Consider the following 133,168-nt stretch of genomic DNA (forward strand, 5'->3'; position numbering starts at 1 on the left):
AAATATTTAGATTGTGTCAGACCATTAAATGATGGTATTCAATGAGATCTTGGGACGCTGATTCAAGAAACATAGAAGGTGAGAAACAATTAGTCAGAAGGCAATTGAAACATTGGCCTTTACGACAAATGGAAATAGACTACTAAAGTATGGAAGTCTTGCTACATTAGTACAGATCTTTAGTAAGACCACACTTGGAGATTTGCATACAGTCTCTATTAAATGAAGATCATGCTTTCCTTCAGCATAATTCTAGATTAATTCTCGGAATGAAGCATTTATCTTATGAGGAGAGTTTGAATAGATTGCGCCTATGATCTCTAGAGTTTAGAAGAATCAGAGGTGATCACATTAAAATTTCAGACATTAAACTCAATAGAAGCTTGACATTATATATACCATGTGCAGTCATTGGTGGATACGTCCAGAACTGGTGGGTCAGCCATTTAAAACTAAGCTGAAGAATAATTTCTTCTCTCAGAGAATTCCTCATGTAAGATTATGGAATTCTTCAGGCTATAGTGCTGTGGACGATGGGTCAGAAATATATGAACTGAATTTCTATAGAAAATTTTAAAAAAGGGCTAACAAAGTGGAGCTTTCTACATTTTGTATAAATGACGTGGATGAAAGAACCAAAAGAATGATGCTAAATTTGTTGAAGATACAAAGATAGGCAAGAAAGTAGTTTGTGAAGAGGACAGATAGGTTAAATGAATGGGCTTAGATCTAGCAAATGAGAGTATAATGCTGGAAAATGTGAAATTATCTACTTTGATAGGAAAAAATGTGTATTATGCAGATGGTGAGAGCTCTTAGATACAGTGTGATCTGTGTGTCCTAGTGCATGATTCAAAAAAGGCAGGTACAACATGTAATGAGGAAAGGTTATCATTATATTGTTTGGGTAATTGAATACAAAAGAGGGATGTTTGTTTCATTTATTTAGGGCATTGGTGAGACCGTATCTAGAAAACTATGAAGAAAAGGTTGGACAGGCTGGATATCAGTCCTTGTCTTAGCTCTCATCCGCTTCCATTGCAGTAGAGCTCCTGTGTGACTCTGCCCTGGCTACAGACTACTCATATCAGTCCCTCATGCAAATAGGTACCAAAACTAATTTACCCTCTGCAGCATGCCAGTATCTGAGTTGGTGGCTGTGTATGTCTGAAGCATTACATTATAGACCTAGAAGTTTTCTGACGTCTTGATTCCTCTCCATAGGACATCCAGGGGCATGCTTGAAAACAGATGTGGCCATTCCTTTTGCCTATTTGTACACTGAGTGAGTTGTTGAAGGATAATATAGTAATCACCATGGATGACAGTGGTTAGGTCCTCTAATCATAAAGAGGTAGGATCTTAGGTGCAGTCAGTATAGGGTCAAACTGATGTTGGTTAGCTGTGCATTAGAATTTCAGTGCATGTTTTCCAGCACTATTCCTTTTTTTTTCCTCCCAGAGTTTACCAAGTCTTCAGAAGCCCAGAAAAACCTGGTCAAAGGTGACTTGAACTGAAATTTCCGAAGGGAGTGAAGGGAATTGTTTAATGTGGCTTGTGCTATGAGTGTATGGGAATGGAGAACTCTTGGAGTAAGTTGATCCAGAGATTTTCAGGGGTATATCAGCAGTCTGGGATCCCTCATCCGTTCATTCACTTAAGGAATGTAGCAGAGGAATTTGAAAAAGTTGACCAGGGAACATACAACATACAGGACAATGTGGAGTTAAAGGTGAGAGACAGGAAGGCTATTAAGCATCTCAAAAGTTTTAACCCATTGGCAAATACACTTTAATACATTAAGTAAAACAACCACAACTTAGCCCATGTCTGACCTGTCCAGAGGGAGATTTAGAAGGCAATTGATCCAATGATCCACTTAATTAATAACTTGGGCTTACTTGAACTATTGGTTTCCATAGCAAGTAAAACCCAATAATTTGTTCACTCTATTTAAATAAAATTTTCAAATAGAGGAAAAAATATTCTGAATACATCATTAATACCTTTTGGAATTAATTTAAAAAATGGTCAAACTTACAAGAGTGATTTAAATACAAAGAATTTTTTCAAGCTCATGAAGGAAACTGGAATGTTACATTCTGCTTGTTTTTTGGGGAACCAAGAAAAAATCAGAGATGACTTACATTACTATAAATGAAATAAATTGTTAACGGAATGCAAAATACAAGTACCTCCATATTGATCAGAAAAAGTAGAGAAATGAAAACTGTACCAGCCTATTAGCTAGGTCAAAATAGGTCAATCCTTCTACAGATTTCATGTACAATATTGTCTTTATGTGATTTTTTAAGAATTGATCTTGGGTCTGGTTGCTGAACTGTAGCATCAAGCCTGTCCATATAAAGGAAAAGCATGAAACATGAATTTAATATTCACAGTTCCACAGAGCAGAAGGAAAAAGAGTATAGGAGAAACACCAAATCAGATAGTACATGCAGGTCAGCCGGAGTGGACAGCAAAACAGCATCATCAGACCTAGAAAACAGAGAAAAAAAATAGTTTAATATATTTTATATAGCTTAATTTGCTTTTATATTTACTTTCTATAATGCAAAGCACTTGCTTAAGACAAATTGATTTTAATTTGATTTTAAAATGTTTACTAAATTTAACTTTTTAAATATGATGATTACATAGTTTATTAACAGTGACTTAGTGTGTTACAGCTCACAATTCAAGGCAGCAACATGTTTGAAAAATTAGGTGCTAAACCTAGAACTTGCGGTGTATTACATTATCTGAACAGTACATGCTATTTGCTAATTTGCAAATTCACATGTTTGTTATCACAAATCCTGAAATATAGTTCATACTGAAGTGAAACTAAAAACATAATATAGTCAGCACTTAGTATTTACAATGCGCTTTTAAATTTCTGATTGCAGATCTAGCTGCTAGAATATTAATTTCTGAGGTGCTGTGATATATGTTTTTGAATACTTGCCAATCAAATCAGCATTGGGCAACAGTTTTCCTTTTTGATTTTGTGTAGCAAGGTGATTGTTACAGAAATACAACTTCAAACGTCCACATTTTCACCTTTCCTTATCACTTAGAAGGCCATTCAGTCCATTGAGTTCATGCTGACTCACAGATCATTCCCATTCCTCAACCATTATTTTCTGAAAACTATTCTCCTTACATTCCCTTCAACTCCCCTCAGATTCTACTACTCACTAGGGATAATCTGCAGTGGCCAAGTAGCCTACCAATCTCCACTTTCTTGGGATGTGGGAGGAAACTGGAGCACCCAGGGGAAACCCATGCAGTCACAGGTAGAATGTGCAAATTTCACACAGACAAAATTAAAGACACATACAAACACATTTCATAGAATAATGGAATCAGATCAATAGAAACAACAAAATTCCATGTGAGAAATATGAGCCTATAAGATCACGCCTGGCTCTTAAGTGCTGAATATGTAAAATTGGGTTTTTATGTACTAGAGAATATTTCTGTCTGAAATTGCACCAAATTATGAATTGCATCAGGCATTTCCATGCATGATATATATATCCATACATGAACTAGAAGCACAATGCACTAGTTTGTTAGTTTTTTTGTACTGACATTGGGAGACATGATTGGGCCACTTCAGAACTGACTGCAAGCTGCTCAAACACCTTCCAAAGTTCACAGACTACTTAAGACAATGGAGAGTATTTTCCCCACTATTTCTCAAAGACATGCTCATTAGCAAAGTGTGTGCTGCCAGAGTCTCCAGAGGCACCTTAACTTACCTAATCCTCTCTGAAGAACAATATATTTGCAGGCTCAGACTTTACAAGGTAGTCGCCACTAAGATAGGTGACATTCTGAAGCTTTGGCCTGCTTTCCTGCCTGGACTGCTGTCTACATGGATGACAAGGCCACTGAACCTCAACTTCCTTACCATGGAATCACTGTGGCCATGGAGGATCTCTGCCATGCCTTCCATACGCTGTTCACGACTGCATCTAAGCAGTCTCACAGGCAATATGGAAATAAATTACTTCATCTCTTTTCATTTCAATGGGAAACAGGTTGTACCTTGGGTGCTGGGATTTGCTATAATTCCTGGCTTCTCACAAATGGAGGCAGCAATTGACAACAATCATATTCCCATAAGGGATCCCATGAAGAAATCAGATCTTTTTCATCACTGGAATAGTATCCATCACCTCAGTGCAGCTTTTTATGTACTTACCAGAAGAATTTCCTCAAGGTGCTTGTGTTGTTTCCTGGAAGCAAATTATTGCTTCATATTGAAGGAGACAAAACCGCTGATCATTTTTAACAGTTGGTTCTGCTTAGAAGGATGGATCCCAAGAGGGTAGAACTGAAAAAGGTAGCTATGGTGATGTTAGGAGTGATTTATGCCTGGAGCTAGAGGAAGTGAGCAAGGGACAAAATGAGTACTTGCACTGGTATTCACCAAGGAGAAGGACATGCAGGTAGTGAGATTAGTGTGTGGTATGCTAATATTCCAGGGCATATTGATATCAAGAAGGACAAGATCTTGTGTCTCTTGAAGAACATTAAGGTGGAGAAGACTCGAGGGCCTGATGGGAACTATCCCAGGTTATTGAGAGAGGCAAGAGAGGACATTACTGGGGCCTTGATGTACATTCTTGTATTCCCTCCGGCCACAGGCGAGAGCCCAGAGGACTGGAAAGTAGCCAATGCTGTTCCTTTATTTAAGGGCAATAAGGGTAATCTAACAAATTATAGGCCAGGGTCTTTACATCAGTGGTAGGGAAGCTATTGGAGAAGATTCTTAGGGGTAGGATTTATGCGCATTTGGAAATGAATGGGCTTATTCGGGATAGTCAACATGGCTTTGGGCCGGACAGGTTATGTCTTATGGACTTGATTCAGTTTTTTGATGAAGATGATCGATGAGGGTAGGGCAGTAGATGTTGTCTACCTGGACTTTAATAAAGTATTCAACAAGGTCCCTCATGGTAGGCTGGTAGGGACCAAAATCTTGCTGATTTTTTTCCTCTTCCCATATGTAATTTGTATATATGGGAGCGGAGGAAAGTTTACCAGCAATAGTGAAGCCGTCAATTCCTGCCTTCTCTCATACTCTTAAATTCAAGTAAATATAGGCCCAGTCTGCTTATACGACAACCCCCCATTCCAAGAACCAATCCAGTGAGCCTTTGTTGCACTCACTCTATTGCAAGTTTATCCGTCCTTAGGTACAGAACAATATTACAGGTCCAGTTTTATCAGGCTACTATATAACTGCGATATCTTTATTTTCATACTCAAACCCTCTTGCAATAATTGTCAAAACACCTGCTTTCCTAATTGCCTGCAAGTTAACTTTCAATGATTTATGTGTGAGAACATCCAGGTCCTTCTGAACATTAAAACCTTTCAATCTCTTCACATTTAAAAATACCTTGTTCTCTATTTTTTCTACCAAAGTGGATGACCTCACATTTTCCCATTTGAGGCATTTTATGACAATAAACTTGCACATGTATAAATGCAACATGCATTTTATCTTCATTTCTGCCATGTAATAAACACCGTGGATGAGATTTTATTTCTGGCCATAAAGTCAGAAAGGTTCAAAGTGTGGATTTCCTTAATGTGAATGCTTGCCATGCATCTCAGAAACACTGAAATGGAATATCCCAAATAGATTTTCTGTTCAGGATATCAATCCAGAAATTAGATATGACACCCTGAAGAGGCTCCTTTACATGCTATAAGTTTCTGAGTTAATAAAGCAGTGCAATGTGTCTTCCTATAGGCAGCACAATACCAACTGCTGCCCTTGTCCCGCTTGCTGGTAGAGGTTGTGGTTTTGGAAGGTACAGTGCATTTTGTGGATGGTCCACACTGAAGACGAGATGTGCTGGTGGAAGAGTCAGAGTTTAGCACGATAGATTAGGTGCCAAATCTAGTGGGTTCCTTTACCCTGAATGACTCTGAACTTCTTGAGTGCTGTTGCAGCTGCACTAATCCAGGCAAGCGAACAGTATTCCATTGAATATTTGATGGTGGAGAGGCTTTGGGCTATCAGGAAGAGAGTCATGATGGATGATACCAGGTTTCTGATTTGTAGCCATATTTATGTGGCTGGTCCAGTTTTGGTCAATGGTGCCTCGAGGGTATTAATGGTGAAGCAATGTGCAATAATAAAACCACATTAAGAGTAGGTGATTGATCAGTCTCCTTCCAATGAATGATGGTCATTGCCTGGTACTGACATGACATAAATGTTACTTACCACTTATCAGCCTCTGCCTGAATGTTTTTTTAAGTCTTGCCTCGTGCAGATTTGGCTAGTTCAGTTCCCAAGGAATTGTGAATAGAATTCAACATTGTACAATCATCAGTGAACATCACCACTTAAGCTGTAGGGAAGATCATTTATGAAATTAAACATGATTTCGCTTCAAAAACCTGAGGAAGTCCTGCAGTGATGTCCTAGAGTTGGTTTGTTTGATTCCAACAATCACTAGCATGTTCCTTTATACAAGAATGATTCCAGCTATTGGAGTAACTTCCCCTAGATGCTCACTGACTTCAGTTTTTCCTTGATCAAACACTGCCTTAAGGTCAAGGCAGTCATTCTCACGTTACCTCTAGAATTCTCCTTTTCTGTTGATGTTTGGACGAAGGATCTAAAAACAAGTGGTTCTGATGAAATCTAAATTGAGTATAGATGAACTGGTTATTGGTGACTAAGGGTTGCTTGATAGCACTGGTGACAATATCTTCCAACACTGACATCTTACCAAACAGACTGGATGGTAGTTAGCTAGAGTGGATTTGCTCTGCTTTTTATGGACAAGGCATAACTTGGCAATTCTCACACGGTAGGGTAGATACCAGCTTTGCAACTTTATTAGAAATGTAGTTAGTTCTGGAGTGCATATATTGCATTATAGCTGTGATGTTGTCTAGTCCCACAGGCCTTTCAGTTTCGCTCTCAGCTATTGCTTGATATCATGTAGATTTAGTGAATGGGCTGAAGTTTGGTTTCTAGTTTAGTTTCAGGAGAAGTTGTGATGGATCATTCTGACACTTATAGAAACATAGAAAAACTACAGCACAATTCAGGTCCTTCAGCCCACAAAGCTGTGCCGAACATGTCCCTACCCTAGAAATTACTAGGCTTACCCATAGCCCTCTATTTTTCTCAGCTCCATGTACCTATCCAACAGTCTCTTAGAAGACCCTATCGTATCCGCCTCCACCACTGTTGCCGGCAGCCCATTCCACGCACACACCACTCTCTGAGTAAAAAACTTACCCCTGACATCTCCCATATACCTACTCCCCAGCACCTTTAAACCTATGTCCTCTTGTGGCCACCATTTCAGCCCTGGGGAAAAGCCTCTGACTATTTACCCTATCAATACCCCTCATCATCTTATATACCTCTATCAGGTCCCCCCTCATCCTCCGTCACTCCAAAGAGAAAAGGCTGAGTTCCCTCAACCTACTTTCATAAGGCATGCTCTACATTCCAGGCAGCATCCTAGTAAATCTCCTCTGCACCCTTTCTATGGCTTCCACATCCTTCCTGTAGTGAGGCGACCAGAACTGAGCACAGTACTCCAAGTGGGGTCTGACCAGGGACCTATATAGCTGCAACAATACCTCTTGGCTCCTAAATTCAATTCCCCGATTGATGAAGGACAATACATAATATGCCTTCTTAACCACAGAGTCAACCTGCGCAGCCGCTTTGAGCGTCCTATTGACTCAGACCCCAAGATCCCTCTGATCCTCCACACTGCTAAGAGTCCTACCATTAAGACTATATTCTGCCATCGTATTTGACCTCCCAAAATGAACCACTTCACACTTATCTGGGTTGAACTGCATCTTCCACTTCTCAGCCCAACTTTGCATCCTATGTCCCTCTGTAACCTCTGACAGCCCTCCAAGCTATCCACAACACCCCCAACCTTTGTGTCATCTGCAAACTTACTAACCCACCCCTCCACTTCCTCATCCAGATCGTTTATAAAAATCACAAAGAGTAAGGGTCCCAGTACAGATCCCTGAGGTGCACCACTGGTCACCGACCTCCACGCAGAATACAACCCTTCAACAACCACTATTTGTCTTCTGTGGGCCAGCCAGTTCTGAATCCACACTGCAATGTCCCCTTGGATCCCATGCCTTCTTACTTTCCCAATAAGCCTTGCATGGGGTACTTTATCAAATGCTTTGCTGAAATCCATATACACTACATCTACTATTCTCCCTTCATCGATGTGTTTAGTCACATCCTCAAGAAATTCAATCAGGCTCGTAAGGCAGGACCTGCCCTTGACAAAGCCATGCTGACTATTCCTAATCATGTTATACCTCTCCAAATTTTCATAAATCCTGCCTCTCAGAATCTTCTCCATCAGCTTACCAACCACTGAGGTGACACTCACCGGTCTATAATTCCCTGGGCTATCCCTACTCCCTTTCTTGAATAAGGGAACAACATCTGCAACCCTCCAATCTTCCGGAACCTCTCCCGTCTCCATCGACGATGCAAAGATCATCGTCAGAGGCTCCACAATCTCTTCCCTCGCCTCCCACAGCAGCCTGGAATACATCTCATCTGGTCCTGGCGACTTATCCAACTTGATGCTTTACAAAAGTTTCAGTACCTCCTCTTTCCTAATATCTACATGTTCAAGCTTTTCAGCCCACTGCAAGTCCCCACTACAATCCCCCAGATCTTTTTCCACAGTGAATACTAACGTAAAGTGTTCATTAAGTACCTCCGCCATTTCTTCCGGATCCATACACACTCTCCCACTGCTGCACTTGATAGGCCCTATTCTTTCGCATCTTATCCTCTTGCTCTTCACATACCTGTAGAATGCCTTGGGGTTTTCCTTAATCCTGCCTGCCAAGGCCTTCTCATGCCCCCTTGTGGCTCTCCTAATCTCCTTCTTAAACTCCTTCCTATTAGCCTTACACTCTTCCAGATCTCTAACATTACCTAGCTCTCTCTACCTTTTGTAAGCTTTTCTTTTCCTTTTGACCAGATTTATTATAGCTTTTGTAACCACGGTTCCTGTCATAATATAGTTACAACAGCTTTAGCCTTGCTTTTTATATTCACATGCTGGGGCCTGCAGGGCTCTGTTCTTTTCTACTTCACAAAGTGCCACACTCATTTTCCTAAGTAGCTTTTGAAAAAGGTATACATAAAAGCAATATATAATGCGGAAGACAACGTTTCTATTATTTTAACAAATCATAATTAAAAAGAGAAAAAAAAGTGCCATAGTCATGGAGTCATACAGCACAGAAACAGGTCCTTCGGCCCACTCTGGCCATGCCTACCATCAAGTAGCTAGCAATACTAACCCCATTTACCAGTACTTGGTCCATAGCCTACTATGCCTTGGTAATTCATTGAAATGCTTTTAAATATTGTGACTATCTGCCTCCACTACCTTCTCAGGCAGTGCTTTCCAGATAGCAACAACGCTCTGGGTGAAAGAAATCTTCCTTAGATACCGTTTAAACCTCCTCTTCCTCACCTTAAACCTAGGCCCTCTAGTCTTAGACACTTCTGCCATGGGTAAATTTTCCTTACTATCAACCCTATCTATAACTCTCATAATTTTAAGACCTCTACCGTTATCCTCTGCTTCAAGGAAAACAAACCCAGCCTATCCAGCCTCTCCTCATGATTTATTGTGGATGTACTATCCTTATTAGACCTCCCCAAAATACATCACCTCATAATTATCAGGATTAAATTCCATCTGGCATTGTCCTGCATTTAAGACTAACCTCCTCACCATCAACACCACCACCAATTTTCATGTCATCTGCAAACTGACTAATCATACTTCCTGCATTCACATCTAAGTCATAACAAACAGCATGGATCGCAGCACTGATCCCTGTGGTACATCGCTGGTTACAAGCTTCCAATCACAACAGCTTTGTCGCCTGTTGCTATGCCAATTTTGGATCCACTTTATGAACTGACGTTGGGTTCCAACTTTTTGGTCCAGCCTTTCACGTGGGACCTTGTCAAGGCCTTAATGAAGTCCATGTAAACTACATCACTGCACTGCCCTCATCAATATATTTAGTTACCTCTTCAAAAAACTCAATTACATTAGTCAGACAGGATCACCCAGCATCAAACCCACGCTGACTATCCTTAATCGATTCCTGCCTTTCCAAGTGTAGTTTAATACTGTCCCTCAGGATTTTTTTTCCAATAATTTCTCTGCCACTAACGTTCGACCCACTGGCATCCCTGCTATCTTTCTTGAATAAAGGTACCACATTTGCTATATTCCAGTCATCTGGCACCTCACCTGTGGCCAAAGAACATTTAAATATATGTTATCTCCCCAGCAATCTTCTCTCTTGCTTTCCATAACAGCCTGGGATATATTTCATCAGTCCCTGGGGATTTATCCAGCTTTACGCTCACTAAGATATCCAGCACCTCTTCCTTTTTAATTTTAACATCCCCTATAATTTCACTGTCCCAGCTGAAATGTCCAACTACAATGCCTTTCCCATCAATGAACGGGGTGAAAATTATTCACTTAAGATCTCGCCCACATCTTCTGGCTCCATGCACAAATTGATCCTTTAGTCCCTCTTTATCAGTTTATCTCTTGCTCTTAAAATACTTATCAAATGCCTTGAGAGTTTCTTTAATCTTACTTGTCAGTGATATTTCATGGCACCTCTTTGCTCTCCTACTATCTTTTTAAGTACCCCCGCCCCCCACACACATACACACACTCTATACCTCTGAAGGGCCTTCCCTGTTTTCAGTACTCTAAATATATCATACTGTATGCTTTTTTTTCCATCAAGCCATAAATATCCCTTCACATTCAGTGTTCCTTGGACTTGTTGTCCTTCCTCTCCATCCTTACAGGAATACATTGCCTCACTATGTCACTTTTAAAAAACTTCCATTTGTCAGACATCGGTTTACCTGCATGCTGGAACAGCAATTAAACTCTGAATACATTCAGCGTCTGGCCAGCATCAATTACTTCAGCTGCATTCCATTGCATACTATAGCTTTTAAAATATTTCATCTAATCTACAGGACATATAATCCAACCATGTGTTAAACTTAAACTAGCTATGTAGCACCTACTTCCTTTTTTCTCTCACATCTTTCCATTGTAATCATATATGGTTTTAGTTTTTAGCAGTTTTCCAATTATATTATTCTTCCCACTTTGACACAGGCCATCAAATTACTTCCAGACAATAAGCTGGTAATTAAATTTATTATTTGGATTTACAATATTAACTGTTTCTTCTTTCAGAGATGCTGCTCAGTACTCAAGGATTTTCTGTTTTTATTTCATATACATACATGGCTCTCAGCTGCAAATTAAACTTGCAAATTGAATTTCAGCCTCAACTTTCCCTGAACTGACAATAATTAATCCTTACAAGATGTTCTGAGTCTGTATGTACTTAGTAACAAGTCTCAGTTTGTCCTGTAAGCAATCATTATTCATTCAACAAATGTAAAGACATTATATCCTCTGAGCAAACTGAGGTCTGGCACAGATACTTCCTTTTGGTTAAATGCTGTAATGCTCACATAGGAACTGACATCAAGGAGCTAATGCACAATGTTCATTATACGATCAGTTGATACTGTTACCGAAAGAAGAAGACAATACCTCATGACAAGTTTAATATATGGGTAACTCTTGTTGCAAATTAACAACAGCCTGGACTTTTCTGAGGGAGGACTGCTGACACACTCACTGCTGCATTCCCCATTTCCTTCAACTTGCCTTGCTACATCCAACAGCCAATCTCAGTGGCCCAGAGCAGCCCTGAGTGATGGCATTGCCTGAAGTGACAGCTTACAGTAGATGTGCCAGAGCTCACAAAAATTCTCTGGAAATGTTTGACAGCTGGCAAAGCCCCATCTCCATCTACAAAATGCCCTACAGTTACTCATCTGGGCTATGCTAACAGCACTTCTCAAACCTGTGATCTCTGCTACACAACAAGGAGCAGATTAATGGGAACCCCACTACTAGTAGGTGTTCTCAAATGACACACCTGGTTTGGAAATATATTGCTGGTCTCTCATCATTGCTGGATCTAAACCTAGAAACTCTCTACCCAACAGCATGTTGAAAGTATTAATGCGGTTCAAGAGGGGCTTAAAGATAATTAGGGATAGGAAATATATGCTGGCCCTGCCCACATGCAAGAAACTGATTAAGCTAAGAAAAGTGGATCAGATCCTACCTGGAGGGTTAAGTCCTGCTCCTCCAATACTTAAAAGGCCCATTCCTACCTGCTGCTGTGGGTAATCTGGCAGTAAAGATTCTATGAAGATGGATTGCTCTGCCTTTAGGTAAAGTGAATTATTTTCTTATTTTCCTAGACTCCTGGAGGGGCTCCAACCCTAAGTGCCCAACAGCCAATGTTGCATTGGCCTACTATGCAGTTTACGTACACAGGGATCACGGAATTATATGCACACAATAATTTGCTTGTCATGCACATCACAACATCATTCCACTAAGCCCTTGTACAAAACTGGTGTAGATGCTGCATCTTTCTAATGTTTTATTTCACCATCCATTTGAGTGTGGAGTCATTGATTCAAAATATTAAATTTAATTTTTTTTTACGTTCTTTTATTCTCAATCCAGTCTTTAAATAGAATTGATTTTTTCTTTGTTTCTGCATTTTTAAAATCTTTCTCATCTTTCCTCTTCTTTTTAACTTTTTCTGTACATGATTCGAATTTAACTCACCCTCTCCATTGATCCTGATTCTTTCTCAATCCTTAAATCTTACTGATTAAAAATTGTCTTTCTGTTCAGAGAAGTCCAAGGTTCTCGATTACTTTTACTATGTTGTTATCAGTTTGCACAATGAAAATCGTTTCAAACTGAAGGAACAAAGAAGTCCAACAGCTGTGATGTGGACCAATATCTGGTCCATTATGCCTTTTGCACTTGCCTCCATTTGTGATTCTCCAATTTTTCAGCCTAAACTTTAATTAGATGACCCCAAGAATGAAAAGCTATTGTGTTTTATTTCTTACATGGCAGATGAGTGTACAAAATAAGAAACATAATTAGACTTGGTTCAATCATTACAATTTGTTTCCGCATAATATACATAATGCATTTCTGTATAATGACGGTCATCCATCCTAATCTGGAGCTACAGTAACATTTTTTTGAAAAAACTGTCTGTACATATTTCTGCCCTTTTGTTGCCTATTTACTTTTCCCTGTATTCATAACCTGAGGGTGTTCAGTTCATAAAGCGATGAGGGCAGGAGGCTCACACAAGAGTGGCGGCTGGCGCATAAATTGAACAGAAGGCTGCTAGAGTTGGCAGCAGTGGCGAGGGGAGGAGAAGCTACTTGCAAGAGCACACCACCTCACCGAAACCAGCAGCAGAATTGAAGCTGACATCACAAATCAGAAAGTGATGCAAGGCAGGGTAGGTATCTGATAGTAAGTAGACCAGATGAGGATTTCCATCACTTTTATAGCTTATTAGTTTAAGCTAATAATATCTGGTATTAGCATTCTTTAATTAAGAGGGGCAACTTGGAGCTTAATTCAAGGGTTTTTCTTTCCTATTCAGATTACATTTTAAGTAAAGAGGCATTTTCTTAAAGCAGGGGAAATTAGGCCTGTTTGTTTTACGGCCTACAGCATATGGGAATCCCAAGATGCTTCCTGTAGTCTGGATGACCACATCTGCAGGAGTTATCTCTGGTTTGATCAGCTAGAACGCTGGATGTCAGCACAGGAGTGACATGGAGAGCATGTTTTTAGAGGTGGTCAGTTAGAGAGGGAATGGGTGACCACCAGGCAGAGGAAGGGAGTTAGTCTGGGAAAGCAAAGAGTGCATCTAACTCCAGAATTGTTTTTCCTTGTTGGAAAATGGTGGGCATGAATGTTCCTCCAGGGAGTGCAGCCATGGTCAAGTTCACTGCTGGTGCTCAGCTGCACAAAGTGGGAGGAGCAAGCATCCTAGAGTAACAGTGGTAGGTGACACGATAGTGAGAGGAATAGACAGGTACTATTGCAGTCATTGACATGAATCCAGGATGGTGTGTTGTCTTTCTGGTCCCAGGGTCAAGGATGTCACAGAACAGCTGCAGAGCATTGTAAAAGGGGAGAGTAAGCAGTGAGAAGTCATGGTTTACACGGGGTACTAACAATGTAGTTAAAATGAGGGATGAGGTCCCCAAATTGAACTTAGCATACTAGATAGGACCTAGCATGCTAATTAACGATTAAAAAGCAGGACCACTAAAGTTGTAATCTCTGGATTACTTCCAGTTTCACATGCTACTGAGAAAATGTCAAATGAATGTATGGCTGAAGAGATGTTGCAGGGGGGAGGACTTTAGATTTCTGGATCACTGGAATTATTTTTGGGGAAAGTGAGGCCTGTATAAATCAGATGGGTTGCATCTGAACTGGAATGGGTCCAAAGTCCTTGTGGGGTAGTTTGCCAGCGCTGATGGTGAGGGCTTAAACTAATTTGACTGGGAAATGGGACACAGAGCAGGAGTAGAGTAGGGAGTAATGTACTCACTATAATTTTCCATATAGATGGGAAAATAAGTCTCCAGGTACATGGGAGAAATGCAAGGCTGGAATGCACCCACTTTAATGCAAGGAGTCTGACAAGTAAGGCTGATGAACCAAGGGTGGTGATTAACATAAGGGCATATGATATTGTTGCTATCCTGGAGACGTGATTGAATGATGGGTAGGACATTAAGTTCCTAAAGGCTATTTCAATACGATAAGACACAACCTGGCAAAAGTGGACTTGCAGCAGCTACTTGCAGTTCAGTCTGCAGGTGACCAGTGCCAGGCATTCAAAAATGGAACAGTGTAAGTTCAGGGCCAGTGTGTTCCCATAATGGTGAATGGTATGGTCAATAAGTCTAATGAACTCGGACGCCAAGGGACATTAAGGATGGATAACAAAAAAGTTGTTTATGGCAGGTTTAGAGAACTGGCGAGGCCCTATAGGAGTGTAGAATGTATAGGAGGTTACTTAATGTAATCAGAGGGTGAAGAAGGGCACAAGATGGCACTGGTGGACAAGATTAAGGAAAATCCAAATCCATTACTTTAAAGCCATGCCCTCTTGTATTGAGCGTTAGTGCCCTGGGAAAGAGGCGCTGGCTGTCCACTCTATCTATTCCTCTTAATATTTTGTACACCTCTATCATGTCTCCTCTCATCCTCCTCCTCTCCAAAGAGTAAAGCCCTAGCTCCCTTAGTCTCTCCTCATAATGCATACTCTCTAAACCAGGAAGCGTCCCGCTAAATCTCCTCTGCACCCTTTCCAACACTTCCACATCCTTCCTATGATGAGGCGACCAGAACTGGACACAGTACTCTAAGTGTGGTCTAACCAGAGCTTTATAGAGCTGCATCATTAGCTTGCAGCTCTTAAACTCGATCCCTCGACTTATGAAAGCTAACACCCCATAAGCTTTCTTAACTACTCTATCCACCTGTGAGGCAACTTCAGGGATCTGTGGACATGGACTCCCAGATCCCACTGCTCCTCCACACTACCAAGAATCCTGACATTAACTTTGTACGCTGCCTTTGAGTTTGTCTTTCAAAGTGTACCACCTCACACTTCTCTGGATTGAACTCCATCTGCCACTTCTCAGCCCAGCTCTGCATCCTATCAATATCCCTCTGCAATCTTTGACAATCCTCTACACTATCCACAACACCACCAACCTTTGTGTCATCTGCAAACTGGCCAACCCACCCTTCTACCCCCCTCATCCAAGTCATTAATAAAAATCACGAAAAGCAGAGGTCCCAGAACCGACCCTTGTGGGACACCACTAGTCACAGCCCTCCAATCTGAATACACTCCCTCCACCACAACCCTCTGCTTTCTACAAGCAAGCCAATTCTGAATCCACATGGCCAAGCCTCCCTGGATGCCCTCTGACCTTCTGAAGAAGCCTACCATGTGGAACCTTGTCAAATGCCTTACTAAAATCCATGTAGACCACATCTACTGCACTACCCTCATCAATCTGTCTGGTCACCTCCTCAAAGAACACTATCAGGCTTGTGAGACATGATCTACCCTTCACAAAGCCATGCTGGCTGTCCCTGATCAGACCATGATTCTCTAAATGCCCATAGACCCTTCTCTAAGAATCCCTTCCAACAGCTTGCCCACCACAGACGTGGGGCTCACTGGTCTATAATTCCCTGGACTATCCCTACTACCTTTTTTGAATAAGGGGACAACATTTGCCACCCTCTAATCCTCTGGTACCATTCCTGTGGACAACGAGGATTCAAAGACCCTAGCCAAAGGTTCAGCAATCTCCTCCCTCACCTCCCAGAGCAGCCTGGGGAATATTCCGTCAGGTCCCGGGGACTTATCTGTCCTAATATTTTCTAACAGCTCCAACACATCCTCTCTCTTGATATCTACATGCTCTAGAACATTAATCTTACCAACACTGTCCTCAGCGTCATCAAGGCCCCTCTCCTTGGTGAATACTGAAGAGATGTATTCATTGAGGACCTCACCCACTTCCACAGCTTCCAGGCACATCTTCCCACCTTTATCCCTAATCGGTCCTACCTTTACTCTCGTCATCCATCTGCTCTTCACATAAGTGAAAAATGCCTTGGGATTCTCCTTAACCCTACTCGTTAAGGCCTTTTCATGTCCCCTTCTTGCTCTCCTCAGCCCCTTCTTAAGTTCCTTCCTTACTACCTTATTTTCCTCAAGAGACCTATCTGATCCTCGCTGCCTAAACCTTATGTATGCTGCCTTCTTCTTCCTAACTAGATGTTCACCTCTCTCGTCACCCATAGTTCCTTCACCCTGCCATTCTTTCTCTGCCTCACCAGAACAAATTTATCCCTAACATAACATATGCAAGAGATCCCTGAACAACGACCACATCTCCATAGTACATTTCCTTTCAAAAAGGTCATCCCAATTCACACTCGCATGTTCTAGCCTTATAGCCTCATAATTTGCCCTTCCCCAATTAAATATTTTCTTGTCCTCTTTGCTCCTATCCTTGTCCATGACAATGCTAAAGGTTAGGGAGCGGTGGTCACTGTCCCCCCAAATGCTCACCCACTGAGAGATCTGTCACCTGACCCAGTTCATTACCTAATACTAGATCTAATTTGGAATTCCCTCTAGTCAGCCTGTTAACATACTGTGACAGAAATCCGTCCTGGACACACTTAATAAACTCTGCTCCATCTAAACCTTTGCTACTAAGCAGGTGCCAATCAATATTTGGGAAGTTGAAGTCTCCCATGATAACAACCCTGTTATTTTTGCACCTTTCCAAAATCTGCCACCCGATCTGTTCCTCAGTATCCTTGCTGCTACCAGGGGGCCTATAGAATACTCCCAGTAGAGTAACTGCTCCTTTCTTGTTCCTAACTTCCACCCATACTGACTCGAGAGAGGCTCCTAGATTATTCTCCCTTATCCACCCTTTCTGCAGCTGTAATAGTATCCCTGACCAGTAACGCCACCCCTACTCCTCTTTCTCCCCCCCCCTCCCTATCCCTTTTAAAACACATCACCACTTCTTTCTTGTGTTGTCAAATCGCTTGGCTAACAAGCAACCCTTGATGAGCTAAAATTTCCTTTAAAGACTGGGAAGGTCAAAGTTATTAGTCTTGAAATCTAAGGCTAATTTTATATGGGAATGTTAAGATCTAAGGTGCCAGTATACATTAAACATCAGACATTGAAATATAGTTGAGGCCTGTTAGCAAACATCAGTGAATAGGATTGAGAAGTTGGGTCACTGGAGCATCTCAATGGGCCCCAGCTGGATGAATCCAAGGGAGTAGATCATTAATGGGGAAAACATGAGGCACAGGAATAGGCTGGGTAGGGCAGTGGTTGAGTGAAGAACAACATCAGCAGTGGGATGTCAGGGTATGTGGGTCAATGATAACAGTGGATGGGCTGGGGGGAGGGAAGGGAGGTGATCCATCAGAAATTGTGGAGCAGAGCGAAAAAGAAAATGTACATGGCCAATTTGGGCGAGTTGGGTTACTGGGGCTAGGTTCACAGACATCAAGGCAAGAAGTCAGGGGAGTCTGCAATTATGGGGCAGGAACAATGATAATTGATTGAATAGTTTTTTTATGAGACTGGGGGATAACCTGTTCATGCAATGAAAGAAACCTTTCGCTGGTGTGCTCCTCTGCCTTAAAACTATAACTTTGGTTGACAAGCAAAATTTATGATGATAAGGGAAACTACTTCTGTAACAACAACATTATAAAAGCCTTTGTATCACAAAATTACATAAATGTTGGGCATTTTTACAAAAGTCCCGACATATATATTAAACTGAAAATGTATACTCTCAAACTGAATATCGCCTCACAGTTAACTCAGAGTTGTACACACCTCCGATGTACACCACCTTTTTCCAAAATTGTGTTTCCAAGATCTTGTCATGGGGGTAATTGCCTTGGTCAGTCATGAAGAGGATCATCACCACTGCTGCAACATACAGGAAGAAGCAATTCCCTCTGGTCAAGACAAAGGTAGAGGATAGGATAGCTGAAGCATAAGGACACGGTAGGCCACGATAGACAAAAGGAATCCCTAAAAGTAAAACATTAGCAAGATATTAATATCATATTGCAAATCACAGAATGGCTAGATGAGGGGTGATATTAGAGAGGTGTATAAGATCATGAGGGACATAGATAGGGTAAATGCACACAGTCTTTTTTCCTGGTTGGGGAATCAAGAACTAGAGGGCATAGATTTAAGGTGAGAGAGGAGAGCTTTAATAGGAACCTGAGGGACAACTTTTTCACCCAGAGGTTCACATGTACAGGAAAGGTTTAGAGGGATTTGGCCAAACATGGGCAAATGGGACTAGCTTAGTTGGGAATCTTGGACCAGTTGGGCTGAAGGGCCTGTTTCTGTGCTGTATGACTCTATGACTATTATTCTGGGCTGGCTAATTGATCATACAGATTGAAGGACAGGGATTTTCAAATTTGCCACTTTTATTTAAACAACTTAAGGAAATGCAAAACCTGTGCACTAAAAATAGCATTTGCAAGAGTACATGAACATTTGAACAACATGTGTAAAAGCCAGAGACACAAGGGACTGCAGATGCTGGAATCTGGAGCAAAAAAACAAACTGCTGAAAGGAACTGTCGTGGTAATGACAGCAGAGGATCTCAGTGATCCTGTGTCAGGACTGAGATGACTTGGGCTTTTGTACGAAGTGAGTGGAGTGCAGCATGTTTGGATGGGGTGAGGCTGGAGTGGGTGAGGCAAGTGGCAGAGTCGAGACAGTTGATGTTGTGGCGCCAATAGCAAATGAAAAGGTCAAAAAAGGGTAAAAGGCCCGAAGGGATGTTGGGATTGGTGCAAAGTGAGTGGAGCGCTGCATGTTATGACGAGATTGGGATTGGTGTGAAGGAGTGGTGTAAATACCCTCTCCCTGTTTATTTCAGCAGTACAGATATTTCACCCTCTAGCTGGAATTTTTTGGTACTTTGGCATGCAAGGTGAAGCAGGGTAAGAAATTCAATTAACATAGCAACAATATACCATTGAATCCTTGCAACTAACAGGATCATTGACTCACCACCCATGCTTCCCCTATATTTTTCTTGTGAGTCAGAAGCTTGTAAGTATTCATGCAATATTCCTTCTAAATCTGATGCACAGCTTCACTACTAATATATAGGTAGAAGATTAAAAAGCATTGCTGGGAATGTGGGGAAAGTAAAATGGGATTTATGTAAGATTAGTGTAAAACGATGGTTGGTGGACGGCATGGACTCATAGAACATAGAACAGTGTAGTGCAGGATCAGACCCTTTGGTCCACGATGTCTGTGCCAACCATTATACCAACCTAAATGAATCCCATCTGTCTGGACATTGTCTATATCCCTCCATTCCCTGCCTGTTCATGTGCCTATCTAAAAGCCTCTTAAACATTGCTATTGTATCTGCTCCCACCTCTTCCCCTGGCAGCGTGTTCCACGCACCTACCACTCTGTAAAAAAACTTGCTTCAAAAATCTCCTTTAAACTTTCCCTGTCTCAGTTTAAACCTATGCCCCCTAGAATAGAGAAAAAGACTCTATCTATCTTATCTATGCCTCTCATCATTTTACATGCTTCCTCAGCCTCTGATACTACAGAGAAAACAATCCAAATCAGTCTAACTTCTTCTTATAGCTAATCCTTTCTAATCCAGGCAGACCTCTTCTGCATCCTCTCCAAAATCTCCATATCCATCTTGTAATGCGGTGACCAGAACTGCACACAGTGCTCCAAATGTGGCCTCACCAAAGTTTTACACAGCTGCAACACGACGTCCCAGCACTTATACTCAACACTCCGAGGCAATGAAGGCAAGTGGCCAAAGAACCTGTTTCTAAGCAGTATCTATGATTCTAAATGTCTAAGTTAATGAAATTAATCAATACATTAATATTAATTAACATTGACATAGAACAGTACAGCAAAGGAACAGGCCCTTTGGCCTATGGTGTCTGTGCCGAGCATGATGCCAAATTAAACTAAACCTATTTGCCTGCACATGATCCATATCCCTCCATCCCCTGCATGTTCATGTGTCTGTCTAAATGTCTCATAATGTCTCTATTGTGACTGCTTTTACTACCACCTTTGACAGCATATTCCAGGCACCTACCACTCTCTGTGTAAAAAAACTTACCCCACACACCTCCTTTAAACTTTACCCTTCTCACCTAAAAGCTATGTCCTCTAGTATTTGACATTTCTACCCTGGGAAAAAGACTGTCTACTCTATCTATGCCTCTCATAATTTTATAAACCTCTATCAGGTCTCCCCTCACCCTCCAGTGCTCCAGAGAAAACAATCCAAGTTTGTCCAAACTCCCCTTATAACTAATACTCTCTAATCCAGGCAGCATCCTGGTGAACCTCTTTTGCATCCTTTCCAAAGCCTCCACATCCTTTCTGTAATAGGGCGACCAGAGCTGCACACAATATTCCAAATGCACCCTAGCCTAAGTTTTATACAGCTGCAACATGACTTTTTGACTCTTATGCTCAATGCCCCAACCGATGAAGGCAAGCATGCTGTATGCCTTCTTTATTAAGTTAAACGAATAAACCGCTTAAATTCACTAAACCTTAGTGAAGGTTGATAACCCCAATCAAATGAGTGGGAGCATGATAGATCTGCCTGCTCTGTCTACCATGAAGCTGAAAGGCTAGATTCCAAGGGAATCTGATCCCTCTGCTCAGGAAATTACAAAATCTCCTTGGACTCAATAATAAGTCCAGGGATGGAGCAAGGGGTTTAATGCACCAGATCTGATCCCCTGCATGCTCAGTTCGTCCATGCTGCAGTACATAGGCAACTAAATCTAGATATGCCAATGTGTGCACTGGAGCTATCCATTTTTTTTACAGAAATGCCAGATAGCTGTCATGCAATCTGGCCCAAACTTTTAGAAGTTGCTATTGATAATTTTTAAGAGAACTTTCACAATCAATTTAATATTTCATCTAATTTAGGAAGTAATTTGAATTTTAGATCCAACAATAATTCCTCACAATTCACAGAAGAAATATAGTGAATTCTTACCACTAGAAAAGAAGCAGAGACGTATAAACACAGACATCACGTAGCAGATGATGAAAATGCTGCTCAGTATGCCATGGGCCTGCAGTAAAAGTGAAGTTGCAATTCCAAATGTTGTGAAATCTGCAAAATCATCCAATTTGGCTCCTGTAATCAAATGAAAACAGAACTGTTAAGTTATATTTGCTATGAACTATGTCTGATGGTGACAGATTCATTATGCAGTTTGTCTCAAACAGTCAGATCGAAGGCATAAATGATTAATTAAACCAAATATCTTGAACTCAGATCAAACTTTCCTGGCAAACAGTGGTGTACCCAATATCCCCTAAAATCTTAGCGATAACCTTATAGAATATACATCAAAGAAATCCTAATTCTTCTCTGTTAAAGAAACTAAAAGGAAATATATGAATTCCAACTGACATCAGTCTGAAGATTCTCCTTTAGACTGCTGTCAGTTGGCATGCACATATTTCTTCGAGCTGTTCTAAAATCCTATATCATACTGTTTGAATGCAGAACAGATTTGATTAGAGTCTTGATCAGACTTTCAGATTTAAGTGCTATACAAGATATCCATCTCAACATCCTTTAAAGAAGCCTACACAGCAGTACAGGACTGCAGATGCTGGAATCTAGATGAAAAACATGATGGTGCTGAAGGAACTCAGCAGGCCAAGCAGCATCCATGGAGAAAAGCCTCCTCTATATTGGTGAGACCAAACGCAGACTAGGTGAACATTTCGCAGAACACCTGCGTTCCATCTGTAACCGCGATCTGCATCTCCCCGTTGCCAGTCACTTCAACTCCCCCCCCACACTATCACTGACATGTCAGTCCTTGGCCTCCTCCACTGCCAGGAGAATTCCAAGCGCCAACTGGAGGAACAGCACCTCATTTTCTGTCTTGGAACCTTGCAGCCTAATGGCATGAACATTGAATTCTCCCACTTAAAGTAATCCCCACCCCCCCTTCCCCACACCATGCCTCTTCTTTTCTTCCCTTTCCTAGCCTCTCTTTCTCTTCTACCCCCCTTTCTTCCTCCTTACCTTTGACCCATCCCCCGGTGGATCTGCTCTCCCCTCCTCCCCAGCACCTGCCTATCACTATCTCTTACCTGCATCTACCTATCACCACCCTGTGCCCACCCCGCCTCCCCTCTTTTGTCTACCTATCACTGCTCTGCTTTTCCCTCCTATATATTGGGCTTCCCCTTTTCCTATCTTCAGTCCTGAAGAAGTGTCCTGACCCGAAACATTGACCGCCTGCTTTTCTCCACGGATGCTGCCTGGCCTGCTGAGTTCCTCCAGCATCATAGTGGTTTTTTGTACAGAAATGAATGCTTGATTTAGTAATTGTTTCATAGAAATAAAGGAAGAAAAACTTGTACTCAGGAAGAACCTTTATCCCTAAGAGGTGTGCTATAGCTAAAACAGAGGCAAAAACTGCTGATGCTGTAGAGGGACTCAAAATTAACGTTTCAGTTCACTAACCTGTTATCAGAACTAGGAAAAGTTTAAAAGGAAGGCAGTTGTGTGTGGAGAGAACAAAGGTTAAGCTTTTATTTCAGATTTCCAGCATCTAGTGGTCATCTGGTTTCCATATACAGTTTGGGAGACTTTTTTGCTGAATCTCTCTCTTTAGTTTTCATGAATGAACTTGAGCTTCCAACTGCCTATCACTTTAATCCTTCATCCCACTTTATAAAATTATGAGGGGTACACATAGAGTAGACAGTCTCTTTCTCAGGATAGGGGAGTCCTCAATGAGAAAGATTTGAAGGGGATCTGAGGAGCAACTTTTTCATGCAGAGCATGCTGGGTATAAGAAACGAGCTGCCAGAGAAGATGGTATAGGCAGGTACAATTACAATGCTTAAAAAACATTTGGACAGGAAAGGTTGAGAGGGATATGGGCCAAATGCAGGAAAATGGGATTAGTTTAGATGGGATTAGCTTGGCTGGCATGGTTGGGTTGGGTTATAGGGTCTGTTTCTGTGCTGTATAATTCTATTAATTTCTGACCTGAAGGTCTTTGGCCTCTTAAACTGTTCCAATACAGCTCAATGTAACCTTGAGGAGAAGTACCTCCATTCTCTTTCTTTGTAATTTAGAGCTTTTTTTTCAGTTTTGATGAAAGGTCATCAACCTGAAATGTTAAATCAGTTTCACTCTCCATCTCTTTCCACCTTCTGCAGGAATCCCTCCCTCCGTGACTCCCTGGTCTACTCATCCCTCCCCATACACCTTTCCCTGACGTCTGGCACTTTTCCCCTGCAATTGCAGGATGTACAACACTCATTCTTACACATCCTCCCTCTCCACCATCCAGGGACCTAAACAGTCCTTCCAGGTGAGGCAAAGATTCAAGCGCACCTCCTCCAACCTTCTCTACTGCATTCGGTGCTCCTGATGTGGCCTCTACATTGGCAAGATGAACAGTCTAGGCCACTGATTTGCAGAGCACCTGCACTCTATCTGTAATGGCCATCCCGAGCTCCCAATTGCATGTCATTTCAATTTCCCCTGTCATTCACACACTGACCTGATCTACCCCCGGTCCTCCCATTTTTGCCCTCTCCCGGTTTTATCCATCCACCACCCATTGCATCCCCTCCTCAACCTGGTCCCATCTGCCCTTCATTGCTCCCCTAATGGTTCCCATTATCATCTTCTTTATTTATCAGATTCCAGCACTGGTAGTCTTTGTGTTCCTGCTTATCATTCTTCTGGCTGTCTCCACCTTCACCCTTCTCTCCCCCCACTTGGTTCTATCTGCCTTTTGTCTGCCTCCATCTATCATTCACCTGCCTTTGTCTCCCAACTCTGCCTCTCCTTCTTCCCTACCTTGCTCCATCCCTCCATTGTTCTTCACCCATTCTCAGTCCGCCAATCACCTGCTGGTCCCTATTGCACCATTCTCCCTCTCCTTTTCATACTGGCTATCTTCCCTCTCCGCTCTCGGTCCTGATGTAGGGTCGTCAGCAATTCCTTTCCCGCCACAGATGCTGTTCAACCTGCTAAGTTCCTTCAGCACATTGTTTGTTACTCCAGATTCCAGCATCTGTAGTCTCGTGTCTCACTCTCCACAGATGCTGCCTGATCTACTGTATATTTTCATTATGTTCTGCTTTTAGTTCTGATTTCCAACATCTTCAGTATTTAGCTTTTGTATAATATTAACATAAACTTTTGGAATTACATTGATTAATCAGATTTGTCTTACTTTGCAATAAGATCCTTATCCTTTTCTGATCCAATCCCCTTGCATGTAGGCCAACATACCAGAAACACAAGAGATACTGCATATGCTGGAAATCTGGAGCAACACACACAAAATGCTGCAGGAACTCAGCCGGCCAGGCAGCATCTATGGAGGGAAATGAACAGTCGACGTTTTGGGTTGAGACCCTTCATCAGGACTGGAAAGGAAGAGGGCAGAAGCCAGAATAAAAGGGCAGGGGGAAGGGGAGGAGCACAACCTGGCAGGAGATAAGTGAGTCCAGGTGAGAGGGGGAAGCTAGGCAGCTGGGTAAGGGGGTGAAAGGGAATGGTGTGAGAATCTGGGAGTTGATAGGTGGAAGAGGGAAAGGACTGAAGAAGGAGGAATTTCATAGAGAGACCAGTAGACCATGGAATGAGGGAAGGATGTGGGTAGGTCATGAGGAAGGTGGAGGGGAATGAGAAGGGGTGAAGGGGCCACAGAAAATGAGGGAAAACAAAGAGGGGGGGAAGGGAAACAGGGGAGAGGGAAAAGAAGACAGAGGGGAGTGGTTACCGGAAGTTAAAGAAATGGATGTTGATGCAATCAGCTTGGAGACTATCAAGATGGAACATGAGGTGTTGCTCCTCCAACTGCGTCTGGCCTCAACATGGCAGTGGAGGAGGCCGTGGATAGACATGTCAGCGTGGGAATTAGGTGGAATTATAATGGCTGGCCACTGGGAGATTCTGGCTGTTGAAGCAGTCCCCCAATCTGCGTTGGATCTCACCAATGTAGTGGAGGCCACACTAGGAGCACCAGATGCAATAAATGACACTGATAGATTCACAGGGGAAGCACTGCCTCACCTGGAAGGACTGTTTAGGGCCCTGAATGATGGTGAGGGAGGAGGTGTAGGGGCAGGTGTGACACCTTGCACGGTTGAAGGGATAAGTGCCTGGAGGGTGATCGGTGGGGAGGGATGAGCAGTAAGGAGTTGCGGGGAGAGCGATCCCTGCGGAAAGCGGAGAGTGGAAGATGTGCCTGGTGGTGGGATCCCATTGGAGATGGCGGAAGTTGCGGAGAATGATGCGTTGGATGCGAAGGCTCGTATGTTGGAAGGTGAGGACCTGTCATGTTGGCGTGGGGTTGGAGTGAGGGCAGGCGTGTGGGAAATGGAGATGAAGGTGAGAGCTGCGTTTGTAGTAGTGGAGGGAAAATCCCATCTACTGAAAAAAAAAGAGGACATCTTGGATACCCTGGAATGAAAAGCCTCATCCTGAGAACAGAGGTGGAGGAACTGAGAGAAACGAATAGCATCCTTGCAAGTGACAAAGTGGGAAGAGGTGTTGTCAAGGTAACTGTGGGAACCAGTGGGTTTGTAAAAGATGTTAGTAGATAATCTGTATCCAGAGATGGAGACAGAGAGATCCAGAAAGGGGAGAGAGGTGTCAGAGATGGACCAAGTGAATTTGAGGGTAGGGTAGAAGTTGGAAGCGAACTTGATGAAAGTGACGAGCTCCGTATGAGTGCACGAAGCAGCCCCAATGCAGTTGTCAATGTAGCGGAGAAAGAGTTGGGGGGCGTTACCGGTGTAGGCTTGGAACATGGACTGTTCCACGTAGCCAACGAAAAGGCCGGCATAGCTGGGACCTGTGCGAGTGCCTGCGGCTACAGCTTTGGTCTGGAGAAAGTGAGAGGAGCCAGTTCTCTTGAACTGGTACTCACCCTCAAGAGAAGTTGTTGAAAGTGAGTTCCAGTTCTGCCAGACAGAGGAAGGTGGTGGTGGAGGGGAGCTGGTTGGGTCTGTTGTCGAGAAAGAAGTGGAGAGCCATGAGGCCTTCCTAATGGGGGATGGAAGTGTACAGGGACTGGACATCCATAGTGAAAATGAGGCAGTCAGGGCCGGAGAAAACATTGAAATCATGGAGAGCATGTGAAGTGTCATGGATGTAGGTGGGAAAGAACTGGACCAAGGGGGACAAAATGGGGTCGAGAATGAGACACGAGTTCAGTGGGGCAAGAGCAGGCAAAAACAATGGGCCGACCAGGGCAGTTCGGTTTGTGGATCTTGGGTAGGAGGTAGAAACAGGCAGTACGGGGTAGGGGAACTATGAGGTTGGAGGCTGTAGATGGGAGATCTCCAGAGGTGATGAGGTCAGTGATTGTGTGGGAGACGGTGGCCTGATGCTTCTTAGTGGGGTCCTGGTTGAGAGGCAAGTAAGAGGTGCCCAAGAGCTGCCATCTGGCCTCAGCAAGGTGGAGGTCAATCACAAGACAAGGGAGCAGAAGTAGGCCATTCAGCCCATTGAGTCTGCTCCAAGGAAAAGGGAAAAAAGAAAAAGAAATGAGAAATTGGGGGGGGGGGGGGTGCAAAGAAAAAAAATACTATTCTAACCCCAATTTCTGGCCTTATTCCCATATCCCTTGATACCCCGACTATTTAGATACCTATCTATCTCTTCCTTAAACGCCTCCAATGATCTGGCCTCCACTGCTGTACCTGGCAAGGAATTCCACAAATTCATCACCCTCTGGCTAAAGATATTTCTCCTCATCTCTGTTTTAAACCTGTACCCTCTGATTCTAAGATTGTGCCCTCTGGTCCTGGATTCACCCACCAAGGGAAACAGACTAATCACAACTACTCTGTCCAGTCCTTTCAACATTTTAAATGTCTCTATGAGGTCCTCTCTCATTCTTCTGTACTCCAGTGAGTACAGTCCAAGAGCCGACAAATGCTCATCATATATAAGCCCTTTCATTCCGGGAATCATCCTCGTAAATCTCCTCTGAACCCTCTCCAACATCAGCACATCTTTCCTAAGATATGGGGTCCAAAACTGTGCACAGTATTCCAGATGAGGCCTCACTAGTGCCCCGTAGAGCCTCATCAACACTTCCTTACTTTTATACACTATACCTCTCGAAATGAATGCCAACATAGCATTCGCTTTCTTTACCACCGATCCGACCTGGTGGTTAACTTTTAAGGTATCCTGCACAAGTACCCCCAAGCCCCTTTGTACTGCTGTACTTTGAATTTTCTCTCCTTCTAGATAATAATCTGCCCATTTATTTCTGTTTCCAAAGTGTACAACTGCACATTTCTCAACATTGAATCTCATCTGCCATTTCCTTGCCCATTCTCCTGAACTATCTAGGTCTCTCTGCAACCTTCCTGTCTCCTCAATACTCCCTACTCCTCCACCTATCTTGGTGTCATCTGCAAACTTAGCCACAAAACCATTTACTCCATCATCCAAATCATTAATGTACAAGGTAAAAAGAAGTGGCCCCAACATCGACCCCTGCGGAACACCACTAGTAACTGGTAGCCAACCAGAACCAGATCCTTTTATTCCCACCCTTTGCTTCCTGCCAACCAGCCAATGCTCCATCCATTCTGTTATCCTACCTGTAATTCCATGACCTCTTATCTTATTAATCAGTCGCTTATGTGGCATCTTGTCGAAGGCCTTTTGAAAGTCTAAATACACAACATCTACCGCCTCTCCCTTATCCACCCTACCTGTGATTTCTTCAAAAAACTCCAATAGGTTGGTCAGGCAGGATCTTCCCTTCACAAAACCATGTTGGCTAGGACCTAGCTTGCCTTGCACTTCTAGGTATTCCATAACCCCATCCTTGAGGATCGATTCCAATAACTTTCCCACCACTGATGTCAGACTAATAGGTCTGTAATTTCCTTTATGCTGCCTCCCACCTTTCTTATACAGCGGAACTACATCTGCGACCCTCCAGTCCTCCGGAACCATGCCGGAGTCTATCGATTCCTGGAAAATTATCACCAATGCCTCCGCTATCTCTAAAGCCACTTCCTTCAGAACCCAGGGATGCACCTCATCCGGTCCGGGAGACTTATCAGTCTTTAGCCCATTTAGTTTTCCTAGCACCTTCTCTCTAGCAATCTTAACTGAACTCAGTTCCATTCCGTGAGACCCGACTAACCAGTATATTGCTGATGTCCTTCACAGTGAAGACCAATGCAAAATACTCATTTAGTTCTTCTGCCATCTCTTTATCATCCATTATAATCTCTCCCGCACCGTTATCAATTGATCCTATATCAAGCCGTGTTGTCTTTTACTCCCTATATATTTAAAAAAAACTCTTAGTATCCTTTCGAATGTTATCTACCAACTTCCTTTCATAATTCATCTTTTCTTTCCTAATGACCTTCTTAGTTTCTTTCTGCAGGATTTTTAAAGTTTCCCAGTCTTCTGTTTTCCCACCAATTTTTGCTTCCTTGTATGCCCTCCCTTTTGCTATTATTTTAGCCTTCACCTCTCTCGTTATCCACATTTGTGCCTTTTTTCCATTCAAAACCTTTTTTCTTGGAATATATCTATCCTGCATTTTCCTTATTTCTTGTAGAAATTCCTTCCATTTCTGCTCCGCCGTCCCTCTAGCTAGCTTACTCTTGCAATCAATTTGGGCCAACTCCTCTCTCATACCATTGTAATTTCCTTTGTTCCACTGAAATATCGATACACCAGTTATCAACTTCTCCTTCTCAAATTTGAAACTGAACTCAATCATATTGTGATCACTAGTTCCCAATGGTTCCTTTACCCTAATCACCTCTGGTTCATTACACAGCACCCAATCCAAAACAGCCGATCCCCTGGTGGGCTCATCAACAAGTTGCTCCAAGAAACTGTCCTGTAGACATTCCACAAACTCACTCTCCTGAGATCTATTGCCTTGCTGGATTTTCCAGTCCACCTTCATGTTAAAATCCCCCATAATTATCTTCACATTGTCACTCTGGCACGATTTTATTATTTCAAACTGCAACTTATCGTCCACTTCCTGACTGCTATTAGGGGGCCTATATATAACTGCTACTATTGTCCTTTTACCCTTGCTATTTCTTAGCTCCACCCATAAGGATTCCGCCTCTTCTGACCCAATGTCCTTCCTTTCTATTGATTTTATATCATTACTAACCATCATGGTCACACCTCCGCCTCTGCCTACACGCCTATCCTTCCTACACACAGTGTACCCCTGGACATTCAGTTCTTAATCACATCCGTCATAAAGCCATGACTCGGTGATTGCCACAATATCATATTTATTAACCTATAGTTGTGCCACTAGGTCAGCTACGTGCATTTAAATATAGTACAATTAGTCCAGTATCTGCTATTGATTTTGTTGTACTTCTATTGTTCAGCAAATTATCCTGACTTTTCACCTGCCTGTCCTTCTTACCATCCTCACTACACACTATCTTGGACATGTTCCTATATACCTCATCCCCTATCCTAACATCCTGATTTGTTGTACTTCTATTGTTCAGCAAATTATCCTGATTTCTCACCTGCCTGTCCTTCTTGCTATCCTCACTGCACACCGTCTTGGACTTGTTTCTATAAACTTCCTCCCTTACCCTAACATCTTGTATCCTAACATCCTGGTTTCCATCCCCCTGCCAGATTAGTTTAAACCCTCCCCAACAGCTAAATTAAACATTCCCATCAGGATATTGGACCCTTTGGAGTTTAGGTGCAACCCATCCTTAGTGAATAGGTCATACCTCCCCCAAAAAAGGTCCCAATGATCCAGAAATCTGAAGCCCTGCCCCCTGCACCAGTCACTCAGCCACGCATTCATCTGCCAGAGCTGTCTATTCTTTCTACCATTGGCACGTGGCACACGTAGTAATCCTGAAATTACCACCCTTGAGGTCCTACTTCTCAACTTTCTCCCTAACTCCTTGTATTCCTCCTTCAGGACCTCTTCTCAATCCACTGAACTACAACAGCACCACCCTTGTCTGCAGTTTTGATGGTGAGGTGAGGATTGGTACGGAGAGAGTGGAGGACAGGAGGGCAGGGGGGTGAGGTTGGAATAGGTGAGGGGAGTGGTAGTCAAGACATTTAAAGTCCCATCGGCAGTTAGAAATGAAAAGATACAGAGTGGGCAGACGGCCAGAGCCAGGTGTCCAAGAGGAGGAGGAGGGCTTAAGGTGCTTGAAGGGGGTGGGGAATCCTTGCCAAAGAATCAGGCCCAGAGACGGAGGTGATGGAACAAGAGCTCAGGGTCATGGTGGGTGGGGAACATTGAGGTGTGGGCGCAGGGGACAAAGGTAAGGGCCCTGCTAAGGACAGAATGTTCCACCTCAGAGAGGGGAAGGTCGGAGGGGATAGTGAAGACAGGGCAGGGGTTGGAGCTGGGGTGAGAGGAGGGTAGAGGGTTGGAGGGGTCAGGGAAAGTGGGTTGGGAGGAAGATGGGGGCTCAGAGGAGTGAAGGGGGGATGAGGGGTAGGGGGAGGCTTGAGAGGCCAGGGGTGGGTGGGAAGTAGTGGTGGAAGAAATTGAGCAGTAGGACCCAACGGCAGTGAGACAGGTCTCAGCCTGGAGGCGGCAGGGGGCAGAGGCCAGAGCCAGAGGTGACGCAGATTGGGAGACCGCTTTGTCGAACATCTTTGCTCTGTCTGCCGCAACAGCCAGGACCTCCCGGTGGCCAGCCATTATAATTCCACCTCTCAATCCCACACTGCCATGTCTGTCCATGGCCTTTCTCCACTGCTATGTTGAGGCCAGATGCAGGTTGGAGGAGCAACACCTCATATTTCGTCTTGGTAGTCTCCAACCTGATGCGCATCAACATCGCTTTCTCTAACTTCCGGTAACAATTCCCCTCTGTTTTCATCCCCCTCCCCCCTCTTTGTTTTCTCTCATTCCTGTGGCCCCTTCATCCCTTCTCTTTTCCCTCCCCCTTCCCTTTATTCCATGGTCTACCGTCCTCTTCTATCAGGTTCCTTCTTCTTCAGCCCTTTGCCTCTTCCACCTATCACCTGCTAGCTTCTCACATCACTCGCTTTTACCCCCCCCCCCCCCCACCTACCTACCTCCCCCTCTCACCTGGACTCACCTATCACCTGCCAGTTCGTGCTCCTCTCCCCCCCCCCCCCCACTTTTATCCTGTCTTCTTCCCTCTTTCTTTCCAGTCCTGATGAAGGGTCTCAACCCAAAATGTCAACTGTTCATTTCCCTCCATAGATGTTGCCTGACCTGCTGAGTTCCTCCAGCATTTTGTGTGTATTAGGCCAACATACCACCTGCCTTCTAAATTACGGCATAGTGGTGCAGCCTGACTGCTTTGGAGTTCTGGGTTCAATCCTGAGCTCCAGTACTTTCTGTGTGGTGTTTGCATGTTTTCCCTGTGACTGTATGGGCTTCCTCCAGGTGTTCCAGTTTCCTCCCACATTCCAAGAATGGCCGCTATAACATTGTCTTTAGTGTGTAGATGAGTGTTAGAATCTGGGCAGACTTGATGGGGATGTGGGGAGAATAAATGAGTTAGGGTAGAATTAGGGTTATAAAATGGGAGCATGACAGCTGGCTAGACTAGATGGGCCAAAGGGTCTGTTTTCATGTTGTATCTCTCTATAAGGAAACTGGATGTTTACCTTCTTAGCTGCCTGAATCAGCATACCCAAATCTCTTGGGCTGCAATGTTCAACCTTCTCTGACAGCTGTACATTTTTAGTTTTGGTATCAGTCTTGTAAGTTTGTTTTATACTTTCTCCAGTCTTTCCATTGGCCAACTCAGGCTGACTGATAACTGGTGGTTCTGAAGGGAACTATTGGCTATCAGCAAATTCACCTCTGTAAAGCTGCTCTGGTTCATCCCCACTAAGCTTGATAAGACAGGATCTAGCTCTATGTGCTAGTCCCTGGGTGTACACCAAGACAGGCATCAATTACTGTTGGAAGACCATTAACTGGGTGAAAGTGGTCCTGTTGTCTGCTGAAAAATAGCAGTTCTTCCAGCAAAAGAAACTATTTATGATGAAATGGTACACATCGTAGCCACCAATACATCCTTTGCACACAATGTGCAAGAGGCTATAGCCTATGTGGTAAGATTTAACAAAAAAAAGTTTGTATCATATATTATTGGGAATAAATGAACTGTAAAGATGTGAAACATTGCAAACACTAAGTACATTCTTATGAAATAAAGATAGCAATTTTATGAAATATTATGAGGGAACCTCAGTGCCACTGCATTCATGACACATAGATTACCTTCCCACGTTCTAACAGAAAACCTCCTTTCACACAGGATGTTGAGGAAGACTTTATTTTTATGTATTCATTTTTTTCAGATCTGTGTGTTGCTAGCAAGACCAGCATTTATTACCTATGCTTAACTGCCCTTCTTGAACCATTACAGTCCTTCTACTGAAGATATTCTCATGCTGTTGGGCAAGAAATTCCAGAATTTAGACCCAATGATGATGGAAGACTGCTGATATATTTTCAGATCAAGGAAGTCATTATGACTTGAAAGGGAACCTGCACATGGTCCCATAAATTGACTGCCCTGGTCCTGCATGGTGGCAGAGGTCATGGGGTTTGGGAGCTGTTGTCAGAGAAGTCTAAGCGAAGAGCTGCAGTATATTTTGTAGATGGTACACACTGTGCACTGGTGATGTGAAGATATGTAGGGTTGTTGATGGGGTGCCAATCCAGTGGGCTGCTTTGACCTGGACGGTGTTGAGCTTCTAGAGTCTTGTTTGTTGCTGTACTCATTCAGGCAAGTGGAGAGTATTTTACCATGCTCCTGATTTGTGCCTTGCAGACTGTGGGAAAGCTTTATAGCATCAGGAGGCGAGTCCTCACTGTATGATATCCAGCCTCTGATGTGCTCTTGATACCACAGTATTTATGTGACTGGTCCAATTCAGTTTCCAGTCAATAGTAACCCCAGGATGGATGGAAACTTGGCAATGACAATGCAACTCTATGTCTCTTGTTGCAGATTGTCATTGCCTAGAACTTCTCTGGCACAACATTGCTTGCTGCTTATCAGTCATGTTGCATGCATGCACAGGCTGCCTCATTTGCTGAAGAACTGCAAATGGAATTGAACACTGTCAGATGACTGCATATTCCCACTTCTGATCTTACGATGGACAGAAGGTCATTGATGAAGCAGCTGAATATGGTTGGGCTTAGGAGACTGCCCTGAGGATGTCCTGCAGTGATGTCTTGGGGCTGGGATGACTGACATCCACCAACCACAGCCATAACCATCTTCACTTCTGTGAGGTAAGACGGCAGCTATTGGAAGTCAGTTGGCATCTGTCACTGTTCATCCCTAACAGCTTGATAACAAAAAGGACTTTACATGTATCTCTGTAGTCTGCTGGGCAATGATTATTGTGGGATCTTCAAAATCCAGGAACTTGTGCTGAGGTAAGCTCTTAAACTCTGGTCGTCTTATGCAATGGGCCCATGGGAAAAGGCCAACATGTGAGATCATCCAATAATATGTTGATAACATACCAGACTTTCTTTTGTGGTGGGTGCAACCAAAATCTGGTGTTTAACATGGTAGCTGTGATATTAACCATAGAACCATAGAACAATACAACACAATACAGGCCCTTTGGCCCACCATGTTGTGCCGACCTTTAAACCACGCCTAAGACTAACTAACCTCTTCCTCCCACATATCCCTCTATTTTAAATTCTTCCAGATGCTTGTCTAACAATCTCTTGAACTTGACCAACATATCAGCCTCCACCACCACCCCAGGTGCATTCCATGCACCAACCACTCTCTGGGTAAAAAACCTCCCTCTGATATCTCCTTGAACTTCCCACCCATTACCTTAAAGCCATGCCCTCATATTGAGCACTGGTGCCCTGGGAAAGAGCCACTGGCTGTCTATCTATTCCTCTCAATATTTTTTATACCTCTATCATGTCTCCCCTCATCCTCCTTCTCTCCAATGAGAACAGCCCTAGCTCCTTTAGTCTCTCCTCATAATCCATACTCTCTAATCCAGGCAGCATCCTGGTAAATCTCTTCTGCACCCTTTCCAACACTTCCACATCCTTCCTATAATGAGGCGACCAGAAATGGACACAGTACTCCGTGTGGTCTAACCAGAGTTTTGTAGAGCTGCATCATTACCTTGCGGCTCTTAAACTCGATCCCATGACTTATGAAAGCTAACATCCCATAAGCTTTCTTAACTACTCTATCCACCTGTGAGGCAACTTTCAGTGATCTGTGGATGTGAACCCCCAGATCCCTCTGCTCCTCCACACTACCCAGAATCCTGCCATTAACCTTGTACTCCGCCTTGGAGTTTGTCCTTCCAAAGTGTACCACCTCACACTTCTCAGGATTGAACTCCATCTGCCACTTCTCAGCCCAGCTCTGCATCCTATAAATATCCCTCTGTAAGCTTCAACAGCCCTCCACACTATCCACACCACCACCGACCTTTGTGTCATCTGCAAACTTGCTAACCCACCCTTCCACCCCCTCATCCAAGTCATTAATAAATATTACAAAAAGTAGAGGTCCCAGAACCGATCCTTGTGGGACACCACTAGTCACAGCCCTCCAATCTGAATGCACTCCCTCCACCACAACCCTCTGCTTTCTATGGGCAAGCCAATTCTGAATCCACATGGTCAAGCCTCCCTGGATCCCTTGGCCTTTGACCTTCTGAAGAAGCCTACCATGTGGAACCTTGTCAAACGCCTTACTAAGATCCATGTACGCCACATCTACTACACTACCCTCATCAACCTTCCTGGTCACCTCCTCAAAGAACTCTATCAGGCTTGTGAGGCAAGATCTTCCCTTCACAAAGCCATGCTGGCTGTCCCTAATCAGTCCATGATTCTCTAAATGCTCATAGATCCTATCTCTTAGAATCCTTTTCAACAGCTTGCCCACCACAGACGTAAGGCTCACTGGTCTGTAATTCCCTGGACTACCCCTACTACCTTTTTTGAATAAGGGGACAACATTTGTCACCCTCCAATCCTCCGGTACCATTCCTGTGGACGAGGACTCAAAGATCCTAACCAACGGTTCAGCAATCTCCTCCCTCACCTCGTGAAGCAGCCCGGAGAATATTCTGTCAGGCCCTGGGGACTTATCTGTCCTAATATTTTCTAACAGCTCCAACACATCCTCTCTCTTGATATCTACATGCTCTAGAACATTAACCTTACCAACACTGTCCTCAGTGTCATCAAGGCCCCTCTCCTTGGTGAATACTGAAGAGAAGTATTCATTGAGAACCTCACCCACTTCCACAGCTTCCAGGCACATCCTCCCACCTTTGTCTCTAATCGGACCTACCTTTACTCTCGTCATCCTTCTGCTCTTCACGTACGAGAAAAAAGCCTTGGGATTCTCCTTAACCCTACTCGCTAAAGCCTTTTCATGTTACCTTCTTGCTCTCCTCAGCCCCTTCTTAAGTTCCTTCCTTGCTACTCTGTATTCCTCACGAGCCCTATCTGATCCTTGCTGCTTACACCTTATGTATGCTGCCTTCTTCTTCCTAACTAGATGTTCACCTCTCTCGTCACCCATAGTTCCTTCATCCTGCCATTCTTTCTCTGCCTCACTGGGACAAATTTATCCCTAACATCCTGCAAGAGATCCCTGAACATCGACCACATCTCCGTAGTACATTTCCCTTCAAAAATGTCATCCCAATTTACACTCTCAAGTTCTAGCCTTATAGCCTCATAATTGGCTTTTCCCCAATTAAATACCTTCCCATCCTCTTTGCTCCTATCCTTGTCCATGACAATGCTAAAGGTTATGGAGCAGTGTTCACTGTCCCCCAACTGGTCACCCACCGAGAGATCTGTCACCTGACCCAGTTCATTACCTAATACTAGATCTAATATGGCATTCCCTCCAGTTGGTCTGTCAACATACTGTGACAGGAATCCGTCCTGGACACACTTAACAAACTCTGCCCTGTCTAAACCTTTGGTACTAAGCAGGTGCCAATCAATATTTGGGAAGTTGAAGTCTCCCACGATAACAATGTTATTCTTGCACTTTTCCAAAATCTGCCTCCCAATCTCTTCCTCAATGTCCCTGCTGCTACCGGGGGGCCTATAGAATACTCCCAGTAGTGTAACTGCTCCTTTCTTCTTCCTAACTTCCACCCATACTGACTCTAGAGAGGATCCTTCTACATTATCCACCCTTTCTGCAGCTGTAAGTGTCCCTGACCAGTAACACCACCCCTCCTTTTCTTCTACCCCCCCCATCCCTTTTAAAACACTGAAAACCAGGAATATTCAGTATCCATTCCTGCCCTGGTGACAGCCAAGTCTCTGCAAGAGCCACAATATCATATTTCTGTGTACTTATCCAAGCTCTCAGTTCATCGCCCTTATTCCTGATATTTCTTGCATTTAAGTAAATGCACTTTAGCCCATCCACCTTTCTACTTTTATACCCTGTACTCTGCTTCTCCTTCCTCAAAGCCTCTCTACATGTTAGATCTGACTTTTCCCCATCTACTTCTTCCTCTGACCTACCCCTCTGGTTCCCATCACCCTTGCAAACTAGTTTAAACCCTCCTGAACCACACTAGCTGCAAGGATATTGGCCCCCCTCAGGTTCGGGTGTAACCCGTCCTCTCAGTACAGGTCCCACCTTCCCCGGAAGAGATCCCAATGATCCAAAAATCTAAAACCCTCCCTCCTGCACCAACTCCTCAGCCACACATTCATTTGCCATCTCCTCCTATTCCTACCTTCACTATTGTGTGCCACTGGCAGCAATCCTGAGATTGCTACCCTTGAGGTCCTGTTCTTCAGCCTTCTGCCTAGCTCCCTAAACTCACTCATTCCTCTTCCTACCTATGTCGTTGGTACCAACATGAACCACGACTTCTGGCTGTTCTCCCTCCCGCTCAAGAATACTTTGGACCCGATCAGAGGCATCCCAGACCCTGGCACCTGGGAGGCAACATACCATCCAGGATTCATGTTCACTTCCACAGAACCTCCTATCTGTTTCCCTGACTATCGAGTCCCCTATCACTACTACCCTCCTATTCTGCTCCCTTCCCTTCTGAGCAGCAGGACCGGTCCCAGTGCCAGAGACCTGGCTACTGCTGCTTGATCCCTGCAGGTCATCCTCCTCAATAGCTTCCAAAGCGAAAAACCTTTTATTGAGGGGAACAGCCTCCGGGGTCCTCTGCACTGTCTGCCTGTTTGTTTTCTTTTTCCTTTTCTCTCCCCTGACAGTCACCCTTCTATCTACCTCCTGGACCCCAGAAGTACCTGCTCTTAAGGGGGGGTGACTGTCTCCCAATGCACAGTATTACATAACTATCTCCCTCCCTGATGCTTTGCAGTGTTTGAAGCTGTGGTTCCAGCTCATCAATTCTGAGCCGAAGTTCCTCCAGCCTCAAGCACTTACCGCAGATGTGGTCACCGTGCACCACAGCAAGGTCCACTAGCTCCCACATCAAGCAGCTGCAGCACACTACCATGTCCTCCATCTGAACTAATTCTTTCCCTACCTAGTTTTATCCTACTTAAAAATTTATAACAGGTAACAGATAAACCTTACCTTTACCTATCAGCTACTCACCTGCCTAAGCCCCTTGAGCCAAAGCCCAAACACTCTGCTCCCTCTCACTCAGCTGCCTGCTCCGTCGCTGCCTGCTGGTTATGGCGGTCTTCTTTTTAAACTGTTCGCGCGCTACCGACTGACGTCACGTGCCTGCGCAGTTACTCCCCGCTGTCCCCGAACCGTTAGTGAAAAAAAACTTATCTGTTCGGAACTCCTCGGCTGCTTCCGCTTGCTCGCCTCTCGCTCCCGATCTCGTCTTTTTTGTAAACCAAAAACCAATCAAGTGTAGCTGTCTTACTGACTTAAAAGAACATTCTTAATGTTGACGGAACAACACCTTTCTCTAAGTAACAGTCATGGTTGAAACCTACAGGTCAGATATGTTCCTAATTTTGTTACACTTTCAAGCAGACTTCAGAAACTACAAAGAGATCTGCAAACATCAACCAGTACTTTATTTATACAAACAGCAGTCTAGTAAATCAATCATCAATAAGCCCCCAAGAAATTTTTGAATCTCTTAGCGCAGTTATTGGCTTTAATTATGGGAGAGATGGTGGTTCCTGTTGCTAAATCCTTGATTTACACTGCAAGTTGAAATTGTGATTATTGGTCATTTTATTGAGGTCAAATTTGGCAGTACTGGCACTGAATCAGAGCTACATGAAGATTGTCATTACAATCTACCTAATCTGCATATTGCAGTCACTGAATCTTGCACTATAAATGCGAGTATGCAATATGCAAACAATTCAAAAAGTCAGTATTCATAGCCAAGAAATAAAAATGCCTAAACATTCCAGTGCACCTATTAAGGTGCACTGAATAGTTCACTTGCTCCCAAGGCTCAGGTTGGAATGGCTGGTTATCACAGATATTTAAAATGGGAATGTGCCAGCTGGTAAGCCTTTTCAAGGATGATCTTCGAAGGTCAGCAATTGACCATGCCCTGCACTTGGCCTCAGTGGGTACGAGAGGGAAAACTGAGAGTGAAAGACCAGCAATAGATCTGGTTTGGGAGCTGGGCGGGGTGGAAGTCAGTCCTAAAATGACGAACTATTGTTATGGAAACATTCCATGGAAATTAGTTGTTGCGAGCCTTTGAAAGGCTAATATTGAGCTGAAATTGAGAGATGATCCTATCACTAGTGTGAGCACATGTGGAATATCATGCAGAGTCCAGGGTGTCAGCAGAACAGCAAGGGTATTTTAGCTGTTGTAAAGAATACACCATGAATACACTATACACTGTTCTGGATGAGCCTCCCATGAGGGATGCTGTCGTTTGACAAGGTCCCTCATGGGACGCTTATCCAGAAGATTAAGATGCATGGGATCCATGGTGAATTGGTCAGTTGGACAGAATTGGCTTGCCCATAGAAGACAGAAGGTAGTGGTCAATGGGACTTATTCTGGCTGGAGGTCTGTGACTTGTGGATCTGTACTGGGACCTCTGCTGTTTGTGATGTATATAAATGACCTGGATGAAGACATAAGTGGGTGGGTTAGTAAATTTGCAGATGATACAAAGATTGATGGTGTTGTGGTTAGTGTAGAAGATTGCCAAAGGATACAGCAGGATATAGATCAGTTGCAGATATGGGTGGAGAAATGGCAGATGGAGTTTAACCCAGCCAAATGTGAAGTGTTGCTCTTTGGGAGGTCAAATGTAAAGGATCGTACCCTGTTAATGGCAAGACCCTTAACAGTATTGATGTGCAGAGGGATCTTGGGGTCCAAGTCCATAGCTCCCTGAAAGTGGCTGCACAGGTTAATAGGATGGTAAAGAAGGCATATGGCATGCATGTCTTTGTTAGTCGAGGCATTGAGTTTAAGAGTTGGGAAGTTATTGTGCAGCTTTATAAAACTCTGGTTGGGCTGCATCTGGAGAATTGCATTCAATTCTGATTGCCCCATTAAAGGAAGGACGTAGAGACTTTGGAGAGGGTGCAGATGAGGTTTACCAGGATGCCTGGATTAGAGGGCATATGCTATAAGGAGACGTTGGACAAACTTGGGTTGTTTTCTCTGGAGCGGAGGAGGCTGAGGGGAGATCTGATAGAGGTTTATAAGATTATGAGAGGTATAAATGGAGTAGCCAGCCGGTATCTTTTCCCAGGGTTGAAATGTCTAATACCAGAGGGCATGCATTTAAGGTGAGAGGGGTAAATTCAGAGGAGATGTGCGGGGCAAGTTTTTTTTTTACCCAGAGAATGGTGGGTGCCTGGAATGCACCGCTAGGGGTGGTAGTGGAGGTAAATATGATAGAGGTGTTCAAGAGGCTCTTAGATAGGCGCATGAATATGCAGGGAATGGAGGGATATGGACATTGTGTAGGCAAAGGGATTAGTTTAGTTGGGCATTTGATTATTAATGTAATTAGTTCAGCACAACATCATGGGTCAAAGGGCCTGTTCCTGTGCTGTACTGTTCTATGCTCTAATACACATAGAGAAAACATAGAACATCGATCAGTACAGCACTGGACAGGCCATGGAGGACAACCAGAATGACTCCAGCAATGGAAGGATTTGCATTACGAGAAATAAATTTACATGTTGGCTATGTTCTTATGGGTAAAGAAAATGAAATGTATTTTAATTATTCTTTCTAGCTTCTGAGCCAATCCAAATAAACTGGAAAAGCCAAGGACGTAATGACCCTGACAAAGTTAACAGCATGGCCTTGTTCTCATTGTAGGCCATCCACGAACCACTGGATTACCTGGATGGATGGCAAAAGCATCACGAGCAGAAGTCGCCTGCAGCCGGGGATCCACGGGGAGTGAACTTTGACTATGGTTGATATTGTGAGGACTGTGGGGATGGGGAGAATGGAAGGTAGTAATTATTTATCGTAGGAGCTGGTGGGAAGCTGTGGATTGTGCATGTAGAGATTGTTATGTGATTTGTCAAACTGTATTTGACAAATCTATTAATTTTTTTGAGGATGTAACCAGCAAGGTAGATAAAGGGTATCCAGTGAATGTAATGTACATGGTTGTCGTTTGAAGAAAGATTGAGCTGAATGGGTCTAAGTTCTCACTGCAACATGAAAGACTGAGGGATTTAACAGGATAAGTACTGTGCAAATATTGCTCCTGTTAGGGTGTTCAGAAGTAGGGTCTCATTATCAGGATACTGGGTAAGACTTTCACGACTGAAGAGGAGGAGGAATTCCTTCTCTCAGAAGGTTGTGAACCTTTGGAATTCTCTTATCCTATTGAACTGTGGATGCTGAGCCATTGAGTATATTTAGACCAAGATTAATAGAAACATAGAAAAACTACAGCACAATTCAGGCCCTTTGGCCCACAAAGCTGTGCCGAACATGTCCCTACCCTAGAAATTACTAGGCTTACCCATAGCCCTCTATTCTTCTCAGTTCCATGTACCTATCCAACAGTCTCTTAAAAGACCCTATAGTATCCGCCTCCACCACCGTTGCTGGCAGCCCATTCCACGCACACACCACTCTCTGAGTAAAAAACTTACCCCTGACATCTCCCCTATACCTACTCCCCAGCATCTTAAACCTATGTCCTCTTGTGGCCACCATTTCAGCCCTGGGGAAAAGCCTCTGACTATCTACCCGATCAATACCCCTCATCATCTTATATACCTCTATCAGGTCCCCCCTCATCCTCCTTCGCTCCAAGGAGAAAAGGCCGAGTTCCCTCAATCTACTTTCATAAGGCATGCTTCGCATTCCAGGCAGCATCCTAGTAAATCTCCTCTGCACCCTTTCTATGGCTTCCACATCCTTCCTGTAGTGAGGTGACCAGAACTAAGCACAGTACTCCAAGTGGGGTCTGACCAGGGACCTATATAGCTGCAACAATACCTCTTGGTTCCTAAATTCAATTCCCTGATTGATGAAGGACAATATACCATATGCCTTCTTAACCACAGAGTCAACCTGCGCAGCTGCTTTGAGCGTCCTATGGACTCGGACCCCAAGATCCCTCCGATCCTTCTCACTGCTAAGAGTCCTACCATTAAGACTATATTCTGCCATCGTATTTGACCTACCAAAATGAACCACTTCACACTTATCTGGGTTGAACTGCATCTGCCACTTCTCAGCCCAACTTTGCACCCTACCTATGTCCTTCCGTAACCTCTGACAGTCCTCCAAACTATCCACAACACCCTCAACCTTTGTGTCATCCGCAAACTTACTAACCCACCCCTCCACTTCCTCATCCAGGTCATTTATAAAAATCACAAAGAGCAAGGGTCCCAGTACAGACCCCTGAGGTACACCACTGGTCACTGATCTCCACGCAGAATACGACCCTTCAACAACCAATATGACCCTTCAACAACCATATTGTTAACTTCTAACTGTTGTATAAAAGGGGAAGTCAGCATTAGGAGATTAGGGCAGGAAAGCATATATGAAGCCAAGGATCAGATCAGCCACCTTATTGAATGGCAGATTGGGCCAAGGGGCTGTAAGGGGTACCCTTGCCCCATTTCTTACACTAATTGCAATGCATGTTCAGATCTAACAGACACTATCATATTAATCTTTCAAACAGTTAAATGCCTTTCAATTCCATTACAAATCAAGCTCTGCAGAGCTGCTAATTGGATGAATACTGCAAGATTTTGTTGTGAGCAGGAATTAAAGGCAGTTGAAGCCGAGTATGGGGTCCCACTTAGTCTGGAACCACTTCTGTTCACTACATTTCTGTTCCAGATGCAGGGCCAAAGACAGTGATATCACAATTTTTTGAAAATACTAAAATAAAATGTAGTAAGTACCACTTAGATACAAGAAACAACAAAGGGATATTAATAAGATGGTGGAAATGGAAAAAAACATTTTATTCATTTACAGGGCATCAAGGTTTCATTGAAAACGCCTCCTATGGGTGATGGATCTCCACTACTTTTCCCAAGAGCAACATGGGCGATGAATTGGTGTTGTCAGTGATGCTAGTAAAATTACACAAAAAAGTTTGGTAGAGCAAGAATTTGAGTGTTCAAATTCCCAAGTTATGCGAACTCCTGAAGGACAAGGCTATTGAAGAAGCTAATGGAACTTTAGATTTCATGAGGTATGACCATAACTGGTGACATGTACACATGCATCTGCATTAAACCTCAAGAAAGAAAACTGCAGTTTTAAATTACTATAAGACATAATGGAAACTGTAGAGTTCATTAACTAGAATTACACTTTTGAGAAATTACAGATACAAAGAAAAGCAGGAGTGCTTTTTGTTAGAAAAGGTGATTAGGAAGTGCTTAAAATTATGAGCAGGTTTTATTATTGTCACACGTACCAAGGTACAGTGAAAAACTGTTTTGCATGCCATCCAGACAGATTGCTTCAAGTTACTGAGTAGTCAAAAGTCATGGGACAAAAATGATTTAAGATAGAAAGCAATGGAATATTTAAAGAAGTGCTGGGAGCCATAAAATGAATTATTGGGTTTATTGATTGAACCAGAGAGAGTGTTGATATTGAAAAATGGGATAAATAATTTCCTGAAGATAAGGATGAAAGAACAAGTGAAATTGGTTTTATTATTGTCACGTGTACCAAGGTACAGTGTAAAACTGTTTTGCATGCCATCCAGATATATTATTTCATCACATCAGTACATCAATGTAGTATAAGGGAAAAGCAATAACAGAATTCAGAATATAGCGTTACAGTTACAGAGAAAGTGCAGTGCCGGTACCTTGGCACCAATGTTGGGATGCTGTCCCTAGAGACTTGTGTAGCTATTCTATATATTTTTAAGAACTTGGCAATTAGGTGTCCAACTGGGAATGCATATTTTGCACAGAGTCGTGCACTTTGGCTACAGTGCACGTGTAACAAGGGTTGCCACCTAACCAGTCTTACAACACCAACTATTTATTAATTTTAATTTATGTTATTATTGATCAGCCTTCATTATTTAATTCCCTCTGCTTTCAATTCCCTTGATACATTGACTCTGTTCCTTGCACGCTATAAAATGTATCTGCAGAAACTCAGAGTCCTTATCTATAACTCAACTTCATGCAGCCGGTTTAGCATACAACTTATAACAGTTAGCTGTTTGGACTGCTGATTAAACAGGAACATATACAATTATTTCCTATTATCTTCCCTGTAGAATTGAAGTACTTGACTTGTAGGCTCCGAGGATTTCCAAGGTAGATTCCATAAGCAGATGGGGTGGGCAGTAAGTGTTCTCATCCAGAAAAATGTAAGTATATCTTTTTTGTCGTAGAGTTTCTGCTGTGAACCCAGTCTAATTCAGAAGTTTAGCTCTTTATCAGGTGGGGACTGGTGCAGAGGAGGGCACTAAAGGAAGCAGCACACTGAATTAGTGCTACTGTGATGTGGGTTTGAATTAGGGATGGTGGTATGGGCAGTCTGATCCTCAGAGCCCTTGGTTGGGCGTATTTGATGCCAACTGGACATCAGGAAGCTTCATAATCTGGAAGGAATCAGTCCGACTCCATTTGGCTCAGAAACAGTACTATAAGTACTACAAGTAGACATCTTTGCCTCCAATCAGGGTAAATCCAAAAGATAGATTAAATCTGTGGCTCACAATCTCATTTTAATCAGCAACCATCTTCTGGCCATTTGCACCTCACTTTACCTCTAATATCACCAGAACTTGGTTTGTTGGGGACAGTTTCAAAACTGTTAATCTTGCCCAACCTACCAGTTTTTGTGGTTAAGATTTCTTCCATAGAATCAAAATATTTTGATTCTCAAAAATAATATTCAAATGTCTCAGTTTTAACCTGCATTCAATCATAAGGATAACAGATTCCTAATTTGCTAGTGGTGTGTGACTGGGGTTATCAGAAGACTGGCAAAATGAAAGCAAATGCAGAGAATGGTAGCGCACATTAACTGTTCCAATGCTTCAAAAGAAATGTAAACTCTTTGAGTAGAAGGATTTTTAAATGCATTCCTGGACCTCCAGTGTCATTTTCAGCATTATAACTGTGAAGGTACATGATCATTTGTCATTTACAGCATAACTTCTATAATCTTGCAAGCCAGGGACTTTGGTAGGGCTGGACTGGCAGATTTTCCAGAGTTTTGGATATTATTCATTAATTCTCCAACACACTTTTAATTAGTTTTTTTTAATGATGTCACTCAGTATTATAATAAAATTCTCCATTGAACAAAATATCAGGACAGCATGGGAACTGGGGCCCCTGTGAGTCTCAGGGAAGTGCAGGGTCATGTGAGTCTGCGCATGGGAAACATTACTTGGTGAGCCAGCTGCCAAACCATTAGGATATCTGAATGGTTGGATAGCGGATTATCAGAGCTTTACTCCAATGTTTCCCAATGGATGGCAATGATTGCTGATAGCTTCAGAATGGAGCATGGGCTGTAACATTTTAATTTTAGAATTCTATCTTAGTATAACTAGCAGATTATTGATAAACACAAAATGCAAAACTGTTTAATTTGAGGTAATTTAAGCTATGGCTCCAATACTGTCCCAACAAACATCTACTCAGTATTACTGGAGTGGCTGCAACTGAAAGGACTGAATGCCTATTGAAATTTGAACTTACCAAGAGCAGAACAAGCATTAAGTTGTCTAGCAACAGCTCCATCAGCCAGATCAAGAAGAAATCCAAAAAGGAGAAACCAACAAGCATAGAAGTGCTGCCTAGAGAATAATAATTGAAGTTTTTAAAAATGGAATACTCGTTAATGAACGGCTTTATGATTAGCATCATTATTAACGGCAAAACATTGATGTTTAAGACCTGAAAAATCTTTTATAACTTTTCATTGCTGTACTATTATGATAATTTACTTGTATTGTCACCACTGTATTTCACGTCCTTTTATTACCAATAGCAGGGCTCTTAAGAAATAAATGTGATACAATATGATTCTTAACATTTAACCAGTGCTCTGCAGCTCATGAAAAATAAGTAGATCCATTAAATCCAACGTGTTAACCAATTTTATTTTATTTATTTTAACACAACTTTCAATAAACCAAATTTCTGAAGCAGTGGAACATCAAGGTATTGTTGCATAGGAACAGATTGTCACAACTTTGTTAATGATGAACTTACTCTTTAAATTGTGCCCTCCAACACTTAAACATGGGGCTTCTCCTCCTTGTTTAATGTCACAGGCAAGTGCCATTCCCACATTATATAGAGACTTCACATGGACACAATGGTGATAGTTGAGCAGGAGACCTGCTGGAAGGGACGACCTGGAGCAGAGGAGGTTGAGGGGGACCTGACAGAGGTACACAAAATTATGAGGGCATAGACCATGGGGACATTGCCCAGAGCAAAGGTATATAAAACAAGAGGGCAAAGATTTAGGGTAAGAGCTTTAGAGGAGATCTGAGAAGAACTTTTTCCACCTGTATACTGTGGGATTAGTCTAGACAAGTACTTGATGGTTGGCATGGACATGGTAAACCAAAATGTCTGTTTCTGTGCTGTGTGACTCTGTGAATAATGTACAGCAATTCATACTAGTTAAGACTCCAAAGGTTCTGTTATAGGTGGCTTCATGACTGTCATTGCAGAAGTGCTTGCCTTTAGTTGCCAGAGTCCTGACAAGAGTCAGGGGTGGAAATTTGGAGGATAACTTGAACCAGTTATTACTTTGGCTGTGATAGGATCTGACTGCTTAAAATGAAAGAATCATGCAAGGTCTCCAATAGAAACAGAAAATGCTGGAAACATTTTCTTAGCAAGTCAGGCAGCATCTGTGGAAAGAAAAACAGAGATAACATTTCAGGTCAGGGACTTCTCGTTAGAATGGTGCCTGAGCAGTTGAATGTTTCCAGCATTTTCATATTGTATTTCAGATTTCCATACCTGCAGCTTAAAAAAAATCATGACCTTTCCAAGTGCGCAGTATTCACCATCATGTTTTCTGCCTGTAAATCCTTTCACAAGAAAATGGCAGCAGGAGTTGGCCCCTGAAGCCTGATCTGCCATTCAATTCTGTCATGACTAACCTGCCTTAGGCCACAACTCTTCTTCTGTGCCTGCTCCCATGGTCCTCAATGTCTTGATGTTTAAAAACGTATCTATTTCCTCTTTAAGTGCCCCCTATGATCTACCCTCCACAATCTCCAGGGTAGAGAATTCCAAAAATTTACCACCTCTGTAAATTTTTATAAAATTTCATATGTATCTCAATTTCAAATAACCCTATCTTGTGACTATGTCCCTTTGCATTTGAGACGGTTGTTCTGTGTGGATTTCTTAGTGATGAGTGGTTTGAGAGCCTTAGCCTCCAGAGACATCATTACTCAGTTATAAATCATTTATACTTCCTAAATACCCTTACAAGATTTGGTCTCCTGGCCCAGACACTTCGTTCTCCCCTCTCACTGCCTCTTCTACCAATATGTTCTTGTTTTCTTTTACCAATTGCTCATGCTAGAAACCCACTGGTACTGCAGCTACATCACCCATTTCTTGAAACCTAGATGTCATATAATACAGAAAGCAAGGTTCATCTTTCTATCAAAACAAAACTTCCTGTGCACGGTACACACATTGCTTTCAGTAGACAGTGCAGCTTAACTTAGCAGGTTGGCATCCAATCAGCATGATATGAAGTGAGAGGTAAACAACATTTACTTCTATAAAAAGACTTTCAGAAAGCAATTTAAAATGTAGGTAATTGAATATAATCAAGATGATTATCTACAGGGAACATACAGAATGAGCAGATATTTAATACTTACCCATTTAAGGTGCATAGAATTGAAGATAGTCCCATTACAAGATTTGAGAGAGAAAGTGCATTGGCAGCATTCTTGCGTACAAATTCTTGAACCTGGACTCGGCCTGCCTGCTCACTAAGAAACAACTTCTTAGCATGCTGAAAAATACCTAAAAGCAAAAGTGTAATCAATCAGGTAACCACAATATTAATTCTAAGAGTGTTTTCTTGAATATTTATAAAGGATAGATGGGTTTAGTAAAGAGAAAAAAAAACACAATATTGCTGGCATTATATGTTCCTTAATTTAATAAAAAGTGAAAATCTGCTCAGATATAATGTAACTTGGTCTACCTGTAAGATTGTGGACAAGCAATACATTTCTGGATTTTGGATCAATGTAGACATTTCTCCCCCATCAACATAAAGGGCTCAAAATGACTAGCTGAAGACTTGCTGTTCAGTCCATTAATATCAATGACTGAGTTCATGAATTTGGAAGGACCTGTTAGCTAGCATCTGAGGTGAACAAATAAACAAAACTTGTGTAAAGGCACAAAGCCCATGAGGAACTTCGTAGAATATTACTTATTGATAGTACTGCAGAGAAGGGCCAATGTATCAGTAGAAATATATTTGCTGTGAAACAAAGGGCAGACCCTAAAGGGCCACCTTTCTTGCATAGGATGAAGAATGGGCATGTGGTTAAACAATCCAATAGGGATGTCATGATATGATTTAATATTCTGATATTCTCATTATATTTTGCATCAATATCACAAAGTGATTAATTCATAAATGGATTAGTGGAATTCAGAACATTCTCTTTAAAAATGTTGCCCCTGATAAACAAAGGCCATATGGTCATCCTTATATTTTATTGATGCACCAGTGTTATCTTTGGGTATTGTGAGGAATTTTGTTCTTTTGAACATACTGGAAAAAGCAACAAAGAGTTCTCTATGCATATAGATATCAGTATATGTAAACTTCAAGACATCCCTATCTTACAAGCTTGTCCATTACAATCTCAACATTGTAAAAATTAGCAGAACATTTTTGAAAGTTCATCTGTTGCAAATGTTTCTGTGAACCAGGATGTCCTGGGTCAAAAACCTTGTGATGGTTATGGTTATGGGTGTTTTTTGGTGGATCCAGCCTGTCATCAATATATAACTACTGTGAATATCTGAAAATTGTCAGTTTGCCCCTGTGCTGGATGGGTACTAACATTCTTTGAGTCCCAGTATTTATATTAAAACAATAAATTTTGATTAATGGGAGCTAAATAGCAAATATTATAGAGCAGGTCAATAAAAGAAAAAAAGATTCAGGGCTCATACATTCCATGCAGAACAATTGAAATCTCAAACTTTTGGTGATAACTAAACTAATTAGCAATCATTGGGATTAAGTTCAATTCAGATGTTTAACCTTCTTCCATTCAAAAAGTAAACAATCCACAAAAATGTGGACCAGAGAAAAGAAACAACATTTGTACACTTTGTTAATTAAAATGGATTTTTATAATAAGAACAATTAATAATTCTTAAATTTTCTGCTCAGCAACAGTTGTATTTAACCTACTAGTTGATATAACTCAGAGGGAAAACTCCTGGCTCCCAATAACTTGTATTTTATGTTATTTTTATTTTCTCCAATATCTGGTTCTGAGGACTAACTGATTTTGATCATCCCTACGAAGCAGTAAAATATGTCAAAGTGGATGGCTCACCTCTCTTTTCAATCTCCATCAATTGCTGCATAACTTAAAGCGTTTTGGTAGCATGTGTTGCCAGTGGTTACATGAAATCAAGGAAACTACACTATAATTGGAAACATTTACAAATTATTAAATAAAGCTGCTCTGCTTTAGCCAACATCAATAAGCACTAATCTTTTGTCGTGAAGCTCAGATAATAATTTTAAAATGACAATTTCAAGCTTTGCTACTTTGGAATTAAAATTCAAGCAACTACATTATGGAACCACACAGTTGGTATAATATGCAGTAACAGTTTTTTAAGAAAAACATAAAGATTGAGCTGATGAATGCATCCAGCTGCTGAAAAATGTTAAAGCTTTCCTTCAATTTTAAAGACTTTAAATATTGGAAAGATAATTTTAAGTTAAGTGATTTTACTTTCACTCCCTCATTCTGTTAAAATTACACAATCAACGGGATTTTAAAAACACAAGGAACCTAAACTCCTCTGTACTTTAGCAGAACAGTATGTATAAACTAGCTTGGCAGGAGTATAGAAACATTACTGCAGTTTCAGAAGGGAAGGAAATTGGATGCAGAAGGTAAGAGGTTCGTAAACAATTCTGGAAGACAGATTGGAAGACCATACTTAATTGTGCATACTTCAACACAAGGAATTTTGGGGAAAAGGTGATGTGCTGAGGCCAAAGATGATCCTGTGCGAGTATATTCTGGCCATTACTAAACATGGCTTAAAAGGGGGCTTTTAGGTGAAATATAAATGGCGGTAAAAAAAAAGAAATGGATGTAAGCAGTATTGGTTAAGGAAACAATTATAGTTGCATGGAGGGATAATATGCTTAAAAAAAATCAACAAATCAGCTGACTAGAAATGAGGGAAAAATCCAGTTGCATCGATAGGTCTGTACCATGGGCCCTCAAAGAGTCAGAGGCAGATGGATGAACTGATAAGGTAAAACAATTTCAGAGATGTGCAACTATAACAAGGCAGGAATGGTGGGGATTGCCCTTGCACTAATTACCATAGTAGAGATGTATAGGTATAGAATTCTTGAAATACATTTTAGATAACTTTAATCAATATTTAGAAAGCCCAACAAGGGAATGATTCTCAATTTTGGGGAATGAACCTAGGGAACTGGAAAGGATAGCTAAGGAAAAGCATTCTGAAAACAGTAATCATAATTTCATTAGATTTATCAGAGTCATGGAAAAGGACAAAGACAGACCAGGAGTAAAAGTTTTATGTCGGGGCAAGGCCAGCTTTACCAGATGAAATATGATTTGGCAGAAATGGTCTGCAGATTCTACTTCATTTGGAATACCTCCAACTGAGGTAGGGTTTAGAACGAATATGCTCCCAATAAAAGAAAAGGGGGAACTCCCAAATCTATAATAGATGTTGAGGAAAATACAAGGTAGGATAAGGCAAAAATGGGGAGCTATGACAAATACCGAGGGTGGAATATGGCAGACTTGAGGTGAATATAATGAATAAATCTCTGGGACCTGACCAAGTGTATCCTAGGACATTGTGGGAAGCAAAGGAAAACATTTGTAGGGTCCTGACAGAGATTCTTGTATCTTCCTTAGGCATGGGTAAAGTACCAGAAACCTGGAGGGTGGCCAAGACAGGGAACTACAGGCTGGTGAGCCTAATGGTGGGTAAGTTACTGGAGGGGATTCTGGGAAACAGGATCTATCTGCATTTGGATAGACAAGGACCGATTAGGGATAGTCTGCATGGCTTTGTGGATTGTAAGTCATGTCTCAGGAGTTTTTCGTAGAGGTGACCAAGAGGACTGACAAGGGCAGGGCAATAGACACGGACTTTAGGACGGTCTTTGACAAGGTCACACATGGTAGACTGGTCCGGAAGGTGAGATCACAAGGGATCCAAGGTGAGTTAGCCAACTGGATACAAAATTAGCTTGGCGGAAGTAGTCAGGAGAGTGGTACTGCAGGGTTGCTTTTTATACCGTAGGCCTGTAAGCAGTGGTGTGCTGCAGGGATTGGTGCTGGGTGCCCTGTTGTTCATAATCGATATTAACAGTTTGGCTGAGAATGTAAGCTTGCAGATGACACCAAATTGGTGGTGTGGTGGACAGTGAAGAAGGTCGTCTAAGGTTACAACAGGATTTAGATCAACTGGGAAAGTGAGAAAAGGAATGGCAGATGGAATTTAACTCAGACAAGTGCAAAGTGTTGAATTTTGGGAAGTTAAAAGGGTAGGACTTGCACAGTAAATAACAGGGCAAGGGGACTGTTGTAGTACAAGGAACCTTGGGGTAAAAGTATATAGTTCCCGAAATGTGGCAACACAGGTAGACAAAGTGGTGAAGAAGGTGTATGGCATGCTTGCCTTCATTGCATGGGGAACTGAGTACAAGAGTCTATTACAGGTCTATAGAGACTGCACCTGGAAATATTGTGTGCATTTCTGGTCACCATACTATAGGAAGAATGTGATTAAGCTGGAGAGGGGATTCATAATGATGTTGCTAGGATTGGAGAGCTTGAGGTATTACGAGAGACTGGATAGGCTGGGGCTGTTTTCCTTAAAGTGAAGGAAGCTGAAAAGTGACCTTATAAAGATCTATAAGATCATGAGGGGCATAGATAAGGTGGATGGTCACAGTCTTTCTCCCCAGGATAAGAGGGTCTAAAACTAGAAGGCAGAGGTTTAAGGTGAGAGGGGAAAGATTTAAAGGGGACCTGAAGGGCAAATTTTTCACACAGATAGTGGTGGGTATATGGAATAAGCTACCAGAGGAAGTGGTAGAGGCTGGTACAATTACTCTGTTTAAAGGGCATTTGGACATTTTCATGGATATGAGAGGTTTCGAGGGATATGGGCCAAATGCAGACAAATAGGACTAGCTCAGGAAGGCACCATGGTCAGCATGGATGAGTTGGACCAAAGGGCCAGTTTCCACGCTGTACAACTTTATGGCAAGGTTGTGACATACAAATGTGGATGCAGAGGAGACTTACCAGATGTTGCAAGGGCTAGAGAATTATGGTTATGAGGAGAGACTGGCCAGAGAAAGTTAACAGTGATTTAATTGAAGTATTCAAAATAAGGAGAGCAGGACGAATATGACGTATTTTTCTTGCAGGAAAGTCACCAGCTAGAAAGCACAATTTTAAATTAATTTATGGGGGAATCAGAGGAAAACTGCTTTTATCCTAAGAGTTGAGGGAACCTGGAACTTACTGTCCAAAAGGGTGATGGAAGCAGAAGCCCTTGTCATACTTAAAAGGTATCTGGATGAGCACAAAGAAACATAAGCCAGAAAGCTACGGATCAAGAGTTGGAATAATCTAAGTAGATACATTTTTGGCTGGCTGGGTTACCATATGCAAATGGTCACCACCTTTGCCTGAAATTTCTATGATTCCCTGCTATCTGATGATCCTATCAACAGGTTTCTGAGGATCTAGAACAGGGCTAAAACTATAATTTAGTTATCACTATAAATTAGTGATAAGAAGCAGATAGTGTGGGTTTGTTTATAAATTATTTGGGAGCCTGGAGTTCTCTTCTAATATTGGTCACAGTTAATTCTTTCAATTATAATTTTCATTAAAGTAATGCCATAAACACGTAGTATGGATTATTTTTAGACATATGAACAGAACATGAACTATATTTTTGAACCATTTTCACATTTAGGAATGAATGGAAAAATAGTTAAACTATTCAGCTTTTCAAATATGCTGGTCTTTTACAAATCAGATGACTACTTTGATATTTCTGTCAATTTCAACTGCAGCTTTCCCCAACCTACTAAGCATATTGCAAATAAAACAGTTAAAGACTTCTCTCTATCCCTCTCCCACTGCCCATTCCCACCACTGGACATCATGCTGCTTTACCACATTTCCCAACTTTCAAATGTGCGTGCTTTTTAAATACCTAAATGCTAAGCTTTACGTGGGAGAAAGGCTTAAGCTTCAAGTCCTACTATTGTGTTTTGCACCCTGCACTTCACGTGTTTTCCAAAGCCAGCCAAGTTCAAGTCTTTCTCGATCTGAAAGAAAACAGCAGATCAGAGCAACACAGAAGGCAAGACTACATTTTAAAATGTTTGCTAAACCAGTATTGTAGAGACCAGAAATTGCTTCATATAAATGGCATGTTCAAATCATACCTCCCTTATATTCCCTTATTCTTAGTGGTTTAACTGAATAAATGAAGAATAGTTAACTCCAATATTGATCCACCATGGATAAAAAACTCATTCTTTGGACATTTATTCATTCAATGGACATGGATATCATTTTAAGTACAGGCATTTATTGTCCATCCCTAATTGCCCCTAAGTTGCACAAGCAGTTAACAATTCACTACATCAATCAATAGTTATGTCAGAAGTATGCCAAATTACTTAACAACTTAATATGATTTGAACTATTGCAATTATCTGACATAGAGAGTATCTTCTCACTCTTTGTGATTCAATCTCCACATACAAATGAAATGTCTGATACCTAAACACAGGGGTTGAGATATTAATGACGGATAGTAGCTAGGTGCCTAAATGTTCCTCACAGCCTCCATTATATAGCCATTGCTTATCTTATTTTCACTCAAGATCTTTTGAAGGAGGTGGTAATAGGTATTGCAAATGAAATAAACGTTGCACACACCACCATAAAGTCCAACTCCTTATTAGTGAGAATTAACTAAGAAAAACGGCAGTCTTGAATGTAATCAAATGTCATGATGAAAGAGGTCAACCTAATAGATGGTCACTTAAAATTGAAGGTGCCTATAATATCCTACAAATATTGAGAGTATGGTGGTGTCGAAAGAAAATGACTTGGAGTGCTTTGAGAAGCTTGTCACTAGCTCTGTGTACTGCAATGTAGTAAAATAAAAAAAAATCACAAATTGGTTTGAAACACATCCATAGCATGAATAGAATTCATTTGCATTAACTTACCTTATTTTAGCTTTGAAAGTGTCTCACAACTCATCTGTAATATAAAATTATTTCTTGCTCTTTACTGAACGTTTAAAATCATATATTGTACTTTTGGATTTCATGCAAAGTATAGCAACAGTTAAGATCAGGCAATAGTTGATATAGAATTACTGTGCTCCATTTTTGGTGTGCTAAACCACCATTGCATGTTGTACCTACATAAAATTGGGTTATTCTTAAAGAATTAAACAATGTGCATTGTTGCACAGTCTGCAAATTAATATGCAACAACACCAATGTGGCTTGCATCCCAAAAGATGTGTTACATAAGTTGCAGTGATAATAGTAGGAATTCATTACAGTTCACTGTGCAGCAATTGTAGCAGTGCTTCAGCCCTTATAGAAAAAGTCCTCATAGGAGCCAGAGATTAACACACGATAAAACTGCCACGGAGATGAGAGAGGCTGCAGGGGAAAGGTAAAGAAATCCTACAGGTAGGAATAGAGACTTAGACGTTTTCCCCTCTCTTGGCAGCTGCTACGGAGACTCAGACATAAAAACTCCATAGTCTCACGGTGATCGAAGTAGAATATGGTTTTTATCATCCAGAAGCAGCTTCAAGCTCTTCATGAACAGTGAGATGTCACCCAGCAGCAGTTTGACTTTCATAGAGTGGCAAGATGCTTCCTGTGAATAACCTAGATTGCTGTTCACCATGAACAGAAAGATGCAACCTGTGAATAACACAGCCCTCGAAGAGCAAGGAGGTTTAAAAAAATAAGTATCTATCCATGAACTGGATTCTGTATGTTGGCAGATTACTTTCCTGCATGGAGAGAGATGGAATACATAAACATCTACTGGAGCAGAGATAAGGCACCTTTGAATTCATCTTTCTTCTGCAGGAGCAGGAATAAATGTCCTGCTTTCCAACACCCCTGCACCATGAGCACAGATTTGGCTGAGGGCTGAATCTATGGGAAGGACTGAATAGAGCAGAGACTAGACATCTGCAAATATACCAGCCACATCTGCTTTGAGTCTGGCGGTTGAAATGATAGTTGTATAGTCTTAGTCACAGTAGATCAGGATACCATCTTCTCACTGGCATGGAGAAGCAAGTAAATGATGTTCTCCTTCACTAGAACAGCCACTCACCTCCCACCAATACCTCTCAAACAACATGTTCATCTGTGCCATAATGCATTCTATTATGCAAGTGCCATTCTTAACTGTCCTATATGATCTCCAGGGTGGAGAACTCAGTCAGTGGTCTGGCATTTGGTGGTTCACTGCTGTACAACTTGCTTTCCTTCCTTAGTAAGTCAGAAAAAGGCATGCATTCAATTTCAAATGTCATGAAGTTACATTGGATTGGGGATAACTCTTGAAAGATGTTTTTCAAATAGAGAGCACTTCACAGCACTATAAATCAGTCTGAAGCACTAAAACTGTTCTCATTTTTGCCATGTAATTCTGCTGATGAATGAATATGACCATTGATTTCCGGTTTGTTGTGTTCTGGAAAGACTTGAAATGACACTTCCTGAAGACAGACGGAAAGAATTGAATGAGGCAGTGAGCTCAGGTGCTGCATTTACTTAATACTGCCCATCCTCTGTGATGCACACTGTGTTCTCTGCAAAAGCTGAATGAGCAGATCAGATTGTGAGTGTCTGGAGTGATTCCTTGACTGAGAATGTGTGCAGAATGAATGATCACATTTGACTCTCTTCACAATAATCAAATATGGTTACTTATTTTGCACACATTCTTAGTCAAGGAATCACTTTAGACCATAGCAACCTGATCTATTCATTCAGTTTTGAAAAGAACACTGAGATGATGCATCTCTATAATGCATTGCCTCGAATAGTAACTGACTACCATCAATGTAGATCAATACACAACTTGTTTATGCATTACATCCATGCCAACATGAGTAGAGTTGATTTCCCTTGACGATGGTAAAATGTGGGTAGAGGGCTTGGTGTCATCCTGTCAAAATGAGGGAAGTATTGGTGCAAGACATTCCAACAATAGGACCTAGGATTAATTCTTTGATGTGATTTAATTAAGCTGGTGGACCTGCATTACAATATATGAGGAAAGCTGATGTCTCATCCAGGACCATTTGTGACTGTTCCTGTACTCAGGTGGCAAAAGGCATGATGCTGAGACGATGATATCTTGTGTAGGGGCAATCAGTAAAAATAGTTGATCTTCAGGAAATACCACCTCCTTCTTATGCTGAGCAACATGATCCAGCTTTTGATGTTATTGAGGGATCTCATCCTAAAGCAGTGACTCCTACCCCACAATCATCCTCATCCTCCACCACCTCCTGTTTGCGCTGGTCTTCCTACTGAGCCTTGGACTCCTCATTGTTTGGCAATTTTTCTCAGTCCTGGTTTGTGCCTTTCTGGTGGCCAGATTATAGAGCTATTGGATATATACTGGAATGCAGTCCTGGACTGATGCAGCAATTAAATCCAATCTTGAGAAGGCCAATGGCATTCTCCATTGCTGTTCTTGTAGTGACGTGGTCCTCAACATAGCAATGCTCAGCATGAGTGGTCAGAGTGCATACAGGTAAAAGAGGTCTTGCAAGTAGTGGGTAACCTGTATCTTCTAAGGTCTGTCTTCAAGACAGTGCTGTCCATGAAATATGTCTGGCAATTCACAGAATGATGGAGTCACACAACTAAGAATGATGGCGTACATGAACTTCCAGGAAACATGGCACTGACCAAGAAAAAACTGTCATGAGAAGAGACTGCAGATGCTGGAATCTGGAGCAACAAACAATCTGCTGGAGGAACTCAACAGATCGAGCAGCATCGATGGGTGGGTGGGGGACGGCGGGCGGGTGGTGAGGGGAGGAGAACTATTGACGTTTTGGATTGAAACGCAGTTGCCCTCCACAGATACTGCTCGATCTGCTGAGTTCCTCCAGCAGATTGTTTGTTGCATTGTCATTACCAAACCTGGACCTTGGAGATGACTGTAAAGCTGGCAAATTCACATGCATGAACTGCTACTTTCTCCTCACTGAAATCAAAGTAGATAAAATCATTCATTTTTGAGCATAGAGCTGTAGTGAGCAGCAAATTGTAAGGTGGTGGTGATCAATGGCTGTTGTTGGAAAGCTCAGTAACTAAGTGCGACTTTCTCCACACTGAGAGTGCCCAGGAGAGCCAGGGAAGCTCAGTCATGGACTGCAATCAAAACAAAGATAAACAGATTTTTGGATATTAAAGCAATCAAAGGATATAGGGATAGGGGAGGAAAATGATATTTGATCAGCCAAGATATTATTGAATGATTGACCAGGGGAGGGGCCAAACGATCTACTCCTGCTCTGATTTGGCAATGGCAATGTTGTTAAATGCCAAGATTGAGATAGTTCAACTTCCTCTTGTTCAAGATGGTCATTGCTCAGCACTCATGCAGTATGATGGTAATTCACCACTTATCCTCGTGATTCTAATTGTTGGCCAGGTCTTGTTTTATGCCAGCATAGATCACTTCTTCATCTGAGTTATTCTGGGGAGTGGGATTCTCATCTAAATTGCATGCCATTTGCTGTAACCTGACAGCACATCCAGACTGCCTTGCTTTACTGCTACCCATCTTATTTTTATTACCATCTGACAGAAATTGCAAGGTCTGCTCAGCAATACAGCAACAGTCCAGGTTATGAAATCTCTGCTTGATGATCCCAATGACAGTTTTCATGGAGCTCCTAGTGGCCCAACAGCTAGCGAGAAATGTTCTCCAGCATTTCCAGAAACTCACACACTGGGTACAGCCCTAGTTCCTGAGCCACATGGCAGACAGGCTCAAAATGAAAGTCATACAAATATCCCAGATACATATTGCAATGGCCACAAGAATCTTCTGATGGTGGTCACACACAATTGAAATGCTCAGGAAGTGAAAGCCAATTCATGACAACAAAAAGTCAGAATTCCAAAGTGGAGCTTGCATTGACAAATGAGTATAATTTATCACTTCCTCATCTATAAAAGCTTGCCATCTGGGAAAAGTCACTTCTTCATCGTGCCAACCACGCCATGCTCTGGGGGAAATCCCCAGTAAAGAACCTCCATGAAATCACAAAACTGAGCAGCAAACTGGGAACATGGTATATATCAGCCATTTGGGGGTTTAGATTGTCTAGGGCCAATATGTATTTTACTGTCACAATATGTACTGTATTATCACAGAGTTCCAAGTATGCTGGTGTTCTGTATATACCAAGTTGCAATGTCAGTGTGGCCACTTCCTTTGAAAATGTGCACTTCCATATACATTGTTTTATCTGGAAGACTGTGGACTGCAGCCCTTCACCTTCTTAAAAAGAAAAATAGCAGATTTTTTTCTTAAATTGCTCTGAGAAACATTGTAGCTCTAAAATATTGCTTCAACCAATTGCTCAAACTTGCAAATAATTAATGATTCCTTTAAACAGAGCAAATTCAAGGTCTGTTTCTACAAACACTATTTCCTGTGCATGGTTCTCACGAAGTGTTGACTGAATAAATGAAAATCAATATGACAAGAGAGGCATCAAGTCTGCATTGCATGATGATTGAAATTACATCTGAGTTTTTTTAGGTGTATGTCTGACCCACGTGCAAAAATGGGACTGAATCTTTCATTATGCACATAACACAGTACAGGTCATGAATCTCAATTGATTTTATGCTACAGCTGCATACTATAGAGCTCATTAAACATGCACTATATGATTGAATTTCCTGTCCTTAAGCCCTTTAGACTTCATTTAAGACAGAGTACTTAATATATTTTGATCAATGAGTGTTTAAATATTCCTGTTTGGAATAAAAAAATTAGGCAAACCATGGCTATAAACATGAAAAATTGTTCATGCTTGGCAGAGAAGCACAAATCTATGTAGAAAATAACGGGTTCTGAATTACTGAGATTCTTATATTGTCAAAGGAAGACCAATCAAGATGAATAATGTAGGATCTATTATTAGTCTTTCTCAATCCATATTTTATGTTGAAAATCAATGTAATCATGGATATCTATTACTGAGATCTATAATAATGTAGTTATATAACTCTGAAATCCACCTGCTTGTACTGACCAATCCACTTACCATATTAAATTAAAGAGGCTTTTCCAATTTACAAAATACAAATTGAATAATGTGCAACACTTCTTCATGATAAACTGCAATTCAATTTGTGCTGACATATGACACCAAAACGGACACAAATGCAGTTATAGAAATTATATATCAAATAACTACTGCAAAATCTTAAACAGAATTTCCTAACATATTTTTCCTTTTGATGACATTTCATTTGCATGAGCATATTCAGACACTTAAAATGCAAGAACGTTCTCAAGCTACAGATTAAGCATGCACAGCAAACTAGGAGCACGATTATGCTTTGACTTGGACGTCTTTTGTATTGGTTGTTATAATAAATGCATCCACGGCTTATCAATTTTATTTGACACAGTGACTGACAGAAAAGTAAATTGTATTTTTCAACATTCCTCCTGTGATGATATTGAGTGTACCCGTTCTAGAGTCTTAAACTTAAGTTAAAACCTTAAGAATTATCAGTTATAGGTGTCTATCAGTGTTCTCACTTTAGGGAGATTATACTATATCAACCTATAGTTCAAAGACTAATTTACTTAACCACTTTAGTCTCTTTTCTGAAGGGGTTTAGCTGGGTCCTCCCTCCCAACCAAGGAAGAGATACTTCCAGCTAACAAAGTGGATTAAACAGTTATTTTTTTTAAATGGAGCGTATTTATTTTGAGGAGTAAATTCTAACAGAGATTATAATTCTACAAAGGATTTCTAAACACAAGTATAATTCTTACAAACTATAAAAACATACTAATGAGTTGCAGATGAACAAATTGTACCTTGCAGAAAGAAGGCTGTGAGAAAAGATTCTTCTCAGACCAAGGCTGAGGAGTGGATTTCGTGTCTTCATCTCTGTAACTCCTAATCACCCTTACTGCCTTCTAATATTTATATCATTTATCATCTGGTAAGGCCTCATTTACAAGTAATGTTATTTCTTCTGATTAGATAAACTTTTAACCAGTCATCTAGTAAGGCCTCATCTGCAAGTAATATTGTTTTCTCCTGATTAGATAAACAGAATGAGCAAATGAACTGGTTAGGAATTTGAACTATTTAACAACAACCACCTTATCCTTGGACCATTTTCTGCTGCTGATAGGCATATTAATTCTTGGCAACCATTTTCTTCTGATGGTAGGCTCACTAATTCTTGGTAACTGTTTTTGTTTTTTTTTGAAAGGGCAAGCACACTAATCCTTGGTATCTGTTTCTTCTACTAATAAGCACCTTAATACCTGGACAGTGACTTGCCAAAAAAGCTGAGGTTAGCAATAAGTGTCCTGGGCCTGCACAGTGACTTGCTAAAATGCTGAGGTTAGCAATAGGCCTCCTGGGCCTGGATTATGAATACCCATCACGCCCCATATAACTTGGATGCCAATGGCAGAGGGTCACAAAATGCCAGTTCATGGATACCTCATACAAATCATCTGTATAGCAATACTTACTAGAATATCATTCATAAAATAATGAGCTTTTGTAAAGGATTGTGTTTCATAAACTAACATATCTGGGAAATAATCTGATATAGGGGGTCCCCAGGTTGCGGAAGACCTGACTTACGGAAATCCGACTTTACGCAAAAATTCTGCTAGATTCTGCTCTCAGGTACAATACTTGAATTGCTTCATTGGGAAACAGTGGAGATATCACCCACAGAAAAAGCCGATGCCTTCTCCAAACTCTTCTTCAGGCAAGACCAAACATTACAAACCCCTAGCCACTGTCATTTGCACACATTTTCTTTTATGAAACTGCTGATAGTTTTCCGGCTGATTAGTAGATCACCTCCTCTGTCACTCCAACCAGCCTGAATTCAGACAAACGTATGTCAGAGTTCACTTGCTGGTAACAACTACTGACCTACACCGACCTTCACCAGTCTACTCTTTGCAAATCAGTCCCAAGGTCTGTTGATGCTAAGGATTTCATATTTTGATTTGGGGAAATTGTTCATTTCTGACTCAGGGAAAATTCAGTTTTCCTTGAGTCAGAGTTCTCAGGAACAGAATCTTTACGTAAGCCAGGGACGCCTGTATATCGAAACAATCAATTAATTGCTTGTTCTGGGTGAATGCAGAATACCACCATATGAATCCAGAGACTATTTGCCCAAAAAATGATGCACACACTGATACTGAATTAGCAACATTATTTGGATAGGCCTTAATGATTACAGCAATGGAAAAATGTCACCTCGGCATGGATGGATTCTAGGTTTGGCATATTGAGCCAGAATACCAATAGGTTTACTATGCATTTAATTAGTTAAGTATCATGTATGGGAGTGGTGTATTGAATTCCATTCTCTGGTATCTTAAGTAATAGGTGGTACTCCTCTTAGACCCCACCTTAAATGAATACTTAATTGGTGTGCCAATTTTAACAATATTTTTGATGAGACAGCTTTTAAAAAGATGCTTGAAGATCTACTAATAGATTGGATGAGGTTATGGGAACAAGCAGAAGTGATCGCTTATGTTATTTAGATAAAATGGTCGTTCATTAAATCCATGATGATTAAGGTCATGAACATGTAAACTAGGAGCAAAGTTAAGCCACTCAGTCCCTCAAGCCTGCTCCACCATTTAATATGATCATGGCTGATCTGACTGTAACCTTAACTCTGAATTCCAGTCTACTCGTGTTAACCTTTCAACCCCTTGCTTATCAAGTATCTGTCTATCTCTGTTTTAAAAAAAATACAAAGACTATGCTTCCATTATCCTTTCAGAAAGGGAGTTCCAAAGACTCACAAACCCCTGAGAAAAAAATTGAGCCTCATCTTTGTTGTAAATGAGCAATACCTTATTTTAAACAGTGGCCTTCTATATTTAGGTTGTCATGAAAGGAATCATCCTGTGCACATTCACCTCATCAAGACCTCGCAGTATGTTATACCTTCCAATAATTCCCTCCCACACTTCTAAACTCCAACGGATACAAGCCTAGCAAGTCCAACCTCAACAACGGCAGGGTCGAGCATCTGAATGATAAAGGGCAGGTTGATGCATTTGCAACCACGTTCAGCAAGAACTACCAGATAGGTGATCCATCTCAGCTTTCTCCTGAGATTACCACCATCACAGAAGCTAGTCTCTTATCAATTCCATTCACGTAAAATGATGTCAAGAAATAGCTGACAGCACTGATTACAATAAAGCTGTGGCACCTCAGCTCCAGAACTAGCTGCACGTATAGTTAAGCTGCTCCAGTACAGTTACAACATTGGCATCTGCTTGACAAGGTGGAAACTTGCCCAGAAATATCCTGTTCACAAAAAAGACAAATCAAATCCAGCTAAATACCAATTGACCAATCTACTCTCAATCATTAAGAAAGTAATGGAAGCTGTCATCAATAGTGATAATCAAGTGCCACTTACTCATGAACAAACAGTTTGGGTTTTGCCAGGATCACTCAGCTTCAGACGTCATTATAGCCTTAGTTCAAACATGGACCACAGAACTGAATTCTAAAGATGAGGTGAGCATGACTGCACTTAACATTAAGGCAACATGTGACCAAGCGTGGCATCAACAGACATCAAGGGGAAAATAGTCCAATGGTTGAAGTTATACACTGCAGATGGGAAGTGTTTGTTGGAAGATATTTATTGCGGTCCCAAGATATTATTGCCAGAGTTCCTCATACAGTGTTCTGGACCTGTGATTGTGTAAATTTCCCCTGGGTGCTCCAGTTTCCTCCTATGTCCAAAAGATGTGCTGGTTGGTAGGTTATTTGCCTTCTCTAAATTATCCCTACTGTAGAAGATTGGTAGGAGAATTGGAGGGAGTTGATGGGAATGCAAGAGAGAATAGTTTGTGGGGGGATGGGATTGATTGTATTACTCTGAGATCCAGCACAGGCTTGAAAGTCCAAATATCCCTTTCTATATCTTAAGTTAGTGTACAGGTCCTCCCCACGTTGGAACGCCTGACCTATGTACATATAAACAAGCATCTGTGAGAACGGCAACATGCATTTTCCGGCTGCTGTGGGGCTGCAGCCATCTTCTGCAGCCTGGGAACTCGGTTTGCAAATGTTTTGGGTTATGAATGGACATCCCTTCAGTCATAAGGTCAAAAGTGAGGTTGCTTGCAATTCCATTTGCAACTCTGCAGCAAATAAAGCAGCTCATACCTGCATGCAACAAGACCTAAACAATAAAGGTATGGGCTATTAAGAGGAAAGTAACTTTTGCACTACAGAAGTGCCAGGCAATGTCCATCAAACAAGAGAATATAGTCACCTACCCATAACATTTAATGACATTACTACAGCCAAGTCCCTAACCATCAACATCCTAGGGGGTCAGTAATCAACTGGGAAAGCCACATAAATACTGGGGCTACAAATGAGGGTCAGTTGTTGGATATCTTGTTGTAAGTGATTATCCTTCTGACACATTAAAGCTTTACTATTATCTACAGGTCAGAAGGATGTTGGAGTGATTGTTAATATCCATGATAAAGCAGCAAGCTTGATTGGCACCCTGTCTACCACCCTAACATTTATTTCTTCTGCTACCAGAGCAAAATGCTTACTATTGATAAAATGTACTGCAGTTACTCATCCAGGATAGTCCAACAGCGCTTCCCAAACCCACAGTCTCTACCACCAAGGGCTGGGGTAGCATGCATAAAAGAAAACCACCATCTGCAGAACACACACTACCCTGGTTTGAAAATATTAGCTGGTACTTTATTGTTGTAGGGTCTAAATCCTGGAACTCATCTAGACACCTTTTAAATGCTGTCAGCAATTCTGCTTCCACCACTCTCTCAGGTAGTGCCTTCCAGCTACTTGCTACTCTCTGGGTGAAATAGGTTCCCCTCAGATCCCCTCTAAATCTCTTACCTTTTACCCTAAATCTATGTCCTCTAGTTTTATCTACCTCTGGTAAGGGGACAGTTTTCCTAGTCTACCCTATTTATACCTCAATCATGTCCCATCTTAACATCCTGCACTCCGGGGAGAACAGCCCTAGCCTCTCCAGACTCTCTTCATAACTGAAACACTCCATCCCAGGCAACATTCTAGTGAATCTCCTCTGCAGCCTCTCCAGCACAATCACATCTTTAATCCTGCCAACCAGAAAAGGATCAAGTTATGCCTACTCTCCATTTTCTGTTAGCCAACCACTCTTCTATCCACCGAATGCATTAAATCAGGTTATTTTCCACAGAAAGCTTCGATGCAACACTTTATTAAATGCCTCCTGGAAATCTAAGTTTTAGCTCCAGGTTCTAGCAGTCTCTTGTGTCTCTTAATTAAGGCAGTTTGAAAACAAGAATCTTAGAAGGTTTTGAAGACTGAGGCAAAACTGGACATCAAGTAGAGTAATGATGGATGATCAAAATGGGCAAAAATGTAGTCATACAATACAGATACGTGTCCTTCAGCCCACCATGTCCATGCCAACCATCAAATCTCATTTACAAGCACTTGGTCCATTAACCTTCTATGTCTTGGCTATTCGAGTGATTATCCAGCTAATTCTTGATGAGAGAGCACCTGCCTCCACCAACCATGCAGGCAGTGTGCTCCAGATTCCAAGCACCCACTGGCTGAAAAACACGCTACCTCAAAACTCTAAACCCACACCCTAAATCTATGCCTTCTAGTTTTAGACAATTCTGCTATGGGGAAAAGATTCCTACTATATGCTTTATCTATGCTCCTCATAATTTTGTATATTTCTATAGGTCCATCTTCAACCTCCTCTGATCCAAGGAAATCAAAACCAGCTTCTCCAGTTTTACTCAAAACGGAAATATTCCATCCCATGCAACCACCCACATACCCTCTCCAGTTCAATCATGTCATTCCTAGAGTGTGGTGACCAGAACTGCACACAGTTCTCCAGGTGCAGTCTAACTAGTATTTTATAAAATCATAGCATAGAACAAGCCCTACAGCCCAACTCACCCATGCCGACTGAGCGACGTGTTTGGCCCATAGCCCTGTAAACCGTTCCTATCCATGTACTTATCTAGATAGCTTTTAATGTGCCATTCTGGCAGATCACTCCAAATACGCATCGCCCTGTGTGTGAAGAAGCTGCCCTGATGTCTCTTTTAAACCTCTCGCTTCCGATCTTAAACCTATGCCCTCTTGTTTTAGCCCTGGGAAAAAGACTGCGTGCTTTCACCCTGTCTATACCCCTTATGGTCTTAAAAATCTCTATCAAGTCACCCCTCAATCTCCTATGTTCCAGGGAATAAAGCCCTACTCTGCACAACCTCTCCTTGTCACTCAGGCCCCCAAATCCAGGCAACATCCTGGTAAATATTTTTCGCACTCTTTCTAGTTTAATAGCATCTTTCCTATAATAGGATGACCAAACTGTACACAATACTCCAAGTACAGCCTCACCAACATGTTATAGAACTGCAACATAACTTCCCAACTCCTATACTCAGTGCCATGACTGATGAAGGCCAGCATGGCAAATGCCTTCTTCACCACCATGAAGAAGTGATGCTGCTTTCAGTGAACTATGCATTTGAACTCCTAGGTCCCTCTGTTCCATAACATTCTCCATTGTCCTACCATTCACTGTACAAGTCCTACCCTGCTTTGATCTCCCAAAATGTAATGCCTCACATTTATCTGGATTGAAAGCCATTTGCCAATCCTTAGCCCACATACCTAGCTGATCAAGATCCCCCCGTAATTTTTCATAACTATCTACATGATCTACACCACCACTTATTTTAGCATCATCTGCAAACTTACTAACCATGCCTTGTACATTCACATCCAAATTGTTTATATAAATTACAAACATCAAAGGTCCCAGCACCATCTTCTGTGGGACACCACTAGACACAGGCCTCCAGTCTAAGACTCCATCAGCCTTTGCTTCCTACCACCAAACCAATTATAAATCCAATCCGCTATCTCCCCCTGGATCCCATGCGATCTAACCTTCCAGACTAGCCTGCCATGAGGGACCTTGTCAAAGGCCTTACTAAAGTCCATAGAGACAACATCCACTGCCCTACCCTCTTGGTTACCTCCTCAAGGAACTCCAAGAGATTTGTCAGACATGACTTCCTATGCACAAAGCTATGCTGGTTGTCCTGAATCAGACCCTCTCTCTCCAAATGTTGGTAGATTCTGTCCCTCAGAATCCCCTCCAGCAATTTACCCACCACCGATGTTAGACTCGCCGGCCTGAAGTTCTCTGGCTTGTTTTTGCTGTCCTTTTTAAACAATAATATATTAGCCACTCTCCAGTCCTCTGGAACCTCTCGGGTGGCCAGAGATGACGCAAAAATCTCTGCAAGGGCCTCCATAATTTCTTTTCTAGCTTCCCACAAGGTCCAAGAATGTACCAGATCGTGCCCTGGGGATTTATCCACCTTAATGCACTTTAAGGCCTCCAGTACCTCCTTCCTGCTAATTTGTATGTGGTCCAAGACAAACCACTTATTTCTCCCATTTTCTTAGCTTCCATCATGTTCTCCACAGTATGAACTGAAGAGAAATATTAATTAAAAATCTCTCCCATTTCCTTAGATTACACACACAGATGGCCATGCTGATCTTTAAGCAGACCTATACCTATGGAATCTCTTGAGATTTTGTCTCATCTTGCCTGCCAGATCCTTCTTATATCCTCTTTTTGCCTTCTTAACTTCTCTCTTAAGTGCATTCCTACACTTCTTGTGGTTATCAAGAGATACCCTAGTTCCCAATTGCTACGCGCAGTTGCCTCCCTCTTCTTCTTAACCAGAGTCTCAATATTTCTTGAAAACCAGGGTTCCCGAAACCTGCCAGCCTAGCCCTTCACTTTCACAGGAACATGCAGGCCCTAAACTCTTGACATTACACTTTTGAAGGCCTCCCACTTGGCAGAAGCACCTTTCCATGCAAACAATCTCAGCCAATCAATCTCTGCAAGATTCCATCGAATGGCTCCAAATTCGTTCTGCCCCATTTCAGGACCTTAACCTGTGAACTGGTCTTATCCTTCTCCACTGGTTACCTCCCCTCTATCTTTCAGTCCAGATGAAGGGTCTCAACCCAAAACATCAACTGTCCATTTCCCTCCATACATATTGCCTGACTTGCTGAGTTCCTCCAGTGTTTTGTCTGTTGCTGCAGTAGATTGGTGGTGTTGTTGATAGTGAGGAGGTTAGTTCTTGATTATAGAATGATATTAAATAGTTGGAAAAATGAGCAGAGAAATGGCAGATGGAACTTAATCCTGAAAGATGCTAAGTTAGTGCATTGGGGGGGGGGGGGGGGGGTTGGGGATGAACAAGCTAGGATATACAAAATGAAGGATAGGAATCCAGGAAATACTGAGGAACAAAGGGATATGTCCAAGGATCCTTGAAGGTAGCAGCACAGGGAAATGAGGTGGTTAAGGTGGCATGATTTGCCTTCATTAGCCACAGTACAGAACATTAAAGTAGGGAGGTTAAAGTACAACTGTATAAAACATTAATTTGGCCACAGCTCAAGTAGTGTGTGCAGTTTGGGTCACTACATGTAGGAAAGATGTGACTGAACTGAAAAGGGAACAAAGGAGATTGTCAGGATACACCACTTCAACTATGATGAGAAAATGGATAGGCTGGGTTTGCTTTCTTTGGAGTGGGGAAGGCTGCGGGGTGAACTGATTGAGATGTACAAAATTATGATGGACAATAGATTGTAAGAATCTCTTTTTCTTGGCAGGAGAGTCTATGATCAGAGGACATCGGTTTAAGGTAAGGGGTAGGAGATTTATAGGGGTTTTGAGGAAGAATTTTATCACGTCAAGGGTGGTTGAAATCTGGAATGCACCACTTGAGGGAAGTGGTGGAGGCTGATGACTTTGACAATATTTGAGAAGAATTCATACATGTACTTGAAACACCATGGCAAGTGCTGGAAAACCGCATTAGTACAGTCTGGCATTTAACAGCTGGCATGGATACAGTGACAGAGGGGACTATTCCCTGTGCTTTATGATTCTATGAAATAAGCTGAAACTGTGGCAGAGAGGACTGATATGGCAAAGATGGAAGTAGATGGTCTTTACTGTTGCAGATATTATCGGGTCCAGAAGCTCAACAAAGGGTAAATTGGACCTCAAAATAGCCAACTGTATGTATCAAACCTGAAACAGTGGTCAAATAAGGGTAGTGGTTCCCAACCTTTTTGGATGAAAGCCCCATTTGCTTACACGGTAAAATCTAGCCCTTCTCAACTCCCATTAATACCGGATAATGTCATGGGCTGCTCCTGTTATGAAATTGAGGTTCTTGCCAAAGATCCTCAGGGACTATTAGCAACACTTCTGCTAAATAATCTGTCAGTATTAAGGGGAGCAAGTGTTGGATGTCATGGAACACATAAGGGTTGACAAATCCCCAGGGCTGGATGAGATCTATCCCAGGTTGCTATGGGAAGCAAGAGAGGAGAATCCTGGGGCTCTGAAAGAGATTTCCGCACCTTAATTATCCATAGCTGAGGTGCCAGAAGACTGGAGGATAGCGAAGGCGGTTTCATTATTTAAGGAGGGCAGCAAGGATTAACTCAGTAACTACAAGCTGTTGAGCTTTATTTTCTTTATTCATTCAAGGAATGTGGGATTCACAGACTAAGCCAGCATTTAATTACCTATCCCTAATTGCTCTTGAGATGACGGTGGCAAGCTGCCTCTTCAACCACTGCAGTCCATGAGGTGTGGGTATAACTACAATACTGTTATGGAGGGAGTTCCAGGATTTTGACCCAGTGACAGAATGGCAATGTATTTACAAGTCAGGATGCTGTGTGGCTGGGAAGGCAACTTCCAGGTGGTGATACTTCCATGCTTTTGCTGCCCTTCTCCTCCTAGCTGGTAGACATAGTAGGCTTGGAAGATGCCAAGAAGTCTTGAGTTGCTGCAGTGCATCCTGCAGATGATACAAACTGCAGCTACTGTGCATCAGTGGTAGAATGAGTGAATGGTTGTGGATGGGGTGCCCCTATCAAGTAGGCTATGTCCTGAATGGTGCCATGCTTCTTGAGAGTTGTTGAAGCTGTACACAGTTGAAAGTGGAGAGTATTCCATCACACTCCTGACTTGAGCCTTGTAGATGGTGGAGAGACTTTGGGGAGTTGGGAGGCGAGTTACACACCACAGGTTTCCTGTATACTGTGTATGTGGCTACTCCAGTTCAGTTTACGGTCAAGGGTAACCCCTAGGATATTGATAGTGGGGTATTTGTAATGGTAATGCCATTTAATGTCAGGGGGTGATAGCTGGACTTTCTCTTGTTGGATAATGTCATTGCCTAGCATTTGTGTAGCATGAATGTTACTTGCGATCCGTCAGCCCAGGCCTGGATAATGGCCAGGTCTTGCTGCATTTGGTTGTGGATTGCTTCAGTATCTGAGGAGTCACTGACAATGCTGAACATTGTGCAATCATCAGTGAACATCATTACTTCTGACCTTATGACTGAAGGCAGGTTATTGATGAAGCATTTGAAGGGCTGAGGATACTACCCTGGGAAACTCCTGCAGAAATGGCCTGTGGCTTAGATGATTGACCTTCAACCACCACAACCATCTTCCTTTGTGCTATGCAGCATTCCAACCAACAGAGGGATTTTCCTCCTGATTCCTATTGTCTCCAGTTTAGTCAGGACTCCCTGAAGCAATACTCAATCAAATGCTGCCTTAAGGTCAAGTGCAGTAACCCTCACTTTGCCTCTGGAGTTCAGATCTTCTGTCCATATTTGGACCAATGCTGTAATGAACTCAGGAGCTGAATGACTTTGGTGGAACCCAAACTGAGCATTTGAAAGTAGCATGCTGCTGAGCAAGTGCCGCTCGATAGCACTATCGATTATCCCTTCCATCATTTTGCTGCTGATTCAGAGTAGACTAATGGGGTGATTGGCCAGGTGGGATTTGTCCTGCTTCTTGTGGCCAGGACATATACCTAGGCAATTTTCCCACATTGTCAGGTAGACGCCAGTTGTACTGGAACAGCTTGGCCAAGTTCTGTAGCACAAGTCTTTTGTACTATTGCTGGAATGTTGCCCAGGTCAATAGTCATAATGTCAGAAATAGGGAAATTATTGGAGAAAATCTTAAGAGACAGGATTTCTGTACATTTGGAAAGGCAGGGGTTGATCTGGAACAGTCAGTATGGCTTTGTGCAGGGGAAATTCCTGTTTCACTAATTTGATTGAGTTTTTGAGGAGGCAACTAAGATGAAGGCAGGATGGTAGACGCCATCTAAGTGGTATTTGACATGGTTGACTGGTCCAGAAAGTTAAGCACATAGGATCCAAGGCAAGCTGGCTAATTGGATCCAATATGGCGGCATGGTAGCATAGTGGTTAGCGCAACACTATTACAGCGCCAGCGATCGGGGTTCGATTCCCGTCGCTGACTGTAAGGAGTTTGTACGTTCTCCCGTGTCTGTGTGGGTTTCCTCCGGGTGCTCCGGTTTCCTCCCACATTCTAAAGACGTATGGGTAGGTTAATTTGGGTTTAAAATGGGCGGCGCGGACTTGTTAGGCTGGAAGGGCCTGTTACCACGCTGTAAATAAAATTTTTAAAAAAATTCCCCCGTTCCCACCTATCAGAAGATGCCTGAAGTCCTGCAGCAGCCAGCAAATAAGGGTACGAATATACAAGGAATGTTAGGGAACGGTAGGACTTAGAGTTCAAGTGCCATGTTCCTGGAAGTAGCAACACAGGTAAATAGGGTGATGAAGGCAGCACATAGCATGCTTACCTTCATAGGTGAGGGCACAGAATCAAATTGGGACGTTATGTTGCTGATTTACAAAACACTGGTTAGACCACACTTCGAGTATCGTGCGCAGTTTGGGTTGCTGCACTCTAGGAAGGATGGAAGCTGTAGAGAGTGCAGAGGAGATTTACCAGGATGTTGCCTGAATTGGAGAACTTCAGTTATGGAGAGAAATCAGATAGGCTGGGTTTGTTTTCCCTCCTTTCCCAGCAGTGAAAGAAGCTGAGGGGCAACTTGATATACTGCAGGTCTATAAAATTATGAAAGGCATAGATACTGTAGATTGTCAGAATCTTTTTCCCAATGGTAGAGGTATCAAAAACAAGAGGGCATAAGGTTAAGGCAAGAGGAAGGAGTTTTAAGGGGTATTTTTGGGGGGGGGGGTGGTGAAGTTTTTTTAATACAGAAAAAAATGATTGAAATCTGGAACTCACTGCCAGAGGTGGTAGTGGTGGAATCAAATACAATCTGTAGGTTTAAGAAACATTGGAACAGACCACTGAATGGCAAGGCACAGAAGGAAACAGACAAAATGCCAGAAAATGGAATTAATGTAGATGGGCAAAAAGTTTGGCATGGACACGTTGGGCCAAAGGGCCTGTTCTTTAACTAATTAGATCAGCTAGTGTGCCAAGTATATTTTTAGTCTTTTGGTAAACTTTGACTAAATTACCTCAACATTAATAAAGCCTCAAAGAACCCCAGTAATTTTTGGCAGTCCATTGTCACCAACCCCTTTCTCTTCATGAGATTGTTCACACCACATTGGAAACCACCCAGGGAGAATGGATAGGTGTCTTCCCATTGTTTAACTGAAGGAAACTGTGCACAGCAGAACCAACTCAACAGAAGTAGTGGCAGTCAGGAAGGGATGATCCTAACCACAATGGTGTGTCTGGACTCCAAGGAGGCTCATGACATTGTGTTAAACACTGCAACGAAGCAGCCTGTTGATTACGAACTACCTCTGTCTCTCAACTGATGAATCCATCCTCCATGCTGAACATTACTTGTAAGGTGCAGTGAAGTAGCAAGGCCACAGAACATTCTCTGGGTGGGAAACTTCAAAGTCAGTGTGGCTTGGGTTTATGAATAATTGATGGGGCAAGGAGGACAAGAGCAATACAAGGGGAAAAGCCTCCTTGATTACATCCTTCATCATTCCACCAACCACAAATGCACTTGTCCTTGACAACATTGATATGGGTGCCTAATTTATGATCCCAGTTGAGCCTAAGTTTAATCTTCACACTGACGGGATCTTGAACGGAGCAGTAGCATCATCATTCTTAGTTGCTACCAGGTTCATAAGGAGCCACTTTCCAGTACTTGCAATTACGAAACACTGAAATTCCAACTAATTGTGTAGCTGCAACGTATATAAGAAGAATAATCACACAGGAAAAGGAAAATGTATTTTCAACTGAAAATGGCACATGACCTCAACTGTGAGAATACCCAGCAGCAAATGCTTTTGTCTTTCCAGTTATTTCAGTTTGTCTGTTTTTATAATGGAGAGGAAACTTTCACAAGTCACTTTCAATCCATTGGAAAATAATGCACAACTTTTCAATGTTGGAGTGTAATGAATGTCACCACCTTCTCCTTATGCACATTAGTCAAGGGATGCATCTCTGCTGTAGCCCAAACATGGAGGACAAGGCCTTAGTGGAACATGACTTCAGCTACAAGTACATTCTCCAGCATGACCATAAGCCCAAAGTGCTCTCTCAGGTGAACAAAAAAGTTCTTGTGAAATTACTTCAAAAAGAAAACAGCAGGGAAATTATCCCATGTTCTCGTCAATAATTATCAATAAAAAGAAAGCAGATCACTGGCATTATCACTTTGAGTATCTGGGAGTTTATTGTGCACAAATTGGCTATTCTGCTTCAGAAAGGCGTCACTGGGAGAGAGAAATGTGCAAAGCAAATTAGTGTTTTTCATTTGACATTTATATTGAAGGCTATAAATAGCAAAGGTTGTTTCTACTCATTGATGAATTGTACCTCTATCAGAAAAACCTACCCAGAAGCAATATGGGGATCAGTATGCATCTACACAAAAAAGATTCTCCAGTTTGTTGCTATGGAATTCAAAACAATGACACAAGTTCTTTTAGGGCGAATCCTTAAATCAATTTGTCGGAAATTCATAGCATTAATTTTTTGTTTTACGTCCTTTGCATTGGCTGCAAGATGCAAGTGAAAGAAATGCAGTTGTTTTAAGTACATTCTTGAAGGTACATTTTATGGTACACATTTATGATTCTGTGCTCTCCCAGAAGGTAATATGGATGAATATTTGACCCTACTGTTCATTCACACTTCCTCTTATTGCAGATCCCCGAACAAGATTATAAAGTGAAGCCTTTGGTTATGATAGGAATTAAGCAAAATAAAACCTGAATCATGGAGCCTCTGGAACAAGACTGCAGATGCTAGAACCTGGAGCAACACAAAAAGCACTGGGACAACTCAGCGGGTCAGACGGTATCTATACAGGGAAATGGACAGTTGACATTTCAGGTCTAGACCGAATCATTTCCATCATAATCCCTTCTGCTAAAACAAAATGTTTACCCTAACATAATCCTTTTCCCACCAAAACCTGCTCAAAAGACAAATACTAAGAAACGCCTCTGGAACATTACTGATTCCATTATAGTAAGAGTGCTGTCAGCAATAATGTAGATTACTAACACTGCATTTATTCTATATAGCATTATATTTTAGTGCCTCTCATTTGCCAGCAATCACTATTGTATACTAATGCTACTACCATTCACCGTTGAAAGCAAACTTACCACCAGAAACAGGAAAAAAAAATACCATCTAACGATTAAAACTGTTTCTCTAATAATTGTTAACTTACAATACATTTTGCAATAGTCAAACTAAGACTATACTTCTGAATGAAATTTACTGAATTTTTGTTAATACTGACATTGGCTTGTGGAAACTATATTATACAACTTATACCGTGTACCCAAGACACACAAAGCACATACTTGAAAATGGGACATATTTTAAAACACAGTTAGCATTCAGAAATCAAAATTCATTTATTGAGCCCTGAATCCAGAATCTATCATCTTGAATCTGAATCTCAATCTTACATCAGATTCCTAATCATCCAATTATCTTTTCACTTCTGCTTGTTTGGAAACCAGACATAGTAGGGAAAAAAATATTAGTGTAGATCATCAGCCTACCCCCATGCCGTTACAGCAGTGTTTTTTTGTTTAATTCATAAGTGACATTTCACATCCAACATTGCAGCAAGGCCTTAAGGAAAGATTAAGATTTTAGAAATTCGCCCCCAGTATCCTTTCATCCTACCAAGAACTCAAACAGTAGTCAATCGCATCAGTACGCCTCAAGTTTTTATGAGCAGTTCTATGTTAACGTATGTCGGTGCCGCCAACGTACCCGCACTGCTCTTGCTTTCTCTGGAAATGCAAAACGATGTTTTACAACAGACATTCCCTGTTGTAGCTATGAATATACATTTTCAGGTCCTTCCACTAATAGAATACAGTACAAGTCCCTATCTTAAGTAGAACCTCAACCCCAAAGATGCCAGATGTTAATACCCTTTTTCGTTTATAATATGCCTGGTGTTTTTCCCAAGTATACTCAGTTCCTCTGTAACTTCCAGAGTTGAAGTTTCTCAGTTGTATTATATACATTCTGGCTACCTCAGAACTGAGCAACTCAAATAATAAAAAGTCTCTTTTTCAGATTTGGTGCAAAACAGAAATATCTTCAGAGTTCCAGTGCAGGTAGCTCTATTTAACAACTGAGCAACAGGACAAAGACACACACCTTGATTTGTAATGCCATTACGATTATCAATGTATTTATTAAGTAATTCAGAAACAATAAAAATAACACAAGATCTGATAAACAATGCAAGTTCTGATGCTAGAAATCTGAAACAAAAACAGAAAATTCTATAAACACTTAAAGTATAAAAGTGTTCTGCTGCCTGCAAAACATCACCTCTCTCTGGTACCATTTTCCTAACATTTAGCAGTCAGGCAGCATCTGTGGATTTGATACAGAGTTGACATTTCAGGTCACAGACCCTTCATCAGAACTCAATTTCTCTGCCTGATCTAACAAACATTTCCAGCATTTTCTGTTGTTATAGTACAGAATCTGCGAGCTATTTGTTCCTGAAGTCAGACATGAAACTCTAAACAAAATACAAGGCAACTCAGGGAAAAAAAAATGTTTTGTTTTCAAAAAGCTAACTGTTCAGACAGGAAACATTTCCCGTTACTTTTGTCCATGAATCCAGACAAATTTTCTCCCTTGCCACCCTCAAAAATCATTAATTTACATCAGCTTCATTTGAGAATCCCTCAAGCTTACATACGACCATCTCAATCAAAAGTAAAATCTGTGAGGAATGCTGGAATGGGGATGGTAATTCAAAGTATCTGTATGCCTGCAAGCTCTTGAAAATAGTTCTTTGAAACTGTATTACTGTCAGCAAGAGACCTGCACTTGGGACCTGGTTGGGCTCTGATGTCTGGACCAATGATCAACTGGGACTCAGCACCTGGAAATGACTGGCACCCAGAAATGGCACTGCCCTTTGAGATTATCAGGATAAACTGGGAGATACCATCATTGGTCACTCCCTTTAAGGAGTTATGGCAGCCCTGGGGATTCTTGCCCTGTCCCCCCAGATAAACAACTTTACTTTTAGGTTTTTACTCATCACAAATGATTCATGCTTTCAGCACCAAACATAAATTTTTAATAGTGGTCTCTGACTTTGGCTCCAATATTTTATTCAGAAGGAACTATTTAAGGGCAAAATCTTAACTATGGCACTCTTTGATCAAACCAATCATGTCTAGGTTCAGATTTTGACCATTATCCTGATCTTGTACTTGCATCCTTCTGGAAGCTATGTATAACATGTTGATAATTTCACCTTGTAATGAACGAAAAAGATAATCATTTTGTGTATCATTACACTCAATGAACTGCCGTATTTTTGTTTCAGTAGCTCCTTCATTGCGTACATGCAGCAAATGAGGTTTTATAGTATGTACTAAAACCAGGAAACAAGAGTTACTCTTCAAAACACTGAACAATTTTCTCCAAAACAAAATCATTGGGGGTAGGGTGGGGAAAAGAGTGTAAAGACTTCAGTTGGTGGGAACGAGAATAGCTGAAATGAAAATTATGATGAAAAATTAGGTTTTAAGAAAATAAAGGAGGTGGTTCAAGAAGGGTCACCACTGACAGACTTAAGTGACTGGTAAGATGTACTTACTGGAAGGAGGGTTCAGTATAAACATCTTGACTTAACTTGGGAAATTTTCTGCTGAAAGACAATAAAACAAATGATGATATTAGGAATCAACATATCACTTTACATTCAATTAACCAAGATATACCTCCACTACAATATTCAGGACAGTTAATTTTGCCCGTGGCTGTGAAAATGACAGTGGCCTTCAATTCCTCAGTGTTTTGAAAATGATACTGACATCATCACCAAAACGTCATAACATTATAAAAGGAAGCCAGAGCATCTCTGTGCAGTGGAAGGTTACTTCGTCCCTTCCTTGGGAAGGAAGTAGTCAGGCTGAGCAGCAAAGGAGGAGCAGCAGTGACAGTTTAAAAAAGTGGGGTCAAGGTAAGAGATCTATCTTTTCTCCCCCTACTGGCACATTACAAAAGGGAGGCAATGTCTACTGGAAGTGGCCATTTGGAGAGGCACTGAGTGGTCAAAGTTTGCTGCTGTTGAGATCAAAGTACAAGCTTTGGTGAATGTCGAACTTCAGTGAAGGTGGTGAGCAGCATTAAGGTCTTTCCTCTTCTTTTAGTCCAATAGTTTCTAGAGGGATAGCAACGGCAGTTAGTGGTATATGGAATGCTCCTCCTGTGAGATGTGGAAGATCAGGGGAAAAGTCGTGCCCCTGGTGACTATGTCTGCAGGAAGTGTGTCTAGCAGCATCTCCCCTCAGACTGCATGGATTAGTTGGAGTGGCAGGTGGACTCACTGAGGAGCATACAGGCGGCAGAAAGTGTTATAGATAGGAGCTTCAAGGATGTGGTCACACAAAAGTTTCAGCCATCAGATGGGTGACTGCCAGGAAGGGCAGGCAGGTTGTGCAGCAGTCCCCTATGGCTATTGCCCTCTCTAACAGTATACAGCTTGGATATTGGTGGGGAATGGCCTCTCAGGAGAAAGCAATAGCTTCAGCTAGATCAGTGGCACAACTGGCTCTGTTGTACAGCAGGGAGGATTGAAGTGTATGCAGGCAGTAGTGATAGGGACTCTTATAGTGAGGGGTGCACATAGGTGTTCCTGTCTCTGTGAGCAAGAGTCCAGGATGGTGTGTTGAAAGATTGAGAAGGTACAGGTTAAGTCAAGTGAATCCAAAAAGAACAGCAGGTTCACGTTAATGAATGCGCAGAACTGACAGTCTGAAGTGTTTTATTTTAATGCAAGTAGTACAACAGGCATGACAGATGAGCTCAGAGCCTGGATTAGTACATGGAAATATGATGTTGTAGCCTTTATAGAAACTTGGTAGATCAAGGGGCAGGACAGGCAGCTCAACATTCTAGGGTTTAGATGTTTCAGACATGATAGAAAGGTATGCAAGAGGTGGGGGAGTTGCACATCTGACATATGGCAGGCTTTTAGAGGCCAGTGGGTTAGAGGTCAGGACCAGCATGCTCCTGTGAGGATGAAAGGCAAGGATAGCAAGGTTTGGGAACCTTGGATGACAAAAGATATTGCACATTTCTTTTTTGATTAAATTTACAAGTAAGGTTTAGGAAGCTGAAATCAGACAAAGCCCTTAAAAATAAAGAAAGCAGGAAAGAACTTAAGCAAGTAGGAACTTAAACACGGAATTAGGAAGGCTAAAAGGGGTCATGAAGCATCCTGGGCAAGTAGGATCAAGGAGATTTCCATGCACATTAGGAGCAAGAGGGTAGCTAGGGAAAGGGTAGGTCCACTCAAGGTCAATGGGGGAAATTTGTGTGTGGAGCAAGAGGGAGGGGGGGGTCCTTAATGAGTACTTTGCATCAGTATTCACCAACAAGGACATGGATGGTGGTGAGATCAGGGAGGAGTATGTTGAAATTCTAGGGCACTTCAATATTAGGAAGGAGGAGTGTTGGGCCTCTTGAAAAACATTAAGGTGGATAAATCCCCAAGGCCTGACAGGATCTATCCCAGGATACTGAGGGAGGCAAGGGAGGAGATTGCTGGGGCCTCGACAGAGATTTTTGTATCCTCTTTAGCCACAGGACAGGTCCCAGAACACTGAAGAATAATCAATATTGTTCCTTTGTTTAACTCGGGCAAGGATAATTCAGGAAATTATAGGCCAGTGAACTTCTCAGTTCTAAGGAAATTATTGAAGACCCTCAAGGACAGGATTTACTCACATTTGGAAAAGCATGGACTTTTTCTTTGAGGTGCTGACAAAGATGATGAGCATGGAGCAGTGGATGTTGTTTATATGGACTTCAACAAAGCATTTGACAAGGTCCCTCATGTAGGTGGTCCAGAATATTAAGTTACATGGGATCCATGGTGAGTTCGTAAGTTGGATCCAAAATTGACTTGGTCAGAGAAGGCAGAGGCTAGTGGTGGAAGAGTGTTTTCCTTACTGTAGGTCTGTGATTAGTGGTGTTCTGCAAGATTTAGTGCTGGTATCTCTGTGTGTGTAATATAAATAAATGATTTGGATGAAAATGTAGGTTGCCTGATTGGAATGTTTGTAGATGACACAAAAATTGGTGGAGCTGATAGAGAGGAAGTTTGTCGAAGGACACATCAGGATATAGACCAGTTGGAAATTACGTGGAGAAATGGCAGATGGAGTTTAATCCAGACAAGTGTGAGTGATGTATTTTGATAAGTCAAATGCAAAAGGAAAGTATACATTAAATGACAGGACTCTTATGAGTATTGGTATTGGTTTATTATTGTCACTTGTACCGAGGTACAGTGAAAAACTTGTCTTGCATACTGATCATACAGGTCAATTCATTACACAGTGTACTGAGGTAGTACAGGGTAAAAACAATAACAGAATACAGAGTAAAGTGTCACAGCTACAGGGAAGTGCAGTGCAGGTAGACAATAAGGTGCAAGGTCATAAGGTGATTGCGAGGTCCATCTCGACGTATATCTCAATAGTCTTATCACAGTGGGATAGAAGCTGTCCTTGAGCCTGGTGGTATGTGCCGTCAGGCTCCTGTATTTTCTGCCTGATGGGAGACGGGAGAAGAGAAAATGACCCAGGTGGGTGGGGTCTTTGATTATGCTGGCTGCTTCACCAAGGCAGCTGATGTACAAAGGGATCCTGGGGTCCAAATTCATAGCTCTGTGAAAGTGGTAACACGTGGATAGACCATAAGACATAGGAGCAGAATTAGGCCATTTGGCCCATCGAGTCTGCTCTGCCATTCGACCACAACTGATTTATTTTTCCCTCTCAGTCCCATTCTCCTGCTTTCTCCCCATTACCTTTGACATCCTTACTAATCAAGAACCTATGAACCTCTGCTTTAAATATACCCAATGACTTGGCCTCCACAGCCGTCTGTGGCAATGAATTCCACAAATTCACCACCCTCTGGCTAAAGAAATTCTCATCTCTGTTCTAAAAGTACGTCCTATTCTGAGGCTGTGCCCTCCGCTCCTAGACTTTCCCACTACTGGAAACATCCTCTTCATGTCCACTCTATCCAGGCCTTTCAACATTCAGGTTTCAATAAGATCATCCCTCATCCTTCTAAACTCCAGCGGGTACAGGCCCAGAGCCATCCAATGCTCCTCATACTTTAACCCTTTTATTACTGGGATCATTCTTGTAAACCTCCTCTGGACTCTCTCCAATGTTAGCACATCCTTCCTCAGATATGGGGCCCAAAACTGCTCACAATACTCCAAATGTGGTCTGACCTTATAAAGCCTCAGCATTAGAACAAAGAACAGTACAGCACAGGAACAGGCCCTTTGGCCTACGTTGTGCCAAACCATTTACATTAGTAATAAAATACCCAATTAAACTAATCCCTTCTGCCTACAATGTCCATATCCTACCATTTCCCTCACATTCATGTGCCTAAGAGCTTCTTGGACACCCTTATCGTATTTGCCTCCACCACCACCCCAGGCAGTACACTCCAGGCACCCACCATTCTGTGTAAAAAAAAAACTCACCCCGCACATCTCCTTTGAACTTTGCCCCTCTCGCCTTAAATACATGCTCTCTGCTATTAGACATTTCAACCCTGGAGAAAAGATACTGGCAGTCTACTCTACCTATGCCTCTCATAACCTTATAAACCTTTTTCAGATCTCCCCTCGTCCTTTGCTGCTCCAGAGAAAACAACTCAAGTTTGTTGAACCCATCTTCATAGTACATGCCCTCTAATCCAGGCAGCATCTTGGTAAACCTCTCCTGCACCCTCTCCAAAGCCTCGACATCCTTTCTATAATGGGGGTGACCAGAACTGAATGCAATACTCCAGATGTGGCCTAACCAGATTCTTATAAAGCTGCAGCATAACTTCCTGACTCTTGAACTCAATGCCTTGACTAATGAAGACAAGCATGCCATATGCCTTCTTTACCACTATCAACCTGTGTAGCCACTTTCAGGGAACTAAGTTGGACCCCAAGATCCCTCTGTATATCACTGTTAAGGGTCCTGCCATTAATAGTGTACTGTCTCTTTACATTTGATCTCCCAAGGTGCAACACCTCACATTTGGCTGGGCTGAACTCCATCTGCCATTTCTCCGCCCATATCTGCAACTGATCTATGTCCCGCTGTGTCCTCTGCCAGTCTTCATCACCACCAATCTTTGTTTTATCTGCAAATTTACTAACCCACCCACGTACAATCTCATCCAGGTCATTTATATGCATCACAAACAGCAGAGGTCCCAGTATGGATCCCTGAGGAACACCACTAGTCACAGACCTCCAGGCAGAATACATCCCATCAACCACTACCCTCTGTCTTCTACGGGCAAGCCAGTTCTGAATCCAAACTGCCAATTCACCTTGGATCCCATGCACCTTAATCTTCAGGATGAGTCTCCCATGAGGTGCCTTGTTGAACGTCTTACTAAAATCCATGTCGACAACATCCACAGCCCTATCTTCGTCAATCACTCTCGTTACCTCATCAAAAAAACTCAATCAAGTTAGTAAGGTACAACTTGCTCTGCACAAAGCCGTGCTGACTGCCCCTAATTAGGCTATGGTTCTCCAAATGCTCACAAATCCTATCCCTAAGTATCCTCTCCAGTAACTTCCTTACCACTGACATGAGACTCTCCGGTCTATAGTTACCAGGATTATCCCCATTTCCCTTCTTGAATAATGGAACAACATTAGCTACTCACCAGTCCTCCAGGACCTCGCCTGTGGCAAGAGGACAAGATGATATTGGTCAAGGCCCCAGTAATCTCATCTCTTGCCTCTCTCAATAACTTGGGATATATCCCATCAAGCCCTGGGGACTTATCCACCTTAATGCTCTTGAAGAGACCCGACAGTACCTCCTCCTTTCTTTCAAAATGCTCTAGCATATAAGCATGCTCCACAAAGATCTCCCTATCCTCCAGTCCTTCTCCTGGGTAAATACTGATGCATAGTACTCAGTAAGGACCTCACCCACCTCCTCCACTTCTAAGCACGTTCCCTCCTTTATCCTTGAGTGGTCCTATCCTCTTGCTCTTGATGTATGCATCAAGAGCGAGAGGATAGGACCTTGGGATTCTCTTTAATCCTACTTGCCAAGGACTTTTCATGGCCCCTCCTGGCCTTCCTAATTCCTTTGAGTTCCTTTCTGGCTTCTTTATAATCCTCAAGTGCTCTGTTTGACCCGAGCTTCCTAAGCTTTACATACTCTTCCTTTTTCTTCTTGACTAAATTCACCAATTCTCTCACCAAAGGTTCTCTTACACTGCCATTCTTGTCCTTCCTTCTTACTGGAACATCCTGTACTCTGCACAGTTGGTCTTTAAACACCCTCCACATGACAGATGTGGACTTGCCAATAAACAGCTGTTCCCAATTAATTCTCCCTAGTTCCTGCCTAATGCTCCTGTAATTTGCCCTGCTCCAATTTAGTACTCTCCTGCAAGGTCCATACTTATCTTTATCTATAGCTATCTTAAAACTTAAGGAGTTATGGTCACTGTTCCCTGTTCGCCCACTGGCCAGGCTTGTTACCCAGCACCACGTCCAGTAAGGCTCCTCCTCTCATTGGACTATCTATATATTGATTTAAGAAACCCTCCTTGATGCACCTAACAAATTCTGCCCTATCTAAACCTCTTACACTAAGAAGGTCCCAGTTTATATTAGGGAAGTTGAAGTCCCCCATGACAACAACCCTATTAGTTTTACACCTTTCCCTAATCTGCCTGCATATCTGTTCCTCAATGTCCCAGTGGCTACTGGGGGGTCTGTAGTGTAATCCCATCAGAATGATTGCACCTTTCTTACTTTTGAGTTCTACCCATACAGACTCAGTGGATGAGCCCTCCATTATGTCCCCTCTGAGTGCAGCTGTGATATTGTTCCTGATTAGTGCAACTCCACCCCACCCCACCCCCTTCCTTTACCTCCCTATCTTTTCTAAAACATCAAAATACTGGAACATTAAGCACCTCTCTCAACCAAGTCATAGTTCCATGTACTGATCCATGTTCTAAATTCATCATCCTTACCCATAATACTCCCAGCATTCAAACACACACTTCAAACTGTCCGTCCCATCGTGTCTATTACTTTGCTCTTGCCTGTTTTTACTGGCCCTGATATCTACCTTCACCTCAATCCCTCCACTTTCTGACCTGGTGCTCTGGTTCCCATCCCCCTGCCAGACTGGTTTAAACCCTCCCGAGTAGCACCAGCAAACCTCCTGGCTGGGATATTGGTTCCCCTCCAGTTGAAGTGCAACCCATCCTTATTGTACAGATCACCCTTGCCCCAGAAGAGATTCCAATGATCCAAGAACTTGAAACCTTGTCCCCTGCACCAGTACCTCAGCCACTCATTCATCTGTTCTATCATCCTATTCCTGCCCTGATGAGCACATGGCACCAGAGGTAATCCAGAGATTACTACCTTGGAGGTCCTGCTCTTCAGCCTTTTTCCTAACTTCCTATACTTACTGCGCAGGACCTCTTCCCCTTTTCTACCCATGTCATTGGTGCCAACGTGCCCCACAACCTCTGGCTGCTCACCTTCCCTCTTGAGAATATTCTGCAGCTGCTCTGAGACACCCTTGATCCTAGCACCTGGGAGGCAACACATCATCCTGGTGTCTCTTTCACGGCCATAGAGTTTCCTGTCTGTCCCGCTAACTATCGAGACTCCTATCACTATTGTTCTGCCTGACTTTACCCTTCCCTGCTGAGCCACAGAGCCAATTACAGTACCACTGACCTGGCTGCTGCTGCGCCTTGATAGGTCATCCACCCAGCAGTATCCAAAGGGGTATACTTGTTGCTGAGGGGTATGGCCACAGGGAAACCCTGCACTGACTGCTTACTCCCCTTATTTCTCCTGGTGGTCACCCATCTATCTGAAGCCTGTACCCTGGGTGTGACCACCTCAGACAAAGTCTCATCTATGAGGTTTTCAGCTTCCCGGATAGTCCTGAGTACATCCAACTCTAGCTCCAGTTCCTTGACCTGGTCAGTCAGGAGCTGCAGCTGGGTGTACTTCCTGCAGATGTAGTCGTCAGGGAGACTGTGAGGTTCCCTGATATGTTACATCAGAAGAATTCCACTGTCCTAACTGCAATCCTGCCTACACTGAATCAAGGACCAAGGATTTACAGACAACAAAATAAAGATCTTACCTGTTCTTACCTGTGCCTTCCTACTGAAACCTTTCTTTTTAAAGAGCTGCTCGCACTCCCCACACCTAGGTCACTTACTCAGCCTCTTCTCGCTGAAGCCTCTTGAGCCAAAGCCTCAGTCCCCTACTCTAACACTGAACCACTCCAACAATGGCTGCTCCGCTCAACCCTAGCATCTTTTTATTGGCTGCTGCCAATTAGCTAATTAGCCAATTATAAGTAACAATATGCAAGTGTGCCTTTGTAAGGGTCCTGCTCACTAAAAAAGAAAACCAAGCACAGAGACTCACCGCTTTTGAAAACTCCCACCTCTGATTCTAAGTCCCAGCTCCCGCTCACTGAAAATGAACACCAAGCACAGGGACTCACCTCTTTTGAAATCTATTCTAGTCCCAGGGTGGCAAAGAATGCACGTGGCATGCTTGCCTTATCAGTTGGGGCATTGAGTTTAAAAGTTGGCAAGTTCCTAATTCTTTAAGTTCTTTCCTGCTTTTTTTATATTTCTCAAGGGCTTTGTCTGATTTCAGTTTCCTAAACCTTACTTACATATTTCTTTTTAAATAAATTTGCAATATCTTTTGTCATCCACGGTTCCTAAAAGAGGGCAGCTCTGTAAAACTTTGGTTAGGCCACATTTGGAGTATTATGTGCAGCTCTGGCCACCATGCTATAGGAAGGATGTGGAGGCTTTGGAGAGGATGCCGAAGGTTCACCAGGATGTTTCTTTGATTGGAGTATATTAGCTACAAGTACAGGTTGAACAAACTTAGATTGTTTTCTCTGCAATGCTGGAGACTGAGTGGCGACCTGATAGAAGCATATAAAATGATTAGGGGCACAGATAGGGTAGAGAGTCAGAGTCCTCTTTCCCAGGGTGGAAATGTCAAATATTAGATTGCATAGGTTTAAGGTGAGAAGGGGAAAGTTTAAAGGAGAAGTACAAGACAATTTTTATTTTGTTTTTACATAGAGAGTGGTGGGAGGTGTAGAAGCAGATACTATAGCAACTTTTAAGATGCATTTAGACAGACACATGAACAAGAAGGGAATAGAAGGATACAGACTACGTGCAGGCAGATGGGATGAGTTAGATTGGCATTATGGTGGGTTGAAGGGCCTGTTGCTGTGGTGTACTATTCTATATTGAACAGTATATTGAGGACTTGCAGCAGGCTGAAAAGCTTGAGCATATAGGTATCAAGAAAGAGGAGGTGCTGGAACTTTTGGAAAGCATCAAGTTGGATAAGTCACCAGGACCGGAAGAGATGTACCCCAGGCTGCTGTGGGAGGTGAGGGAGGAGATTGTGGAGCCTCTGATGATGATCTTTGCATCGTCAAAGGAGACGGCAGAGGTTCCAGAGGATTGGAGGGTTGCGGATGTTGTTCTCTTATTCAAGAAAGGGAGTAGAGATAGCCCAGGACATTATAGACCAGTGAGTCTTAATTCAGTAAGCTAATGGAGAAGATCCTGAGAGGCAGAATTTATGAACATTTGGAGAGGCATAATATGATTAGGAATAGTCAGCATGGCTTTGTCAAGGGCAGGTCCTACCTTACAAGCCTGATTGAATTTTTTGAGGACGTGACTAAACACATTGATGAAGGGAGAGCAGCAGATGTAGTGTATATGGATTTCAGAAAGGCATTTGATAAGGTACCCCATGCAAGGCTTAGTGAGAAAGTAAGGAGGCATGGGATCCAAGGGGACATTGCATTGTGGATCCAGAACTGGCTGGCCCACAGAAGGCCAAGAGTGGTTGTTGAAGAGTCATATTCTGCCTGGAGGTCGGTGACCAGTGGTGTATCTCAGGGATCTGTACTGGGACCCTTACTCTTTGTGATTTTTATAAACGACCTGGATGAGGAAGTGGAGGGATGGGTTAGTAAGTTTGTGGATGACACGAAGGTTGGGGGTGTCGTAGATAGTATGGAGGGCTGTCAGAGGTAACAGCAGGACGTAGATAGGATGCAAAGCTGGGCTGAGAAGTGGCAGATGGAATTCAACCCAGATAAGTGTGAAGTGGTTCATTTTGGTAGGTCAAATACGATGGCAGAGTATAGTATTAATGGTAAGACTCTTGGCAGTGTGGAGGATCAGAGGGATCTTGGGGTCCGAGTCCATAGGACACTCAAACCAGCTGCACAGGTTGATTCTGTGGTTAAGAAGGCATATGGTGTATTGTCCTTCATCAATCGTGGAATAGAATTTAGGAGCCGGGAGGTATTGTTGCAGCTATATAGGACCCTGGCCAGACCCCACTTGGAGTACTGTGCTCAGTTCTGGTCACCTCATTACAGGAAGGATGTGGAAGCCATAGAAAGGGTGCAGAGGAGATTTACAAAGATGCTGCTGGGATTGCAGAGCATGCCTTATGAAAGCAGGTTGAGGGAACTCGGCCTTTTCTCCTTAGAGTGATGGAGGATGAGGGGGGACCTGATAGAGGTATATAAGATGATGAGAGGTATTGATCGGGTAGATAGTCAGAGGTTTTTCCCCAGGGCTGAAATGGTGGCCACAAGAGGACATAGGTTTAAGGTGCTGGGGAGTAAGTACTGTATAGAGGAGATGTCAGGGGTAAGTTTTTTTTACTCAGAGAGTAGTGAGTGCGTGGAATGGGCTGCCGGAAACAGTGGTGGAGGCAGATACAATAGGGTCATTTAAGAGACTGTTGGATAGGTACATGGAGCTGAGAAAGATAAAGAGCTATGGGTAAGCCTAGTAATTTCTAAGGTAGGGACATGTTCAGCACAGTGTGGGCTGAAGGGCCTGAATTGTGCTGTAGGTTTTCTATGCTCTATGTTCAACACTGTAGTCTTTCAGATGGTGCAATATAGAACTGACTACATTCAAGCAACCTTGAAGAATTCACCTCAAAATATAAAACTGCTTCACTCTCTCAATGCTCAGGTCATCTACAGTAGATCCTATTAGTCAACCCCAGACTCTCAATACACACAATTTCATTGTCTTTTGTCTACCAGGCATCTCGGTAGGTCTTTTCTTGATAGGCAGTTCAATACATTTCAACAGCTTGCTGCATCCTCCAAGACTTGCCAATCATACAGGCTGAGCCAATGCCATCAGCTCCACAAGAAGAGCACAAGGTGAAAATGGGAGACTTCTTTGGCCATGCTATCAGGAAGAAATTGATTGATTTACAGTTTCGGTGAAGGGAAGCTTGAGGAAAATTGCTGCTACTCAAACAATGGCTGCAACACTGGAATAAAGCTTGGCTTTGGGAGATTAAGTGCCAGGTAACATTTGTTCCTCACAAATAATCATTCCCAAAAATTAAAAATCCAGCCACCTCCCCGTCAAATTCAATACCCTTACAATGACCAAATACCTGATTATCAACATCAAGGAAATAAGCAGAGACCTGAAACTTAACTTAATCAACCATATAATTACTATGGTTGCAAGAATATGTCAGTGTCAGTAGCAAAGGATACGCTCCAAAACCTTTTCACTATGTCACACCACGATCATTTCTTGCCTCTAGCACCAATGAATTTCTTATGAAGTGTGCATCATCTACAAGATGAATGGATGCAACCCTCCTAATCCACAGGCAAAGAAATGACATAGGTACAAAAAGGCGAACAGTTAACTAGAATCGGATACTGCAATTTATTTATTTTTGTTGTACACATAACAATAGCAACCAAATCACCTGCATTTATATAGTATGTTTAACATAAAACAGTCCAACGATGCTTACAATGGCATGAGGAAAAAAAACAGGTGAATTCATGGGCCTGCAGTGCTGGGAAATGGAGGATTCTTAAGTAGGGAAAACAAAAACCTGGTCAGAATAGTTGATTTTAAGGAAGATTATGAGGAAAGAAATGAAAGTGGAATAGCGATGGGACATGAAGCTGAACTCTTCAGAAAGAGACTTTCATGGTTGGTTGCATACCTTCAATGTTACGAAGGTTAGAATGGGGAACTTGAAGGGGATGCAGGCAAAAAGGCAAATGTAGAGGTTATAGTAACAAAATTCTTAAATAGGCATTAGTGGAGCAGGATCCACATAGGTCAATTAGGAGGATAGCATCATGCTCCTGGACTTGCGAATTTTGGGCATCAGGTGGTGAATCACCACAGGAAACCCAGCATCTGGACTGCTCCTATAGCCACAGAATTTAGGCAGCTTGAGCTTCTGGTGAATCATGAGACCAGGATGTTGATGGTGGGGAACTCTGCCATGGTAATGCCATTGAATATCAAGGGTAGGTAGTTAGACTCTCTCTTGTTGGACGTGGTCATTGTTTAGCATTTTGTGGCACAAATGTTACTCATCACTTACCAACACATGACTGTTATCTAAGTCTTGCTGCAGGTAAGAATGGGCCATTTCATTTGCCAAATACATCACTTCCATTGGTTCTCCCCTTTATCTAATCAACTAGTCACATCCTCAAAGAACTCCAAAATAGTCAAGTGTGATTTTCCCTTCATAAATCAATGTTGACTCTGCTCAATCTTATTATTCTTTTCCAAGTATTCTGACGTTACTTTCTTTATTGCTGATCACTGCATTTTCCCTACTACTGATGTTAGGCCAAAAGGTTGACAGTTTCCTTTTCTGTCATTCCTTTCTTGAATGGTGGAGCATGTTTGCTACCCTCCAACCTATAGTAAAAACAAAAATGCTGGAAACACTCAGCAGATCAGGCAGCATCTGTGGAAAGGGTAAAAGGGTTAACACTTCAGTTCAAAGGGCCTTCATCAGAACTGGGAAAGAGGGTAAAACCAATCAGCATTAAGTTGCAGCACAGGTGGGGGAAGGGATGGATAGGTCAAAGGGAATACCCCAGATCGGGCAAAGCCAGGATTGCTGTGGGGATAAGTAGAGATCCTCCAGTCAAACAGGTTTATGGGGATAGTTATAAGTGATGACACAAACAAATAAATGCAACATGTTGCAAAATACAGGGCTTTTGGACCTCCCCAGATCAGGTTGTGCTAATGGAAAGAGAAAAATGGAGCCAATATACATGCAGATGGAGGATTTACATATGAATTGGCCAGTTCTTAAGACAGAAAAAGCAAGATACTTGAAGTTGTTGAATTCAATATCTGGTCTGGGCTGCTGCAACGTACTCATGTGGAAGAAAAAGTGCTGTTCCTCAAGCTTGCATTGGGTCCCATTATAACAGTACAGGAGGCCACAGGAGGATAGGACAGAATGGGAGTAGGATTGAGAGTTGAAGTGTGAGGCAATAGGAAGCTCAGGATTCACATTTTTCGGCAATGTGGTCTCTTAATTTGCATTTGATTTCTCCCATGTAGAGGAGATCACATTGTGAATATCAAATGTAGTATACTAGATTAAGATAACTGGAAATGAATTGTTGCTTCATCTGGAAAGACTGTTTAGGCTCCTGGGAAGTGGGAACTGAAGAGATGAAAGGACAGGTGTTGCATCTCCTGCTGTTGGGTGGGAAAGTGCCTTAAGACAGGAAGTGTTTGATGTGAATGAAAGAGTGCACCAGGGAGTCATGATGGGAGTGGTACCTTTGAAATGCTGGAAGGGGGAAGGGAAATGTGTCTGCTGGTGAAGTCTTGTTAGAACGGGCAGAAAGTACAAAGGATGATCTGCTGAATATGGATTCAGGTACACTGGCAGGCAAGGACCAATGGAATGCTATCCTTGCTCTGTCCAGGAGGAGGGGATTAGAGCAGAGGTGTAGGAAATAGATGAGGTACCATCAAGGGCTCTGTCCACTATGACAGAGGAGAAGCCAAGGTTCATGAAGAGAAAAGACATTTCAAAAGGCATCTGTATGGGAAGTCTAATCATTAGAGCAAAGATGATGGAAATGGAGGAAATGGGAAAATAGAATGTAATTCTTACAGGAGACAGGTGGGAGGAAGTGTACTGTAGAAGTCTGTAGGCTTTTAAATGGATGTTTCTGGCTTGCCTATCACTTGAGGCAGAACTATCCAGAATGTGAAGAGTCAGAAATGTGAAAGTGGAAATAAGATGGAAGATGCCAGCAAAAGTAATGGAGTTTGAGTTCAATATGAGTGCATGAAGCAGCATGGGGATGAAGCAGAGGCCTCGCTTATGGACTGATTGCTTGGGATCAGAGATGGAAGATCAGAAGGGTGGTGAAAACACTGTAAGATGGTGGAACCAGGGGGAGAGATGGGGTCTGAGGAAAGTGAAGGGGAAAGATGGAAACATTGGTAAAAGATGTTTGAGTCTGCAATCTGTGATGTAGCTTTTCTCACCAATTTCTCTAATATTTTAAGGAAAATTATGTTTCAAGACAAACACAGAATATTGTTTAATTTGTCATTTGGTTATTCTCCATTGTAGATTCCCTTGTCTCTGTATGCTAGAATTTGTTTTTACACGGAAGTTCTTACAGTCTATTGTTATCTTTTCCTTTTTTTTTAAAAAAAAGTCAATTTCTCGGTCCTTCTTTGCCAAGTTTTAAAATGCTCCCAATCCTCAAGCCCACTGCTGTTCTTGGCAACTTTATAAGCCTCTTCCTTTAGAACAGTGGTTTTCAACCTTATTCATACTGCAGCCCCCCAGAATATGTCCTTGTTCGATGGTGGACCCTCAAAGCCCACAAAATCAAACAATTGATAATTCATGCATACAACACTTAAATTACTGCACATAGGCCCTATTGAAATAGTGACTATTTCAATCACTGATAATTACCAGCGGTGTCTTTCAGTGTTCAGTTCAATGTGAAGGTTGTGCCTGATTTGCACTGCAGAGTTTGTCCAAACGTGGTGGTATGTGCGGCAAACATACGCGTATGTCATCCTCAATATTCAGTCTTGATCTGTATTTGGTTTTCATGGCAGTGACTGCAGAAAATGCTATTCCACACAAGTAAGTGGTTGCAAATGGTAACAGAACATTGACCGCTTTGCCGGACAGCAGTGGATACTCCTGGGAACATGTTATCCATAACGACAACAGTGACATTCGGCTGAACTGCAAGCACAAAGTCCTGTCAGATGACAGTTCAGCCAATTCTTCTTGTCCACGTCCAGTTAAATCAGTAAGCATGCATTCAAACGGATTTCGAATCCAATCAAACGTGCTCGTGTCATTGTCGCCGAAATACTCATGGAAATAATGTGACAGCTGTTGAATATGGTTCAAAACTGTGCTCGCAATGGCCTCTGTCTTAGTCTCATTCACTGTCAGAAAGCCAGACAGCAATGGAAACATATCATAGACGCCTTGCTCGCATCTTCCCTTCCAGATACGGAGTTTTTTCTGGAAGGCATTGATTTTGTCATGCATTTTCAGAACATTTGAGCCAGGTCCTTGCAATGATAGATTTAAGCTGTTCAAAATGTTGAAAATATCTGCAAGATAAGCTAACTGGCAACCCACGTCTCATCTGTCAAGAACTGTGCCAATGATCCGTTATGCTCATTTAGAAAAATGAGCAGTTCATCTCGCAATTCATATACACGCTGCACAATGCGGCCTCGTGACAGCCATCTGACTTCTGTATGTAGCAACAAATGCTTATGCTCTGCTTCCATTTCGCAGCATATGTCTTCAAACAAACGATGATTGAGTGGCCTGGCATTGATAAAGCTAACGATTTTAACGCATGTGGAAAACACATCCACAAGATTTTCATCCATATCCTTTGCAGCCAAAGCCTCACGGTGAATCATGCAGTGGGTTGCTGCTACACATGGAGCTACTACTTTCACTCATGCTACTAGACCCGATGTCCGTCCTGTCATTGCGGCAGCACCAGCCGTGCATACTCCAATACACTGTGTCCACGCCAATGCTGACTGTACAAAAAAAGGGTCAAACACACAGAAAAGTTCTTCACCGGTTGTACGCCCTAGGAGCGCCTTGCAAAACAAGTAGTCTTCCAAAGCCTCTCTTTCCCAGCAATATCGAACGTAAACCAACAACTGCGCAGCACTGGCAACATCAGTACTTTCATCGAGCTGAATCGTAAATCTGACTTGCTGAAGACGTGCTATCAGCTGGCTCTGTATATCTTCTGCCATATTGCCAATTCTTCTGCTTACTGAGTTATCAGACAGTGGAATGGCTTTGTTTTTGACTGGATTCTTTTCCCAGTACAAGTTCGCACATATCTACTGCTGCAGGCAGTATAAGCTCTTCTTCAATTGTGAGAGGCTTTCTGGAACGTGCTATTCCTAATGCTATCAAATATGATGTGCGAAGAGCCTTCTCATTTACAGTGATGCAGGCTATCATTTTGCCTTTCTGCTTGAGGTACAGCTCCTTTTGCCGCTCAAAATATTCCTTCCGCTTACTGGCAATATCTGGATGCACTGTTGTTAAATGGCGCTTCAATTTTGCTGGTTTCATTGCATCGTTGGACAGTGTTTGCAAACACACAACAGAGAGAGGTTGGTCCACATTTGTCCCCACTGCGATAAAGCCATATGAAATGTATTCTGGACCGTACCTGCGTTGTTTTCTCTTTTCGTCACCCTTATCCCCTTCATCATCAGCATTTTCCGGTTTCTGGTCAGCTTTTCTCTGTCACATTAATGACCAAGCGATCCATTTTGTTCAAATGGAAGGATCCAATACCTCCTACCACTTTTCAGTGGTTTTCTCAAACTATAGCATGTTTAAACTTAGAAAAAATTAGGAGTCATACTGTTGATCCTTCGCTTAAATTTGAGGAAGTTTGAAGTCCATTTATTCAATATTTCCATATGATATAAGCTGACCTTTTTCAGATCCCTTTCAATAACCCTTGAATACAGAGAAGCAGATTTGACGGCATAATAATGTTTTTTTTCTTTTTAATTGAAGAAATATCAGCCCAGTTTTTTTTTGAAGTTTTTGGGTTTTTTTTGGTTTATCTTTTTTTATTATTTGGGGATTCTTCTTTCATATAACTAAATTTCATTTCTTTTCAATCTTTCCTTTTCTATTTGTTCACTTAATAAGAGAGCGGGAGGTCTAGGTTACTTTTTTTTTACTCCTGGTGATTATATATATATATTAACTGTTATGATTGCTATCCTGATTTCTTTGCACCATATGTATAATTACTGATGTTAGATATATTATTTTGTACTAATTTGAAAATTAATAAAAAGATTGAAAAAGAAAGAAAGCTTTTCTCTTCAGAAATTTCTCCATACTCAGCAATACACGCTGGAGAGTTTAATTACTATTACTGATAAACAAAATTATCAAAACTAATCTAAAATTTACACGCTTACGCACTTTTCGTTTAACAGTGACATCACTGTGGCGTAAATGTACAGTAATTAAGCAATATTATTAAGGCACACGAACAATGTTACTCAGTTTCGCTCACACTACAGTGCACAACAGAATAGTAGTGAGTAGTGAACACTACTGACTACACAAATCGAATATTAAGCGGCAGCTTACCGGAAGGAACACTGTCTAAGTCTCTAAGATTGTCGCCTATAACAGAATAGATATGGACGATTTTCTGAATAGTGGAAAACTGGAGCAAGCAAGCAAGCGACATCTTTGTAACAGGTTGCTCTTACATTTTTTTCTTGGCTTGGTCATGGACCCCCGGCACTCCGCGGACCACAGGTTGAAAACCTTTGCTTTAGAAGATAAGAAAATAGGAGCAGGTGTCAGCCACTTTGCCCCTCAGGGCTGCCCCATCATTCAATGTGATCATGGCTGATTTGCTCCATGTCTCATCTCCTCTTCTGTGCCTATTCCCCACAGCTCTCAATTCCCTGACCTTTCAAAAAAAATTCACTTTAATACCATTTCTAATTTCTCCTGAGGGTTTGGATCGACCTGACTTGTTTTGCTATTGCCTCTTAAAGACTTCTGTTTTAAACAAACAATGTATTATTTCTTTTAATTATAGTCAATGCCCACCTATCATCAAACCTTTTAAGGTAGATTCCAAATCAGCCATAGCCAATTCATCCCTCATAATTTACCTTGTTTAGATTTAAGATTCTAGTTTCAGATTGATTATATCACTTTCAAATTCAATGCAAAATTCCACTATGGCCACTCTTCCTTATATGCTCTTTTATAACAAGATTGTTATTTTCCCTTCTTCATTGCTCAATACTAGATCTAAAATAGTCTATTTCGTAGTTTTTCTTTCCAACATGCTGATTGACTTATCCTGTCCATATGTAGGTTAAAGTCCCTTGTGATTCTTGTATTACCCCATTATAGGGCTCTTCTAATTTCTTGATTTATATCATGTACAATAATCCCATTTGATGGCCTATAAGTAACTCAGAAATATTTTCTACTCTTTGCTGTTCCTTACTCCACCCAAACCGATTCTAATTCTATATTATGATCTCACCACTGTACACATCGCATCCCTTGTGCGTTATCTCACCTCCTTTTCCTTTTTGCCTGTCCTTCCTAAATGACAAGTACCCTTTAACATTTAAATCCCGCCTCTGGTTACCCTATAGCTATGTTTCTCTAATGGTAATTAAATCATACCCATTTACTTCTATTTGTGCTGTTAATTCATCTTGTTGCAAATACTACATACATTTACACACTAAACCTTTAATTTAGCTTTTTTTTGCATTTTTCGGCACTTTGACTGCATTTGTCGCTAGCCTTTGTTTTCCTTACTTACTTATTCCACTTACTAATTTTTTAACCCACGCAGTGCTTTGTTGCTCTCCTGTCCAAAGTACTCCTATGTTCCCCTCCCCCTGCCAAGTTAATTTAAACTCTTCCAACAGCCCCAGCAACACTCCATTTCCTCTCCCCACAAGAACATTAATGCTGGTCCTGATGAGGTGTAACCTGTCCAATTTATACAGGTCCCACTTGCTCCAGAAAGGGACCCAATCTAACCCTCCTGTACCACTCGTCCAGCCACGCAATCATTTTCTCTATCCTATTTCTGTACTTGTGTAGTGTCCTGGAGGCTGAATAGCCTACTCCTGTTCCTATAATCTAGGATATGTTTCGTGTGAAATGAGACAGATGAATTATGGAAGTCATATTAATCAATTGACAAAGCCATGATTATTTGGAACTACCAAAACTGCATTGCCACAAAGTAATTGGTCTCAGGCCATTTATGATCAACATCAAGCTTTTCAACCCATTAATGTACTGTCAAGAAGCTACTTTTGTATTTAAAGATTACAACCTCAGACTTGGCACGAAACTCATGGTCAACCAGGTACCAGTGATCTCTGCCCTTTTTATATGCTCTGAGACCTGTACCACCTACAGCAGGTACCCAGATAAGATACCTTAATTAGTCACATGTACATCGAAACACACAATGAAATGCATCTTTTGCAGCGTGTTCTGGGGGCAGCCCACAAGTGTCGCCACGCTTCTGGCGCCAACATAGCATGCCCACAACTTCCTAACCCGTACGTCTTTGGAATGTGGGAGGAAACCAGAGCACCTGGAGGAAACGCACGCAGACATGGGGAGAACGTACAAACTCCTTACAGACAGTGGCCGAAATTGAACTTGGGTTGCTGGCACTGTAATAGCGTTACGCTAACCGCTACACTACCATGCCTGCCCAAGTATCCCTATTGCTATCTTTGCAGAAGCCAAGGAACAATGATGCTGATTCCAACACCAATAATGGCTCGTGGTTAACCCAGTTTGAAGAATTTTTATGGAGATAATTGGAATTATGGAAAAAGCCCTCAAGGTCATTTCCAATGAGAATAGTTTATCCTCTGATAACATTTTATTCTGCAACCAGGAGTTTGATTTCAGATAAACTCTTAAAAATCTTATGAAGGAACTAGAATCAAGTAGTCATAATTAGGTTTTGCGAGCCTCTGAACCACTTCCTTTATGTTAACAAGGAGTACCCTATTACATATTTTCAACTTTTGCATTTTATAAAAAAAAAATCAACAATGCACATTCGTGCACATTTAACATTGGATTGAACACAACTCTAATTTGTACTTTTAATCTGATACCGTCAGTAAATAAATTTTACTAACATGTTATGCATTTAAACTGATAAGCAGACTACAATGGGTAAATTCTATTATGCTCCACTAAATCTTTATTAATTATAAAAAAAGTAAAGAATATTCATTAGTGGATTGAAATTATTTCGAGACAAAGAGCATTGATTATCTTAAGGGAAAACTGCAAAACTATTTGATACAGTGACCCTGAGAAAATGGATTGAATGGGATGCTTTAAGGACATAAACCTGCTACCCATTCTTAGGTCATTTGGCCCTATGATGTTGTCCTACCAACCTCATGACTGATCCTCTCTCTCAACACTATTTTCCTGCCCTACTCCTATATCCATTGATCTAATATTTAAAAATCTATTTATCTCACAGCTGAATGAAATCAATGACTGAGCCTGCACAGCCATTCCAGGATAGAGAATTCCAAAAGATCATTTGCTCACTTTTTGCATGAACAAGTGTCTCCTCATTTCAGTTCTAAATGGCCTATCCCTTACTTTGAGACCCTGACCCTTGTTCTAGATTCCTTAGCCTATGGAAACATCCTCCCCATATCACCTCTATTGGGGCCTTTAAGAATTTTGTAGATTTCAAAGAGGTCACCTCTCATTCTTCCAAACCCTGAAGAATAGGGGCCTTGGCTACTCAATCTCTCCTCGTGTGGCATACCTGCTAGACTGGTGAATGTTTGTTGCATTCTGTAAAGCAAGTACAAAGCTTTTTAGGTGAAGAAACCAAAACTGTACACAATACTGCAGGTATGACCTCCACTAGCCACTATACAATATTTGTAAGACATCTTTACTTTTGCACACAAATGTTCTAGCAATGAAAGTCAGCATTCCTAAGTTAGACTATATGGAGTTGGGGGTGATTTATTAGTGTGGATCGACAGGTGGCAAACATATACGAAAAGATTGAGAACAAAGCTCCATCTGCACGCTAGCTTTAAGTGACTTGTGTCCTAGGACCTTTGAACATCAAAAACTTCCTAATCTCTCAATTTAAAAAGCTCAGCAATTTTTTCCCCTACTGAAGTGGACAAATGCATTTTTGTACATTGTACTCCATCTGCCATGTTGTTGCCCACTATTCGAGTTAGAAGTCTCCTTGACGTTGCTTTGTATCCTCATCACTGCTCAAATTCACATTTAGTTTTGTCTCATTTGCAAGCTTGGAAATGTTACATTTGGTTCCCTCAGTCAAAATTTTGATTTGGATTGTGAATAGTCAGAGTCAAAGCATCGTCCTCTGTGACAGCCTCCCTATCCGAGTAGGACTCGTTTATTCCCACAGCTTTATATCTGTTCACCAACTGTCAATCTATGTTAGCATATCACCACCAACTCCACATGCTCTAACCTATGGAACCTCATCAAAAGTCTTCCAAAAATCCAAATACACAATATCCACTGTTTTCCTTCATCTATTCTACAAGATACATCCTCAACGAACTTAACAGATTAGTTAAACACAGTTTCCCTTTCATAAATCCACATTGACTTTGCTCAATCATGTTATTCGTTTCTCGGTATTTTGAGATAGCATCTTTTATTATACACTGCAGTATTTTTCAGCATTGTTGAACTGTTCTCATAATGGCCTGCAAATATCTTTGACTTCTTTTTTTGCAAGTACAGAACAAAATGACCTAAAAATGTAATTGTAGAGCACGTTTTTAATTCACTCTCTGATCGATTTATAGCATAAAATCAATCTAAACTACAAACAGGCCCTCTTAACTTGGATAGCCAGTTTCAATCTGGTACTTCCCTGTTCCACGGTGTGCATTGTTGACATCAATCTACATGTAGCACACAATTTACTGAATTATAGCTATGTAATTAACATGCAGTGTAGACCACATGCAGAAAAATCAGTCTAAAGAACAGAAAATCCTTCATCAATGCTATGTAGAGGAATCATCAATTACTTGCAGGCTTATTGGGAATGACTTGGAGGAGAATTTATTCCACAGGCTTGAAGCTGTTGGATGAAATCTTTGTGAATGTGAGATCACAAAAGCCTTTTATTATTGCTCATTATGGTTGGTTTAGTTGTGGTCTAACTCAGCACTGAGAGGCAGAAGAGGAGCCAAGTGGCTCTGGCTTCTCCTCCAGAGGAGGCTTAAGAAAGAGTCCTAGTAAGAAGACTTTTGGAATGCAAGCTCCTATAACTGTATAACCAGAGTTAAGGTTTTCCAAGGCAACAGTGTGTGTAGAACTCCAGCACACAGCAGTACCTGTACTGTTCTGCCTTTAGATGTAAAAGTCACTGACATCTTAAATATACCCCTTCTAGAAGGTTGTATCTGCTTTATGCCACATTTCCCAATTGTAGCACATTCCTACATATGGTACATCATTGGCACTCTCTACTCAAGAAGAGGGAAATTCATCTTGTTTTCATAGGTTGAGACCAGACATTATAAGCATGCATATTTGCCAGGATTGTGGGCATCCAGGAAATTCTGAGGGAAACAGATAATCCTGACGCAATCTATTGAGCTTCCTCGACCCACAAAGGCCGTGACACCTTGAACACACCAAATTGTCTGTGTCCAGGACAGATTTTTCACATTCAAAAGAATGCATTCAGGAAGTTCATGCAACACATTCACCTTCAGGTAGTATACTGTGACTACCATATTTTAGTGTCCTTCTGCAAATGACTGACAAATCATGGAAGGCACAGGTTCCTCTCTATCACAGGCTCCTCACTCAAGTCTGAGCTCCTGGTTTTGGGGCTGGTAAACAATTATAACCTCAACCAGGAGCTTGGTAGAAAGTGCAACTGAGGCCATTAAGAGAAGTTTTGGCGCTCCTAACCACTCTTGAAGCACCCTACAGTACCCTCCAGAGAAGACCTTGGACTTCATCTTTGCCTATTAAAATAAGAACAAAGCCTTGCCTGCTGTGAGGCAATAATGAGGTAGAGTCACTGGGAGACAGCAGATAGCAACAAAGAGACATGCTTTGTATATTGTACAAGGGTTAACTTGACATTTTATTAGTTCAAGGCATAGAGATCCAGTTTATGGCCAGATGCAGCAAGACTTCCCATCATTTGAATTTGGAATAATAAGTGTCAATTCATCATGTTTCCACACATACCTGGCAATGAACATATGAAGTAAGTGGAATTTCATCATTTCCCCATTACAGCAAGTGGCATTATCACTGCCGAATTCCTTACACCCTGGAACCAGCGCTGATAACAAAAATATCTAAACCAGACATTTAATTACTGTTGCCATCCCTTTTCTGACTATTGGCTGTTATCAAGAAAAAATCCATATTCCATGGATCCAGTGCCACTTCCTGAATGTGGGGCATTAACTGCCCTCATGTGCTGGAATGCAGATTGCTGGAATGCCCTCACAGACTTGAGGCTTCTGCCAGCAGTAGATTTTGTAACCATGCAGCAATGATCTTAGCTGCCAGCAAGCCAACCTTCCACTGTAGCACTTGAACATTGTTTGGGCTCTGCTTGTGCTGCACTAAAGGCTGCAATGCCCGCTGTCAAATCCTACACAATGGTCGTGCCCACAAGTCCACAACTTTCATATTGGAAAGAAGCACCAGGCATACACAAAAGTTCATCAGCTTTCACCTGTGGGCTACCGCAACACAAGTGACAAACACAGAAAATGCTGGAGGAACTCAATGGGTCAGGCAGCATCTGTGGAGGGAAATGGACAGTTGAATGTTTGGGTTGAGACCCTTCACCTGGACTGGGTCCAGATGAATAGTCTTGACCCAAAATGTTGACTATCCATTTCCTTTCACAGATGCTGCCTGACCCACTGAGTTCCTCTAGCTTTCTGTGTGTTGCTCCAGATTCCAGCATCTGCAGTCTCTTGTGTCTCCAAACTCAGTGACTAACCTTCTGCAGCCTATCGGGTAGAATTCTGAAGATTCATCACTCTTTGGGTGCAAAACTTTCTTCTCAACTCTGTCCTTATTGGCTGACCCCTTATTTTTAAGGTGATGATTCTTAATCCTTGACACCCTTGCCAGGAGAAATATAAACTATGCATATATTCCATCAAGTCACTTGAGAATTATGAACGTTTCAATGTGATCACCGCTAATTTTTCTAACATATAGACAGCATTGGCCCAGTCTGCTTATCTTTGCCCATTCAAGTAGCTTGTCTATATCTCAGCATCTTCCTCATAGACCACACTGCCATCTAGCTAGTTTCATCAGCAAACTCAGTGGTATTACACAGTCCCCTCATCCACATTACTGATATAGATTGTCAATAGTCAAGACCCCAGCACCAATCTGTGGAGTAGCCCACTGGTCACAGCCTCCCAACCCAAAAATGTTAAACCCAATCTCTTGTTTTCTCTCCATTAACCAATCATCATCAGTAATAACATCATAATCTCTAATTTTGCTTAATAACCTTTCAGAAGCCTTCTGAAAGTCCAAAGCATTTATCAAGCATATATCTTATTTATTTTCATTGGTTATAACCGCAAATGATTCCAGTAAGGACACCACTACTTCGCAATGTCAGCAACCCAAGTTCAATCCTGACCTGGAGTTTGCATGTTCTCCTTATAACCACATAGCTTTCCTCCAGGTGGTGTGTAGGTTGATGGGTTGGTCGCCATAAATTGCCTCAAAGGTGCAGGCTACTGGTGAAATCATTGGGGAAGTGATAGGAATGTGGGGAAAATTTAATGGGATTAACGTAGGATTGGAGCAGATGGATGTTTCCTGGTTGGCGCGGACTCATTGGGTTGAAGAGCCTATTTCTGTGCTGTACAACTCTGAAATTTGCCTTCCATAATTCCATGTTTTCTGTCTAATCCCACTATTAGATTCCACACACCTCCTTAATAATAGATTCCAAAATTTTCCCTCCTAATGGTCAGAAAAATAGCATCATGGAATTTTTTCAAAGTTCACCCCAGTGGAGAGTTAGACCTTTAAGTTTTAGCTTCTGAAACACTGCACCTCAGTGTGTGCAATACTCCCCAATTAGTATATTAGAGTATTATCCTATAACTTTGTGTTTTATGCATCTTGAATCTGCAACCTTACTAGGAGGAGAGAGTGCTTAAAAAGTGACTAACAGTTAGATTCTGTGGTTATCTTTCCAAGAGTCCCATCACACAGCCATTTACACTGTTCCTACCCTAATTCACCCTATTCTCCCAGCATTTCCATCAACTTCCCCCAGTACACACTATGGACAATTTACACTGGCCAATTAACCTATCGACTTGCATGGCTTTGGGATGTGAGAGGAAACCAAAGCACCTGGAGAAAACCTACATAGCCACAGGAAGAACGTGCAAGCTCCACACAGGCACGGGAGGTCAGGATTAAACCTATGTCACCAAGTGCAGACATGAATATTACATAGGAATAGCACCAAAAGTGGAGCATACAGCATTACCTCAGTAAGTTTTATCGATTAAAGAATTTCTGGTCATAGAATCATACACCATGGAAATAGGCCCACCACATTCACACCAACCAGTGGGGACCCATCCTTATTAATCCCATCTTCCACCACAGGCTTGGGCAATCCAAGTGCACTTAAATGCTGCCAACATCTATTTCCACCACACTCTCAGGCAGCGTATTCCACATACTTGTCATTCTCTGGGGGAAAATGGTCCTCCTCAGTTCTCCTCTAAATCTCTTATTCCTTACCCTAAATTTATGTCCTCTAGTTGTATCTATCTCTGATTTGGGGAAAAGATTCCTCCAGCCTATCCAGCTATACTTTTCAAAATTTTATGGACCTCAATCTTTTCTCCTCTTAACTTCCTCCATTGCAGGGAAAACAGACCCAGCCTCTCATACATGAGATGCTTCACCCTAGTCAACATCCTGGTGAAGCTCCTCTGCAATCACATCTTGACTGGAACTTCATGCAGTACTCCAGATGAGGTCTGACCAATATTTTATGAAGTTGAAGCATAACCTCCCTGCTCTTGTATTAAAGGGCCCAACTAATGAAGGCCAGTATTCCATCTGCCTTCTTAACCATGCTATCTACCTATGTTGCCACTTTCAAGGTTCTTTGGACTTGTACACCAAAGTCTTCCTGTTCCTCAGTACTCACCAGGACCCTACCATTCATTGGTACTCCCAAAATGTATTACCTCACATTTATCTGGATTAAACTCCAACTGCTATTTTTTGGCTCATTTCAATAACATATCGATATCACCCTGTGGGTTAAGGCTACTCTCTATACTATCAGCAACTCCACCAATCTTTATGTCATTCGTGAACTTACTGACCATGCCTCCTACATCCACATTCAAATCATTCACACACACACACACAACAAACAGCAAGGGTTCCAGCACCAGTCTCTGTGGAACACCACTACTCACAGGCATCCAATCACAAAAACAACCCACTACCATCACCTTCTGTTCCTACTGCCAAGCTAGTTTAGGATCCAACTTACCCTGGATCTCATGGCCCAGTCTCTCATGTGGGACCTTGTAAAGGCCTTACTGAAGTCCATGTAAACCTCATCTACTTGCACTGGCCTCATAAATACATTTTGTTACCTTTTCAAAATATTCAATCAGATTGGTCAGACAAGATATGCCATTGACAAAGCCACACTGGCTGTCTCTGATTAGTCCCTGCCTTTCCAAGTGATCATTAATCCTGTCCTTCAGTTAATCCTACTACTGATGTTAGGCCCACAGGTCTGTAATTATCAGGCTTTTCCCTGCTGCCTTTTTTTTCATATAAAAGGGGGAACCACATTTGCAGTCCTCCAGTCACTTGTGGCCAGCAAAGATTTAAAAATCTCAGCTAGAACCCCAGCAATCTCTTCGCTTGTTTCCCATAGCAGCCTGGGATAAATGTCATCTGGCCCTAGGGATCTAACCACCTTTAAGCCTACTAAAGTTTGAGTATCTTCTCTTTATTTATGGCGAATTGCACTAAAATTTCATGCTGAATCCTCCAACTACAAAGTCAGTTTTATTTGTGAATACCAATGAAAAGTATTAATTTAGGACCTAACCTATACCTTCTGGCTCCATGCAGATTTCCCCCATTGTCCCAAATGTGCCCTCCTCTTTCCCTGTTTATTCTACTGCTGTTAATATGGCTTCAAGTTGTACACCAAAGTCCTCCTGTTCCTCAGTACTCACCAGGACCCTACCATTCATTGCTACTCCCAAAATGGCTTCAGTTTTACCTTACTCCTGTCCATTAGTGACATTTCGGAACGGCTCTTTGCCTTCCTAATTTCCTTCAGGGTCTCCCTACATTTGTTATATGCTTGATGGGCCTCCCTGGTCTATAGCTCTCTTCACTTGCCATATGGTTCCTTTCTTCTCTTTGTTCAACCCTAAATATCCCTAGACATCCAGGGTTCCCTGCACTAGTGAGACTTCACTTTCATCCTTACCTGAACATGTTGACTCTGAACTCTTGCTATTTTACCTTTTAATGCTTCCAACAGTGCAGATGTAGACTTACTAGTAAGTAGATGCTTCCAATCTACCTTTTCCAGGTCCAGTCTTATTTTAACAAAATTGGCCTTCCCCTGATTTAAGACATTTATTCCTGATCCATCCTTATCTTTTTCCAGAAGTTAATATATGACTCATATGGAATTATAAGCACCAGTTCTTCACTTATGTTCGACTGATGATCTTTTCCAACTGATCACTATGTTTATAGCATGGGGTAGTTGAAAGTGTATGAAAGATTATAATGCCTTCCCATGCCCAAGGGACGGGATAATGCAAACATACACAAACAAATGCAAACTGTTTAAACACCATTCAGGCTTTAATTAGCTGAAGGGAAAATTCACTAGATCCCGCAACAGAGAAGACTTCGTTCTTTTAACACTTCAAAGCTCAACGATTCCCCGCTTCAGCCACACAATGCAAAGACCAGGAGGGGGGGGGAAATGAGGTGGTCGGGAGGGTGGGGGGAATGAGGTGGTCGGGAGAGGGGGGGGAATGAGGTGGTCGGGAGAGGGGGGGGAATGAGGTGGTCGGGAGAGGGGGGGGATGAGGTGGTCGGAGAGGGGGGGGGGAATGAGGTGGTCCGGAGGGGGGGGGGAATGAGGTGGTCCGGAGGGGGGGGGGAATGAGGTGGTCCGGAGGGGGGGGGGGGGGAATGAGGTGGTCCGGAGGGGAGGGGGGGGGGGGGGATGAGGTGGTCCGGAGGGGGGGGGGGAATGAGGTGGTCCGGAGGGGGGGGGGGGAATGAGGTGGTCCGGAGGGGGGGGGGGGGAATGAGGTGGTCCGGAGGGGGGGGGGGGGAATGAGGTGGTCCGGAGGGGGGGGGGGGGGGAATGAGGTGGTCCGGAGGGGGGGGGGGGGAATGAGGTGGTCCGGAGGGGGGGGGGGAATGAGGTGGTCCGGAGGGGGGGGGGGGAATGAGGTGGTCCGGAGGGGGGGGGGAATGAGGTGGTCCGGAGGGGGGGGGGGGAATGAGGTGGTCCGGAGGGGGGGGGGGAATGAGGTGGTCCGGAGGGGGGGGGGGGGAATGAGGTGGTCCGGAGGGGGGGGGGGGGAATGAGGTGGTCGGAGGGGGGGGGGGAATGAGGTGGTCCGGAGGGGGGGGGGGAATGAGGTGGTCCGGAGGGGGGGGGGAAAGAGGTGGTCCGGAGGGGGGGGGGGAATGAGGTGGTCCGGAGGGGGGGGGGGGAATGAGGTGGTCCCGGAGGGGGGGGGAATGAGGTGGTCCGGAGGGGGGGGTGGAATGAGGTGGTCCGGAGGGGGGGTGGAATGAGGTGGTCCGGAGGGGGGGTGGAATGAGGTGGTCCGGAGGGGGGGTGGAATGAGGTGGTCCGGAGGGGGGGTGGAATGAGGTGGTCCGGAGGGGGGGGAATGAGGTGGTCCGGAGGGGGGGTGGAATGAGGTGGTCCGGAGGGGGGTGGAATGAGGTGGTCCGGAGGGGGGTGGGAATGAGGTGGTCCGGAGGGGGGTGGAATGAGGTGGTCCGGAGGGGGGTGGAAATGAGGTGGTCCGGAGGGGGGGGAATGAGGTGGTCCGGAGGGGGGGGGAATGAGGTGGTCCGGCGGGGGGGGAATGAGGTGGTCGGAGGGGGGGGGAATGAGGTGGTCGGGAGGGGGGGGAATGAGGTGGTCGGAGGGGGTGGAATGCAGGTGGTTGCGGGAGGGTGGGAAATGAGGTGGTCCGGAGGGGGGGGGAATGAGGTGGTCCGGAGGGGGGGGGAATGAGGTGGTCCGGGGAGGGGGGGGAAGAAGGTGGTCCGGAGGGGGGGGGGGAATGAGGTGGTCCGGAGGGGGGGGGGGAATGAGGTGATCCGGGGGGGGGGGAATGAGGTGGTCGGGAGAGGGGGGGGATGAGGTGGTTGCGGGAGGGGGGAGGGAGGGGGAGGGGGGAAGATGCCAGGCGGAAGCGACGGGAGCGGGGTGAACGGGTGTGGGGAGGAGGGGTGAGGTGAGCGGGTGTGGGGAGGGGGGGTGAGGTGAGAGGGTGTGGGGAGGGGGGGGTGAGGTGAGCGGGTGTGGGGAGGGGGGGGTGAGGTGAGCGGGTGTGGGGAGGGGGGGTGAGGTGAGCGGGTGGGGGAGGGGGGGTGAGGTGAGCGGGTGTGGGGAGGGGGGGGTGAGGTGAGCGGGTGTGGGAGGGGGGGTGAGGTGAGCGGGTGTGGGGAGGGGGGGGGGTGAGGTGAGCGGGTGTGGGGAGGGGGGGTGAGGTGAGCGGGTGTGGGGAGGGGGGGGTGAGGTGAGCGGGTGTGGGGAGGGGGGGGTGAGGTGAGCGGGTGTGGGGAGGGGGGGTGAGGTGAGCGGGTGTGGGGAGGGGGGGGTGAGGTGAGCGGGTGTGGGGAGGGGGGGTGAGGTGAGCGGGTGTGGGGAGGGGGGGGGGTGAGGTGAGCGGGTGTGGGGAGGGGGGGGTGAGGTGAGCGGGTGTGGGGAGGGGGGGGTGAGGTGAGCGGGTGTGGGGAGGGGGGGGGTGAGGTGAGCGGGTGGGGGGTGTTTGCCGGGCCGGAGGCGGCAGTAAGGCGGCCGTGAGGATGGGGGACGGGAAGGCGATACGGAGCGGCGGCCACGGGCCCCGCCACAGACCGCATCCTCCGGGCCGAGGGGGACGGCACCGGCGGCTCCCGGCCGCCCACCATCTCGGGTAAACATCGCGCGTCACAAAGCGGGGCCATTTAAAGTGCCCCCTCGGATGGGACTCGGCCGCCCTGCGCTGTCCCGGCTCTGCCCCCACCTGACGGAGAGGCGACTTACCCCGAGAGACACCGGAGCAGCCTCACGTTTGAGGGATGAAGCGCCGTCCCGCCGCCACAGCGAACTGACAGCAGCCACGGCCGGCGCCGCGCCAGGGGCGCGCACGTGTTCCCGACGCCCCCCGCCCCCCGGGGGCGTGGCCGGCGAGTGCGCGTGCGTGTGGCGCGGGAGCCCGGCGGGCGGGAAGCGGGAGCCGTCCGCCGCGACACCCCGAGGGGGGGAGGGGGTCGTCGTCTCAGAAGGACGTTTTCGACTCGGAGGGAGGCCGTTCAGCCCATCGTGCCCGTGCTTGGTGACATACAGCCTCCCAAGGTCACCCCCACCCGGCCTCCCGGCTCTTGAGGTGCCCACCCCAACGCTGTGAGCATGCTGAGGGGGCTGCTCCCCACAGCGAGCACCAGACCCCCCCCCCAAACCTCCTCAAGCAAGTGCTGGATACACTGTTGGCTGACTGTTGACAGTCAGAGACTTCTTCCCAGGGTGACAATGGCTAACACGAGGAGGCATAATTTTAAGGTGATTGGAGGAAGGTATAAGGGGGACGTCAGGGGTAAGTTTTTTTACACAGAGAGTGGTGGGTGTGTGGAACGCACTGCCGGCAGAGGTGGTGGGGGCAGATACATTCAGGATATTTAAGAGATCCTTAGATAGCTACGTGAATGATAGCAACATAGGGGGCTATGTAGGAGGGGAGGGTTAGATAGATCTTAGAGCAGGATAAAAATATTGCCACAACATTGTAGGCTGGAGGGCCTGTACTGTGCTGTAGTGCTCTATGTCTATGTTTTCCCTATTCTATATCCCTGTGCTGTGGTCCACGGCCACTGCCACTTTAACCCATTTGGTTTCACCCTATGGCAGATGTTTCCTTTGTTCTACCCATCCCTCCCCCAGCTTTTCTGCTGAAAACCAACCTGTTCTTCTTCCCAGTTCTGATGAAAGGTCCAACAACTGAAACATAATTTCTCTTTCTGCAGATGCTGCCTGACCTGCTTGGTGTTGTTAGCGTTTTCTGTTTTTGTTTCGGATTTCCAGCATTTGCAGTTCTTGATTTTCATTTCACCATTACCCTCTGGGTGAAAAACAATCTTTCCGCATCTTCCCTCCTATCCTTCCACCAATTACTTTAAATCTCTGCCCCTGGTTATTGATCCTGATGATAAGGGAAATAAATTCTCCCATCCGGATCTCTTGTTCTTTTATACACCTCAACTCAATCTCCCCTCAGCCTCCTCTGTTGCAAAGAAAACAACCACTGTTCACTCTTCAGAGCTCAAATTTTCTAGTCCTGGTAACATCAATGCAAGCGTCCTCTCCACCCTATAGTTTTGATTGCAACCCTAGCGCAAATGATTTGAATCCGCAATGAGTTGTGGCTGAATATCATGTTCTGGCTGGCTCAATTCTTGCTATTTGGCGTTTGAGCTCTAACCTTTTAAGGGTACTCTTCTATATATCACTCCCCTTGTGAAAGGCAATTTGCTTTGCTGAAATGACTAAAAGAAGCAATGTAATGTCACACACTGACTTTGAGGACTTCCACATGATGTTCTCCACTGAGGTGTTGTTGAGTTCTCGCAGTTCTCAGTACTTAGCCCCTACGGATGCTATCGTTGCAGCCAGGTCTTAAATAGAGGAGTGTTTGATGGCTCCGGGGCTGTACTTGCTGGAGTTTAGAAGGATGAGGGTGGATTTCATTTAAACATACCAAATATTGAAGGGCCTGGATAGAGTGGATGTGGAGAGGCTGTTTTCAGTAGTTAGAGGGTCTAGGACCAGACGGCACAGCCTCAATAAAAGGACATCCCTTTAGAAATGAGATGATGAGGAATTTCTTTAGCCAGAGGGTGGTGAATCAGTGGAATTCATTGCCACAGACGGCTGTGGAGGCCAAGTCATTGGGTATATTTAAAGCGGAGGTTGATAGGTTCTTGATTAGTAAGGGTGTCAAAGGTTACAGGGAGAAGGCAGGAGAATAGGGTTGAGAGGGAAAATAAATCAGCCATGATCGAATGGCAGAGCAAACTCGATGGGCTGAATGGTCTAATTCTGCTCCTATGTCTTATGGTCTAAATACAAGCAACACTCTGAGCTACAGCAGTGAGTTACTGCCGAATGAATGGTTACTCCAAGGATAGGTAGGGTGTGGGAGAGTGCTCTCAAGAGGTCAGGGGAACCTGGACAGGCTGGTGAAGAACAGTTCTTGCAGGAAGCATGTTCTTTGTGCGTGAAGGCTACTGAGAACTAGGGCTATGACCAGGTTCTTTGGACAGGATAATGGCCGGGAGATCTTGTGAAAAATGGCATTGCAGACAAATTTTATATGTTATCATTGGAGGAGTTTTATGTCAGAAAATAAAAGAATTAGGGAGAATGAAACTCCCAATGAAAGAGGAGCTGAGTTTCCCTAGAAATCAGCCCTGTGTCCAAGTTTGTTTCTGCAGAGGCAGGAAGTCCTCCAGATTCACATTGTGAAGGTAGTGGGAGGAATTAGTTGTGGATGTCAGTGTCAGTATTCAAAAACAGTGGAAATGGATACAGAAGTTCAGTGACCATTCCTGCTTAGTCATTTTATTCAAATGCAACTTTAAAAGCCACGTCCTATAAACGGCACCACTTGCCTTATACAGTGCTCAGTGCACCTCATCCCTTTCACTCATATATGGATAATTATATCTCTCAATCATATGTTTCACTGTTACACTACACTTGCCACTTCCAGATGTCGCACACCCATATCTCACAACTAATACAAGAACATTGCACAGAGCACTCATTAATACACTTTCCTGTCTTTGGAGCATAAGGTGGTGAATATCAATAGGATGCAGCCGGTGGAGTTTGGTGTGCTTTGGTTTTTATATATTTAATTTGTACTGATTTTGTGTTGCTTTTTTGTTACATTGTATTCAATGTCGGCTGATGCTAAATTAGTGTGACATTTACTGTGTTGTATTTGGATGAATTGCTGATACATAATCCGGCCAGAAAGAAGCTGTCTGGGTTGTCTGTTTGCCTTTTCAACTTTGCTTCCTCCTGTCTTCCTTTCTCATGTTCCATATTTATTTGCTATACAAATGGTGGAAAATGCAAGTTGTGGTTATTCAGCTTACACTTTGAGTTCTGCAAGAGTTGTCTTGTGTGGACCAGAGAGTATAATCAGCATTCCAGTCTGCCAATGGCCTGCTCTATCATATTTCCTTTGTTGTATGTATGCTACCCATGTTGGTAAAGATTAGGCTTCTGAGTCACGAGTCATGTCATGAATGGGACCAATTTTTCATGTATCTGCATTTGAGTACAATGGTGGCACACCATTATGGAATGAAGGAATTGTGTAGCTGCTTGGACATTAGGGATTGACCTCCTTGTAACAGTGTTCATGGTCATATGCCAATTTGAGATCAAGTGAGCAGAGTCCCTTCCAGATAAAGTTCAGCTCAGGTTGACCTAAATATAGAATTTACCCATTTTTGGTGTGCTGAATGCTACATAGTGTGCAAAGGTATCAGTTTTCCCCTCAGAAGATCATCAGATTGGCCAAAAAAACTTCAAAAAATTGTTAGTGTTCTGTATCCATAATTATGCATTAAAACAGGACCCGTGCCATTCCTGAAGTCACCTTAACCAACTTTGTGCACTTACAAATATTTTGCTGCACAGCAAGAGCTTTAGCCTTTGAAGGTAGACTCCCTATGGCACACAGAGGGCAGCAACATTATGGCTGTCTGGAAGGATGTTTTGTGGGATGAGGGAGAGCTAGTCAAAAGGGCATTAAACTTTTAGTAAGTACAATAGAGACGTGAGGGAACGTGATGTCTACTCATTGTCCTTTATCTCCTCCATTTAGGCTAAAATTGCCAAGGTTATCTGAACTGGCAGAAAGTGTCCTTCGAGGTCAGCATGTCACTGAGAAGGAGATGGCATTACCCTGACTGATGAGTAGAGGGACCATGGAAACTACAGGAACTGCACCAAGCTTGTCAGGTATGCATATCCTTATTACCATCTGTATTGCTGTATCTATCTGAAGACACAGTGGCCACATCTTACAAATGTTTCATGCTGATGATAACATCCTCTCTGATTTGGTCATTAATGAAACCCTTATTGCCATCTGTGTTGATGTATCTATGTGAAGTCACAGTGGCCACATCTTACAAATATAATTACTTCATCTTTTCAAGTTGCGGGAGGCCAGCTATGTTCCTCTCTTGACAAGAGGATAAAGAGTTGGATTAGGAAGCAACAGTAAAGGGAGGAAAAGAGGAGGTGGGGTCAGTAAAGGGAGGAGGATAAAGGGAGGAGGAGCAGGTGGGGGATAAAGATGATAAAGATGCAATGAGCACACTGAGTGATTATGCCTCATGCCCCAAAACATCAATTAAAGGACCAGCTCTGCAAGGAGTCATGTCGTGTGGAGGTTAAGCAGGTACTGAGCAGCACATGTACATCTGCAATGGAGAATGTGAGGAATAAACACTGATAATCACTGGTCTCTTGGCTTATTTTTGGAGAAGTATCTGCAGGACATGGATAGTTTTGTTTGGAGGGTCTCCTGGTCTGGAGTGGTCTTTGTGCAGGCTGGTTAGGAAAAACATCTCTCCAGGAGAGTGTATCCTCTTGCCTTTGCAGTTTTGGGCTGCTTCTTCTGCCCAGCTGCCCTCAGACACATCTTCAGATTCATACTCTTCTTCATGCAGTTTTCAGAGCTGCTTCTTCATCTTCCTTTGGCATTTGCTTCTGCCTACATTTTTTCGGATTGTGCCACATACAACACACAAATCTGTGCACTTGCTTGGAGTAGACTGTTGAGAACATTGTAATCACATTTTAAGGTCTACTGTGGCATTGCTCAGCACAACCCTGGTGTTCACTGAATAGCTCGTATAGCAGTGCTCTGCACCTGTGCACTGGGATCACACAGGAGCAAGTCATGGATCAACCTTATTTCCCAGGATCAAATTCTCTGAGCAGTGGTAGTCATTGAATACGTTTGGAAGTTCGATCTCCCCAAGGGATGAATGCGTCGTAGCAGAGTTGTCTGGTTGACTGCTCTGGTCTGGTGATGAGCAGCAAATTGTAATACATGGCAGAGATCTGCTGCGTCCAGTTGGAGTGATCCTGTGGTGCAGGATTTCAGTCAGTGTGACCTTGATTTTGATGGCCCAAGATTTTCCATCAGCTGCTGACAAATCTTTGTTATGACAGCCTTAACAAACCTGAGCCTGTGAAGAAAGTGGGCCAGATCTTCAGAACCATTAATCAGCGGTTAATGACTTAACTGCTGGTACTCTTTTTTTCAGGGAAAACCGGCATGGTTTAGTGGAGGTCAGAGAGCTGACCACCTTCTGACCAGCTGCTTGCCCACAAAGAGAGTCTTCACTGGTAGTTTGCTACTCCATTAGGAGCTTACTTTCTGCTGCATGTCTTTCCCTTTCTGTGAGACAGGTTCCAGTGAAATTATTCAGCACATCTGAATCGCTTTTGTGTGGAAGGCTGCTGACTGAGTGAGACCCCAGGAAAACGGGATCTCTGGCACTGAAATTAAGATTTCACGACATATGTCAGTGACAATAAACCTGATTCTGATCCTGAAGATAACATCCTGAAACACAACTCTTAGTAAGAGGAAGGAGGGCCTGAACAGCTTCTTCAAGAACAGTTAATTCCCTTTATCCATTCAGTCCTTGAACTAGACTGCACAATCCTAATCACTACCTCAGTATAGCAGCACTATGACCACTTTGCAGTACAATGGACTTTGTTTATTTTTGTTCTAATTGTGTTGTGTTCTTTCTTGTAAATATTGTGTATAATTTGTTTAATTTATTTTTCTTGCAAATGCTGCTTATCTGATATTGTATGCCTGTAATGCTGCTGCAAGTAAGTTTTTCATTGCACATGTGCATACATGTACTTGTGCAGATGACAATAAACTCGACTTTGACTTTATCTTTGGCTTTATCAACTTCAGGTAACTCCACAGAGCACCTAAAAATCCATGATCATAGCACAAGCTAGTATAGATCAACCTTTCAATTAACCCCATGGAATAGTCCAGGTGGTGGATTCCTTTGCAGCTGAAACTTTTAGGTTTAAAGTGGCATTAAATTTAAGTGTTGAGCTCCAAAATGGTAGCATAGTGTCAATTGTGAAATGGACATTGTAATCTACTTGCACTGTATACCTTTGTTGGGTTGTTAAATCTGAACATGTCAATACTGTTACCAATAAAGTGTAGTGCCACCAATATGCAGTACACATCAGATGGTGTAGCGGAATTAAGTCAGTATACACTGTGCTAGAACGTGCATGCTGCAGAGCTGTACTTTGCAGCCTTTATAAGTTATCTATGTTTTAGTTATGGGCTTAGCTGCTAGAATTTTCTAAAAGTGTGTCTGAATATGCTTCTAGAAAGTACCTTGAGACATTTCTAATTCCAGTCAAGTTGCTATCTAAATGCAAATTGTTGTCAATGCTGAGTTTTGTCAGTATGACTTTCTTTCAGGGAAAAATAAACTCACTTTTATATGGAACCTTTTATTGTGTGAGTTCATCCTGAAGCACTTTACAGTCAATGAAATGTTTTTGAAGTGTAGTTATTATTGTAATATCATAAACACAGCAACTAATTTGTATATGGTGTGCTCTCACATACAGCAATGTGATAATCAAGAAAAACTGGAGAAATTACAAATTTAAAATTAAACCAGAAATATTGGAAGCATGCAGCAAGTCAGGCAGTACCTGTGGAGAGAGAAGCAGAGTTGGTGTTAACTCTGTTTCTCTTCCCACACATGCTGCCTGACCTCCTGTGTGTCTCTAGCATTTTCTGTTTATGTCAGCAATGTTATAACCCGTTTCTGTGAAGTTGATGGATAACGTTGGCCAGGAAAACTCCCCTTATCTTCAAAATACTCCACAGGGTCTTTTTGTTACTCATGAGTGGACAGAAATGACAGAATTCAGGCAAAGTGGTTTGAGGGAATGTGGAGTATGGAAAGACCAGAGAAGAAGCTGATCACCCTGAGCAAAAGAAAATATGAGAAAATGGCAAAGTTCCTTTGGTGAAAAAAATGCTAAGTCATGTGGATAGAAAAAGCAGAATGTTGTGTAGGGCTTTCACTACGTGACAGGATTCCCTTAAGTACAGGAATTGTAGATGGCATCCAGGTGATTACAATGTCTCCTCATGGTAGACATGGGCAAATAAGTCTGTGTTCAGTAGTCACGGTAATATACCAATTCCAGCAGTGTGTCTCAAAGCAAAGGCTTGGCCACTGATCGCACTTCCTGCTCTTCTGGTGCAGCTTTAACATGTTTTTTAAATGAAAACAACCGTGGTGGTCATTCCTTTAGTTTGTAATATCTGAGATGGCCTTACATGTATTATGTGCAGAAACTTCTGACCTTTGCCTCATTTCTGATACCAACAAATGCCTTCCTAATTTTTAGACCTCTTTGAGGATTTTAAGTAACTGCTTTATCCTAGCCATTGATGTTCTTTCAATTAGATTATACCCATAGAGCAAGGAAATTGGCTGTTTGACCCACTGAATCCATACCCACCATCAACCTCCATTTACACTAATCCCACGTTAATCTCATTTTTTATTGTCATTAACTCCCCCCAGATTTAGTGGCTAATTAACTTACCAACTCACGTTTTTGAAATGTGGGAGGAAACTGGAAGAAACTGGAAGAAACCCACATGGTCACAGGGAGAACAGGCAAACTCCACCAAGGCAGCACCCAAGGTCAAGATTGAACCTGGGTCTCTGGCGCTGTGAGGCAATGGCCCTACTAGCTGCTGCAAAGGCTGCACGGTGTTATAGAGCACAGAAACAGAGGCCCTTCAGCCCACTGAATCCACACACACCAATAGGTACCCTTCTGCACAATCCAGTTTTTAAATTCTCCCCACATTCCCATCAACGGAATATGCACTGGAGATTAGGAATATGCACTGGAGAACAGCCAGAAGTAGGAAAAGAGATGAGGTCCTGAAGAGGGAATATAGGGAGCTAGGTAGGAAGCTGAAAAGCAGGACCTTAAGGGTAGTAATCTCTGGATTGCTGCCTGTGCCACACGCTAGTGAGGGTAAGAATAGGTTGATTTTGCAGATGAAAGTGTGGCTGAGGAATTGGTGCAGGGGGCAGGGTTTCAGATTTGTTGATCATTGGGATCTCTTCTGGAGAAGGTACGAACTGTACAAAAGGGACAGGTTACACCTGAACTGCAGGGGGAACCAATATTCTGGCGGGTAGGTTTGCTAGAACTGTTGGGGACGGTTTAAACTGGTTTGGCAGGGAGATGGGAACCAGAGTGATAGGTCAGAGGTTGGTACATTTAGTGTACAAGTAGATGCAGCGTGTAGAAAGACTCTGAGGAAGGATAGGCATTTGAAAGGGCAAAATTGCAGTCAGTTGGATGGGCTGAAGTCTACTTTAATGCAAGAAGTATCAGGAACAAGGGTGATGAACTTAAAGCATGGCTAAGTACATGAAACTGTGACTTGGTGGCCATTACAGAGACTTGGCTGTCAAAAGGGCAGGAATGGCTGCTGGATATTCTGGGGTTTAAATGTTTCAAAAGGGACAGGGACGAAGGTAAAAGAGGTGGGGGAGTGGCTTTGCTGATCAGAAATAATGTCACAGCTGTAGATAGGGAGGACGTCCTGGAGGGATCGTCTACTGAGTCAGTGTGGGTGGAAGTCAGAAACAGGAAGGGCACGATTACTCTATTGGGAGTATTCTACAGACTCCCCAATAGCAGCAGAGACGCTGAGGAGCAGATCGGGAGGCAGATTTGGAGAGGTGCAATGATAATAGAATTGCTGTCATGGGTGATTTCAACTTCCCTAATATTGATTGTCACCTCCTTAGTGTAAAGGGGATAGATGGGACAGAGTTTGTTTGATGTGCACAGGAAGGATTCCTGACACTGTGTGGACAGGCTGACTAGAGGAGAGGCCATTCTGGACCCGGTACCAGGCGATGAGCCTGATCAGGTTTCAGATCTCTTGGTAGGAGAGCATGTTGGAGACAGTAAACATAACTCCTTGACCTTTACCATAGCCTTGGGGAGGGATAGGAGCAGACGATATGGGAAAGTATTTAATTGGGGGAGGGGGAATTATGATGCTATTAGGCAGGAACTTGGGAGCGTAAATTGGGAACAGATGTTCTTGGGGAAGTGCACAACAGAAATGTGGAGGTTGTTTAGGGAGTACTTGCATGGGGTTCTGGATAGGTTTGTCCCATTGAGGCAGGTTAAAGATGGTAGAGTGAAGGAACCGTGGTTGACACGAGATGTAGAATATCTGGTCAAGAGGAAGAAAAAAGCTTACCTGAGGTTTAGAAAGCATGGATTAGACAGGGCTCTGGAGAGTTACAAGGTAGCCAGGAGGGAGCTTAAGAATGGACTTAGGAGAGCTAGAAGGGGGCATGAGAAGGCCTTGACGAGTAAGATTAAGGAAAACCCCAAGGCATCTTACACGTATGTGGAGAATAGGAGGATGACTAGAGTGAGGGTAGGACCGATCAGGGATAAAAGAGGAAATATGTGCCTGGAGTTGGAAGAGGTAGGGGAGGTCCTTAATGAATACTTTGCTTCAGTATTCACCAGTGAGAGAGACCTTGACGTTTGTGAGGATGACGTACGACAGGCTGATATGCTAGGGTATGTTGATGTGAGGAAAGAGGATGTGCTGGAACTTTTGAGAAACATTGGGATAGATAAGACACCGGAGCCTGGCGGGATATATCCAAGGTTATTATGGAAAGCGAGGGAAGAGATTGCTGCCACCTTTGGCGATGATCTTTTGTGTCCTCACTGGTGACAGGAGTAGTGCCAGATGATTGGAGGGTGGCAGATGTTGTTCCTTTGTTAAGAAAGGGAGTAGGAGTAACACTGGGAATACAGACCAGTGAGCCTTACTTCAGTGGTGGGCAAATTACTGGAGAAGATTCTTAAAGACAAGATTTATGGGCATTTGGAAAAGCATAGGCTGATTAGGGACAGACAGCATGCTTTGTGAGGGGCAGGTCATGCCTCACAAGCCTGATTGAATTCTTTGAGGATGTGACAAAGCACATTGATGAAGGTAGAGCAGTGGATGTGGTGTACATGGATTTTAGTAAGGCATTTGATAAGGTTCCTCATGAAAGGCTCATTCAGAAAGTCAGGAGGCATGGGATCCGGGGAAACTTGGCTGTGTGGATTCAGAATTGGCTTGTCCATAAAAGAAAGAGGGTGGTTGTAGATGGAGCGTATTCTGCCTGGAGGTCAGTGACCAGTGGTGTTCCACAGGGATCTGTTCTGGAACCCCTGCTCTTTATGATTTTTATAAATGACTGGATGAGGATGTGGAAGGGTGGGGTAGTAAGTTTGCAGATGACACGAAGGTTGGTGGTGGTGTGGATAGTGTAGAAGGTTGCTGTAGATTACAACAGGATATTGATAGGATGCAGAGCTGTGCTGAGAAGTGGCAGATGGAGTTCAACCTGGAAAAGTGCGAAATGATACACTTTGGAAGATCAAATTTGAAGGCAGAATACAAGGTTAATGGCAGGACTCTTGGCAGTTTGGAGGAACAGAGGGATCTTTGGGTCAACGTACATAGATCCCTGAAGGTTGTCCCGCAGGTCGATAGGGTTGTTAAGAAGGTGTATGGTGTGTTGGCCTTCATTAGTCGGGGTATTGAGTTCAAGAGCCGCGAGGTAATGTTGCAGCTCTATAGAGCTCTGGTTAGACCACACTTGGAGTATTGTATTCAGTAGGAAGGATGTGGAAACTTTAGAGAGGGTGCAGAGAGATTTACCAGGATGCTGCCTGGATTGGAGAGCATGTTATATGAGGATAGGTTGAGTGAGCTAGGGCTTTTCTCTTTGGAGAGGAGGATGAGAGGTGACTTGATAGAGGTGTACAGATGATATAGAGACATAGATCGACTGTGAACAGTCATAGACTTTTTCCTAAGGCGAAAATGGCTAACACAAGGGGGCATAATTTTAAGGTGATTGGAGGAAGGTATAAGGGGGATGTCACAGGTAAGTTTTTTTTACACAGAGTGGTGAGTGCGTGGAATGCACTGCCAGCAGAGGTTGTGGGGGCAGATACATTAGAGACATTTAAGAGACTCTTAGCCACATGAATGATAGAAAAATGGGAGGGAAGGGTTAGATAGATATTAGAGCAGGATAAATGTCGGCACAACATTGTGGGCTGAAGGGCTTATACTGCGCTATTATGTTCTGTGTTACACAGCAGCTCTACTAACAGTGTAACCTATGCAACACACAATGCTCAAACCTAGCTGGTTTCTTTTCAAACCCAAGTTTTGTTACTAGCAAGAACATTAATCTGTGTTGCAATTCTCTATCGACATTGCCATTGTGAAATTGTCCCAAATGCACTTTACAAATCCTGTGGCCTTGACTACAGGAATGGGCCTTAAATTAAGGGTGATTCAGGGGCATTTGGATATCTATCTGAGGAGAAAAATTATATCAGTGAATGATGAAAAATAATGACGTGGGATTACTCGTAGTTTAATGTGTAATTTGTACCATCTTCATTGTTCTCCTATGGCCTGTAATTTCTTTGTAAACTGGAAAGGGTTCACTCAGCTTTGTATAAAGTGACCGTAGCACCCTCTGCAGACGTGATGTGATAAAAGTCACTCACAATTTGAGAACAAATAAAAATCTCAAAATAAAAATCAAAAAAAAATCTGTAAAACCGAATTAGAACACATAAAGCAAAATATGGCCCCTTTCAACAATTAAAGATCCATTATCAATATTAGAAAATATGAGTCTAAGATTTTATGATTAGCATCCACTAGCACTCACTCTTCTGGATGGTAAACATAGGCAACACTGGACGTTTGATCTACTTTATATTTCGCTGGATAATCCTGCAGCTTTCCCTGAGGAGGAGGGTTCTGACCGACAGTTGATATAGCCCAGAAGCAGTCATTCATATCAACTCTGTGTGTGTGTGTGTGTGTGTGTGGGGTGTGTGTGTGTGTGTGTGTGTGTGTAGGGGGCTTTGTGTGTGGGTGTGTGTGTGTGTGTGTGTGTGTGTGGCTGGTGGGCTGGGTGGGTGTGTGTGTGTGTGTGTGTGTGTTGAGGGTTGGGGGTAGGAGTTGTATTGCCAGATGAATCAAATACTAATCCCCTGTCCAACTCAGAATGATTGCCTCTGTAGGTAAGTCTTTTTACTGGGATTTTCCAACAACACCAATAAGTCCTCTCTCATGGCAATCATTCAATTGTAGCGGTTGCTACCGCGGAATAAAACAAGACTCTACTCGGAGGATTGCCAAACAGAACTGGTTTATTTTCCCGCCTTGTGCGGGCCCTTTAAGGGAGAAAAACTCCCGCCCAAAAAACCGGCAATGACGTAAGTCCTATGTCATCAGGACTTTCCCGCGCGCGGGTTCTCCCCGTCGCTCGGAAAGACGAGGCCCGCCGCCATCTTGGGCCTCGTCGCTCCGACGCCGCGCGACCCGACTGCCGAGCCGGTTCGCCCGACTAGACGGTGAGTCGCCACACAACCCCCCCCCCCCCAGAACCGGCGAGACAGTCCCCAAGGTCCGTGGGCTGCTGCTTAGGGGGGCGGCCTCTGCGTCGTGGCGTGGCAACCTCAACAGGCTGTTGCAGATCCAAATGGGCCGGTTTGAGGCGGTCCGCCGTGAAAACCTGTTCCCTGCCTCCAATGTCCAAAATAAAAGTGGATCCGTTATTCCGTATGACTCGGAACGGTCCCTCATATGGTCATTGCAATGGCGCCCGAGGTGTGCCCCTGCGGAACGAAAACAAACTTACAATCCCGTAGTTCCTTGGCTGGCAGGATGGGGCTTGACCGTGCCATGAGGTGGGAATCGGGGCCAAGGCACCGAGCTTCTCGCGCAGTCTTTGTAGAACTGCTGGGGGTTGTTCCCCTTGGTCCTAAAGGGCAGGTATGAAATCCCCGGGACAACTAGTGGCGCCCCGTATACAAGCTCAGCTGACGAAGTGCGGAGGTCTTCTTTGGGGGCAGTGCGCATGCCGAGCAGGACCCAAGGCAGCTCGTCAACCCAGTTAGGACCCTTCAGGCGGGCCATCAAGGCCGATTTTAGATGGCGGTGAAAACGTTTCACCAACCCGTTTGATGAGGATGGTAGGCCGTGATTGGTGTGCAGCTGCGTCCCTAGCAGGTTCGCTAATGCAGCCCAGAGACTGGAAGTGAATTGGGTGCCTCTGTCTGAAGTGATGTGGGCCGGAACGCCAAAACGTGAGACCCAAGTTGTGAGCAGCGCTCGGGCGCAGGAATCAGTTGTGATGTCAGTCAGGGGGGTTGCCTTCAGGCCACCTCGTGAACCGGTCCACGATGGTAAGGAGGTACCGGGCTCCTCTTGAAACCGGCAGAGGGCCCACGAGGTCGACGTGTATGTGGTCGAACCTCCTACGGGTAGGCTCGAACTGCTGTGGTGGGACCTTGGTGTGTCGCTGGATTTTTGACGTCTGGCAGTGCAGACAAGTCCTGGCCCACTCACTGACCTGTTTGCGCAGGCCATGCCAGACAAACTTGCTGGCGACCAGTCGGACAGTAGATCTGATGGACGGGTGCGCCAACCCATGTACCGAGTCAAAAAACGCGGTCTCCGCCAGGCTGCAGGGACAATAGGGCGGGGCTGACCAGTCGCAACGTCGCAAAGTTAGGGTCCGCTGACCTGGACCAACCCAGAAATCTCGGAGCTGCAGACCCGAGACTGTGGTTCTGTAGCTGGGCAGTTCGTCGTCGGCTTGTCTGTGCGTCAGCCAGGGCCGTGTAGTCGACACCCAAGGATAGGTTGTGGATGGTTGGTCTGGAAAGTGCATCCAGCAACGACATTATCCTTTCCGGAGACATGTTGGATGTCAGTTGTGAACTCGGAAATGTAGGATAAATGTCTCTGCTGACGAGCTGACCAGGGATCGGAGACTTTGGAGAAGGCAAAGGACAGAGGCTTATGATCGGTGAAAGCGGTGAAAAGGCCTCTGCCTTCTAGAAAGTATCGGAAATGCCGGACTGCCAGATACAGCGCTAGAAGTTCCCGATCAAAAGCGCTGTACTTCAGTTCGGGCGGTCTAAGGTGTTTGCTGAAAAATGCCAAGGGTTGTCAGCGGCCTTCGAGTAGCTGTTCCAGTACCCCACCCACCGCGGTGTTGGACGCGTCTACCGTGAGGGCAGTCGGGACGTCAGTCCTAGGGTGTACCAGCATCGTGGCGTCTGCCAGGGCGCCTTTGGCCTTAACGAAAGCAGCCGCAGCCTCGTCAGTCCAGGTGATGTCCTTGCCCTTACCAGCCAGCAGCGAGAACAGAGGGCGCATGATACGGGCTGCTGCAGGGATGAAACGATGGTAAAAGTTGACCATCCCAAGGAATTCCTGTAGGCCTTTGACTGTGTCGGGGCGGGCAAAATGGCGGATAGCATCCACCTTGGCGGGTAGGGGTGTTGCCCCGTCGCTGGTGATTTTGTGGCCAAGGAAATCGATAGAGTCAAGTCCGAATTGGCACTTGGACGGGTTAATCGTGAGGCCGAAATCGCGGAGGCGGGAATACAGCTGGCGGAGGTGGGAAAGGTGTTCCTGGCGGTTACGGCTGGCGATCAGTATGTCGTCCAAGTAAATGAACACGAAGTCCAGGTCTCGGCCTACCACGTGCATCAGCTGCTGGAAGGTCTGCGTGGCGTTCTTAAGGCCGAACGGCATTCGAAGGAATTCGAACAGGCCGAATGGGGTGATAATCGCAGTTTTGGGGACGTCATCCGGATGGACCGGGATTTGGTGGTATCCCCTAACGAGGTCCACTTTGGAAAAGATGCGGGCCCCGTGTAAGTTCGCTGCGAAGTCCTGGATGTGAGGGATGGGATAGCGGTCCGGGGTGGTGGCGTCATTCAGCCTGCGGTAGTCGCCGCTGGGCCTCCACCCTCCGGTGGCTTTGGGGACCATGTGCAGGGGGGAGGCCCAGGGGCTGTCTGACCTGCGAACAATCCCCAGCTCCTCCATGTGATGGAACTCTTCCTTTGCCAGGCGGAGCTTGTCTGGAGGTAATCGTCGTGCTCGGGCATGAAGGGGTGGCCCTGTGGTAATGATGTGGTGTCGTACCCCATGTGCGGGCCGAGAATTTGTAAACGAAGGGGCCAAAGTCGATGGGAATTCGGCTAGGAGCTTGGCGAAATCGTCGCCAGAAAGGGTAATGGAGTCCAGGCGCGGGGCTGGTGGGCTGATTTCTCCCAGGGGATAGGTCCGGAGAGTGCTAGAGTGGACTAACCGCTTCCTTCGCAGGTCGACTGGATGAAGTCTCCAACCTGGGCGGCTGTCTCCTGGTCCAGAGAGCTAACCACATGGTAGTACTTCGTGGAGTCGGAGGTGATCTGCCGAAGGTGGAATTGCGCTTCGGCCTGGTCAAACCAGACGCTGGGCCGAAGTGTCCAAAAGGTGGGCAGCTTGAGGGCCACTGCGTTGGCTGCTGCGCTGTCATCCATTTCGCGGGTCCAAAAGCCGTTTGGACCGTCGGGGTCACCAATGTAGCGGTTGCTACCGCGGAATAAAACAAGACTCTACTCGGAGGATTGCCAAACAGAACTGGTTTATTTTCACGCCTTGTGCGGGCCCTTTAAGGGAGAAAAACTCCCGCCCAAAAAACCGGCAATGACGTAAGTCCTACGTCATCAGGACTTTCCCGCGCGCGGGTTCTCCCCGTCGCTCGGAAAGACGAGGCCCGCCGCCATCTTGGGCCTTGTCGCTCCGACGCCGCGCGACCCGACTGCCGAGCCGGTTCGCCCGACTAGACGGTGAGTCGCCACACAATATTCATTTCTCTACACACTATGCCATACAGGACAAGAGTGACAGAATTTAACAGTTGAGCCTACATTGTCAATTACTGTTTTGTTTAATATATCCTGTTAATAAATTACTAACATGTAAATAGAATGCCAAATTCTGTGTTTCCTATCATTATGTCTGATTGGGGTAGTATTTTGATATCTAGAGGTGAAACTGTCGTGCAGGATTTGAGTCATTTCTCACACCAGTGTAGTTTTCCACTGAGTTTCATATATGCATGTGGATGGATTTGTGCCAGAGCAATGAGTAGATATCCCAGGGATGAGAACTGATAAGCAGACTATCCATGCCTGCAAGACCAGTGAATGTCCATATGGGGACTGTCATTGTTGCAGGAGACTAGCACAGACTTCTGTAAACCCAGGCAGTCTGTCCTTGAATTGGCTCTGTACTGGGCAGGGGTAATACAATGGCACAACTGGTAGAACTGCTGCTTCACACCACTCAGGGTCAGTCCTGACCTTGGGCATGGTCTGTGTGGAGTTTTCATGTTCACCCTGTGACTGTGTGGGTTTCCTCTGGGTGGCCTGGTTTCTTCCTCCTTCCCAAAGATGTGCAGGTGGTAGGTTAATTAGCCACTGTAAATTACCCCTAGTGTGTAGGTGATTGATAGAATTTGAGGGAGTTGATGAGAATGGGGAAAGTAGAAATGGGATGAACGTAGGATGAATACAAATGGATGGTTGATGGTCAGTGTGGACTTGGTGGGCTGAAGGTCCTGTTTCTGTGTTGTTTCTCTCTATGATTCTATGACTTGTCTTTTCTGATCCTCTTCCTCCTGCATAATCTACCAATATGAAGAATAGTCAGCGGATCTGAAATTGCATTCTGGAAGCAGGTTAAAATATTAAATTGAGCTGCTTTAAGGAAGCTATTTAACTGTCATCAATTGTGCTCTTCTTTCTGGAGAATCCAAATATACAGTAAGATTGCAGATTCACCCATTCTGTGCACTCTCCATGGAAAAGCAGATGAATTTGGTGATCTGGATAAATAAAGAATCGAGGAATATGATCCTATTGTGTGCCAAAATTGGCAGATTTGGCAGCTATTTGCATATTCTGCCTGCAAAGACCCACTGATGGAAAAGATCAAAGCAGTTAGTAAATTTATAGAAGGAGAAAATCTTCTGATTTTGAAAGTTTTCGTAGCTCTACTTGGATTAGTTTGAAAATTTTTGCATTCTTTGTGTAGCCTAAATGTACAAGAGCTGTAGATGTTTAGGGATAATTCTCTGATTATGTGGAAATGAATGATTTACAGTTGGGCTCAAATTGAACATTTTGGCATAAAGCATCTGTGTAACATGTTCCCTCTGATCATCTGCAAAACCTATAAATATAAAAGGTTATTTATATTGACAGCACAATATGAAATAGTCTTCTGGAACCTGTCCAATCAAGGAGATGAAGTGCTGCTTTAAGAAACTGATGACAATTTCTTTGTGGCAACATAGCTAAACAGGTACAGACTTCAACAGCAAAGGAGTAACTGGAAACGCCACCAATAAGCATTTAAACTATGTACAAAAAAGGGAAAGCCTATTTAGAATCAAAGTCACCCGCTGCCAACAACCCTGGCCTGCTCCCCACCTCCAACTATCTCAATATGCCGACACTCTTTTAGATCAGTCCAACAATGCAAAAAGCCATCACCATAAGGGGGCAAAAAATAACATTTGGAAGCTGTACCAGTGGAGAAAAAACAAATGTAATGATAAATAGTTAGCTTCCAGTCAGCACTGCAGTAAGTGAAGTTCCTGCACTGGTCATCAATTCATAATTCCTCCCATTAATTTCCAAAATTTACACTAGTTCTTCAAAATGCTGTGCATTCCTGAGATGTCCCGGCTATGGCCAAATGAAGAAGTCTGGCCCTGAGATTTTGGTGTTGGACCCATCATGACTTAATTTCATGTAGCACATTCCTGAAGCAGAGTAGCAAATCCAAGGTTAGCTTTGTGGAGGAGAGCTTTATTGTGTTTTCAATCACACACAATATGTTTCCAAATTTAAGTTCGTAACTTAGCTGCAGGAGCTTATCCTTGAACTCAGTTGGACCTAATAAATGCATGATGCATGGATGGCAAGAAAATTGTCCATTATTGGCATAATTAGGCCTGATCCATTCGAAATCCAGAAATCATCTGCGTGGTGACAAATAAGCTTATTGGCTTTGGAGGGCAACTGGTCAGGATCAGGTGGGAGGATGCAAAAGGAGGAAGGTGGCTTCCCCGGAAGTCCAGGAAAGAGTACTTACTTCTGGCTTCCATGGAATTACTGTAAAAGAATGGCTATTTTCTGGATGGATTCTATAGGTCCATTAAGGGCCCCTAGTAAGATTTTTGCAATGGCAGATTAACAAATTTGTGCAGGAGAAAATGAGCATTGTGCAAAATCTACATTCTGAAAGGGGAGGGTAGTCATGATACGTGTTGGCACCAACAACACAGGTAGGAGAAGGCATGCGGTCCTGCAACATGAGCTTAGAGAACTAGGTAGCTGTTTAAAGAGCAGGACCTTAAGGGCTGCAATCTTTGGATTGCTTCCAGTGCCCCGAGCTCGTGAGTACAGGAATAAAAGGACAGCTGACTTGAATGCATGGCTGAAGGGCTGGTGCAGGGGTATTGGCTTTAGGTTCGCAGATCATTAGGACCATTTCTGGGGAAGGTGGAACCTGTACAAGAGGGATGGGTTGCACGTGACCTGGAATGGGACTGACATCCTGGTGGGAAGGTTTTGCTAGTGCTGTTGGGGAAGGTTTAAAGCATGGAGGGTAGTCTTAGACTATAGGGTGAGATCAATGTGTTGGCAGATGGAGTTTAATCCTGATAAATGTGAGACAATGTAGTTTGGGAGTACTAATGAGGCTAAGATGTACACCATGAATGGTAAAGTTCTAAGGAGTATTGGGGAGTAGAGGGATGTTGATGTGCAAGCCCAAAGATCTTTGAAGGTGGCAGCACAGATTGCTAACATGATTAAGAAGGGATAAAGGATACTGCTCTACATTAGTTGGACATTAAATACAGGAGCAAGGAGGTTATGCTCCAACCTTATGAAACTTTAATCAGACCTCTTCTGGAGTACTGCGTGCAGTTCTGGTCACCACACTATAGGAAGGATGTGAAATCACTGGAGAAAGTGTAGAGGAGATTTACCAAGATGTTGCCTGGGATGGAGCATTTCAGTTATGAGGTGAGACTGGAGAGCCTAGGTCTGTTTTCCCTGGAGTAGAGGACATTATGAGGGGATATGATTGAGGTATATAAAGTTCTGAGGGGTATAGATAGGGTAGACTGCAATAAACATTAAAGGGGATCTGAGGGGGACTTTTTTACCCAGGGATTGGTGATTACCTGGTATACATTGCCTGAGAGAGTGGTGAGAGCAGAGTCACTGATAGCATTTAACAAGTGTCCAGACAAGCACTTGAATTGCCTCAGCAAAGAAGGTGATGGGCCAAGCGCTGAAAGGTGGGATATGGATGATGGGTGCCCACTGGTCAGCATGGACATGGTTGGGTGAATGGCCTGTTTCCATGCTGTATGACTCTAGGGCTCCTTTGAAGGGTTTACAGGCATTCCATCCCATCACGATGCACCCGACCTGTAGCTCGCACATGATTTATATGTGATTCGTTTTATGTATTAATCACATTCTGAAGCAAACGTAATGATGGGACCATTCCTGATTCCCAGATAAATCCAATTCCAGAGCAATATTTAAATCACTCTCAAGAAACTTTCAGAAAAGTCACCCAGACACCGATGATGCATTTTTCAAGATGGTCAGTACTAACGTTTTTATTGGATCAGGTGGAATTTATTTGTTAACCAGGTTTTGGCAAGAAGTTGGTGATGTTTTTGCACAAATTTTGTTTTGTCTTTGAAGACTGCATGAGGTACCATCTGGGCATTGCTTATGCTACTTAGAGTGATAGTATATGAGGCTTTCTTAGAATATGGGGAATTGGCCAATGTTGGCAGATGATGTTAATGGTGAAAGTTGAACCCACAGTTCTATGTATTGCCGTTTCCATTATTGTTTGCTGGCTGACATTGTTCTTTGAAAGTGTGGAGTTATTCTGCGTTTATTGGGGGTTCAGTCATTGGAATATGACTGAACCCCCAGACCATTTTACCTGTGAGAATGAAGCTTCTCTAGACCTGCTGGTCAGCAAAATTTTTTGAAGTTTCATCGCCTTTGCTTATGTGGTCACCTTTATATCACAGCCTTAAGCCTGAAATAATAAGTCTCTCAAATTAGCTGGTAGGACATTTCATTATGCTGAGTGCAACATTAACTTCCCTTGTGATAGGTAATTTCTTGGAATTATTTACTATATTTGTCAGCCGCCCTGATGACAGCCTATAGAATATCCAGTCAATTCAGTATGGGCTTTGGGAAAGTCATCTTGAACTTTTTGAACTGTGTTCTGATGTCATTGGCATTGTAAGGTTGGCCAGAGAGCCTCTCAGTGAGATGTTGCAAGAGAATCTCAAAGGTTGCATGGTTTTAGAATGTCTTGATGTTGAATCTCTTCCACATTTTTATACCTATCCCCACCGCCTGCTGGGAATCTCTGGCCCATGATCACTCAAAGGGGATAAGACACAGGAGCAGAATTAGGCCATTCAACCCATCGAGTCTGCTCTGCCATTCGATCATAGCTGATTTATTTTTCCCTCTCAGTCCCATTCTCCTGCCCTCTCCCTGTAACCTATGACGCCCTTACTAATCAAGAACCTATCAACCTCCGCTTTAAATATACCCAATGACTTGCCACAGACAGCTGTGGTGGCCAATGAATTCACAGATTCGCCACTCTCTGGCTAAAGAAATTCCTTCCCACCTTTGTTCTAAAGGATGTCCTTCTATTCTGAGGATGTGCCATCTGGTCCTAGACTCTCCCACTACTGGAAACATCCTCTCCACGTCCACTCTATCCAGGGCTTTCAATATTCAGTAGGTTGCAATAAGATCCCTCCTCATCCTTCTAAACTCCAGCGAGTACAGGCCCAGAGCCATCAAATGCTCCTCATGTGTTAACCCTTTCATTCCCAGGATCATGCTTGTAAACCTCCTCTGGACTCTCTCCAATGCCAGCACCTTCCTTAGATATGGGGCCCAAAACTGCTCACAATACTCCAAGTGTGGTCTGACCAACACCTTATAAAGCCTCAGCATTACATCCTTGCTTCTATGTTCTCGTCCTCTCGAAATGAATGCTAACATTGCATTTGCCTTCCTTAGTACCGACTCAACCTGCAAGTTAACCTTTAGGGAATCCTGTACTTGGACTCCCAAGTCCCTTTGTACCTCCTATTTCTGAACCCACTCCCCATTTAGAAAAGAGTCTACACCTTCTACCAAAGTGCGTGACTGTACTCTTCCCTACGCTGTATTCCATCGGCCACTTCTTTGCCCATTCTCTCAACCTGTCCAAGTCCTTCTGCAGACTCCCTCCTTCCTCAACACTACCTGCCTTTCCACCTATCTTTGTATCATCTGCAAACTTGGCCACAAAGCCCTCAATTCCATCATCCAGATCATTAACATATAACGTGAAAAGTAGCGGACCCAACATTAACCCCTGCGGAAGACCACCAACACTAATTCCGTAAAATTCACTGAATTCACTGGAAGGACATTATCCAATGTCAATGTCCCCTCCCAGGCCAGTGTTCATTTCAGTAGTCTGACATCAGACATACGAATGACATGCTGTGCCCTATTCAGCTGATTTAGTGTAATTAGGGCTACCTGTGAAACTCTTGCAATGTCATACTGAGAGGCTCTCTGGCCTACCCGATAATATCAGTGACAAAACCCATACTGATTTGAGTATATATTTGGGATGGTACTGAGACTGCCTGCATAAGCGATGGATGGATTGGAGCACTTCAAATTGCTCACTTACCTGACCCTTCAGGAACCTTCTGGTAAATTTATGGAAGAGTCTGTAGTTCTCATATCGGCCTCATTATCCACCTCAGAACCCACAAAAACATCATTTATCCTAAGGGATTGCTTAAGAAAAGACTGCAAGAATCATTGCTTGGCTCTCAGCTATTTAAGTGATTTAGATGATGGCATCATGTGTAATGCATTCAAATTTGTAGATAATAAAAATTTAGAACAGTCCAGAAAGGGACAGGCCATTTGGCCCACAATGTTATGCCGATTTTGATGCTGATTTATACTAACTGTCCTCCTCCTTTGTATCATCCATATTCCTCCATTACTTTCATATTCATGTATCTATCTAAAAGCCTCTTAAACTCCACCAAACTGCCTGCTTCCACTACTACCCCTGGAAATCCATTCCAGGCACCTACCACACTTTGCGGGAGAAAAAAACTTGCCCATGTCACCTTTTATAATTCCCCCTCCCCCCCAACCTTAAAAACATGTCTCCTGGTGTTTGACATTTCTACCCTGGGGAACAGATTCTGACTGTCTACCCTATCTATGCCTCTCATAATTTTAAAGACTCAGGTCTCCCCTCAGCCTCTGACGCTCTAAGGAGAACAACCCAAGTTTGTCCAATCTGTCGTTATAGCTCGTACTCTCTAATCTGCAGCATCCTGATAAACCTGTTCTGCACCTTTTCCACAACCTCCACATTCTTCCTATAATGGGGGTAACCAGAACTGCACCCAATACTCCAAGTGCAGTCTGACTAAAGTTTATACAGCTGCAGTATGACTTCCTTATTCTTGTACTCAGCACCCTACCAATGAAGGCAAGCATTCCATACACCTTCTTTACCACCTATCCACTTGCGTAGCCACTTTCAGTAAACTATGGACCTGGACCCAAGATCCCTCTGTACCTCAATGTTATTAAGGGGCCTACCATTAACTGTATACTTTCTCCTTTCATTTGACCTCCCAAAGTGCAACACCTCACACTTGCCTGGATTAATCTGTTTCTGCCACTTCTCTGCCCATATCTGCAACAGATCTATATCCCGCTGTAATCTTTGACAGTCCTTTACACTGTCCACAACTCCACCAATCTTGGTGCCATCCACAAAATGGCTAATCCACCCATTTACATTTTCATCCGAATCATTGATATATTCACACACAACAGAGGTCCCAGCACCGATCCTTGTGGAACACCATTGGTAACTGACCTCCATCCAGAATAACAACTTTCCATCCCTACTCTGTCTTCTATGGGCAAGCCAGTTCTGAATCCAAACTTGCAATTTACCCTGGATCCGCTGTATCTTGATCTTCTCAATTAGCCTACCATGAGGGACCTTGTCAAATGCCTTACTAAAGTCTACATGAACCATGCCTTTCCAAATGCGCGTAAATCCTATTCCTCAGTCTCCTCTCCAGTAGCTTCCATACCACTGGCATGAGGTTCACTGCCCTATAATTACCTGGATTATCCCTATTTCACTTCTTGAACACAGGCACATTTGCTACTTTCCAGTCCTCCAGGGCTTGCCCTTGACAGGGATCTTTGTGTCCTCACTAGCAAAGCCTCAGCAATCTCGTCACTTGCTTCCTTTAATATTCTGGGATATATGCCATCAGGCCCTGGGGATTTATTCAGGAGACCCAGCACTACCTCCTCCTTAATCTCAAAATGTCCTAGCATATTAGCATGCTATTCTGTCTTCACTATCCTCCATTTTCTTCTCCTCGGTAAATACTGACGCAAAGTATTCATTTAGTACCTTAGTCACTTGCTCTGATTCCAAGCATAAATTCCCTCCTTTATCCTTGAGTGGACCTACCTGCTCCTTAGTTATCCTTTTTTTTATTAACTTGAGTATAAAATGCTCTGGGATTATCCTTGACCCTGCTCGCCAAAGACATTTCATGGCCTCTTTTGGCCTTCCTAACCACTTGCTTGAGTGTTTTCCTGCTACCTTTATATTCCACAAAGACCCAGTCTGATTTTAGCTTCCTAAACATTACGTATGCTTCCTTTTTCTTCCTGCCCAAGTTTAGAACCTCTCAGGTTTAGATAGGAGAGTCACCCAAGAGAGTAACAAAGGTTAAGTGAGTGGATAAGTGATGATACATGGAATGCAATGTGGAGAAATGTGGTTGTTCATTTTGATAGGTTAATAGAAAAGCAGAATATTTTTGAAAACTTTAAATTGGGAAATGCCAATATTCATAAGGACTTTATGTTCTTGAACATGGATTAAAACAAGTTGTTACACAGGTAGAGCAGCCTTTATTACAAATGGATTAGAAGATAAGTGCAAAAGACCTAGAAATAGTCACTGCTATTTTCAGCATCATGTGAATGAAATTGGTGATTTCCAGAGCGAAACACAATTGTGGTCATTTCCTGGTCGAATTGTGCCGCTCTGGAAATTTGAGCTGGAATACTAGCAGCTATCAGTGGGATTCTGCTGAGGATGTGACTTCTGTCAAATGCACATAAAATGATGTCATTTAAAGCATTGTCAGCATTTTAAGTCGTATTTTTTTTTCTTGATAGCATTTGTCACCAGGAACTCCCAGAACAGCAAATTCTTTACAGCAATCTTACCTGTGCAGTGTATAGAGACCTCCAGTGGAGGTCCCAGCCCAGCACTGGAATGTGACTTGATTACTCCTTTAATTTACTTCCATACCAGTTCTTCTTCTTTCCCGCCCTAGACTATACCAATCATCAACCCACTGCCAACAGCCCCACCCAGTGAAACACACTTGCAACATCAAGCCTTGATCTGTGAACCCTCTCATCCCATGGACTCAATCAAATGCCCAACTCTTGAATCCTGATCAAACTTCCAATTATCACCCATGTCTAGCTCAACTTCCAATCCTCTATCCCATGCCTCAGTCAGACTTCTAGAGCACCCACCCCTGGACTGGTTGCATCACAGTCTGGTACAGCAATTTGAATGTGCAGAAATGTAAGAAACTGCTCAAAGTACTGGACTCTGCCCAATACATCATGGGCACATCCCACCTCACCATTGGTAGTATCTACAGGAGGTGCTGCCTCAGGAAGACAGCATCTATCATCAAACATCCCCACCATCCCTGCCATGCCATCTTTTCGCAGCTAATGTTGAGCAGGAGGTACAGAAGCCTGAAGTCCCACACCACCAGGTTCAAGAACAGCTACCTCCCTTCAACCATTCAGTTCTTGAACCATCTGGCACAACCCTAAACGCTACAGTTTAACAACACTATGACCACTTTGCAGTAAAATGGACTTTGTTTTTGTTCTAATTGTGTTCTTTCTTGTAAAAATTGTGTATAATTTATATTTAACTTATGTGTTACTTGTGAATGCTGCTTATATGATGCTATGTGGCTGTGCTGCTGCTGCAAGTATGTTTTTCATTGCACCTGTGCACACATATACTTGTGCATATGATGATAAACTCAACTTTGACATCTGATAAATTCTGTCCCATTGAAGTTAATCAGATTTCTGACATCCCCACCCGAGGAACTGATCAAATCCACAGGCTCCAATTGGACTTCTGAACTCTTGGTCTTTTCCTTACGATCCCCTGGAATTTAGCCCCAGATTTAACTGATAACTTTCCTCTGTATGCACTGTAATAATAAAGTGGATGAGGGAGAATGGATAAGGGAGGTGGTGTGGAGGTCAAAATAGGGGTGGCAATTTCAGAACGAAATGCAAAGATTCTTCAAAAATAGTGTTTAGAATCTTTGGAATTCTGCACTCAACGGGATAAGGAATCTCCTACGCTGAGCATATTCTTGACGAAGATAATAGATCTTTGTTTACTAAGGATATTAAGGAATATGGGGATAGTGTGAAAGGTGCTGATAGAAGATCAATTATAATCCTACTGAATGGCGGATTAATAAAACAGTCTGAATACCTGGCCTTGTTCCTATTTTTCCTGTTCTTTTCTTCAACTGTTTGTTTAACATCTGTTAAGTTGGAATATTCAAGAAAGATTTCCAAAGCAGCATCACGGGTATTGCAGAAGTTAGGGATTATTTTATCAATCCATTGATGACAGGAGAATTATTCTAGTAGAAGGAAGTAGCCCCAAGAGTCCTTGATACCAGTTTCTACATAGTGATATTGCATGGATAAATTTCTGAGGAAATTTCTGAATGACTTGGTATTCACCACTACTACTCACTGATGATCTGCTCACTAATGCTCAGTTTAAGATATAGCAATGAACAAAATAAGAAGAGCTTGCATATGGATTGCATTATTGGGACAACTGGGCTATTTCTGTGTTGTAAATTGTATTTGATACTATTGAGCAATTTTCTTGCCTGCATTTTTGCTCATGAAAAAGGCTAAGAACGTGAATACTATCACTGTCATTTTTAATTTACACATAGTTCTGATAGACGTATTGGGAGCATGTATGGTGGTGTGGAGGTCAAAAAAGGGCTGGCTGTTTAAGATTGAAAGGCAAACATTTTTCACAAGGAGTCAAGAATCTTAGGAATTCTGCATTCAGAGGGATAAGGAATTCCACATATTGAGTATATTCTTGACAAGGACCAATAGATCTAAGAATACTAAGGATATCAAGGGATAATGTGAAAATGCTAGAAACACTCAGTAGGTCAGGCAGCATCTGTGGAAAGAGAAACAAGGTTAATGTGTCTGGTCCAAGACTTCTCATCTCTGCAGTTGTTTCATTGCTGGCGACACACATTCCTGGAGTTCTGAATATAATATCTTTTACCACAAGTAATATGTTAAAATAAGGACTTTTTCAGAGCAACCAGAATGGCTAATTAATGCAGCTACATTTG

At 43.2% G+C, this 133,168-nt stretch overlaps 1 protein-coding gene across 2 annotated transcripts; it reads right to left on the reverse strand.

Annotated features, from left to right (window-relative positions):
* Window positions 1-248: 248 nt before the first annotated feature.
* Window positions 249-106,657, reverse strand: tmem269 (transmembrane protein 269). 2 transcript variants are annotated; one of them, XM_052039370.1, is made up of 8 exons: window positions 106,536-106,657; window positions 76,796-76,846; window positions 53,590-53,704; window positions 47,967-48,114; window positions 45,805-45,902; window positions 21,648-21,791; window positions 18,439-18,639; window positions 249-2,499 (listed from the first exon to the last, which is right to left on the reverse strand). In XM_052039370.1, exons 4-8 carry the CDS (start codon window positions 47,999-48,001, stop codon window positions 2,390-2,392), a joined length of 588 nt encoding a protein of 195 aa, XP_051895330.1. In that variant the 5' UTR covers window positions 48,002-48,114; window positions 53,590-53,704; window positions 76,796-76,846; window positions 106,536-106,657; the 3' UTR covers window positions 249-2,389. The 2 variants fall into 2 exon arrangements, with proteins under 2 accessions (XP_051895330.1, XP_051895331.1); XM_052039371.1 differs by having other exon boundaries at window positions 76,796-76,843; window positions 106,536-106,644.
* Between the last annotated feature and the right edge of the window lie 26,511 nt (window positions 106,658-133,168).

Source organism: Pristis pectinata, chromosome 26, assembly GCF_009764475.1.
Source record: "Pristis pectinata isolate sPriPec2 chromosome 26, sPriPec2.1.pri, whole genome shotgun sequence".
In the NCBI taxonomy this organism is placed as follows: domain Eukaryota; kingdom Metazoa; phylum Chordata; class Chondrichthyes; order Rhinopristiformes; family Pristidae; genus Pristis; species Pristis pectinata.

Coding starts and splice junctions, on each gene's coding strand:
- tmem269 (XM_052039370.1), bottom strand. CDS start 48,001: ATGGGACTATCTTCAATTCTATGCACCTTAAATGG. Junction 21,792..45,804: donor TAATGCTTGTTCTGCTCTTG/GTAAGTTCAAAT, acceptor ATTTGATTACAG/GAGCCAAATTGGATGATTTT. Junction 18,640..21,647: donor TCTCTGCTTCTTTTCTAGTG/GTAAGAATTCAC, acceptor TTTTACTTTTAG/GGATTCCTTTTGTCTATCGT.